Source organism: Tamandua tetradactyla, chromosome 24, assembly GCF_023851605.1.
Source record: "Tamandua tetradactyla isolate mTamTet1 chromosome 24, mTamTet1.pri, whole genome shotgun sequence".
NCBI lineage: Eukaryota > Metazoa > Chordata > Mammalia > Pilosa > Myrmecophagidae > Tamandua > Tamandua tetradactyla.
Window position 1 is genome coordinate 13,083,187 of NC_135350.1, and position 105,920 is coordinate 13,189,106.

At 37.6% G+C, this 105,920-nt stretch overlaps 3 protein-coding genes and 2 pseudogenes across 7 annotated transcripts; 1 reads left to right on the forward strand and 4 right to left on the reverse strand.

Moving 5' to 3' along the window:
• Positions 1 to 251: 251 nt before the first annotated feature.
• On the reverse strand, positions 252 to 18,632 carry RRH (retinal pigment epithelium-derived rhodopsin homolog). The gene is made up of 7 exons (XM_077143218.1): positions 18,317 to 18,632; positions 11,854 to 12,044; positions 8,837 to 8,936; positions 8,116 to 8,269; positions 6,479 to 6,647; positions 3,079 to 3,257; positions 252 to 576 (listed from the first exon to the last, which is right to left on the reverse strand). Exons 1-7 carry the CDS (start codon positions 18,411 to 18,413, stop codon positions 462 to 464), a joined length of 1,005 nt encoding a protein of 334 aa, XP_076999333.1. The 5' UTR covers positions 18,414 to 18,632; the 3' UTR covers positions 252 to 461.
• A 3,185-nt stretch (positions 18,633 to 21,817) lies between these two features.
• On the reverse strand, positions 21,818 to 30,090 carry GAR1 (GAR1 ribonucleoprotein). Of its 4 annotated transcripts, none has more exons than XM_077142556.1 (7): positions 29,888 to 30,090; positions 29,237 to 29,445; positions 27,574 to 27,728; positions 27,042 to 27,101; positions 25,017 to 25,158; positions 22,589 to 22,660; positions 21,818 to 22,131 (listed from the first exon to the last, which is right to left on the reverse strand). In XM_077142556.1, exons 2-7 carry the CDS (start codon positions 29,433 to 29,435, stop codon positions 22,118 to 22,120), a joined length of 642 nt encoding a protein of 213 aa, XP_076998671.1. In that variant the 5' UTR covers positions 29,436 to 29,445; positions 29,888 to 30,090; the 3' UTR covers positions 21,818 to 22,117. The 4 variants fall into 4 exon arrangements, with proteins under 4 accessions (XP_076998671.1, XP_076998674.1, XP_076998672.1 ...); XM_077142559.1 differs by having other exon boundaries at positions 29,843 to 30,090; XM_077142557.1 differs by having other exon boundaries at positions 29,798 to 30,090.
• Positions 30,091 to 46,148: 16,058 nt separating this feature from the next.
• CFI (complement factor I) lies at positions 46,149 to 103,567 on the forward strand. 2 transcript variants are annotated; one of them, XM_077142554.1, is made up of 15 exons: positions 46,149 to 46,372; positions 63,491 to 63,571; positions 68,430 to 68,709; positions 70,858 to 71,011; positions 76,044 to 76,225; positions 77,076 to 77,189; positions 77,330 to 77,440; positions 82,177 to 82,200; positions 82,364 to 82,384; positions 85,550 to 85,585; positions 88,225 to 88,328; positions 88,507 to 88,610; positions 97,608 to 97,885; positions 101,655 to 101,759; positions 103,130 to 103,567. In XM_077142554.1, the coding sequence occupies exons 1-15, from the start codon at positions 46,316 to 46,318 to the stop codon at positions 103,345 to 103,347; spliced, it is 1,869 nt and encodes a 622-aa protein (XP_076998669.1). In that variant the 5' UTR covers positions 46,149 to 46,315; the 3' UTR covers positions 103,348 to 103,567. The 2 variants fall into 2 exon arrangements, with proteins under 2 accessions (XP_076998669.1, XP_076998670.1); XM_077142555.1 differs by lacking the exon at positions 63,491 to 63,571.
• LOC143668498 (mitochondrial intermembrane space import and assembly protein 40 pseudogene) lies at positions 74,639 to 76,007 on the reverse strand (annotated as a pseudogene).
• On the reverse strand, positions 86,287 to 87,220 carry LOC143668441 (heterogeneous nuclear ribonucleoproteins A2/B1 pseudogene; annotated as a pseudogene).
• Positions 103,568 to 105,920: the final 2,353 nt, after the last annotated feature.

A 105,920-nucleotide genomic window follows, 5' to 3' on the forward strand; every position in this document is an offset into this window, starting at 1 on the left:
CTTAGAACTATAAACTAGCAACTTATTAAATTCCCCTTTTGAAAAGCCATTCTGTTTCTAGTATATTGCATTCCAGCAGCTAGCAAACTAGAACATATGCTATGCTTAATGGTCTTTAAAATGGCAGATGTGTGGATTCTAAAAATTCATTCAACATTCAACAATAGTAAACAAATATTTATTGAGTTTCTACAATGCACCAAGCAAAATGAGTCAGGGCCTTAATCTCATGGGCCTAGATCCATGAAAAAACATGAGCATAGATTTACATATAAGGAACTTAAAAAAAATGTGCACCACAGTGGCCACTGAAGACAGAACTGTGTGCTGTACTTAAGAAACACAATGTTTATCAGGACATTAATCTATTTCTACATTTGATCTAAATGGGCTAATATTTAAAATAAAATTAAGGTAATGCAAAAAAAAAATGTCTTGATAATATGTGCTTTTCTCTTATTTTAGATTCTTCCAGATGTCAATGGGTTATCAGATACATTCATTGGTAAAATACTCGTCACTGGCATTGCTTGGTGAGTCTGACATTTTAACATGGCAAACATTGCCCTCCGGAATCTACGATAAAGAAGAGAAATTCTGGCATTATCCTATAATGACTCGGAACTGTTAAAACACTTTCAAATATAGTTTAGGTGATGCTACTGCCAACTGCCATCTCCAAATAAATTTCTGCTTCCAATTTTAATAACTCCATTTGAGTTCACAAATTGGTGCCATTAAAGGCCAATTTCTGGACATTTCTTATAAACATGAAAGACATTTAATAATAGGCAAAAGTTAAGTGTGACACTTCTTGCATTTCCTAATTTAATTTATATGGACAGATTAATTGAACATCATAAGTACATGGAATCTTGAATAGGGCATGAGATTTTGTAGGTTTGTCCAGGTTAGTGTGATGCCCCAATAAATCTCAGAGTGATCTGAACAGTGAATAAAGGAGTATTTGCAAACTCCCCTTGGGGTAATGGGGAGAAAGGGGGAAATTCAACTTTTCCATTCAGAGAATTTTTTATATTCTCGCAAGCAGTGGGGACACCAAATGAATAGGTTGAAACATATCCCCACATAAGATAGGCTAAGCCTACTTAAAATTAAGCCAAAGAGTCACCCCTAGAGATTCTCTTTTGTTGCTCAGATGTGGTTTCTCTCCCTCAACCAACACAGCATGCAAACTCACTGCCCTTCCCTCTCCATGTAGGACATGACTCCCAGAGGTATAAACCTCCCTGGCAACATGGGACAGAAATCCTGGAATTTGGTAGGACTCAGCATCAAGGGAGGAGAAAACCTTCTCGACCAAAAGGGAGAAGAGAGAAATGAGACAAAATAAAGTGTCAGGGGTGGGCCATAGTGGCTCAGTGGCAGGGTTCTTGCCTGCCATGCCAGAAACCCAGGTTCATTTCCCAGTGCCTGCCCATGTAAAAAAATAAATAAAAAATAAAGTGTCAGTGGCTGAGAGATTTCAAACAGAGTCAAGAGGTTATCCTGGAGGTTATTCTTATGTATTATATAGATATATATAATATCTTTTTAGTTTATGGTGTATTCAAGTGGCTAGAGGGAAGTGCCTGAAACTGTAGAGCTGTGTTCCAGTAGCCATGTTTCTTGAAGATGATTGTATAATGATATAGCTTTCACAATGTGACTGTGTGATTGTGCAAACCTTGTGTCTGATGCTCCTCTTATCTACGGTATGGACAGATGAGTAAAAAATATGGAAAAAAAATAAACAAATAATAAGAGGAACAAAGGTAAAATTAATTGAGTAGATTGAAATACTAGTGATCAATGAAAGGGAATGATAAGGGGTATGGCATGTATGAGTTTTGTCATTTTTCTTTCTTTTGCTGGAGAGCTACAAATGCTCAAAACAATGATAATGGTGATGAAGACACGACTATGTGATAATATTGTGAGCCATTGATTGTAACCGTGTCAAGAATGTTCATACATCAAGAATGATTGTATGTCAAGAATGCTGGTATGTTGGTTCGTTGTTTGTAATAAGAATATTTTTAAATAAATAAAAAATTTAAAATGACACTTTTAATGTCAATTGCAATCATTTATTTATTTTAACTAAGGATGGGCATTCCATGCATCTGTTCTTCTGAACAAAGGCCAGTTGAAATTACGGTGCTTGAGAATAACTGGTCTTCTCCAAAGAACTACCAACAGCCTCCGAGTTAAAAATGTGTTCGAGTTAAAAATGTGTTCTATGTTCTTCCTGCTTGGTCTGTTTGATCTTTAAAATTGTATGTTTCTTCACATACCATAACTATAGCTACAGCGGCTCTTCAAACAGTTGAATAATACACAATAAATTAATAAAAAGTAGCATACCTTTTTCAATAAAATGACCTCTACTGAGATTTCCTGGTTAAACATTAAGCACAGTAGATTGGTTCATTTAATCTTTCCAGCAGTAACAAGAAATGAAATAATCTAAGTTTCATTGTTGAGGCAGGAAAGGAAATTCTTGCTGAGAGTCTATAAAAGTGGGGAGGGAATGGGATTCTCTGAATGACTACACACTTCTAAGAAGCCTCTTATATTAGAACTGGTTTTTCTCTTGCATTTGGTTGGCATCTCTCCTTTATTGTAAAAATAGAACTGTGCTACCTATGTAAGGAATACAACACTGCCTTGTCCATTTTCTGGTAATAAAAGAGCCTTTGGAAAAGCCATTCCATGCATTTTGATGGAACAGCCACATGAAACAAGCAGAGCTGACCAGGGACTTCCGGGGACTTTTCTGCCAGAAAGCCATCTGAGATGAGGCTCACCTTTGGGGTTTTTAGCTGGTAGAATTTGGGTGTTGGGTTTCCATGATCATCTCTGTCACCATGTGGGAAGAACCTGTCACAAAAATGGAGCTGCAGGCATTTGAGGACCTAGATATGGCTATCTTTTTCACCTGAACAGCCAAATATTTTTCTTGCTTATATTAGTTTGAAGTGACTGTCACTTCCAATGAAATTTTACTATGTTCTCTGCTGTCATTTTAATATTCTTTCTGAATCATTTTTTTCAAGCATTTTAGACATTACTTACTTTTTATTAGCAACCACATAAATACAGGGATTGTAGAATGTAGAAGATTTCGCAAACAGTGGAGCAATAATAGCCATTGAGGGTGGAATCTTCTTTGGGTTTCCAAAAGAAGCCCATAAACATACAATCGAATAAGGGGACCAAGCCACCAGAAACATTAATATCATTATCACAGACATCTGTAAAATAAATAAATAGTCACTAAACCCAAGACCTAAAATAGCATGAAAAATTATCTAGATTGGTATTTAAATTTGTTTATATTGTTAATCACAATATAGGAAACAATAAAGGAAACAGTTGAGTTTTTCCTCTCAATGTATTTTGCTTAGGTGTCTAAAGCCAACAATGATAACAAGAGCTTGGATATGGATATTCAATTAATATAGTACATTGCTTTTAAGAATGTTACACAAATGAAAAGAATGCCCTCCTTCTTTGGGTGTGTGAGGGGAGGGTACAAAAACTGGCTTTGATGGGAGGTATGAAAACCCATTCCTAGCCTATTTCTAGTAATTGCAGTGTGGACAGTTGGCATTGATATTTCTCTTTCTCACTGTCATTATCTGCTGGTATAAAAACAACTTCCAATATTCTAAACTCAGTTTAGAAAAAAAGCTCATATGTAGCTCAGTGAATCTAACACAGGCTATTTATGCTGGATATATAATATGTACAGTACTGATAATTTTGTAAAGGCGTTTCCTTGCATCTAGTTTAAATGGGAAGTTATAAATTTTACATTGTTCCCTTCTGATTGTCCACTAAGATGATGGAAAAAGATTTTAAAAGGACAAAAATTTGTAGTAAGAAAGAACTGAAGATTAGACAATAGTTTTTTTAAATGGAAACTAAGTATCAGCTGGACAAGTCGCAAATTACTTAGCAGACATAGAAATGATTTTTTAAAACAACAACAAAAAAAGAGGTAGCAGTGAGGGAAAACCAGATACAGACTAATTCTTCCAGACAACTCCAAAAAGTCTCAGAAATTGGATACCTCTGGATGTCTGGCTGTACATGGAACTGAAAACAGAAGGACCAGTTCAAAATCAGCAAAACGAAGAAGTTAGATTTCCAAATCCCCTCTTCACTCTGCCAGGCATCCGCCCCAACCTCTTCATAGACTCTCATGGACTGAACTAAAGGCTCAGTCTATGACAAGGTAAGGCAGGGAAACTCGGGACTGGGGGACACTGGGCTCAACTGAAAGATGGAAAAGAGGCATGTACTGTACAGGTATGCTGCCTGTCCCTACTTCGAGCCCTAAGAATATTGGTAGAGAGGATTGCCCCTTCCAGACAGGAACTCGAAAGGTTCTTCTCCTTGGAAACCGAAGAAAATAATCTACAGATACAGACCCCATCAGATGTCCCTCCAGAAGAAAGAGCCAAGCTGAATAACACTCTGGAGCTTACAGTCTTTAACTGCATCGCTAAATATGAGGAGACAGTACCTGACCAACAAACATGGAAGAAACACTCCTACTGAAAGGCAGAGACCAAAATGGTGCAGGAACTCGGGGAAGTAAAAAAATATATAACGAAGAGAAGGAAAATGTAAATACACACATAATATCATAAAAATAAGAAAAGATATATATATCCATAAAACCAGAAAGGGAGGCTATAGAAAGGAGAATAGAGGATAAGATAATTCTCTTATCTATAAAAAATAATTTTTATCCTAGCTATAAAAATGATACCAGAAATTTTTTAAATGCAATAGAAAGGTTGAAAGTTCAGGGCAAGGTCTAGTCTTGCAAGCACAGGGCCAGTCTCTGTCTTTATTTAATATTGTATATTTTGTTCATAATGGATTTTTTACATTTTGGTTTTTTATTTTAATATTATTTTTCTTGTTTACGGAGTGCTTTGGTGCAAGCACTCTAAAGTTCTTTTCCCAAGGCTCACTCTCCTCATTCTAATCCCAGCCCTAGAGATGGGTGAAGAAATCTCCCAGGAAGTAGAAGAAAAAAAATAGAGAGAGAGAGAGAGGAGAAGAGAGAGAGAGAGAGAGAGAGAGAGAAGAAGGAAAAGAAAAGTAACAGAGAAAACTGAGGAAAATTAGAAGGTAAATCCAAGAGAGCTAGTATCCAAATAAGAGGCATCCCAGGAAAACAGAACAGAAAAAATAGCACGGACAGAAACCCAAGAGAATAATACACAAAATTTCCCAAAAGATGGGAGTCTCTACACTGAATGCACTCATAAAGTACTCAGCACATGAAATGAATAATGACCCACACCAAGGCACATGGGTATGAAATTTTAAAAAACTAGAGCCATAGGGAAGATCCTACAAACTTTCAGAGGGAACACACAGATCACCACAAAAGATCAGTCACCTGAATGCAGTCAACCTCTGCAATAGTAAAACACTAGATACAAGGAGACTATAGAGCAGCACCTTCAAAATTCCTTGAATATCATTTTTCTTCCAGAATTCTATGCCAGACATAGATCAGTCAAATATGACAGCAGAATTAAGACATTTTCAGGCATGCAGTGTCTTAAAACATTTCTCTCCCTTGCAACCTTCTCAGGAATCTACTGGAGTATGTGCTCCACCAAATCAGAGGGAGAAAACCAAGAAAAAGGAAGACATGCAATCCAGAAAGCAGAGATCTGACCCAGGGGAGAAGCCAAAGGTATTTCCAGATGGTGATGAAAGGAGATCTGAGGATGTCAGACAATATGGGCAGTAGTCAAGGGCCCCAGTCCAGAAGACAGCAAGGGGCCTGAGGATGCCAGGAGAGAGAGATCTAAGAAAAGGATGCTATGAATCTATCTTCCGATGTATCTAAACATACCAAATGGAGATTGACAATTCTGTTAGAGTTAGAGCTGAATTAGTGACAGGTACATAGAACAGTAACAAGAACACTGGGGTGGGGGGGGGGGTGGAGAGAGCAAAAAAGAGAGAAAGGGAGGGAGAGATGGAGAGGGAAAAATTATGAATGAATTATAACTTGAAAGGAAAAAAGACACATAAAAAAGAAATGTAAATCATTGTACTCTACACAGTTTGTCAGTAAATAGAATTTAGACAGTTACAATAATGTAAATGTTGATTCTTAACCTAGCCAAATATTGTTTATCATTAGATTGACAGGATGAGGAGATAGAAAGGTGGTGGGGAGGAAAAGGAGAAAAATGGTGGTATAAGAGAAATAAATCCTCATCTTTCAGAGTAGAAAATCTAGAATTGATAGCAAACAAATCAACCCAAAAGAGCAGATAGGCATATCATTTAGAAATTTGGAGGCAAACACTAGAAGAAAGCTGGGGAATGAGAATCAGGGATGGGGGAGGTAACTGCCTAGGGGCCAAGGGACTCTGTCAATTATGTATGTGTAAAAGCTCCACTACAAACAACTGTTTTAAGAGTTGATTCTTACCTTTGTTACATCTACCTGATCTGACCAGTCTCTGTTGAAGTACTCAGAGTGGTTATGAGAAATATGACATTTAATGGATTGAGTGACGTGGTAATAGCAGTAAAACATCACTGACAAGGGCACAATGAAATTTATCGCGACAACTGTCATAGTGTAAGAAACGAAAGATCTGAAAACAAGAAAAGGCAATCAAATGGTTTGCTAAACCCCAACCAACATCACTCCTGATGACTCTTAAGAATACCTCGGGCTCAAAGTCAGACTCTATAAAGGTCTCATGCATTAGATTTGCCTTCCTGGAACCTATAATACCTAGAGGGGTCCTAGTTCTGATAAATCCTGAAACTCAAGGGACAAGACTCTCCAGGATTATCAATTAATTTCATCCCCCTATTCTTTAGTATGGACACCCCTTCTCAACATGAAAAAGTCAGAACGGGCATTGTCCAAAGATCCCTATAGATTGGGAGAAGGATTAAAGAAGGAGAAGGTATAACAGAGAAAATGGGATTTAACAAATGAGTATGGCTGTTGAATCATTATATTAATATTTCTTCTAGCCTCCAGTGTTTTGGAATAGCTAGAAGAAAAAATCTGAGGTGGTACAATGGCAGCCCATGACAAATTTAGATCTGTTCTGAAACTACTTATTGACATGTGCTTTGAAAATTATTGCTTTTTTCTTTCTTTGCTTTGTACATATGTTACATTTAACGATAAATTTTTTTTTAATTTTTACAAAAAGAAAAGGTAATCATGACTACTCATTTAATATCTTAAATGCAGAAAGGGGAAATAGGACAATAACTGGAAATAACCCTGGAATTATCCCTTGTCAGTGTATCATTATATATTTAGGAAGCATATTTGACTTATAGATCATTTAAACCAAGGGTCAGCAACTATGGCCTGTGGGCTAAAGTCTGTTTGCCGCTAGTCTTTGTAAATAAAGTTTTTTTGGAACACTGCCATGTACATGTAATGGCTGCTTTCACAGAACAATGGTAGAGTTGAGTAGTTGCAACAAAACCATCTTGCCTGTAAAACCTAAAGAAAAATGACTTTTTAATTCTTTACAGAAAAAGTTTTGGATTCAAAATTTTCCTATATGTTTTTCTGCATAATCTTTTGTCTCCTTTAATAAACTAAATTATCCTCTTTTCTCTGGAAAGTTTAGAGGCCATTCACCAAGTAGCAGGCAAATCCTTACAGGGATTAGGCTTTTGCTACATAATTCCAGAAGATGCTTTATCACCAGATTATCCTGAAAAGAAAGTAGGGAGTCAGCCTGGGGCTTTCACCAGCGCTGCATGCTATTTAATCCACAAACACTCCCTTCTCCTACTCAAGGCCCCACTTTTGAGATGTAAAAATATTGGAAGTGTGATTTGTAGTCCCCATTGCTGTTTTAGGAGAGAACAGAAGGGAGGGAGAAAGAGTAAGGGGGAGAAAAGGAGCTAGATGACCTTTATTTGCAAACAAGTATAAACCATTTTTCTCAATTTCATCTCTTGTTATAATCACTACTACCCCTTGCCACACTCTATTAGAAATATGTGATCTGAACTTCAATTTGAAATGGTGAGAAAATGTCTATTATTAGTAGCATTTGATTTTAAAATATAAATGTCTCTTACACATCATTTTTCCGCCAGTTTATGGTACAGGTGGCACCAGTGGGATCTGGAGCATAACTAGCCCACCCTGTGATAGGCAGCAAAGCCCAAAACATGCCATTGATCCAGGCCCCCAGGATCATGCTGATATAAGTATTGCTGGTCATTCTTCTTCCTAGTGATAAGCATATAAAAATTAGCATCATTTGCCAATGATGGGATTCATACCTTCACTTTGATTTAACTGATGACTCAAAGTTGTTACTACGTAAAAATTCTTTGTAGAGCACTTCAGTGCACTCAGAACCTACCAACATGAATTCTTATTCTGAAAAGAGAAAAAAAAAAAAAAAAAGACATTTAAGCTGAAACCTGTATGCTAAAAAGGATCAGCCAGAGGATTAGCAGGTAGAAAAGCCTTCCAGGCACAGGGTACAGCATGTGCGAAGGCCCTAAAGTGGGAAAAAGCTTGGCCAGTACCACAAAGTGAGAGTAGCCTCAGCTGAAGCTGTGAAGATGGGTCAGCGGCAGAATAGGCAGGGCCTTAGAGGCTATGTTATGAAATTTGGATTTTATTCTAAGTATAATAAGAAATCATTGAAACTTCTGAATAAGCATAGTTGTAGAATTAAGACTGACCATTTTTGCAAACAATCACATTTGTATTTTGAAGTGAATATGTGTTGAGTGCTACTTAGGCAAGAAATAAATTTCATGTAGAAAGCTGAGGATAGTGTTATACCAACGTCAGGACGGCAAATGCTCAGATATCGGTCCATGGCCACCACAGTGAGTAATCCGATACTTGCCATTCCAAAAAAGATATTCAATCCAGCATAAATCTGAAAAATCGAAATTGGGAAGAATCCACCATTCCAAACACCCTCCAAGAAACATTTAAATTTTTATTCCATTGGTAAAAAATATTTTAAATAGATTAAATGTTTTTTATAAATAAATCTTTTTACTAAACAGATTATTTATCTATTATTATTTATTAAATAGGTACTCCATTATCAAGTTAACTGGTTTTCAAAAACATTCATGTTGTCTGAAATTTCATTAATTAAAATAAACATTTTTTTAAATATTATAGTACTTAACATGAAACTTCTCTATAACAAGAGACATTGTAAACAGAGGACAAAAACAAAACATACATCAGGTACATTGCATATGATTAACAAAAGCCTAATGAGAAAATAGACCATCAACACGAAAATGGCAGAATCAATAGGAAAATAGGCAAAGGATGAATGGGCTATTCACACATAAGAAAAGATGCACAACAAAATTAAGTACCCAGAGAAATGCAAATTATAACTACAAGATATCATTTCACACCCATGAAGATGATTAAAAAGTTTTAAGTCTGGCAAGTTCAAGAGTTGGTGAGAATTTGAAGCAATAGAAGTTTTAACAATTGGTATAATCATTTTGGAAAGCAATTAGGCCACATTTAATAACGTTGAAGATGAACATTTTCTACAACCCAACAATCTTCCTGAGTAATGTTTCTAGAAAAGGAGACATGTAAAAGGACATTTATTGAAGTCTTGTTTGTAATGGAAAAAAATTGAAAACAAATGATTAATAACAGCAAATTAATAAATAAGTTGCAATATTTTCATAAAGTGGAATACTATCGTGCTGGTTTGAAACTGTTGTGTACACCAGAAAAGCCATATTCTTTAATCCTGATTCAGTATTGCTAGGTGGGATTGTCTGTTTAAGTTGTTTCCATGGAGATCTGACCTATCCAATAGAGGTGTGATCTTTTGGTTTCCACAGAGATGTGTCTCCACCCATTTAAGGTGAGGTTGCTTATTGGAGTCCTTTAAGAGGGAACAATTTTTGTAAATCTCCCCAGCAATGTGGGACAGAAATCTTGGGATAAGCTGGGATCCAGCATCAAGGAATTGAGAAAACTTTCTCGACCAAGAGGAGGAAGAGAGAAATGAGACAAAATAAAGTGTCAGTGGCTGAGAGATTTCAAAAGAGTCAAGAGGTTATCCTGGGGGTTATTCTTACACATTATTTAGATATCCCTTTTTCAGCTTATGGTGTATTAGAGTGGCTAGAGGGAAGTACCTGAAACTGTAGAGCTGTGTTCCAGGAGCCATGTTTCTTAAAGATGATTGTATAATGATAAAGCTTTTATAATTTGACTGTGTGATTGTGAAAACCTTGTGTCTGATACTTTTTTTATCTAGGGTCTGGACCAATGAGTAAAAAATATGGATAAAAAATAAGCAAAGAATGGGGGAACAAAGGTTAAAATAAATTGAAATACTAGTGGTCAGTGAGAGGGAGGGGTAAGGGGTATGGTATGTATGGGTTTTTCTCTTTTTTATTTCTTTTTCTGGAGTGATGCAAATGTTCAAAAAATGATCATGCTGATGAATACACAACTATGTAATGATATTGTGAGCCATTGATTGTACACCACGTATAGAATGTTTGTATGTCAAGAATGTTTGTATGTTTGTTTGTTAAGGTTTTATAATAAAAGTGTTAAAAATAAATAAATAGGAAGAAAAAAATTTTAAAAAGAGGGAACCATTTCAGAAAAAGCTTTAGAGCCTACACAGCCAGAGACCTTTGGAGACGAAGAAAGAAAACACCCCCAGCGGAGCTGTTTGAAATGAAAAGCCAAAGACCCAAGCAGATGCCAGCCACATGCCTTTCCAGCTGACAGAGATATTCCAAACCCATCAGCCTTTCTTGAATAAAGGTATATTTCTCTGGATGCCTTAGTTTGGACATTTTAATAGCCTTAGAATGGTACACTTGCAACTTGGTAAATTTCCTTTTTAAAAGCCATTGCATTTCTGGTATATTGCATTCAAGCAACTAAAACAACTATGTAATGGTTAAAATAAATGACTTACCCCTACATCCATCACATGGATAAACCTCAAAACTCAAAAACATAATATTAAACAATAACAGGAAACCACATAATATAAACAATAAATCATTTATACACATTTAAAACATTCAGATAGTTTTACTTTTGGTTTATGGACACATAAATATGTAGTGAAATAGAAAAATATGCATAGGAGGGAAGTGAGTAAGACTTGGGAGTGATATACAGTGGGCTTCAGCAGTATCTCTAAAGTTTGATGTCTTACAAAAGAAAAACAACCAAAAACACATATTTCGAAATTTTAAGATTTGACAAAAATGGTTGGTGTATACATGGCTCCTCATTATTCTCTATTGTTCTCATATTACTATATAATTTTATGGCTTAAAATAGTAAATTGTTCAATAAACTAGTCCAAGTCATATATGCCTACTATTTTAATGCAAGTTAAGATCAATTCATATCCTTGTCAGTAAAACTAACAGTAAACATAATTTATCAAAAATCCTCATGTAGGACTTGCCATAGTTTTTCCTCAGATATATCCCTCAGATATTATGATTGTCACTCAATAATTAATGTTTCAAATAAAAGCAGAATAGTTATTTGAATATCCCAAACTTCACTTTTCTTTAGTTGAATGCTGGTTGTTCTGTTACTATGCTTTCCTTTGGGTTGGAGGAATTTTGAAAATATAATGAAGTTCAGTGATATTTCTCTTATTAAAGAATATATTTTCCAGTCATTCTCAAAGCTGTTTTCAATAAATACACTATATTTCTTATCCTACAATATCTTATTTGATTAAAACATGATAACTTTTTTGACATTTAAATTGACATCTTTGGTCCACTTTATTTTGCTATCATTCCAAATATCTCCAATACCTGACATCCTGCATATCCAAATTTCCAACTTCCATGTAGATCTGATGCAGCAGACATGGGATAGCCAATGCTACTGACCCCTATATCAGTAACAGCCAGGTTTATGATGATTGTGTTTGTGGGCGTCCGAAGTTCCTTGTACTTAATGAAGATGCCCAGAACTATTATGTTGCTGAGAATACTTATTATACCTGAGAACACACACACACACACACAATGATATACTTAGTTTAATATGAATGTTGAAAATTAGGATAAAAATTAAATGTTAAGCCCTTTCAAAAATATAGAGAATCTCTTATTAGTGCATTTATTTGAAGAGCTCTAACTGCTCTTAAAACTGTAACATCTTCACGGCCCTTCTGTAAAACAGAAATTAAGAAATTAAAACTCACAGACTAGCAATTGCTAAGCCAATGCTGAGGGTTGAATTTAAGCTCATCGTTGTTGTTCACTTCGCCCTTCTTGGGGTTCCTCCCACGGCTCTCGTGACATCACCATACTGATTTTTAGGGTATGTGTTGACCACATCCTCTCAATGGGCAGTGTAACTTCCTCCTGCTTTCTGAGTCTTAGGGCTCAGGGAAAGTATAGAATTTCCTTTCTCAATCTTCATCAAGCCTCAACTACCATTCTATGCTAACGCTCTTCTGTTAATATTTCCAGCCCTGCTCCTTGCTTCAGTCCCTCATCTCTTTTCATTCAACTCCCTGAAATTGAACATTTGTTAGGCATCTACCATGTATAAGATCATACAACTGGTCAAATGTTACTTGAAGTTCAACATGTCCAAATCTTTTTTTCTTTTTATTAATTAAAAAAATTAACAAAAACATTTAGAAATCATTCCATTCTACATATATAATCAGTAATTCTTAATATCATCACTTAGTTGCATATTCATCATTTCTTAGTACATTTGCATCGATTTAGAAAAAGAAATAAAAAGACAACAGAAAAAGAAATAAAATGATAATAGAGAAAAAAAAAACTATACGTACCATACCCCTTACCCTCGCTTTCATTTACCACTATTTCAAACTGAATTTATTTTAACATCTGTTCCCCCATTATTTATTTTTATTCCATATGTTCTACTCTTCTGTTGATATAGTAGCTAAAAGGAGCATCAGACATAAGGTTTTCACATTCACAGAATCTCATTGTGAAAGCTATATCATTCTTCAATCATCATCAAGAAACATGGCTACTGGAACACAGCTCTACATTTTCAGGCAATTCCCTCCAGCCTCTCCACTACATCTTGAACAACAAGGTGATATCTACTTAATGCATAAGAATAACCTCCAGGATAACCTCTCGACTCTGTTTGGAATCTCTCAGCCATTGACACTTAGTCTCATTTTACTCTTCCCCCTTTTGGTCCAGAAGGTTCTCTCAGTCTCTTGATGTTAATTCTCAGCTCATTCTAGGGTTTTTCTCAGTCCCTTGATGCTGAGTCTCAGCTCATTCCAGGATCTTTGTCCCACGTTGCCAGGAAGGTCCACACCCCTGGGAGTCATGTCCCACGCAGAGAGGGGGAGGGTGGTGAGACAGTTCATCATATTGGCTGGAGAGAGAGGCCACATCTGAGCAACAAAAGAGGCTCTCTTGGGGGTGACTCTTTAGGCCTAAATTTTAAGTAGACTTGACCTATCATTTGTGGGGTTAAGTTTCATGTGAACAAACCCCATGAGTAGGGGCTCAGCCTATAGCTTTGGTTGTCCACACTGCTTGTGAGAATATCAAGAATTCAACTTGGGGAAGTTGAATTTCTCCCCACTCTCACCATTCCCCAAAGGGGGCTTGCAAATACTTTTCCAGTCACTGATCAAATCATTCTGAGATTCATCGGGGGATCACTCTGGACAAACCAACAAAATCTCATGTGCTACCTGAGATTCCAAGTACTTGTGACATTCAATCAAACTATCTACATGAGTTATATTAGGAAATGCTCTAGTCATAATCTAAATTTTGTAACAAATAAACATTTTTTGCTTTAGTCTCACACATAATGTAACATTTTAAAGTATTAGCTATTTTCAGCACCCTGCAATAATGACATTCCTTTGTTCTTCCTCATGCAAAAACGTTTTTAAAATTTGTACATTGTACATTTCACCATTATTATACACTCTAGGCATTCCTAGATTATACCATCTCGATCTTTAACATCTATCTTTCTTTCTGATTTTATTTATCAACATGTCCAAATCTTAATTCTTCATCCGACACATCACTCATGCGCACACACACACATACACACACATATCCTTATAGACGTATGCATACTGCAAGGTTTAGATATCCAGAGAGGAAGTTGTCAGCTTTCTCGTCTATGGAAAAGACTCTACAGGTGATATCACCTTAGGAAAGTTTCCAGGCTGGGATCTGACCCAGCCTTGGAGTCCCAGAAATTCAATGTCATCAGTGCTCCAGAGTTGACTAGACTCAGGTAGACTGATGACCACACTTATTAATTAGAATACCAATGTGTTAATTACAATAAGAAGTACTGTTGAGCATTCCAGATGTGCATGTCAGCCTAACCAATATCTTTTACATGTTGCAAAGGATACATAAGTTTCCCATAGACCAGATATAGGCCAGACTACATCTTAAGGGTGGGGATCAGGGTGACCAGATTTCTGTTGAGAGAGGCTGTAGTCAGTACCAGATTCCAAGTGGGCTAATGGAGGGATAAGCAATAAGCAGGCACAGAGTGTTCACTATCAATAGAGCTACTGGTGAGCAATCTCTAAGTATCATGGGAGAGAGAGGGAAGGTTTCTAAGCACCAACATACAAAAATAATCAGATAAATAAGAACTTCTGTTATATCTTAGTACCTCAGTCAAAATTTCTGTCTTATCCTATTCCACAAATCTTCCAGGTTCCTTTTCTATCCCCCTCCATGCTGCTGCAAGAATAAGCTTGCTACAACATAGAATTCACTATGGCTTTTCCCAAAATGTAAAATACTCCCACTGCCTATGGGAAGAAATTCTGCATGTCCAAATCTGAAATTCCAGGTTTTTGCCTCAATTTGTTTTCACTCTAAGCAAATTTCCACACTTGTTAAAACAAGCCCTCCATTCTAATTATTCACCAAATACACCTATGTCTTGTAAACTGTGACTTGTAGTTCTCTCACTTGGAACATCATACTCCTTTTCTCTTACCTATCAAAATGCTATCCATCCTTCAAAGTCCAGTTCAAGCCCAATTCTGCCCAAGGCTTCTCCTACCCTGAGTATGCCCTCTTCTCTGAATTCTTAAATTAACTGCCTCTGTTACACAAATCTTATGTGATGACATATTATCTGATTCTCACATATTCCTAGTTGTCCCACATAGATATCAGGCTCTTAATTGACTTCTATGCCTTTTGGGTATGAGATATAAAGCAGGTGTATTTAATAAATGAATCAAAACTAAAACTCATATCACTTAAATTCTAGCATTCCTTTGGGCATAATTACTGCACGATGATAGAAACTCAGATAACTCCTTCACTTTATTTTTAGCATCAAATATTGTGGTATGTGCCCAAGAAATATTCCAAAAAACTTAAAGAAAATGAAGAACCTTTCTGGGCTAACTACAAATCTGTTGATTAAAAAAAAAAATCCCGTAGAAACACAGTGTAGTAAATTAGGACTATCAAGCATGCAATCAGAGCAAAGTACTAAATTTTGGGGAGTCTTGGATTTGATGGGGGGTCCAAAGTATGAGAATAGTGTTGAACAATTTAGCTCTTTCTCTATTTTCGTGCTGTCTCAATCCCTCTGTTTTATTTCCCTAGCTGTATTTTCTGATGAATAGACAGCAGATCACTTAATAATTGGTCAGTTAAGTTCTATCTCTGGAGTCAAAACTATAATCAGCATTTGACATTGACCACTCTTGAAACACTTCTCCCCATCTTTTCAGCAGATACGTCCTTGTTTACTTCCTGGCCTTACTTTCATCTATGCCTCATTAAATATTTGAATTCTCCAAGGTTCTATGCTAGAATTCTCCTACCTCAAACTCTCTCTTCCTCAGACACATTCCTATCTTGATGAATGTCAAGACCTATCTAGTAGTCTAATAAAGGAACCCTATAATGTCCCCTCTCCGTCTCCCCCAATCCCTACATTCGATTAAGTCTACTTTCTAGCTCCTAAATGTACCTACTTCTTCATAAACCCACTGTCACTACTTCTACAGGAATGTTGCCAAAGGGTAGAGCATATTTTTAAATTCATGTAAGATCCTGGCATTCCCATTTAAAGTCCTTTGGTGAATCCCTGTTTCCTTTAGGGGCTAACACAGTTCTTCATGTTCTACAGGCATTCCCTTCAGTCTGCTATCTCTCACCTTTCATTTTACAATTTGTTCTTAACGAATTTATTCCAGATCTTTACATTCACTGTGCCCTCTTGCTTCCCAGCCTTTTCCCAGGAAAAGGCGAGTGCTCAGATATAAAAAATTTACAAATGTTTTGTTGCACTGGAAGTTGATAAAAGTTTGTAGGAACTAAATATGAAAAAATTCTAAACTGACTCTTGGTGAAAATAACAAATGGAATAAATGCTTTGACTATCCCTTTTTCTCAATTTTGGTTTTGATTTGGGAGTTTAAGTGGAATTTGTTGAAGGCGGGAAATTAGGGGACATAAAGAATAAGAACGTTTGATACAGTAGTAGAACAAGAGGTTATATATGTCTCCTTCAGTTGTCTACAGAAAAAAATCACATATTAATGATATTCATTGATAAAGCTGAACCTTGTGGTTATATGTGAAGGCTCCACAGCCAAAATACCTGAGTTCAAAACCTGACTTAGCTATTTCATAATTATATGTGTTATTTAACCTCTTTCTCTGCATAACTAGGGGAGAAAAGCAAAAAGTCACTGAATTCAGGTGAGGATAAATTGTTGTTTGCCTAAGGTTTCAGAACAATGCCTGGCAAATTATAAGCATTTAAATATTATTATTAACATCATTAAGATTACAGTTATTATTACATACAGAGATAGGTATCAGAGAGAACATTCTTTGCATATACATTTGTAATGAGATAAAAAACAGATTACTCATTTTGGTCATCTACAAAAAGCTAAATAAACCAAAAGCTGTGTATAAAGTATTCCCATGTAACTGTGATGAGATTTTTCTCTATAAATAGTATATTGTTTCTCCTATAGGGTAGTAACAAAAAACAATCAAAAAGAAAATAGAGCTTCCCAGTACCCATAATACCGAGGCACTGGAATTTTGTTTGAAGTAAATGAATTAACCTGTCACTAAAGTTTACTATAACGTGTAAACACTTAGGTACTCATAATTTCTAGTGCAAGAATTAAACACTAATCATTGATTACAGAGAAAAAATTAAGTAATTATAAAGTAACAGGCTGGGTGCATGAGGATTTATTATACCTTTCACTCAACTTTTGACATGTTTGAAACTTTTCATAAAAGTTCACCTAAAACTAATAAACCCAATGTGAAAAAAAGCTTTCTAAAATGTGTTACAGGAACATAAAGTTGGAAAGGAAGCAATTACTCAGTTCAAGTTATACCACCATTCAACCTTTACATTAAAAAAGTAATCAAAAGTAATCATTTTCTCCCAGCTCTTTTTTTTTCTGTAAAGTCTTTATGTGATTAATCCATTATTTGAATCAATGAATGTGTGTATGTGCTGGAGAACAAATATTTTTTAACATCTGCTAACCCAAGGTGCTTTATATGTCATTTCATTTTATTCCTCACAACAATCATGACAGGCAGTTTATTTTATCCCCATTTTACTAAAAGATGGAATTTAAAAGCTTAAGAGTTAACTATATTATATCACAGTACCTTAAACATTCTGGAATGAACTGAATTTTCAAGCGCTATTCTCAGTGACAATACAATCTGCTCTCTCTCTCTTTTTAAGACTTTAGTTTTCTTTCCTGAACCTTTCAATCTCAGCTAGATTCTTCCACCAAACTAAGAAACATTGGTATGAGAATAGTAAATATGATATTAAAATGCATTTTTATCATGGTGTACACTCTTCCCCAGTAAAACTTCATTTGGTAATTTAAAACCAAGTACATAGATGATTTTCACAAGAGAATTATTCATTTTATAGGAAATTTTTCTCAGCCCTACTCCACTGCTTACATTATCAAGACTCAAAATAATTTGACATTAACCATCATTAACAATGCTTCCATTTATTCTTTCATCTATATTCTTTTAGTTGATCGTCACAGCCTGCAAGTAGAATATCAAGTACTACCACCCTCATTTAACACATGAGCAAGCCACCTCAAAAAGAATGATTTGTTGAGGTTGACCAACAGTAGGGAATGTGAAACACTATGTCTAAACTCATGCTCTTTTACTTCCTTATGCTGAAAACCTTTTCCTCTCCTATTCTAAAGCAAAACAATTGTTAATAGAATAAAAACAACCATACCTGCCATAATCAAGTAAGTTGCAACGATATTGTGCTCGGTCTGCGAAAAGACTGAGCCACCTTCCTCTGAACTGTTACCCATATTATTCCTTAGCATTCTGGAGGGAAGATATTGAGATAGCCTTCATAACAAGTCTTCAGCAATTATGAAATATTTTAAGAGCCACTGAGAGAATTTTCAGGACCAATCAAATCCACTTAAGAGACCGCAAAGAAGGGGCTTTTCATAGAAGCTTCCCTTAACAGATTTAATTGTGCTAAAAAGGAAACAATTTAATTCCCAGAGCAAGGGAAAAGCTTATTAGTGAAACAAAGAGAAATACAAAGCTCCACACATTTTAACCAATTTGTGTACCAAACTGCTTTCTAAGATTATCAAGCACACATATCCATTTAAACAATTAACAAACTCAAGAAATCAGTGCAGGAGCTGACTTGACGGAGCTGAGTTTTGCTGGAAATTAATTATGAAATTAAGGTCAATCAGGCTCTGAAACGATTCAGACTAATGTGTCCGCTTTCCATTGCCCCTTTAAAATTTTTCCAGGGCAGGCCACGGTGGCTCCGCAGGCAAGAATGCTTGCCTGCCATGCCACAGGACCCCAGTTCGATTCCCGGTGCCTGCCCATGTAAAAAAAATAAAAATAAAAAAATAAAAAATAATAAAATTTTCCCAGTTCCCTTTGTTTTTTCCTTCATAATTAAATAATTAGAGGTAAATGAAGAAGTAATCTTTCCCTGTCCTTCCAAATCTCACTCCCCTCAAGCTACCGATATTGTTGGTGTATATCCTTTTTCCTGCTTTGCTTATACACATTCATACAAATGTTTGAGTCCTACGCTTCTCCTAATAAACAAAAATGGGGATATATAGATATACATAATCATTTGGCGACTTGTTTTCCCCTAAAGTCATATTGTAAATTCCAGGTCTATAAACATAGATCTAACTTATTAATAGCTATCTATTTCATAGTATGGATATACCATGATTTTTTCATCATCCATCTCATTTCACCCCACCCTTTGATATACCCATAAGTAATATTATTTGATGATAATAATCACATTACATATCAGCAGAAGTATCTGGATTCGATCATTCATCCTGTGAAGTACAGGGCAATTCCAGTATTCCAAACTACCTTGTTATAAGCCAAAAATTGTTATGTTATAATTTAACATGTACATATATGTTACTTGTTAGAATGAAGTGTTACTGGTACATTTTTCCCCAATGCTTCTTTATGCCACGCAACACTACTAAGAAAATCTGAGAAACATATTTCAAAACTCCATTAAAAACTTTAGAGAAACACTAGATGCACCAAATTATATAACATATGCAAGCACATAACAAACCACTAGAGGGCTATATTTACCTGCTTACCTCATTTCGTATAACATACAGTCAGAGTAGAAAGGAGTCTAAGATAATCCTCTTGCTCTCAGTTCTTTCACATATGAACTGAAGAGGCTGAACCAGTTTAGGTGATCTATCCCAGATCTCACAGCTACCAGTACTCACGTTTCTGTAAATGTAAAATAATATTCTGATAGAAAACTGTACTAGATAAGTGAATCCCATCAGTATCCCAGAGGAACCCTAAAGCAATAAACATCAAAGAGCAACTCTTCCTTTTAGAAATCTGGGTTAAGAGTTTTAAGCCTTTCTCTTTTTGTACTCAAAAAAAAAATTCCTTTCTTTCCTGTAATAGATTACATATCACTGTAGCATTCATGTAAAGTTGTGAGAAAAAAATAATTTCTATTTGTAAGAACTGAAGAAACTTATTCCAAAAATGAACAGGTTTCTGCTGTCACTCAAAGTTTTACAGGTGTGAGTATAATAATTGCATGAAAAGAGCTTTCTTATGCTTCCTTCACAAGCGATAAAGACTATCCTAGGATAAAGTTTAGAAATACTAAGAGTCTAAATATAAACATATTTTAATGTTCATATTGCTCATGATTCCCTAATTCTATATCCTTCCTCAATGACTTCTTTTCTGGAATTATCAGCAAATATTAATGCTTTTTATTCCCTCAAACTCTTTTTGATTGTTCTAGTAGCAAGTGCTTTATAATATGATGCAAGGAATCATGTTATTCACTTAACGAAAAAGATTTAAAAAGTGAATACTCATATCTCCTTTACAAGTTACCCTAGTACCAAATTCATTAACACTAAACACATCCCAGAAATTTCACTTAAAACTAAATGGCATGAAGGAAACACAGAAAAAGTAAGACACAGAGATAAATGCTTAAAAATGGCCAATGACCACAAGATATAGCTAAGGTAAAAGGTGAAACTCCTAGTGATCTGTCTAACCACTGATACATGAACTCCATCGTTGTTATGTTAGATATTTAGAAAATGTTTACACACAGAAAAACAGTATAGAAATATTGGATTATTATTTGTCCTTGGGACAATGCCTTGGCTCCTCTGGTGCTCACTCATGTCCTCTCCAAATCATGAGTAAAATCCTGTCCCTAACCCTCACTGAAAATCTCACCCTAAGGCCATTTTAAACAAATACTTCCTTAAACTCTGCAGAAGCACAATTTACTTCTTCCTGTGAAAGAGCAATTTTCAAAATATTTATTCATCATATATATTTATATTCTATGTATTTATTTATCTTGCTGCAATTCTATTACTCACAAAAGAAATCTTTTGTGAATCTTTCTGTTTCTTTTAAAATACTAACAGATGGGCAATACCTTATGCTACTCAAATTAGCATTCTAGAGTTAACCAAGAATGGATAGAGAATGCTAAAAAATCCAACAAAAATAGAAACACACTCTTCATGGGGGCTGACACATGGGAAGAGAAAAAAAAATTGTAATATGGTAAGAGATCCACTATCATGTTACTCTAGCCTGGTATCATGGTATTTCTTTAACCTCTGAACTACACCAGCAATGGTGGCCAAAACTAATTCCATTCGTAACATCCATGCTCAGGAATCTGAACATGTAGTAGGCAAGCAAATATTTACTAATGGCGAATTAGCATCTTAAACTTTTCAGTCACTTAAAGAGGAAAAAAAAGCATTCAGTAAAAACTTTCAAAATTCCATCTATGTTGAATGAGAAAAACTAAATTTAATATTTCTTCAAAACTTTCTTGAACTTTAATTCTCACTTAATCAGAGCTCTTCCTACTTTTAATAGTTCATAAGAAATGCTAAAACTTTCTAATCAATTATTAATAGCAATAAGAGAAAGTGCTTGTCTTAGTAGTTATATACTAACATACAAAAGGAAAACACAATATAGGATGCTGATAGCATTACACAAAAGCAAACATTCTGAAAAGGGTGTTAATTTATAAACAATGTTAATTCATAAATACTGTTGGAGCAGCCTATTTAAAAAGATCAGTAAAGGTAAACAAATCCTTTTCTCTATCTGCAATCAACCAGGTTCAAGTTTTATTTGTTCCTTTTAACTTCAAAAATAGGATAGGGTTAATAAACTCAACTCTAAATAAAAACAAAAACTTTATTTGAAAAATCCAAATACACTTCAAATGAAAAGTACTGTCCATTTATTAAGCATCCACAGAATGCCACACATTGTAGAAAACATTAAAAGACGTAGTTCATGCTCTTCCAGAGCAAACTTGGCTACTCTGCTGCACTCATGTTTGCATGATGCCGATGCTCCTGTTCCATATCATAAAATGACCAGTTCTTCAAAGCTCGCTTTAATAACCAAGTTCCTGATCCATAACAGAAGTAGATCATGCAGAAGTTAATTGCTGAAGCTTCTTTGTCAACTGCTACGCTTAATGTCCTCTCCCTGATTAAGAAAATGTTAGAGATTCAATTACAATTTATATTACCTTTTTATTTTTTAATTACTTTTAATAACATATCTCACATTATTCAAATACTCTTTCAGTGATATTTCTGAGAACGATCAGCTGGTATACAAAACGTAGTGATAAAATTAAACATAAACAGAAAGAGGGTTTATAAACTATCAATTCTATGGATAGATGTTAATATTTTATTTTTCAAAAGATTAAGGTGCTTTGAAAATATAAGATAAATACAGCAAAGTAAATTAGAAATAGATGGGAAAAAAAGAGGTCAAGCAAGGGAGAATAATATAAAATATGCCATTCATTAGGCAAAAACAAAGAACAGCAGTGTTCTATACACCTGCTGGCAGAAAGAAACAACACAAATAAAGAGAAAAAAGTAGATAATACCAGTTCTAAAAATTCAATCATTTAAGGACATTTTTCACTCACCTCTGAAACCACCACCACCTCTTCCTCCTCTGAAGCCTCCACCTCCACCTCCTCTTCCACCTCTAAAGCCACCTAAAAAGGGGAAGCATTTATTAATCAGTTGTAGCCTATCATTTTCTGATAAAGCTACAAAGATCAATATAACTCTGACAACTATAAAGAATAAGAAATACAGTTCCAAATATTTAATGCTACAGAATTTTTTTAGACAAAAATGAAGAAACTGCAGTTTTCCAATTGGTCAACAAGCTAAAAACCCAGGTTGCAACTTTGTAAACAAGTATTCTGCTTTACTTTGAAACTTAATTTAATGCTATTGCTAAGCGTATAAGTACCTTAACTTTAAAAAAAAAACATTTTTTCATTGTTAAATATAACATATATTCAAAGAAAAGAAAGAAAAAACAATGATTTTTCAAAGTACACTTAAAAGAGTATTTACAGAACAGATTTCAGAGTGCTGTGGCTACCATTCCCCTATTTCAGATTTCTCCTTCTAGCTGCTCCAAGACACTGGAGGTGAGAAGAAATTCTTTTTTCTCTTTGGTGAAAAATAACATATACAAAAAAAGCAATACATTTCAAAGCACATCACAACAATTAGTTGTAGAACAGATTTCAGAGTGTGGTGTGGGCTACAATTCCACAATTTTAGGTTCTCACTTCTAGCTGCTCTAAGAAACTGGAGACTAAAAGAAATATCAATATAATGATTTAGCAATCATACCATTTGTTAAACCCTACCTTCTCTGTATAACTCCACCAACACCTCTGATCTTTCTCCCACACTTCAGGCGTCTTTGAGCTCTGCCCATTCTAAATTCTTCTTGTTGGAAGAGATAATATGGGATAGGGGGATGGAACTATTTAATGTTCTGGAGAAGTTGGCCCCTCTGCATTTCAGGACTTATCTGGTCCAGGGACCAATCTGAAGGTTGTAGGTTTCTAAAGTTATTCTAGTGTATGGAACCTTTGTAGAATCATTTATTACACCCCAGGTGTAAACCCATACCTTCTCATGTCATGGACTGTTGCCAATAAATTCACTGCTGTGATTTTGATGCATGTATTTCCCCCAAGACATTGGCACATTCACCAGGTAGAGCAAACAGATGGTAAGCAGGATTGGGGTGAGGAGGGGCTGCAGCATTGGGTATGCAAAGATCTGTGAATGGTGTGGTGAGGGTTGAAAGGATGATGGGCAGAGCCAAAGTGGTAGGGGAGAGGACTTGAAAATTGGGCTTAGACAGCTTTTGTTACTGAATCAGAAAAAAGTAAACTCTCTTTTCACCTTTGCTTCTCTCAGTTTAATGATCATTTTACTCTCTATATAGATGTCGCTAGCTAGGAGATAATCTCTTAAATAAAAGAACTAAATATATTCCTTTCTTAATTTTTTTGGGGGCAGAGGCCTCCTTTGAGAATCTGATGAAGGGAAACCCTTTCATTTCCATTTTGCATTTAGTCTCATTTAACATTTAAAACATTCACAACAGAGTTTTATATCAGAATTTCAGAAGTATTTTACTTTTCCTCTGTTTATAATTCAGGTATTCCTTGTAAAGTCAGCTCTCAAAATAAATAAAATTGGAGACTGAGAAACAGGAAGCCAAACGTGGTAAAATAGTGAAATGCTTATGAAAAATTCAAAATTTCAAGGTCATCAACATATGAGGATCAGCTGTGATCCATATGCAATTCAAATTAATCTTAAACATGATCATAATATTTATTATCATATTCCCAGAGCAAAACCACCCATATCTGCCATCCCTTGTTCTTAGGATCAAAAACCTTACTTGAATCATGTGAGATATGTTATTAAAAGTAATTAAAAAATCAAAAGGTAGTATAAATTATAATTGAATAGTTCAAAGAAAGTATTTACTATAAATAAAAGCTAAAGTAGTTGTAGGATCAACTTGTCATCCTGACCAAAAAATAAGGTATCAGTGGCTGAGAGAGTTCAAATAGAGTCGAGAGGCTACTCTGAAGGTTACTCTTATGCAGGCTTCAGTTAGACATTGCCACTTACCAGAACTTGCCAACTCAACCTAAACCTCACAAGTTTTGCTTCATATAAAAGAATATATGTGGAAATTAAAAGAATCAACACTCAGTAACATAATTAAGAAACAGAAACTCAGTTAAGATAATCTTACATTCTATTTAAATAAGCCCAATAAAACATGGATAACACTTTTTCTTTTTAAATAAATTGATGAAACTAAGCATTATTATTATTCCTGCATTCAATCTGCCAAGATATGAACGTAGCATTACTAAAAAGAAATAAATGTAAGGAAGTTTTGCTTATGTACAAAATTAAACTGCACCCTCAAGTCTTGCTTAAATCTAAAATGTAAGAGAAATGAATTAACTATGACACTGAAATTTCATTAGAAATGTTCTTCAACAAGTAACTTACCACCTCTGCCACCACCTCTGCCACCTCCGCCTCTTCCTCCTCCACGACCTCCCCTGCCACCGCCTCTTGGAGGTCCTTTCTCACCTGGAGGTCGAGGTAAAAATCTCTGCAGTGGCAGCAGCTTAAACGGGTCTATATAAAACTGGAAGTAAACAGAAGCAGGATGACTTGGGGGACAGCACAGTGTGATCATTAGGAGCTTAGACTCTAAAGTCAAGTCAAATCCCAACTCTACCACTTGTTACTATGCAGCTGTGTACAAGGACTTCATTTCTTGCCTTAGCTTTCCTACCTGTAAAATGAAGATAATAAAACACCTACCTCACATAGTTGTTGTGAGAATCAAGAGTAACATAGATAAAACACTTAAGCTTTGACACACAATAAACATTGTATGCATACAAATAAAAGCCAAGACCAATTTAATCTCTCATTTTCTCTTTAGAACTAGGGAATGACTTCCAAAATTAACTACATTTTCACACAACAGGATTGCCACAAGAAAATCAAACAATTAAAAAGCATTAAAATTAAAAATAAAACTTTGACATACAATTCATTTCAACTTTAATAAAGGACCAAATCAATAAATATTTTCTGAACATTCAAAGTAATGGAGGACATGTGGAAACTAAACCCACCCTATACTGAAGGCAAAAAAAGACATTTCTCAAGGTAATAAAATGTAAGGAGGTAAGGAGGTATACTGCTCAGATGCTCTTTTCTTCTTGTTCTATTTTTTCCTAGACTGTCTAATCTACTGAGTGTAAACTGACAATTTCCCATCTGGATATTTCACAAGTACCTCAAACACATTATGTCCAAAACTGAACTCATTATATTCCCCCAATTCCCCTCTTCTCCACAAAGTAGCTAAAATCACAAAATGAGAATTGATGTTATTTTTTACTTCTTCAACTTCACTTAACTAGTAAATTACAAAGTCCTATCAATTCAACTTCATTTAGCACTTATAAACCATCCACTCTTCTCCTTCCACTGTTATTACCCAAATCTAAAATATCATCATCTCTTCTGGGAAGATTACTAAGCCTCCCACCTGGCCCCTTCACATACAGTGTTGGCACATGCCTGGAGTCCCCTTCCACTATCATGTTATTTTAAAGTATAAATGTAATGTATTTACACCTGTCATTCAAAAACAAAACAAAATCAAAATTATCCCATGACCTAAAGGTTTTACTTGATCTAGCCCCTACCTACCTACCCTTCCAGTCTTAATGCACAACTTTCCCTACCCCTGTTACATGTCCTATGCCCAAGCTAAACCTCTGCCTTCTTTCAGATTCATCAAGTTGCCTCCTGCCTCAGAGACTTTGCACATACTGTTTTCTTTACTTAGAATGCTCTTCCTGCTCCTCTCTGACAAGTTCAAGGGTTCCCAAATGCTTAACTAACTTTACATCAAAATCATCTAGGAGATTTCCTTTTTAAAACTGAATCCTGGACCCTACTGAAGGCCTAGTGGGTCAAATTTCTAAGGGTAAGACCTAGAAATACATATTTATAAAAGCTTCCCCAGATAATTCTGATTTGCAACCAGGTTTGGAAAGCTCTCCTTGCCAACTTTCAGGTCTCAGCTTTTAACTTGGTTTCCCAGGGAAATGCAAACATTCTCACAGTAACCTGTATTTTTTCCTTCATAGCACATATAATTTTATTGAACTACTTGTGGCATTATACAATATCTACCTTCTTTTAACATTTTACTTAGAATGATGCCTGGTCATACAAGCTTTTTAAAAAAGTTGTATATAAATTTAAAAAACATATCTAAAAGTTATAGAATTAGCTAATATGAGCAACGAATACTTTCTGGAAGGCTGTATCAAAAAAATTACTTTTAAAAATCAGTAAGTTCAATGTTTGAAGTATGGAACAGTTCAAAAGATTCACTAATGATGCATTTAAATTGGGGGAGTTTCAAATGCCCCAAGCAGGACTATCTTAAGGTTGATCATTCACTTACAAAATAAAGGACCCAGTATCATAAACTTGACTTACCTTCTGTAGTTTTTTAAAGGAAGATGCCTTCATGTTTTCTGACAATTTAACTGAAAAATACTATTAATTTTATTAAGGAAAAAGTAAGCAATTAAGAACAAAGAAAGTACTGAACATTTTGAATGCATGTGTAATTTTAATGATACGGTTACAATATATGGAACAGGTAAAAAATGCACTGCAGAACCAAGAGAAAATGAGTGCTTCAAAAATAAACTTCAATTCTACCATACTATTTCAGAGGCACCACCATACCCAAAGCAAACCCTTAATCCTATAGCACATATCCCAATGGCAATAATTTCTAGAACTTTCCCAAATTAATAAGTCAGCCCTTTCTACGGATCATCTTTTCAATATATATCAATGAATACATTCTCCCCTCTTGATTCTCCTTTATGTTCCAATCTGTAGCAACACTGTCCAATTCAATAAATCAGCAAATTTAATTTAATCAACACTTAATTACCTGAGAAAGAGCAAATAGTAACCTCTGAATGAAATTACTAGGTCTTCCAATTAAAAAGGATACAAAATCTCTAAGTTGTCCAAATATTTCATCCACTTTTCCAATTTGTTCTTTGTTTTCTAAGTATACTGGAGCATTGAAATAAGGCACCTTATTTTCATCTGTGATACATTTACAAACTATATCATCTTCACAGGGATGAAGGAACTCTCCTAATACTAATATAGGACAAGAAAATGTTAAAATACAAAACTATTTCAAACAAAACTGATCAACCTCTTCTGGATGCTTTCTTCATGGCTTCCTAAGATTTAACCATATCTGTTTTTTCCTGAGGCAGTACAGCATGGTCATTAATGTGGATTCTGGGAGCGCACTTCCTGGGCTAGTATGCCAACTCTACAACATACTAGCTTACTTAGCCTCTCTCTTCTTCAGTGTCCTCATCTTTAATATAGTACTAATAAAGATATCTACAGCTAATATTGAGACCACTCAACCCATAACAGTATTTTATTCTAACCATATATTTACCATTACCATAATTATGGATTGATTAAACATTATGCATCATTCTCCTGGGTCCTCTTCCTTTTCCCCAATCCCTAATTGTGAATCAGTCTTTCTTCTTCTTGTCTTTTTCTCCTCCTCAGAACTTAAACTATTCTCTCTTACCTATTACCTCTTCATAAATGACTTTTCAATCTTTTTTCTGGGAAGTTTGGAATCTCGAAATAATTTCGAAGTTTGGAAGTTATTTCTAACTGATTGTCAGCTTACACTGAAATATTCTGAAATACTTACACTGAAATCACATACCTGCAGAACAGCTCTCTATGCTAACCATCCAAGCTCAAAACCCAGAACCTTTTATTCCCAGTATAGCTGTATTCGCCAAGTTCTAATTTTGTTTCTTTTGAAATCTCTATGCCATCCAAGCCTTCCCACCCCCACCCTAACTTCCACCATCCTAAATCAGGCTCTCAGTGCTTCATGCATGGATTGTTTCTGGGCTAGGACCTTTGACTAGCAATTCCCCTCTTGGAGACATCCTGCATACTGATAAAACCCACATACATTTTCTGTTAAACAAACTCTATCTTCTTTGATAAGAGAAGAGAATGGTAAGTTTGTGTTATACTTCACTCAAACCTCTGATTCATCCCACCAAATTCTATGTTTTCATTTCATATCATTGATTACTCCAAAACTAATTAGGTCTTTGTTCTTAACTTCCTCTCCTGCAGTTTCCTTTCCAAGCAAACTTTTTTTCTTGTTTCTCTTACTCATGAGTAGTAATTGAAAGCAAAGTAGTAATTGCAATCAGAAAACTTGCTTTGCATCTCACATACTTCATTCACTAATTACATAACCACTAACCATATAATCCTAGCAAAGAAGCTTAGTTTTCTTAACTGTAAAACGGAGGAAACAAAGATAAGTACGCAACAGTACCAATTTATAGCTGTTAAACTCTTTCTTTGAGTCCGAGCTCAAGTTCCACCTCTTCTATAAGGCACTGCGAAATCCTTCATCCTTCTTGACCTCACCCTTAAATGCTACAGCACGACTGTAAGTCAGTTTACAACATTCTCCACTAACAGACTGCCTCCCCAATGAAGCTGTAATCTCCCTATAAGAGCTACACTTGATACGGAGTCAAACTTGTTCAATAACAACACAAACCCACAACCCCCAAGTAGGCCAAGTTTTGAAGCCGACATACAAACTACACGTTCTGGAGGTCCTTGGTCTTGGCCTCGGTTAAAGCCTCCGCGACCACCCCCTCGTCCAAATCCTCCTCTGCCGCCGCCGCCTCTGAAATTGCCGCCGCCTCCACCTCGGAAGTGATTGTTGCTGCCACCGCCACGACTGAAGCCACCACCTCGATTAAAGCCTCCGCGACCTCCTCCTCGAAAAGACATGCTCTCCCACCTGGTAAGAAACATGGTCCATGCCTTCTGGTTGCTGTGGTCTCTGAATACGCCACTAACTACCCTGGGTCAGGACATCATAAAGGAGGAGAAATCATAGTAATAATAATAGCAGTCCTGCCACCTCCTTTACAGGCCAGACCGCCTGTGAGGAAACCAAGGGCTGAAGAACAACCCCTTTCCAGGGCCCTATAAGCGCCGACAGCTTACCAGCCTCGTTGCCTGCAGGTCAGCACCTCTTCCCCCAGCAGGCAGCAAGGTCTGCAGGCCGCCTTCCCGTCCTTCCCCCTCCCTCCCGCAGGTGGGTCCCGCGTCCAGCATTCTCAGATCTTTGGCTTCTAGGGGCCACTCACCCACGCCACGTGCACCTCTGGCACCGACCGTACACACACACCCACCCGTCTGGTACTTCCGCCACCCAAGAATCTCCTCGGCCACCGTACCGGCGAAGGGTTTAGAGGGAGCGGATAAACAACCGGAAACTCGGTAACTGGTCTTCCAAAAGGAGCCAGTCGCCGGTGGGAATAGTGACGCTGTCACCGCTCCAAAACAGCCTTCATCACCAGAAAAGTAGCAATGATTTCAAACGTCCACGACTAGTTTACGACAGTGAGGTAAACTTGCCTAGCCCAGAGTAGAGGAAGTGACGTACATGGCAACGTCCTTTCCGTCTTGGCCTTACCGGAAGAACCGCTGCTTTGTTGCCCTTGGAGACGAGTGGTGTTAGGGATCTGTCTCCCGCAGCAGGTGTGTTCCTCTCTCGGGCGCAGTAGCCCGATGGTCGGTTTGGGCTGGTTGCGTGCTATCGCTTCTCAGACTGTAGACTAATCCCTAACCTTGCTTATCTCTTCTTTGCCAACTCCAGCAACTATGCCGCCACAGTTCTGGGGAAGTGTAATCCTGTTCTGTCCAGAGGTAGATCTGGCCGCGTCGGACCCAGTATAGCCAATGGACCAGCTTTTCTGCGTTCTTTCAAGTTACTTGTTTCTTCTCACGCAGGTTTGCACCATGCGTGATTGTAGGCAGAACTGTTCCTGTACTTTTGTCCTGTGGTTTCATTAATTAAATGAAAACGTGTGTGCGCGCGCGAGTATGTTTGCGTGTCATCTGATAGGCAGACTACATTTCTATATTTTGTACCAGATCGTCGAGTACGTTTTGAGAGCCTTCTAGGTGTCAGGATGTGCATCAAGCATGTACTGGCATCCCTTCTGTCCCGTCCGTCTTTAAGCCTTTAATATCTGGCTTCATCTTTTCCACCTCCACTAAAAACGTCTCTCTCAGAGAAAGTTAGTGACCTATTTTTAATTTTTTTTAATTTCTTTTTTATAGTTGTTTTTTTTTTTTGCATGGGCAGACACCAGAAATCGAACCTGGGTCTCCGGCGTGGCAGACGAGAACTGTGCCTGCTGAGCCAAGGTGGCCCGCCTGGTGAACTATTTTTAAAATTTGATTGATGCCTTCTTATATTCGAACCCTCTGAGACCTTTCTTTAAACGGGGGTGGAGATTGGTACCTCTTTCAAATGGTTATTGAAAGCTTAAATGAGATGTGAAGGAACTTTATAAATTCTGCTCAGGAGTTGTCAAGAATCAGTTATGTCTTCTGCACTAAAGCAGAGATCCTTGAGGGAGTACCTAACAATGCTAGCTTTATATTAAATGGATTTGATAAATGTAGTTTAAGTTCAAATTTTATAAGCATACTTTAAATTTTGTTTTTCTTATGGAAGTAGAATTATTCATAGCTGTCCTGCTGTTTTGCCTTGATTGTGTTATTTAATTTCAGTGTTTCTATCTCCATTTGGTGTCTCTTCTCAATACTATGAAACTATTGAACTTTTGTGAAATTTTAAGATCATCTGATGCCTAGCCCCTTACTTTACAAGAAAGGAACTGACATTCAGAAAAGTGAAGTCCTTTCCTCAGTTAATTTCTCCCCAGAGGGACAAACCAGAACCTTGGTTCCTGAGTCCTGGGGTCTTAGTGTCTCATGGTTACCAGTCCTTCTCTGGCACTTCCCCTCCCTTTCACCCCCTTTTCCTCCTTCCAGATTGTTCATCTTTTCAGTTTCCTGTTTGTCCTTATGGTTGCATGAAACTTTTCATTTCTAAATCTTTGAAATCAAACTCCTGGATGCTCTCCTTCCATCCCTGTTGTCATTATCCATTATCTCCTCCCAGTCTTAGTGGCAGTCTCTTTTATCAAAAGTCTTCTATTACTGTTAATTCCTTCTAAGGTAGCTTTGTACCAACATCAACTATTTCAGGTTTTCTGTTGTCACTGCCAAACTTCCTTCTGTTATTCCTACCTTAGATCACCCAATATAATCTACAAGAATTTAAAGTTCCAGAAATAGTAACAGTGAACCACAGTATTATCTCATATTTTGAGCATTTGTTGCCTCAAACTATTCTCCAAGCTAGAGTCCTCCTCTTCTCACTTGTACTGCATATGATTATATACTAAACCTCTTAAAACAGTTTCATCATGTAATTCCTATGTTCAGGACTCAAAATAGCTCCCCATTTCCTTTAGCAGTAAGTCTAATGTAAAATCTATTCTTCAGTCAATCCTTCTACACAATTAGTTGTATTTCCCTTCTGTTCTGTGCGCACCATCCATCTGTCCCACCAGGACAGCATCATTACCAGAGAGTGTACAAGCTTTTTTCTTTTGTTCTGCCTTTCTTAAGCACTTCTGTCTACCTGGAAAACTCCATTCCCATCCCACTAGACCAGCCTTTTCCTGTCTTTTTACCTTGGAGGAACCATAGAAATAATTTTCATGTCTCAGAATCCCTTACATAAAAATGATTATCTATATATGCAACTCACAGTATGTTCATTTAATCAGTGAGTTGTAGACACAATGACCCGAGAATAATTGTCAAGGCCTTTCTGAGTAGAAAATGATGTTTCTCAGTGAATCTGTACTTGTCCATCTAATTAGCATAATCTGTGTAGTTCCTCCACTCTACAAAGTATATCAACTTCCATGCAAATTACGTGGGAGAGGAAACGTTAGTTTCTCTTAAAAAAAAAAACCTCATAGCTTTTTGATCTTCTCCAAGCAGGCATAAATTCTTATCACAAATTTCATGAGGTACAGTACGTGGTATATGGTGTGTGCAGAGGTAGTTTATCACCCTTATCGAAACTAAAAATGACTTTTTGGCCAAACTTTCTTGAAAAATAAAATACAAGTTAAGCTTGGTGTACCTTCCTTGAAATTAATCTTTCTTTTCATAAACTATAAAATTTTATATGACAAAAATAGTAAATTTCTGTTAAATAGCTGGCTCAAGCCAAACTGGAATTTAATATTTTTAGAGGTAGGTTTAGTAGATATAAAATAAAGGTTATAAATTGATTTAAATTAATGTTGTTTACAATGTGAAAATATATGTGGAATAATAAATTACATCAAAAAACATCATACTAGGTTTCGTTTTCAACTAAAAAGAGATCATTTGTGTCTTTACTCTTAATGTTCTTTAGAAAAGAAAAAGTTTGCTCATTCGTATGAGAAGTTCAAAGTGCAGTAAAATGCTTTTCTGTGAATGTCTCAGGATGCCATTCTTTCATAAAAATCCAGAATTTTTCGAATTTCTTCTTGTGTTTACAATCAAAATACAGCTCACGAAGTTCTTCCTGTTCTCCCAAAGTCAGGTTCTCAGACTAAGAAGATTCAGGGAAAGGGAACTTCAACCAGTCATTCTCTTGTATTGAAAGGGAAAGAAAATAACTGTTCAGTTTTGTTCTACAGTTCCCCTAAGTGGTTTTCAGTAAGATTTGAGACTTGATTCACTTTCACTGTCAAGCTCAAGCAGCAGCGGAAACATTTTGATATTTTCTTTTTGCATTATGATTTTTCCAAAGATTCTATTTCCATTTAAATCCAAGAATCCTGTAACTTGGAGTCAAAACATTTTCTCCAGGACTGTAAGCCAGTTTCTGCAGTTTTTCTTCAGCATCAAAGTACTTGACAAAATCTGGCCTACTGTTTTCTTGAATGTACTCTTACAGTTTACCTTTGAGCTCAGACACCTTGCTAAGAACTAAATCTAGATCAATTTCTACCCCAAACCATATTGGGTTAAAATAATAAATATTATCTCTTACAGTTTCTGTGGATCAGAAATTTAGGAGCAGCTTAGCTGGGTCTGACTTAAGCTCTCTCAAGAGGTTGCAACATCATTGGAGAAGGATGTTAAAAAATTTTAAAATTTTTTCCAGTGTCTTTTGGAACAGTAGTAATCTTTCTCAGAATCCCTAGTGATATCTGTCACCTGAGTCTGTACTCATCTGAAGGACTAACTGGGTTTGAAGAATCTATTTCTGAGGTGGCTCACTTCGATACCTAGAAAGTTGATGCTGTCCCTTCATAGGAGACCTCAGTTCTTTGCAGCATGGACCTTTTTATAGGAGGCTTAAGTGTCCTCATATTGTGGCAGCTGATTTTTCCCAGGATGAATGATCTGCTAAACCGTAAAATTTATTAATGTAGATTTGCATGGTTTTTGTCCATATTTCATACAGCTTTATAAATATTCTTGAACCAACTGGTTTTTTATAAACTTAGCCATTTTATAACTTCACCTTGAACCTTTTTCAAGTCATTTCCAGAAGTTTCTGAAACCAACACCTCTCTGAAGAAAGCAGTGTATTGTGATTACATCAGAGTTTTCTTTTTTTTTTTTACAAGAGGTGAAACATCCAGGGGAGCCGGTCATTGATGGGGCACCATCAGTGAAGATGTCAACACATTTCCTCCAAGACAAACATTAAATATGTCTTGGCCTTTGCTTTTTGGGGGAAGCCCTTTGCAAAAATCACTTTCTGCAGTTTCACCACCCTAAGTTACAAAATTTGCAAATGCTACCACATGACATAGTTGAAATCTGTTGCTTCATCCATCTGGATAAAAAGCCTGTTGCTTTCCAGTTTATTACACAAAACCTCTTCAGCATCATCTGACATCATCAGTTTCATCAATTTATCAAACCTTGAAAGTAAAACCTTTTCAGTTTCTCATATGGCACCTTGTCCTAACATTTTGCTCTATAATATTACATGTTGGAAGTACGAGGTTTCCACCAACAGTGAGCCTTTTTCCTTTCCTGGTTACTAAGTTCTGCTACTAAATAACTTGCTTCCTGAATCTTTTTTAATGAATATGACATTTTTTAAAACCAAATTATTTATTCTACTTTGAGATTCCTGTGGTCATTTAAAATAATCTATTCCTTTACTGTGATTTTCATTTGTATCTTTTCAATTTTCCTGGAGCCATTGCTGCATTTGTAAGTTGTGATTCATCATTTTATCTTCAAAAAATCACCCTGTTAGCATTATACATGATGCCTAATGAATGCAGATGGCTGAAGGATACACTTACTAATAAGAAGTGGAGTGGTGAACGATGATGTGCACATATGATCGAATATTATGCTGCTGCAAAAAGGAACAAAGTTGTGAGGCAACATTCTGAATGAACCTGTGGGACATTGGGTGAGGCAGAATAAGCCAGAAACAAAAGATCAATTATTGTATGGTCTCTTAGAAAATGCCTATAAGAAAGCAGGGGCCTAGATTGTGAGTTCTTAGAGCAGTCACATTTAATCTGGAGTGGTGATTGTTATTTCTGGATTTTGGGAGGCTGTTTTATATATGTATAACCAGGTATTTAGAGATAAGAATGAAGCCAGTCAAGTCGGGTTTAAGGTGATTCAGAACACAGAGGTAAGGAAGACTATATTTTAGAACCTCACCTACACTTTGAGACCAAGAGAAGAAAGGTTTATTTTTTCCAGAACCTAAATTTTCTATAGCACACGATCTAACTCAACCTGTCTGGATAGCTCATTTAAACAATCGAAACACAGGGAGCCCCAATAAGAATGAGAGCCTTTACTCCTGTATAACTTAATGTAATGCCTGGATACATCCTAGAATATATTAAGCAGATAATCAAAAAGTAATGGCAAAGTCCCATGAGGACTGGGGGGAAAATATGAAACTATTAAACTTTACCACTGAGGAAACCCCTGATACTGTGTCAAACGTTAGGGACACCCAAACAATAGATCAAGCCCTTGATCTTGAGGCTTGCTCTTGTGAAACTTACATATGTAGCAGAGAAATTTAGCCTACCTATAGGTATGCCTAAGAGTTACTTCCAGAGGACCTCTTTCGTTGCTCAGATGTGGCCTCACTCCTCCAAGCCCAACTATGCAAGTGAAATCATTGCCCTCTCCCTTATATGGGACATGATATCCAGGGATGAAATTCTCCTTTGTAGCATGGGTGATGACTCCTAGGGATATGTCCGACCCTGGCACCGTGGAATCAACAATGCCATCCTGACCAAAAGGGGGAAAGGAAGTGTAACAAATAAGGTATCAGTGGCTGAGAGAGTTCAAATAAGAGTTGAGAGGCTATTCTGGAGGTCACTCTTTCGCAAGCTTCAGTTAGACATTGCTACTTATCATAACTTACCAAACCCCAACCAAAGCCATTCCTGCAAATCCTAAAGAACATCTAGGGCAATTATATAAGATTCTACAAAGGTTACATGCACTAGGGTAACTTTCTAGAAACCTACAACCTCCAAACGGGCCCTGGACCAGAGAAGTCCTGAAACCTAGAGAGACCAGCCTCTCCAGAACATCAGCTAGTTCCATCTCCCTACCCCATATTATTGACAGCCCCATCCAACATGAAAACTTTAGGATGGCTATAGCCCAAATACTCCTTGCGAGTGAGATAGAAAGATCAAAGGTGATGGTGGAGTTATACAGACAAAGTAGGGTTTAACAGATGAGTATGATTGCTGAATCATTATATTGATAATTCTTTTAGTCTCTAGTATCTTAAAGCAGCTAGAAGTAAAAACCTAAAATTGTGGAATTGTAGTCCATACCAAGCCTGAAATCTGTTACACAACTAATTGTTTCGCTGTGCTTTGAAATGTACTGCTTTTTTGTATATATGTTATTTTTTCACAAACAAAAAAGAAAAAGTTTATTGTGATGATAAAAAAGATATTTATTCCTTCTAGCCTCCAATGTTCTAGAGCAGCTAGAAGGAAAAATCTGAGATAATGGTATGGTAGTCCATGACAAACTCTGGGATCTGTCCTGTAACCACTTGTTGAAGAGTGCTTTGAAAACTATCACTTTTTTTCTTTCTTTGCTTTGCATATATGTTATGTTATACAATAAAATAGGTTTTTAAAAATCACCTTATTTGACAAAGTCATGTTTGTAAAGCATAGACGTTAATAAAGTATAAAGCAAGCAAACTAAAGAAAATGGCAAAAAAAAATTCATAAACTTCCTTTTAACCTAGAGGCTCCATGTTTACAACATCAGCAAAGCAGCAGTGAGGCACACAAGAATTTCTTCTTTAGCATTACGATTTACCTCTTGATTTCATTTACATGAAGAGAGCTTGTTTGCCCTCAGTTGGCTATAAGTTAGGGAAGGCAGAGTTGTTTATGATAGTCCACTTGGGAGGAACAAGGATTAACCTACTTCCTTCTCCTCAGTACAATTCAGCATTCACCATTTATCAACAGCCTCCCCTATCTTGCATTAGAAACTAAGATGGACTCAATCAAATGAACTTAATCCTGTCGTGGCTTGCCCTATGGGTGAAGGACCTCTAGCAGAATTGCTGATAGAACTACTTGATCACTATTTGTCCCTGCACATGCTGGCATTACATTGGAGAAGAGTGTTAAAAAAATTTAATTTTTTTCCCATTATCTTTTGGAACAATAGTAACCTTTCATAGAACCCCTAGTGATTTCTGCAGAATCCCAATTGAGAAACACTAAACTAAGATTCTGGAGAGTAAGAATTACAAATTATTTGTTTTGATATTCCAGGCGCTTAGCACAGTGTTTAGGACAAAACTGATACCCAATAAACATTTTTAAAACTGAACTGAACTCTTTTCTATAGTTTCAGTTTCTGCCCAATTATGAAGATCCTGCCTGCCAACAAATGGCTATAATATGATGACCAAATACATGAAAAGACTATAAAAAAGACAGAAGAAGAAAAGAGAAAGGATTATAAGTGCAGCCTAATCATGGGTTCTGAGATCTAAGAGGGCATAGGTCCAACTGTATCACTGAAAGGCTAGGAAATGTTATTAAAATACCTGGTGAGAGCATATTTTAAATGACAAGGAAGAGAAGCTGGTATCTCAAAAAAGGGAGGAAAAGGACTGAAATTTTTATGTTGAAAAAACTTTAACTTAGCCAAGTTGCCAGTAAATTGGAAAAGTTTTTGTGAACTCATGATGCTTCAAATTTTTCATTATGAAAAATTTCAAACATAAGCAAAACTTGAAAGAACAGTATAATGAACCTCTATGTAGCTGTCACTCAACTTCAACAATTACCAGTTTCTGTTACTTTTGTTTCATCTATCTTCTTGTAGTAGGTTAAATAATGCCCCCCAAGGATATCGAACCCTAATCCCTGGAACCTATAAATAATACAGAGTCTTTGTAGATATGACTAAAGTAATGATTTTGAGATGAGGAGATTAACATGAATTATCTGGACAGATCCTAAATGCCATCGCCAGTGTCCTTATGACAGAGAAATTCAACATACACACACAGAGGAGAAAGTGATGAGAAGACAGAAGCAGAGATTGGAGTGATATGTCCACAATCCAAGGAATGCTGGCAGCCACCAAAAGCTGGAACAGACAAGGAACTGATTCTTCTCTAGAGTCTCTGTAGGGAGTGGAGCTTGGCTGACCCTAGATTTCAGCCTGGTGATACTAATGTCAGACTTCTGGCTGCCAGAACATTGAAAGAATACATTTCTGTTGTCATCCAAATTCTCATAGTATGTTACTCCTCTCATTTTTTTTGGCTAGAGTGTTTTTAAGCTCCACATATTTTATCCATAAATCTCCCAGAGAGACTGTTTTTTTAAAACATAATATGCTTAGTCATCAGCTAATATCCAATCTATGTAGAATTTTCCCAAGTTATCTCCAAAATATCTTTTAATAGCTGAGTTATTCAAATAAAGATCCAAAAATGGCCCATGAAGTGCATTTAATTGCTATACCTCTTTTTTTAATGCAATTTTACTGGGATACTATATAATCATTCAAAGTATACAACCAATGGCTCATAGTATAATCATATAGTTGAACATTCATCATAATCAATTTTAGAACATTTTCATTACTCAAAAAAAAAAAGAATAAAATAAACACCCACAATATCCCATACCCCAAATCCACTCCCCCATTATCTATTTGTCTTTATCTTCTTACTCATCTGCCCATACACTGGGTAAAGGGAGTGTCAATCACAAGGTTTTCACAATCACATGGTCACACTGTAAAAGCAATATCAATTACTATATCTCTTAAGTCTCCCTTATTCTATATCAGTTTCCTCCTCCCTTTTTTTTCATAGTAGTTATTCCATTTCCTCATTGATTGCATTCTCTTGGTGGTATAAATCATGTTCCTGTATCCTCTATATTCCCTGTAACCTGATAATTAACTGGCAATGAACTATGGAGACTTATGTTCAGGTTTTTTTTCTTCAAGAATACTTCCTAGAGTATCATATGAGGAGACATGCATGTCTGGTTGTCTCTTTTGATGATATTAAGATTGATCAGTTAAATAAGTATTATCAGCCTGATCCATCTATCAGAAAGTTCCCCATCAGCTTTTCACCTACAGGCTTTAGCTGCTATTAGTGATCATTGCCTAGATTTATTAGTTTATAAAGGGTTGCAAAATTGTGATATGCTTACTCTGTCATTCCTTCTGTGTTAGCCAGAATAAAGAGCTTTCCTTCATCTACTATTTGGTTGCTCTTATCTAAAATTCATATAGGAAAAGTAGGTCAAATACTTGATTTTTTTCTCTTACCAATTGTCAGAATAAGGAATCCATGCCCTAGCAACCTCCAAAAGCAACCAGTGAGTGTTTTCTTAAGTAACATCTTATAACTCATAAATTTTTACATATTGATTTTAATCCTTTGTTATCATTGTTCTTTTTGATGTTTAAACTGTTCCATCTTTAGCTGGTTGGAACCCCTTCAATTTGGTCCTTATGCCTTTTAATGCCAACTCAGTAGCCTTTGCTACTTCCTATATAGTAGTTTCTATCTTGTGCATTTCCCTAGAATGAACTCAGCCATTTCTCAAAAAAGTCCTGGTATCTTTTAGTGGGAAATGATGTCTAGAGACTACAACCTGGGCACTAATGGGTGCTCATTGCCTCTAAGCTATCAAGATTTCGAGGGCTCATCATCAGACACAACTGTAAGGTATATATATTTAGGAAGAAAAAATATCATGGTGCATTCTGGTGTTTCCAATTCAAATTTAAGAGATTACAGGGTTTTTGCCTCTTTGAATTTACACTTGTTATCTCTTTCATCTTAACTTGATATTCTTATCATATTAACATAATTACTTATTTGCTTTAGCCAATATATATATATATATATATATATATATATATATATATATATATAATGCTTTCAACTTTTCAAATAACAATGTCAATGTTATTGCTAACAGTAAGACTACTGAATACTGTTTAATTTTGTTAATATTTTATTTATAATTTTTGCAACTATACACACTAGTGAGATTTGTCTTTTTCTTTTATTATCCATTCTGGTTTTAGGTTCTGATTATGCAGATCCACTTGGAATGATTGAGCAGAAGGGAGGAGGGATACGAGGCTGTGAAGGCTTAAGTTTAGTTTATCGTTTTCTTCTTTTTCTCCTTTTTTTCACAAAACTCCAGAGAATTTTATTATTGTTAATTTAATTACCTTAAAGTTTATTTATTTATTTATTATTTTTATTAGAGAAATTGTGGGTTTACTGAAAAATCATACATGAAATACAGGATTCCCATATACCGCCTGTGCTGGTTTGAAAGGATGTATGTACCCTAGAAAAGCCACATTTTAATCTTAATCCCATTTTGTAAAGAAAGCCATTTCTTCTAATCCCTATTCAGTATTGCATGTTGGAAACTTAATTAGCTTATCTCCATGGAGAAGTGATTCAATCAGTGTGAGTGTTAAACTTGATACGTCGAGACGTGTCTCCACCCATTACAGGTTGGTCTTGATTGGTTTTACTGGAGTCCTTTAAAAGAAGAAGCACTTTGGAAAAAGCTAGAGGACAAGAGAGAAAACCATGAGATTCGGAGAGATCAGAGAGGGATAACAGAATGCCGCAGAACCACGAAGCAGAGAGTCCACCAGCCAGTGACTTTTGGAGATGAAGAAGAAAAACACCTCCCCAGGAGCTTGGCCTTCTTGAATCAAGGTATCTTTCCCTGGATGCCTTAGATTGGACATTTCTATAGACTTGCTCCAAATGGGACATTTCCACAGCCTGAAAACTGTTAACTTGCAAATTATTGAATTCTCCTTTTTAAAAGCCATTTCATTTCTGGTTTATTGCATTCCAGCAGCTAGCAAATAGAACACCACCCTATTATTAATACCTTACATTGATATGTTACATTTGTTACAATTTGTGAATACGCATTTTTGTAATTGTACTATCAACTATAGTCCATGGTTTAACTTAGGAGTCACTGTTTATATAGTACAGTTTCATGCATTTTTAAGAAATGTTTTACTATTACCATACGTACAATAAAACATTTCACCTTTTAACCACATTCAGATAAATATATTTAAGTGCTGTTAGTTATGTTCACAATGTCATGCTACCATCACCACCATCTATTTTCAAAACATTTCCATCGTTCCAAATAGGGGCTTTGTACATTTTTTTTTAAAAGAAAATAAAAATAAAAATGAAAGTAAAAAGAACACCCAAAGCATCTCATCCTCCCCCCACCCACACATCCATTATTTTATTTATTCTTTGTCTTTTTCTTTCTTGCTCATCTGTCCTTATGCTGGATAAAAGGAGTTCAGTGGTGAGGTTTTCACCATCACACTGTCACACCTTAAAAGCTCTATAGTTATACAATCATCTTTAAGAATCAAGGCTATTGGATTACAGTTCAACAGTTTCAGGTATTCGCCTCTAGCTACTCCAATACACCAAAAACTGAAAAGGGATATCTATATAATGCATGAGAATAACCTCCAGAATGCCTTCTAAACTCCATTTGAGATCTTTCAGCAGCAGAAACTTTGTTTCATTTCTCTTCCCAATTTTGGTCAAAAAGGCTTTCTCACTCCCATGTTGCCAAGGAGATTTACACCCCTGGTAGTTGTATCTCATATAGAGGGGAGGGGAGGGGTTCACCTGCAGAGTTTGCTTACAGAGAGAGAGGCCACATTTGAGCAACGAAAGAGATTCTCTGGGGGTGACTCTTAAGCATAATTATAAGTAAACTTAGCTTCCCCTTTGCAGGAAAAGGGCAAGCTCCAAGATCAAAAGCCTGGCCCATTAAATTTGCAGTAGGAGTTTTCTTGTAGGAGTATCAGGTCTTCCCCTGGTGGAGAAGTTTAATATTTCCACTTTTTTCCCCAGTTCCTCAAGGTTACTTTGTAAATGCTTTTTAATCTTCTGCCCAGATTGCTCTGGGATGTATCGGGGCATCACACTAACGTGTACATACAAACCAATATGATCTCACTCCTTATTCAAGACTCCTTGTAATTATGGCTGATACCCCTTTTGTTGGTTTGTTTATGCAAGAACTAATTTATATTTCTAGTGTTAATCAGTGGGACACATAGGTCTCTACAACCCCTTCAATCATGTTCACCTTCAATATGGTAATATTACTTATAGACCCATAGTGGACTGCTTTCACTTCAATCTATTCCCTTACTTTTGAATTCAACCTCAGCTTACCGTTCACCGATTTCTAGCATCTATGTATCTCTAAGTCCCCTATAATCTATATTATAAGCCTCCAATTTTACCTTTACCATGGTCAGAAATGTGGAGTCATGCAGTATCTACCTTTTTGTATGGGGCTTATTTCACTCAACATTACGTCCTCAAGGCTTATCCATCTAGTCATGTTGTGCAGGATGTCATTTCATCTTACTGCTGCATAATATTCCATCATATATATATACCACATTTTGTTAATCCACTCATCACTCATCTGTTGATGGGCATTTGGATTGTTTCCATCTTCCGACGATTGTGAATAATGCTGCTATGAACATCGGTGTGTAAATGTCTGTTTGTGTCACTGTTTTCAGCTCTTTTGGGTATATACCAAGTACTGCTATTGCCGGGCCATAAGGCAACTCGATATTTAATTTCCTAAGGAACCGCCAAACTGTCTTCCATAGCAGCTGTCCTGTTATACATTCCCACCAGCGGTGCATATAAGTGTCCCAGTTTCTCCTCATCCTCTACAACATTTGTACTTTCCTGTTTGTTTAATAGCACCCATTCTTATAGGTGTGAGGTGGTATCTCATTGTAGTCTTGATCTGCATTTCTCTTATAGCTAATGAAAATGAGCATTTCTTCCTGTGCTTTTGGGTCATCTGTATTTGCTCTTCAGAAAAATGCCTATTCATATCTTTAGCTCATTTTATAATTGGATTGTTTGTTCTTTTGTTGTTGAGTTGTATGATTTCTTTATGTATACAGAAGATCAAATCTTTGTTTAAGGTGTGATTACCAAATATTTTCTCCCATTGGCTTGGCTGCCTTTTAACAAAGTCTTTTGAGGTATAGAAGCATTTGATTTTGAGAAGTTCCCATTTATCTATTTTTTCTTTTGTTGCTTGTGCTTTGGGTGTAAAGTTTAGGAAGCTACCTCCTAATAGTAGGTCTTGAAAATGTTGCCCTACATTTTCTTCTAGAAGCTTTATGGTACTAGTTCTTATGTTTAGGTGTTTTATCAACTTTGAGTTAATTTTTGTATAGGATATAAGATAAGGTCCTCTTTCATTCTTTTGGCTATTGATATCCAGTTCTCCCATGCCCATTTATTGAAAAAACTATTTTTTCCCAGTTCAGAGGATTGTCAAAATCAGTTGATCATAGATTTGGTGGTATATTTCTGCACTCTTGATTCGATTCTATTGGTCAATACTTCTGTCTTTGTGCCAGAACCATGTTGTTTTATCTGCTGTGGCTTTATAAGTTTTAAAATATGGAAGTAATAATCCTCCCACTTCATTCTTCTTTTTTAGGATGCTTTAGCTATTTGGGATCTCTTTCCCTTCCAGATGAATTTGGTAACTAGCTTTTCCAAGGCTTCAAAGTAGGTTGTTGGAATTTTGATTGGTACTGCTTTGAATCTGTAGATCACTCTGGGTAAAATTGACATCTTAACTATATTCAACCTTCCTATCCATGAGCAGGAAATGTCTTTCCACCTATTTAGATCTTCTCTGATTTCTTTTAGCAATGTTATGTAGTTTTCTGTGTAGAAGTCATTTACATTCCAGTTAAATTCATTCCCAGGCACTTGATTCTTTTAGTTGCTATTTTAAATGGTATTTTTTCCTTAACTTACTTCTCAGTTAGGTCATTGCTTGTGTATAGAAACGTTACTGGGGCTGGCCATGGTGGCTCAGCAGGCAAGAACGCTTGCCTGCCATGCCAGAGGACCCAGGTTCGATTCCTGGTGCCTGCCCATGTTAAAAAAAAAAAAAAAGAAAAAAGAAACGTTACTGATTTTTGCACATTGATTTTATTATTTATTTTTTTAATTATTAATTTTTATTTTTTTTAGAGAAGTTGTAGGTTTACAGAGAAGTTATGCATAAAACACAGAGTTCCTAAATATATGGATTGTAACGATTATAGCTTGCCCTTTTACGTGTAATGAAAAAGCACTAAATAATCAAGAAAACAATGCAGACAGTTGATATCAGCCAGTCTGGTTCAGTCCCTGTGCCAGGGCCGGCACAGTGGGCACAAGAATGAAGTGGTCATGGTAACAGAGATGGAGGCCACACATGAGACCTATAGCATGGACCTCCAAGCCTTATCCTGACAGATAATGCTATGCTGAGCCCCCAGCAGGGTACAGTTCATCAAGGAGGCCAACTTGGTGGCTAGTTGACTACATTTGGTCCCTTCAATCTTAGAAAGGCCAGTGGATATTCTCACAGGAATACAATATATCCAGGTATATGTGTCCTTTCCTGCCGGTGTGGCCTCAGGTGGCACCATGATCCAAATGATTACAGAGTACTTAATCCTCCAGCGGGGGATCCCACATACCATCCTGCCAGACCAGGGAACCGGCATTGCAGCTAAGGAGGATCCACTACACATTTCACATACAGCAAGCTGACAGCCTGCTAGAGCATTGGGATAGCCTGTTGGATGTAGAAGTGCTAGTTAAAGGCAATGCCTTGCAAAGATGGGGTGCTGTTGTCCAGAAAACAGTACATATATAGAAACTTCATATAGTGCTGTATTTCCAGTAGGAAAAATACGCAGACCTGGAATACACAGACCTACAGGGTCAGCCACAGCTTTCTCTAGCCTTTCTCCCTCTGCTCACTCCTGCTTCCTCCCCTTTCCTTTTGGAGGTATTGATCCCGAGGAAACATCTTTAATAAACATCTTATCCATAATAAGCACTGTCTCGTATCTCCTTCAAGAGAACCCAAACTGTGACAACATTGCTTCTGTCACAAATTTGGTAACTAGCTTTTCCAAATACATATACAAATGAGTCCTGCACTATAGTTGGTACTAGAGCAATAAAACTTATCTCAAAAGGTTTTCTGTGCTCAGAAGATATAATTTGATCACAGCATAACCAATACATGGTACAGGAGCTATTTTTTGGAGTATTTTAGTTTTTTAGTATAGCCTTCAATAATAAGATGTACTTTTTCCATCTTACCGCTTCTCTTAGTCTTCAATCTTAATTTTTTTTTTACAGATTTATTCCATTTATTCAGTTTTATACTCAAACTCTTATTTACTGTGCCTCAGGAGAAATGCTAGATGGATACTACAATACAAAGCACAATATTTTAAATGCAATTATCTCATTACTTGTTAAGAAAGACCAATGTTGGGCGGGCCGCGGTGGCTCAGCGGGCAAAGTGCTTGCCTGCTATGCCGGAGGACCTCGGTTCGATTCCCGGCCCCAGCCCATGTAACAAAAACGGAGAAACAGAATACAATAAAACAAGAAAATGTTTAAAAATGTTTCCCTTTCTTCCTTCCTTCCTTCTCTCTGTCTTTCCTTTAAAAAAAAAAAAAAAAAAAAAAAGAAAGACCAATGTTAATAGATAAGAGACTATTTGTTCATGTTCATATCTTGCCAGCACTGGGATGGTCAGTGATAGAGGCTGTCTGATGTTAATTGCTGGAGTCATTTTGCCTTTGTTGTTTAATGCTTTTTCCATGGGTATTCTCTGGTGGACACGAAGATCTTTCTATTTTGTGTTCACGTCTATATACCTACCTACTTTCATGCCTCTTCTTACACTGTGCTCACTTCCACACAGCCACTCACTCATGTGTACCTAACCCAGGCATCTTTGTCCCTGATCTTCAATCTTAATTTTAAAATATATATTTTATTTCACCAAGAAATATAACACATTCACTTCCAGTGTAATTTCTGCTTTCACTGGAACATAATTGCAGCATTGTTCGATAACAAGGTGGGGAAAATCAGGTGCCATTGGAGGAAGCACGGTCCCCATTGGTTGCTTCCCTCAGCTATTTACTGGGAAGATCATTTTTAGTTTCAGTTACGGTAAAAGGTTTTGAATTTTAGCCAAAGTCTATAAGGGTTCAAAAGTGCAAAGCTTTTTAGAGGGATACCAGCTTTTAAATATTTTTTCAGAGGTTAAAAATTAATTGTGAAAGAATATCTGAGGTGGGTCGGAGTCCCAGGCAGAGACACGAGTCCCGTCTCCAACATGAAGCTTGTTAATATTGTTCTGTTATTTTTGTGCTTCTACTCAAGTGTCTGTAAGGTAAGTGATTCAGTCTTTATGCAGACTATTGTCAGTAGATATTTAAAATGTTAGAAAATATAAAACATCGAAAAAACAAAAAAAGATACAATGATAACGTAAATACTACACGGTTCATTCGCCAACAGTGGCAACTATATAGTTGGTAACAAAGATTTTACGTTATCTCAACAAGAGTTTCAAGAAAATAGCTCCTTTGATATGCTTATATCTGTGCATTGACATTGAACCAACAAGAATTTTACTAGCACAGATCTATAATTTACAGAAATCAAATCAGTAAGGATTTATCAAGTTCCTACTATGTGCAAGGTATAGTGCTATGCAAATAGTAAGACTGATCTCTTCCTTCAGTTGCTATTTAGAATTATTGTACATAGGTGACAAAAAATATGCCAGTGACGAGATAATAAGCAAGATGTAAATAACATTTAAAAAGGGAGAATGTTGCGAGACATTACATATTTAATTGCTGAAAATATCAAGTGCCAAAGGGCTTTAAAGAGAGGACAAATCATTTCATGCTGAGAGGTCAGAAAGAGTTTGTAAATCAAGTGGGATTTGAGCTGGAACTTTAATTCTGGATTCACTGGTCGCCCTTGATCAGTGGAGAAAAAGAAAGTGCTTTCCAGCCCCTCCAGCCAGGAAGAGCAGCAAGTACAGCATAAGCAGGAAGGCAACAAAACACCAGGCTCCTTCACATCAATAAGTACATTTGATTGAAGTGGAGGTTTTGTGGGCAACAGAGACAGATAAAACAGAAATGATTCATGTTCCAGGTTAGAAGGTCATCTATTAGGATTAAAAATATCTAAGACCTTTTGGATGCTTACTGCTGATTGCCTACTTTTGTGGCCAAAGAGCTTTGAAACAGGATTCCAATAATTTCTTAAGCCTAGCTTGTAGAAGCAAATATTTAAAGAAAGCTATTTAAGAAACCAGAGTTACATATTTTAAGTTTCTAACAACTTCTAAAATACATATCATCATCAATGCTTATAATAGAAAACAAATGGAAATAAACTAAATGTTCATTGATTAGAAGCTGATTAAATTATTGTACATTCACAAATGAACTATCATGTAGCAATTGAAAATGATGTAGTTCAATATTTATTGAAATAATAATATATTATTAATACTTATTAATTATAATAATTAATTGTTATCAAAATAATTTCAATAAATTTGAATTTCAAATTCAAAAATTACTACAATATTACTTTTGCTAAAGAAAAAAATATGTGTGTATATATGTAATATATATATCAGTGTATATACCACTCAAATACATACATGCAGTTGCTTATATATGTGGCAATTTGAAAGTTCTTGGAGGGTATATATCCAATAGTTAACAGTTACTATCTCTGGATAATGGGATGTAGGCATTTTTATTTTTATTTTATTCTTTTATAAACAACCAAATAAATGTGCACTACTTTATAATTAGAAAAAAAAATTTATTGAGAAAAAATTTCAGCCTGTTTCTGATTCTTAGAACAACAACAAAAACAGTGACTTCCATTTAAAGATAGGGAAAGTCTCTTTCTTTTATTGAACAGTTTTCCAGTAATAAAATTGTCTTTATCCTTTAACAAACAGCATTTTGAGAGGGGTTAGTTTAATATTTTTGAGAGAGTCAGAACTTAAAGTTAGTTTATGAAATAGAGCGGGTATTTTCTTATCCTAGCTGCTGAGAAGAAGACGTTTTTAAGTGGAGGTTATCACAGAAACAAGTTCAAATGTGTTCAAATTAGTTTAAAAATGTCTCTAAATTTTCAGAATGAAATAAAATATGTATCGTTGGGATAAAATTTTGTTATTTTAGGGGCTGATGGTAGATTTCTTATAAGGGATAAAAAGACACACACCCCCTTTTCTAAAAATCAAAACATCTTGATAGGCTAATTTGGAAGTGGATTATGTCAACAACTGGTGTGGATGGGCAGGGAGGTAAAATTCACTTGGAATTGTGAAGAGAATTTTGGTTTTACTGAGCATGCCCAGAGAAAGAAGTAAGAGGACTCAGGAAAGAAGGGACAGGAAACCCACAGCATAGAGGGAATGGCTGCTGAGACATTCTGATGTTAGGTAATGATAACCAAAGGATGTTCATGAATAGGAAAGCTGAATGGTTCAGTTAATGCAGCTTTCTACTGTAATGTGCAATGCTGTGATGTAATCTGACACCCTCAAACTTAATTCCACCCTACAAGTTTATTACAAACTAGGCTTAAATTTATGGTATTTTAGAGAACAAAATCAGGGTGATGATCAGCAGGTGAACAGATGGTAAGGAAGCATGTGCAGATGGGGCAAGGTGCAAAGCAGAAAGAAAGGTCTTTACCCCCAGTGCTGAAAATTTCCAGAGATTTCCCGTATTCCTCATACCTTTATGTAGATCAGATTTTTGACTGGGGTAATTTTCCTTCTCTTTGACGGGGTGTTAAAAAACTTATCTTAGTATATAACGTTTACAGTGTGACTGTGTGATTGTGAAAACCTTGTATCTAATGCTCCTTATATCTAGGGTATGGACAGATGAGTAAAATATATTGATAAAAATAAATAAATAATAGGGGGTACAAGGGGCAAAATAAATTGAGTAGATGGAAGCACTAGTGGTCAACGAGAAGGGGAGTGAAGGGTATGGTATGTATGAATCTTTTTTTTTTATTTCTTTTGCTGGAGTGATGCAAATGTTCAAAAGATCATGGTGATGAATATACAATCATGTGATGATATTGTGAGCCACTGATTGTACACCACATATGGAATATTATGTCAAGGATATATGTTTGTATATTAAGTTTTTATAATAAAAATATTAAAATTTAAAAAATTCTTGGTGCGGAGCTACTTGTGATAAATTCTTTCAACTTTTGTACTTGTAAAAAAGCTAGTTTTCCCTTAATTTCTTAAAGATATTTTTATGGGATATCGGATATAGGTTGACAGTTTTTTCCTTCAGTACTTTAAGAATGTTGCTCCATTCTCTTAACACTTGCATTGCTTCTGATTAAAAATTTGCTGTCACCTTACATTTATTCTTCTGTACATAATGGGCTTTTTTTTTTTGGACTGTTTTAAAGATTCTCTATTTATCACTGGTTTCAAGCAATTTGATTATTATGTGCCTTTGTGGAGTTTTTTCATGTGTGTTGGGCATGGGGTTCATTCAGCTTTTGTATCTGTGGGTTTTTAGTTTTCATCAGATTACAAAAAAATTTTCAGGCATTATTTCTTCAAATATTTTTTTATTCTTGCCTCTCTTCTCTAATTTGGGGACCCCAATTTCCAGTTGCATATATACTAGACTACTTGAAGTTATCCTACAAATCACTGGTACAATGTTTGTTTTTTCCTCTTTCTGTTTCATTCTGGATAGTTTCTTTTGATATATCTTTAAGTTTACTAACCTTTTCTTCTGTAATGTCTGATCTTGGCATTAGTTTCTTCCAGTATATATTTTTATCTCAGACATTGTAATTTTCATCCCTAGAAATTCAGTTTGGATCCTTTTAATATCTTCCATGTCTCTGTTTAACTTTCTGAATATATGGAATATGGTTATAATGACTTATTGTCAATGATGGATAAGGAGCATGGGATGTTTCATTTTGTTTTGTTTTGAGTAATGAAAATGTTCTAAAATTGATTGTGGTGATGAATGTTCAACAATTTGATGATACTGTGAGCCATTGATTATATACTTTGTATGGATTGTAAAGTGTGTGACTATATGTCAATAAAATCACATTTAAAAAGAAAAGAAGAGAATGAGATAGTTTATAGGAACTGATAGAACAGAAGCTCTGGGAATAAGGAGGTGAACAACCAGAAAATCTGTTATATTCAGCCATAAAAAGGAATAAAGTACTGATACATGCTACAACATGGATGAACCTTGAAAACATTATGCTAAGCTAAAGGATAAAAGATTTTTTCTTGAGGTGTTTAAAATGTTCTAATATTGACTGCAGTGATGGTTGTTCATATCCATGAATATACTACTTTAAGTAACTGAATTCTATAGTATGTGATTTATATCATAATAGAACATTTTTTTAAAAAGGGCAATGACAGGAATATCTATGCATTCCTGTTGGGGGGTAGGGTTGTTTTGGTTTGCTAGGGCTGATGAAATGCAATATTCACCAAAAATAGACCGGCTTTTAACAATGGGGATTTATTAGCTTACAAGTTTACAGTTCTAAGGCCATGAAAATGTCCAAATTAAAGCATCAGCAGGATGGCTTCTCTGAAGACAGGTTACCAGTGAGCATGGGCCCTTCTGTTAGATAGCAAGGCACATGGCACTGTCTACTGGTTCTTTTCTCTCAGGTTTCATTCCTTCATCTTCTGGCTTCAGTAGCTTCCTCTCAACTTCACTGTGTCCTCTCTCAGCTTCTCAGAAGGCTTTTTCTTTGAGCTTCTCTTAATTTTATCTCTTAGCTTCTGTACGCTAATCCTCTTATAAAGTATGTCATCCTCTCATAAAGGCCTCCAGTAAGAGGATTAAGACCCCCTTAAATGAGGTGGGTCACATCCCAAGTGAAACAACCTAATCAAAAGGTTCCACCTACAACATTTCTGCACCCACAAGAATGGATTAAAAGAACATGGCTTTCCTGGGATATGTAACAGATTCCAACTACCACATTGCACCCCTGGACCCCCAAACTACATGTTATTTCCACATACAGAATGCATTCATTCCATCACAATATCACAAAAGCCTTAAATCACTCCAGTAACAATATTAAATACAAAGTCTTATCAAAATCTGTTACAGGCATGGTCTTTTCTGGGGCAAAATTCCCCTCTGTCTTTGGACCTATGAAACTTAGAACAAGTTATCTGCTTCTAATATACAATGGTGGGACAGTCATAGTATAAATGTTAAACCAGACAGGGGTCACCAGTCCAAAACAGTTCTGAAAATCCGCAGGGCTTACTTCATTAGATTTTAAAATCTGAGAGTCTTGAATGACTTTTGTTCACAGGGTTTGATAGAGCAGTAGCACCACCCTTTCCAAGGGCTTGCACAGTGGCCCTGCTCTCCAGGGCCCTCTCCAAACACTAGGGTGAAGACACCAACATCTCCAGGCATTGGGTGGCAGCCAAACTCTAGGCCCCACCCTCTCAAGCATCAGGGTGGCAGCCAGACTCTCCCCAGTCTCTGGGGTACAGGCACACACTTTCAGAGCAGTGGGTGTAGCCAGATTGTCTCCAATCTCCAGAGCACAGGCTTAACTCCCTCAGAACAGGGAGGTGGTGACCAGATTTTCCCCAATCCCTGGGGAATGTGTTTTCATCCCCTCTGAAGTCTAGGACAGCAGCACTCTTCCTGAGGTGGTAGGTGGAAGGCCTACCTTCTACAGGGCAAACTCATCCTTCCCACATACATGGGGTAGGTCCACTCTCCTGGCCTGAAGTGTCTTTGCTCCAGAACTCAGCTTCCATGATTCTGCCTTTAAAGTTGGTTTTCCTTTAATCTCTTCCTTTTAGTCCAGACTGGTAGTGCTTCCATTTATATAGATCTTGCAAAAAGAATTGCTGGTTTCATGTGCAGTACCCAAGGGTCCCCACCATCAAACAATAGGACTTTCCACAAATACTTTCTGGATAACTGCATTTCCAATCCTGACTCACTCTGAAATGGCTGACTGATTCCATGTTTAGTTACATCCTCACATGGGGTACTATTCTCTTGTGATTCATTCTCTGAAAGTTCAGAATTTTCAAAACCATCAATTTCTGGTTTCTTCATACTGAAAGTTTAGTTCTCAACTTATCCCTTTCCTCTAGCATTTTATTGTAAGCTGCAAAGAGAAGCCAGGCTACGTTTTTCCACAATTACTTTGGAAATCTCTTCAACTAAATATCCAAGCTCATCACTTTCAAATTCTGCCTTCCACCTAACCAGGACTCAACTTTGCCAAATTCTCTGTCACTTTAAAATAAGGATTGCCTTTCCTTCAGTCTGCAATGACACATTCATCATTTCTGTATCAGTTCTCACTGGAATACCTTTAGCATCCATATTTCTACTAATAATCTCTTCAAGGCAATCTAGGCCTTTTCTATCAAGCTTCTCCCAATAATTCCAGAATTTTCCCCTTACTGATTTATAAAGCCAACATTTTTGGTATTGACAAATCACAGCATCCCACTTTCCTGACAACTCTACACAAAATAGCAATTATCTCCCCCATTCCCCATATTCTCTATCCCTCTTACCTTGCATAGCGTTTAACACCTTATGGCATACTATATTTTTCTTATTTATTTGTTTTTGTCTGTCTCCCTCTACTAGAAATGTAAGCTCAATGGCTGTACTGTTCATTGTCTTATCCCCAGGACCTAGATAAGTGCCTGGCTCATTGTAGGCTCTCAATATTGAAAGAATATGCTGTGAGCACAAGCACAAGTGCCAATTTATATTCAAAGATTAATTTCTTTTCTTCCTACTTTTTTCAATAAAAAAAGTAATAGAATATTTTCCCCACACTCTACTGAATTATTCTTAAACTTTCCAGAATGTATATAACTTACTTCAAAAATTACTGGTCAGCAGAGTGGCTCTCGGTCTTTGGGGAGCATAAGATTCCTAACAGAGCTTGTTTAAAGTGCAGATTCCCAGTTCTCCCCTCAGACACTCTGATTCAGAAGGCCTATGTTGAATCCAAGGGTCTGAATTTGTAAGATATGTCCCTGATAGTTTTGATGCTGACAATCTAGGGGCACCATTGGGGTACTTGGTTCATGTGTTTGTTTTCTACTTCAGCTCATATCTCCAGGCTCAATGAGAATGGAAGAAACTACTTCTTTATCACACCTTAATCACACACATAGCTTACAAGCATGACTTAATCACACACTTAGCTTACACAAAATAATTCAGGTGACATACTCCCTAGTATGTAGTTCTTAAGGTTTTGGATAATGAAGACTGTTTTAGTAAGTATAGTCTAGGTTATGCAGCAGTAAAAACCAATCCTAAAATCTTAAGGACTTAACAAAAGTTTACTTTTTGCCTCCACTGTGAGTCTGGGTGACTCTCCAGGAGCCTATACTTCATGCTTTGGCCCAGCATTCTAGGCTACTTTGTTTCTATGGTCACTCCATTTTCTGTGTCCCCATATAATCACCGTGCAGGAAAAGAGAAGGATGGGTTGTTGAGCACTTGCCACCAAATGCTTCTACCTAAAATCAGCAGATGTTACTTCATTCATCTGGCATTTCATTGACCAAAGGGACAGTGAAATGCAATCTTTCCATTTGCCTGAAAGTAGATGAAAATTGGATATCAATGTCTATCACAAAGATAAAAATTAAAAAATTCTCAGAGCTACCACCCCACCCTACTAACAAGCATACACATAATAGTTGTTGTTCTTTTATCTGCTATTGTGGTGGGGGGAAATGACAAAGTCACTAAGTTTCCAATGATGATTTAAATAATTTTGTTTCTTATTACTCATAAAAGCATCTACATAAATTTGAAAGATAGGTATACATAAATATATAGGCATAGTTTTTATCTGTCTTTGAGCAAAACCTGTGTGTACAAATGGATTCACAAACCCCTTTAATAAAGTCCTCAAAATCTCTAGCACATAATTTAGCAACCACCATTTTAGACATTGAGAACTGATAGACACATTTAAGTTACCTAACTCCTTTGAGTCAGAGCCTAATGCTTTCATGTTTTATGTAGTGTATGAACAAACCTCACTCCAAACTGTCCCCAGCTACCACCCCAAAATGGTTTTCTATCTCTCCTTTGTTAAGTGTTGCCATTGCTAACAGTACCTGTGTTGGTTTTATCAGTTGCCATCATTCTGAAATTTAAAATGGTAACATTACTGTGCTGGTTTGAAAGGAAGCATGCCCCCTAAGAAAAGCCATGTTTCAATATAAATCCCATTTCATAAAGGTAGAATAATCTCTATTCAATACTGTATGTTTGAAACTGTGATTGGATCATCTCCCTGGTTGATGTGATTTAGTCAAGAGTGGTTGTTAAACTGGATTAGGTGACGACATGTCTCCACCCATTTGAGTGGGTCTTGATTAGTTTCTGAAGTCCTATAAAAGCGGAAACATTTTGGAGAATGAGAGACTCAGAGAGAGCAGAGAATGCTGCAGCACCACGAAGCAAAGAGTCCACCAGCCAGTGACCTTTGGAGATGAAGAAGGAAAACGCCTCCTGGGGAGCTTCATGAAATAGGAAGCCAGGAGAGAAAGCTAATAGATAACACCGTATTCACCATGTGCCCTTCCAGCCGAGAGAGAAGCCCTGACTGTGTTCACCATGTGCCTTCTCACTTGAGAGAGAAACCCTGAACTTCATCGGCCTTCTTGAACCAAAGTATCTTTCCCTGGATGCCTTTGATTGGAGATTTCCATAGACTTGTTTTAATTGGGACATTTTCTCGGCCTTAGAACTGTAAACTAGCAACTCATTAAATTCCCCCTTTTAAAAGCCATTCCGTTTCTGGTATATTGCATTCCTAGCAGCTAGCAAAACTAGAACAATTATCATCTGATAGATTCCAATTTACAAGAGGAAATTTACTGAGACAACTGAGTCTATCTGACATAATTTTTCTCATAGCTCTGTCACCCTACATCAAAGGTTCTCTGATTCTCGACCCCATCCTGATCCCTTCTTATCTAAAGGAAGATTTAGACTGCTTAATTTCTGAGGAAAACTTCTCCACCATGCTCTGATAACTCCTCCTGTCCGCTCCTCAAACTGGTTTTGACAATTTCCCTCCTCTCTTAAATCCTCAATCTTTCCCATTCTATTGGATTCATGTCCTTAACCTATAATCATGGTAAATTCTCCTCTATCTTAACAACAATAAATCTCCTCTTTTTATTCTGTGTCCCTTTATGCTACTTTTTCCCACTGAAAGTATACGGACCATCCTTTTCTTATTTTCTTACTTTTTATCAAATTAATTCATGCACATAGCTTATAAAGGCAGATAATACTGTATGTTTAAAACAATGGATGATATTCAAGATATTTAACTCTTACTGGTCATAGATATCACCACTAACCAATTCCACCTTGCTGACCACAGAAGTACCCATCACCCTCCTCCTCACTCTTGATTCTCTCTGCCCAGGGAAAACCACTCTCAAATCTTTGCAGTATCTTCAGCTATTTACCTGAGATTTCTAAGTAGTGTGTTCATGAAATCATTTCTTTCAATGAACCAGGTTTTAGCCATTCCATCTTCTTCAGAGGACCAAAAGCATCAATTCCTAAACCGTGCTGGGGCTCTGCAGGGTGAATCCACTTTACGCTTATGGTCTTCCCTCATGTAGACTTGGGTTTCATTTCTCTGTGGTCTATTAGCCCATCTGTTGTCCACAGCCAACATTTTTATAACGTTTCTAGCCTTTGGTACTCTTCTCTCCCATTCTCTTGGCCTTGTTGTTAATATATTTTAATTTTTTTTCCTTTACTCTCATTTTAATGGACTTGAGGAGGAAGCAGAGATAAAAGTCTGTGTTCAGCCCCCCCATTATCTAACTAACAGAAAGATTAGTCTGTACTTCTATTTCCATTTCTTCACCACTCTTTCAAACTATAACTCACCAAGGTCCATTTTCTGCCTCTAACACTTAGCTGAAACTACTTTCTCAATGGACCCCAATTTGTTCATCAAATCCAGAGGCCTTTGTTCAGCCCTCATCCTCTAAAGCTCTCTGCAGCAGCAGACACCCTACAAACACCCCTCTTGCTGAGGAACTATGTCTCTTTCACTTGTTCTTCTTCTGTCCCTGAAGTGTCTATCTTTATTGTTCTTTTTCAGCACTCATTCAATAAATGTACGCACTGTGCCAGGCGCTGGGGACACAAAGGTAAAGACAATGTATGTAAAAAGGACATAAAAATGATACTCTTTGTGTCTCAGCTTTGACTAAGAACAAAATAATTGGTGGCAAGTATTTCCGCATTAAAAACTAAAATACTTGGAATATGAAACTTGCCAGGGAAGTGGTCCAGGTTGGTTTTTCAACTCTTAGCTTGAAGAGATTAAAAAGGTTGAAAGTGACTGGTAATTTCTTTTGAGAAAGTTGTTGAAATGAGATGGCCTTTCCCTTCCACCCTGGCCCCTACCCCAGCAATGAGGAAGAAGTGGATGCGCTGCTACCTCTCTTCAAACATTGTGAAGGGGCCTTGCTTAATCCACCTTGAAACACAGGACATTTGTTTTCTGGAGTCTTTGGGTGCAAAGAAACGGATATTTGATTCACATTTGCAAAGAATAAAGACTAAAGATCATGGCTGGAGGAGCCTAGTGGCAGAGCAAAGAAAGGGTCTGTGTTGGAACAAGCTGCGTGTCCAGAAGGAGTGGATGTGGCTCCTCCAGCAAGAAAGGGCCTGAGGGTCACCTGAAATAAAACCCCCACCCAATAGGCTCCCTGGCAAGAATGAGCAACCTCAGCAAAAAGAGGTTGGAGATGCACTGTTAGAGGCAGAGGTAGAGAGTGCAGCCACCATCTGCTGCCAGGTGGGGGAGAGGCATTAGGGCATTAGGTGAGTTGACATCAGGTGTCCCAGTAATGTCATTTCTGGAGCACTTGCAAAGTACCCAACAAAAGAGAGTCAGATCTAACTCCCCTCCCTCTACACAGCACACCAAACTCGGAGCACCAAAGCCAGATCTTCAGAAACAGTCCGGTGAGAACTTGCTGCCTGTCCCTCTTTCCTTCTTCCCCATTCTGATGCTGCCGAGGTTGGAAACCATGGAGAGCTCAATGAGTAGAACTTTAAAAGAGCCCACCAAACCCTTGAAGGCAAATCTGAGCTAGGAAAGAGGAGAAGTTTTCAATTGAAATGAAAGTCAGAGTTTCAACTCTTACATGGAACAGAATATTGCTGTTTAAGGACTGTTCCCAGAATGAAAAACTTTTACTTTCGATTTTCATTTCAATCTGATAGTGACTGAAAATGTTATCCCACTAACCCAAGTTTTATCTAAAGATCAAGGAAGAGGGGGTGCAAGGGTAGTTCAGTGGTAGAATTCTCGCCTGCCATGTGGGTGACCCGGGTTTCGTTCCCAGATCAAGCACTTCCCAAACAAACAAATGAAAAACCAAATAAATGAAAATTCAGCAAATGGTGCTGCAATAAGGGGATACTCACATGGAAAAAGAATGAAATGTGACCCCTGCCGTACAGCATACAAAAAAATAAAAAATAAAAAAATCAAGGCATAAAGATCAAGGAAGCATGCATCCTTAGAAAGCTTTAAAGGGATAAAGGTGGGAAAGAATCAAGCTGCTTTCTACTTGCATCTGATTGGAGTATGGCTCTTTCAAATCTATTAAAAGCTTTTGCTGCCCAGACACTGCCCAGTCAGATCAGTGGAAAATACAGGGGTTAAATATTTACAAAAATTCAACTCTGACAAGTGCTACAAAAGCGGTAGTGGAATCATGAAAAGTGATACATTTCATTCCAGATCAACTTGTCAGAAGCCAGTTTATGGAATCACAAATTTATCGAATTTCCTTTTTTTCCCCTCTCTCTATAGTTTACTAAAAGGCATACTGGATAGAAGGACTTTCACAGATTTTGCAAATTTTTTATCGGTTTTGGTTGGCTGGTTTTGTTTTGTGTTATTTAAAAAATTGTTTGAATGTCTCTGCCCCAGCATGCTACTGCTGCAGCTGGAGGGTGCTGAGAAAGAGAGGGGGCCCTGGGTTCTGCTGGAGATGAGGAGAGAAGGAGAGTCAGCCTTCAGCACTGCCTAGGACTGCCCGCTCCAGGAGGGGTGACTGGAGATGGAGAAAGAGCATTGGCTTTCCACAGACCGACTTTTAGCCCATTTGGCCTGCTCCCAGCCTTTATCATATTCCCTCTGGATTCTTGCAGGTCAAATTGGCCTTCAGCCTGTCGCATCCGGCCTCCAGAAGGATCTTACAACGCAAATCTGTTTCCTTCCTTAAAGTCCTTCAGTGGCTTCCTCGTGATGTTCCCTCATTGCTTCTCCACCTTCTCTCCCACCACCTCCTCACTTCTCCTCTCCAGCCTCCAATATGCTTTCTCACACTGTGCCTAGTGTGCCTGTCCCACCCCCACACCCCACTCGTCACCTTCATCCCCCTCCGACCCGCCTCACCTCTTGGCCAGCTGACTCCTCAGCACCTTCAGGGATCAGCCCAGACATCAGCTCTTCCTGGAAATGTTCCCCAGCCTTTTTTTTTTTTTTCTCTCCAGCACTTGTATCATTCCGTTTATTTTATAAACAGTTTTTTTTTCACACACCATACAATCCATCCTAACTGTATAATCAATGGCTCCTGGTAAAATCACATAGTTCTGCACTCACCATCACCATATCAGCTCCTCCTGGAAATGTCCTCCAGCCTCTTCATCGGGTTAGGAGCCCGTGTTCTAGTGGCTCATCTCTATTAAGGACCTTAGCAGTCATGTTTGCCTGTAGATTTCATTTTCTCCTCCAGATAGTGGGCTCCTTAGGGCAGGGATTTGGATCGCACTAGACCTACCCTTAAGCCATTCCCTGACAGTACTGCTTACTAACTTGTTTACTGAATTAAATGATAAGTAAGCTAATGATCAATCTTGTGAGCTTCAGGCACACATTTTCCCCTTGCTACAAAATATCTCCAGATTATCTCCAGATGCATATCCTTCAGGGACCTCATTCAATCCCCAATCCATAATACCCTGCCTTCACTTTGTATCTATTTTGATGAAGGGCGTTATACCTTATGTTGCTCAATTGCAACACTTAGGAATAACACATTCTTCCCCCACCCCCAGCCCTACACAGGTTAAGTTGTCAAATCCTATTGCTATTGCTAGCTCAGGTGTCTTTCCAAACCATTCTCACTTTCTACCCCTGCCAGCTCTTGTTCTAGTTTCCTAACACTGACCACCCATTTGAAGCACGCATAATTCCTGTGCATTCATCAGATGGAACTGCCCATGATTCCCTAAACAAGTTCTGCACCTTCCTTCCACTGTGTTTCTGCTAGCGCTACCCCTTTGGCAGGTATACCTGTCTTTTAAGGTCTTGCTCAAATGTTGTCACCTCCATGAGGTCCTTTAATATCCTTCTTGAAAAACTAAATCTTTCCACCCTAGTTCTCCAAGAGTACTGTGTTGTATCTGTTACTACTATATCACTAACTACAGTCTGCCTTGTATCCCAGATTTGATGTGTTTTTATATTATGACATAGCTATCAAGTTCTTACAAGATAGAGAACATGTCACATACATCTTAGCAGGATCTTGCACACAGTAGAAGTTTAATAAATGGTTTTGCATTTAATAATAGAATTAATAAATTTCATTCAACAATTTATCCCATGAGACTATATTCAGCACCAAGTTTGTTACTCCTTAAAATATATGACTGCAGAGATCCATTGATTTATTCAAACAGAATTTATTTTTTAATTGCAGAAGTGGGATGTTTAATGGATAATCATGTAGAAAAACATAGTGTTCCCACTTAACCCCTCTCAATTGGTACCTTTGCTAAAATCGATGAAAGAATGTTATCATTGTACTATTAACTATAGTCCATAGTTACCTTAGTAACTATGTATTTTTTCTACATACCACCCTATTATTAACAACTTTCACTACTGTAGTACATTACTTATAATTCACAAAAGAGCATCTTTATAATTGTGCTTCATTTATAATGGGGCTCACTGTGTTGTCCAGGCCTATGTTTTTTCTTTTAATTTTTATTCTGGTTACATATATACAACCTAAAATTTCCCATATTCACATATATAAGTGCTGTTAATTATACTCACAATATTGTGCTATCACTACTATCCATTTCTGAAAACTTATAATCAACCCAAATGGAAATTCTGTACAATTTAAGAATTAACTCCCCACTCCATATCCCCACCCCAGCCACAGGTAACCTATGTTCTATAGTCTAACTCTGAATTTGCTTCTATTTAATTTATTCAGTGAGCTTATGCAATATTTGTCCTTTTGTATCTGGCTTATTTTACACGATTTAATGTCAAGTTACATCCATGTTGTGGCATGAATCAGGACTTCATTCCTTTTTAATGTTGAATAATACACCATTGTGTATATATATCGCATTTGTTTACTCAATCACTTGTTAATGGACACTTGGGTTGCTTCCATCTTTTGCAATTGTGAATAATGCCATTATGAACATCAGTGCACAAATATCTGTTTGAGTCCTTCTTTCCATCCTTTTGGGTTTATTACTAGTAGAGAGATTTCTGAGTCATATGGTGTTTTAATTTGTAAAGCTGCCAGAATGCAACATACCAGAATGGCTTTTAAAAAGAGGAATTTAATAAGTTACAATTTTACAGCTCTAAAACAGTGAAAATGCCCAACTAAGGCATCCAGGAAAAGATAACCTTGATTCAATAAAGGCTGATGGGGCCAGAACACCTCTGTCATCTGGAAAGGCACGTGGTGAGGCCTGCTAACTTTCACTTCTCATTTCATAAGGCTTCCCTGGGGGCATTTTCCTCCTGCTTCTCCAAAGGTCTCTGGCTGTGTGGGTACTGTCAGCACTGTGTGCTCTTTCCAAAATGGTTCCCTCTTAAAGGTAAGCAAGCCCACCTTGAATGGGAACCACCTATTATTCAAAAGGTACCACCCACAACTGGATGGGCCATATCTCCATGGAAACCATCAAAAAGATCCCACCCAGCACTATTGAATGAGGATTTTCTGGGTCCATGGCAATTTCAAACCAGTACATATAGTGATTCTGTATTTCACTTGCAAAGGAACCTCCACACTGTCTTCCACAGTAGCTGCACCATTTTACATTCCCACCAGCAGTGAATGAGTCTTCTGCTTCTCCACAACCTCTTCAATATTTGTAATTTTCTTTTTTTTATAGTAGCCATTTTAGTGGGTATGAAATGGTATCTCATTGTGGTTTTAATGTGCATTTCCATAATAGCTAATGATATTGAGCATCTTTTCATGTGCTTTTTAGCCATTTGTGTATCATCTTTGGAGAAATGTCTCTTCAACTCTTTTGCCTATATTTAATTGGGTTGTTTGTCTTTTTGTTGTTGAGTCATATGATTTCTTTATATATTCTGGATAGTAAGCCCTTACCTGATATGAGGTTTCGTAATATTTTCTTCCATTGAGTCAGTTGTCTTTTCACTTTCGTGATTAAGTCCTTTGCACAAAAATTTTAGAGTTTGAGGCAGTCCTGTTTATCTACCTTTTCTTTTGTTGTTGTGTTTTGGATGTAATGTCTAAGAAACTTCATTTTTAGGAGAAGATATTTAATGACCGATTCAATCTCTTTATTTGTGATTGGTTTGTACAGATCTATTTCTTCTAGAGTCAGTGTAGGTTGTTCATGCTTCTAGGAAGTTGTCCAGTTTGTTGGTATAGTATTATTTCTTTTATTTCTGTGGAGTCAACAGCAATATCCCCCCTCCCATTTCTGATTTTATTTATTTGCATTCTTTACCTTTTTTTCTTTGTCAGTCTTGCTAAGTGTCCATCGATTTTATTGATTTTCTCAAAGAGCCTAACTTCTAATTTGTTGATTCTTTCTGTTGTTTTTAATCTCAATTTCATTTATTTCTGTCCTAATCTTTGTTATTTCTTTCCTTCTGGTTCTTTGGGATTAGTTTGCTTTTTTTTAATAGTTCCTCCAGGTATGCAGGTAAGTCTTTGATTTTAGCTTTTCTTCTTTTTAAATACAGGCATTTAGGGCAATACATTTCCCTCTCAGCTCTATCTTCACTGCCATCCCAAAAGTTTTGATATGTCATGTTCTCATTTTTATTTGTTTTGACATAGTTACTGATTTCTCTTGTAATTTCTTCTTTGACCCACTGATTGTTTAAGAGTGTATTGTTTAGCCTCCATAAATTTGTGGGTTTTCCAGTCCTTTGCCTGTTACTGATTTCCAGCTTCATTCCATTATGATCAGATAAAGTGCTTTGAACAATTTCAACGTTTTAAAATTTGAGACCTGATTTGTGACCCAATACGTGGTCTATCCTGGAGAATGATCCATGAGCACTTGAGAAGAATGTGTATCCTGCTGTTGTTGGGTGCAATGTCTAAATTTTTAAATTTAGTTCACTTATATTACTCAAGATCTCTGTTTCCTTATTGATGCTCTGTCTAGATGTTCTATCCATCAATGAGAGTGGTGTTTTGAAGTCTCCAACTATTATTGTCAAGGTATCTACTTCTCCCTTCAGTGTTGCTAGTGTTTGCCTAATATATTTTGGGGCACCCTGGTTAGGTGCATAAATATTTATAATTGTTATTTCTTCTCAGTGGATTCCCCCTTCTTTTAATATAAAGTATCCTTCTTTGTCTCTTTTAACAGTTTTACTTTTAAAGTCTATTTTATCCGATATTAGTATAGCTATCCCCACTCTTTTCTGTTTGCTGTTTATGTGGTATATCTTTTCCAACCTTTCACTTTCAACTATTTTTGTCCTTGGGTCTAAGGTGAGTCTCTTTTAGATAGCATATAGATGGCTCATGTTTTTATTTTTTTTCCATTTTGCAATTCTGTGTCTTTTGATTGAGTAATTTAATCCATTAACATTCAACATTATTACTGTAAAGACAGTACTTTCTTCAACCATTTTATCCTTTAGCTTTTATATGTCATGTGTTATTTTTTTCTCCTTTTTTACCCTTACTGATATTTTTTGGTTCATTTCTATACTCTCTCCCAAACCCCCCTTTCTTGTCTTTTCCTCTCAGTCTGCAAAACTCCCTTTAATATTTCTTGTAGAGCAGGTCTTTCGTTAATGAACTCTCTCAGATTCTGTTTACTTGTAAATATTTTAAACTCTCCCTCATTTTTGAAGGGTGATTTTGCTGGATAAAGAATTCTTGGTTGGCAGTTTTTCTCTTCCAATACCTTAAATATATCATACCTTTACCTTCTCACTTCCAGGGTTTTGTTTTGTTTTTTGTACGGGAAGGCACCGGGAATCAAACCCAGGTCTCTGGCATGGTAGGCAAGAACTCTGCCACTGAACCACCATGGCCCACCCTATACATTCAATTATGTAACCTTTTTTTTTTTTTTTTTTGCATGGGCAGGCACCAGGAATCGAACCCAGGTCTCCAGTATGGCAAGTGAAAACTCTGCCACCGAGCCACCGTCACACCACCCGCTTCCAGGTTTTTATTAATGAGAAATTTGCACTTAGTCTTATCAAACTTTCCTTGTATGTGATGAATCACTTTTCTGTTGCTGCATTTGACAGTCTGATTAGTCAATGTCTTAGAGTGGGTTATTCGGATTTATTCTGTTTAGGATACATTGAATTTCTTGGACTTGTATATTGATGTCTTTCAGAAGATTTGGGAAATTTTTTTACCATTATTTCCTCAAATGTTCTTTCTGCTTCCTTTCCCTTCTCTCCTCCCTCTGGGGTATTCATGGCATGTATATTCACGTGCATTGTGCTGTCATTCCGTTCCCTGAGATTCTGCTCAAATTTTTCCATTGCTTTCCCTATTTGGTTTCTTGTGTGTAAGATTCCAGATGTCTCACCCCCTAGTTTGCTAATCCCTTGTTCTGTCTGTTCAAATCTGCTGTTGTATGTATCCATTGCATTTTTTATCTCTTCTATTGTCCCTTTCATTCTTGTTACGTTCTGTTATTTTTTCATGCTTCTGAGTTCTTCTTTATGCTCATCCAATGTCTTCTTTATATCCTTTACCTCTTTTGCCACATTTTTCTTCATCTTATTGAATTGATTTATGAGATTCAATGGAACATCCTTATTGGTTGTTTCAACTCCTGTATCTTGTCTGAAGTTTTAGTTTGTTCCTTTGACTAGTCCATATCTTCATGTTTCTTAGTGTGGTATGGTTTTTGGCTGGTCTCTAGGCATCTGATTTTCTCAATTAGTTTATTCTGGAAGTCATTTTCTGTCTTTTGCCTAGGGTTTTCTTGTTGATTGGCTTTGTGCTATGACTTTTCTTTGACACTTGGTTGGACTTATTCCAGACCTCTAGATTAGCTTGTGTTCAACTGATTAGAATTTTTTTCAGCTCTTATTTATCTAATTATTTCCCTGTGTATATGGTATGATTTTTTAGATTTCCCTGATTGTGCAACTGTTTCAGCCCTAGGAAAAATCTTTCTCCTCCCCCCCTTCCTCCTATAGGAACATTGATCTGTTCAGTTTTTTTTTTAATTTGCATCTATAAGATTTTAACGCTCTCTATTATCTCTGGCTACTTTTACCTGGGGGACTGAGTCTGGGAGGAGGAATCCCGAGAGAAGACCTACCTCAGTTAATTTTTCCCAGACAAGGCAGATCCAGAACTCAGGAAGGAGGTCTAGATTAGTTACAAGATTCCTTGGGAGGAGATTCAACAGGACACTAGTCTTTTCCATGTAGTTTCCTGATTCTGTACTTTTCCTATCCTGCCCAGCAGATGATGCTCTTCAACCCGCTGCTCCCCTAAGTCCTAAGGTGGGCCTGTGCTTCTAATTCTCAGCCAACTCTGCCACTGCAAGGGCTTGGCTGAGACAGAGGCTGCCCACCTCTTTTTGTGGACTGAAACTTTTCCTGGTACCCCCAGCCCTGGGATCTGAATTCTCTAAATAACATCCACCACCTGTGTTTGGCCTTGCCTGCACACAACCCTCCCCCCAGTGCTTTTTGGGGAGAACTCTTCTTCAGCACCCTGTCCCCCTTTGGCAGAAAAAGTTAGTATCTCTTAAGCAGCCTCTCTTCTGTCCCTGCCATTCTTTGCACGGTTGAGACAAAGGCAGCAGCTGCTTTTTACAGGTTGAAACTGTTGCTGGTATCCCAACCTCTGGAATCTAAATTCTCTAAATAACAGCCACCACCTACACTGGACCCTGTACCTCCCTTTTATTGTGGAAATGCTGCCCTTAGATGACCTGACTCCACTGCCTGAGACTGGGCCTCTCAGTCAACCCTACTTCTTCCCCTGCCTGGGGCAGGAGTGATATGGTGGCTGCCAGCTGCTTAAAAAATGTAGCTTTTCTCAGAGTTGGAGCCCAGCCCTCCAAGTTCACCAGTATAGAGCCAGAGTCAGTGTCTGGCCCTGTCTCCCCCTTTTCTTGGGGGCAGAGCCATCCCTCGGCAAACTGAGCTCCACCACCAAGAAGCCTCTTTGTCTGTCTGCCCTGATTCCTCCCCTGCTGTGACCAGGGTTGAAACAGAACCTTCTAAGCTCTTTCTTTCTTGGGTGAGTTGCAGCTTTTTCTGTGCTCAGAGATGGTATCCAGCAGTCTGAGTTCACTAATGAAAAGATACAATTGGTGCCTGGCTAAATCCCCTTCCCCCTGATCCTAGGATAGGAGGCTTCTCTTTCCAGCCAGGGAGGGTCTCCCAAGTCTGCCTGCAGTGCCAGTGGGGGATGGGCATCAGCCTCCACAGCGTGGAAAGCTCTTCCCACAGAAATTTATCAGTCTCTTTCTTCCACTCATTCCTGGCTGGTGTATGATGTGTTTCTGGCTTCTGGAGTCCCCCAAATAGTTGTTTCAGAGAGTTCCTGGCTATTTACTAGCTTCCCTCAAGGACAGACTCAATCCTAAGTGCCCTATCCTGCCATCTTGTTTCTCTCTGTTATGTTCCTTTTTAAACTTTCAAATTCTTCTTTATGCTCACACACTGTCTTCTTAGTATCCTTTATCTCTGTATCCATATTTTATTTCATCTCCTTGAGTTGGTTTAGGAGATTTGTTTGAATTTCTTTGATTAATTCTTCCAAATTCATTGTCTCCTCTAGAATGTTCATTTGTTGATACAGCGTTTGAGCTGTATCCTCCTGTTTCTTAGTGTGCTGGTTTGGAACTGTAATGTGCCCCTGAGGAGCCATGTCCTTTCATCCTAATCCAATCCATGGGGGCAGATCTACCATAGGGTGGGATGTTTTGATTAGGTTGTTTCCATGGAGATGTCACCCACCCAGTTGTGGGTGAGATCATTTGATTAGAGTATTTCCATGGAGTTGTGATCCCCGCCCGTTCAACGTGGGTCTTGATTAATTTACTGGAGTTCTTAAAAGAGCTCACAGAGACAGAGAGACTTCAGAGTGAACTCAGAGGGCAGAGAGATTAAACTAAGTGACAGACATTTGGAGATGCTTGGAGACAGACAGAGGCTCAGAGAAGAGAAGACTGGAACCAGAAGCTGAAGGCAACAAAACCCAGGAGGAAAAGGCCAGCAGACATCACCATATGTAACTTGTACTTTAATAAATCTTCTTTATAAAAACCAAATCCATTTCTGGTATACTGCATTCCAGCAGCTTCAGCATGCCAAAACGCTTAGTATGGCTTGTAATTTTTTGCTGATGTCTGGGCATGTGGTCATTTTGATGTATTAACCCTGAAGGTTAGTTTCTCCATCCTGCCTGGGGTTTACTGTTGATTGGCTCTGTATTAAGGCTGTTCTATATGTGGCCCAACTTATTATGGACCTTTAGAGTAGCCTGTGTTTAACTGTCCAGATTATCTCAGCTCTTCTTCATCTTATGCTTGCCCTTAATATACAGTAAAATTTTTAAGGTTGTATTTTTTGTGCAATTGTTTCACCCCCAGGAGAAAGTTTCCTTTCCTCTGTTCCTTCTCTGGGAATATTGATCTGTTCTGTTTGTTTTTTGTGTAGAATTTTCTCCTGAGATCCTGTGATTTGTTTAAATTCTCTCCCTCTTTTCCTTACATTTTTAAGTTCTGGGACCCATCCTGTCTTACAGCAGTTCAGTCCACCATCACCCTTTTTTTTTCTGTAATGCTTTTCTGCTTCTGGCTTCTTCCCTGGAAGGCTACCTCACCCTGGGGTCAATTCAGAAAGGTAGGTCAACCCAGAAAGGTCTGTTTTGCATTTTGGTGGTGCAGCGAACAGAGACTGGATGGAGTGTGCTCACTTCTTGCCAATTGTTCTGCTGCAGCATCTCTTTTTGAGCCCTAGGGTCGCTTTTTTATGTAGCACTCCTTAGCCACCTGTGTTCTGCCCCGGGTCTCTCAAAGGCAGAATTTTATGTTAGCTTTAGCATAATAATTGGACCCATTGGCTTCAATGCCTAGTACTTACCAACAAAAGTGCATTCCTAATCCTTACAATAACCAAGTGTTCTAGTTTGCTAGCTGCCAGAATGCAACACACCAGAGACGGATTGGCTTTTAATAAAAGGGGATTTATTTTGTTGGTTCTTCAGAGGAAAGGCAGCTAACTTTCCACTGAGGTTCTTTCTTACATGGAAGGCACAAGATGGTCTCTGCTGGTCTTCTCTCCAGGCCCCTGGGTTCCAACAACTTTCCCCGGGGTGACTTCTTTCTGCATCTCCAAAGGCCTGGGCTGAGCTGCTAGTGCTGAGATGAGGAATGCCAAGCTGCTTAGCTGTGCTACATTGCGTTCTCTCATTTAAGCACCAGCCAATTAAGTCAAACGTCACTCATTGCAGCAGACACGCCTCCTAGCCCACTGCAGATGTAATTAGCAACAGATGAGGTTCACGTACCATTGGCTTGTGTCCGCAGCAACAGAACTAGGTATGCTCACCTGGCCAAGTTGACAACTGAATCTAACTAACACGTGTCCACCCCTTGTCAACTTGGCAACTTCACGCATCACCTTAAACAGGTGCAAAAAAATTCTGTTCTTGCTGTGGACCTGTGAATCTCAAAACAAGTTATCTGATGCCAATATGCAAAGGAGGATAGACACAGGATCCATAGGGAGAAACTGGAAGGAAAACCTGCAGGCAAACACCATTGGACCAAGCAAAAGAGTTGATGTTATCATCATTTTGCAGATGAGGAAACTAGTATTTCATGAGAATAAATTGCTTGTCCAAGGCCTTACTGTTGCTTAGGTGCCTACACTGGGACTAGAAGCAAGGTTTGTCTAATTCTACGAACTACCATACTGTGCCATGCCACCCCTCATCTGTACTGTGTTGTGCTACAGTTTTGTTCTTTCCACTCACTTATCTTCAAAGAGAAGACTTTAGTTTGTTACAAAGTTAATGTTTATTTTGTGTCTTACAGCTCACTTCAACATCAGGCAAATCTCAAGAGGATCTGTTGGATAGAAATTGCCTAACAAAAAAATACACACATCTCTCCTGTAATAAAGTCTTCTGCCAACCATGGCAGAAATGCATTGATGGGACCTGTGTCTGTAAGCTTCCTTATCAGTGCCCAAAGAATGGTACCACAGTGTGTTCAACTAATGGAAGAACTTACCAAACTTACTGTCAGCAAAAGAGTTTTGAATGTCTTCGTCCACAGGCAAAGTTTTTAAATAATGGAACATGCACAGCTGAAGGTAGGAAAAGCCAAGTTTTCAAAACCAAGCTATTCTGAGGTATAAAAGGGCAACCAACTGCCATACTTTCCATCAGAAAATACTGTTCCTCTGAAATGTAATGAGGACAATTCAAAGTTCTCTACACCCTGCACAGTTATTTGTGGGATAATTAAAGAAATCAGGGGTCACGAGGCCTCCCCTTAGCATCCGTTCCACACTCTGCTGTCCAGTCCTATAGAATTGCCTCCATCCTACTTGCTTAAAGGGATTATCCCCAGGGTCACTGAGAGTCAGTTCAGAACCCAGTGAAAAAGTTTTTACATGAAATTGGTATTGATATGCAGCATAGTTCAGCCTCAGACCTCCTTCTGGGCCTCTGGCCCCAGTAATTTCTTCCAGCATCCAATCCCCCAATTCCATCACACTTCCTCACCCTCTACCCCATTATCCGTGGTCCTGATTATCCAAGTGGAATTCAGGCCACTGCTGACCCAGGATATACTCCAACCTAACAAACCTGGCACAACAGTTGAGAAAGCTGCCCTACACTCCATCCTGGTGTCTCAGGTAGTACAGGGCCTGGAACCCTAATATGCATATTAGGGGAGTGGTTCAGATAAGAGATCTCACTGTCAGCCAAATTTAGTTTCCAGCCCCTGCAAGCCTACTACAGTCACTGACAAGCTGTGTGGCCTCTCAACCGCTTTCTTCATCTATAAAATGTGAATAATAGCAATACCTAACTCAAGACACACTAGTAAGATGAAATAAAATGGTGTAGGTAAAGCACTTACACAGTTGCTTGGGATGCAGAAAGGCTCATTAAGTTTTAGCTGTAGCAGCAAAAATCATCCTTCTCAGTATCAAGTTATCACAGACACAGTGAATTTACAGGTTAATGCTGAAAATATTACTTTTAAAGGCGCTGTGATATACACCAGCTTTCAGTAAGATATATTTGGGAGGATGCTAAGCTAAGATGTTGAGGTACAGTGGAAAAAGAAGAAGAAAGCTCCCTGTTTGAGCACATCTCTATTATCTGTTGGAGACCAGGAAGGCAGCAGTGGAGCCTATACTGTCAGTATCAGATTTTTCTTCTCAAGAAAATATGTGAGCATCCATAAATCCCCTCTTACATCTTCATTATTTGTTTAACTTACAAACATAGACTTTGGAGTAAGATCAATATAGCAGGTTCAAATTCTTGGTTTCGCCACCTGAGCCAGTAACTTAACCTCTCCTAATCCTAATGTCCTCGTGTGTAAAAATGGGAATACACATACTGTTCTAGTTTGCTAGCTGCTGGAATACAATATACCAGAAATGGAATGACTTTTAAAAAAGGGAAATTTAATAAGTTGCTAGTTCACAGTTCTAAGGCTGAGAAAATGTCCCCATTAAAGCAAGTCTGCAGAAATGTCCAATCTAAGGGATCCAGAGAAAGATACTTTGGTTCAAGAAGGCCGATAAAGTTCAGGGTTTCTTTCTCAAGTGAGAAGACACATGGAGAACACAGTCAGAGTTTCTCTCTCATCTGGAAGGGCATGTGGCGAACATGGTGTCATCTGCTAGCTTTTTCTCCTGGTTTCCTGTTTCATGAAGCTCCCTGGGAGGCATTTTCCTTCTTCATCTCCAAAGATCTCTGGCTGGTGAACTCTGCTTCTCATGGCTGTGTTGTTTTGCTCTCTCAGAATTTCTCATTCTCCAAAATGTTTCCTCTTTTATAGGACTTCAGAAACTAATCAAGCCCACCCAAATGGGTGGAGACACGCCTCCAGCTAATCCAGTTTAACAACCACTCTTGATTAAACCACATCTCCAGAGAGATGATCTGATTAGTTTCAAACATACAGTATTGAATAGGGATTATTCTGCCTTTATGAAATGGGATTTTGATTAAAACATGGCTTTTCTGGGGGACATACATCCTTTCAAACAGTACACATAGATTTAAATTTCATAGGATTTTATGGTATTCTGTATAACTGGTGACACAGTCATTAACACATAGTAAGCACTTCATACAGTAGTACTTGTTATGATTCATTAAAATAATCAGGGATTCAAATTTAATTTGAAGTGATATATTTTATTAAGGGCTTTAATCAAGAGGGGGAAAAGAACTGAATGCCTCAATGTTGCTCATTCTTTTGGATTCTATTTTAGGACAATTTAGTGTTTCCTTGAAGTATGGAAAAACAGATTCAGAGGGAATTCTTGAAGTCAAACTTATGGGCCAAAATGAGACAGCATTCATATGTAAAAAAAGCTGGAGCATGACTCAGGCCAATGTGGCCTGCCTGGACCTTGGGTTTCCACAGTGAGTGTCTGTATCAATGGTTATTTGGTTTTTTTCCCTGTGAAATATAACATATATACAAAAAAGCAGTAAATCTCCAAGTACATTTTAACAAGTCGTTATGGAACAGATTTTAAAGTTTGGTATGGGTTACACTTCCACAATTTTTTGTTTTTTCTTCTACCTGCTCCAAGACCCTGGAGATCAACAGAAATATCAATATAATGATTCAGCAGTCATACTCATTTGTTAAATCCCTTCTTCTCTGTTATATTCTTCCTTCTCTCTAAATAACATATATATCTAAAAGCAATAAATTTCAAAGTACATCTCAACAATCAGTTGTAGCACAGATATCAGAGTTTGGTATGAGTTACAATTCCACAATTTTAGTTTTTTATTTCTAGTGGCTCTAAGGTCCTGGAGGCTAAAAGAAATACCAGTATTCATCAATCATACTCATTTGTTAAACCTGATCTTCTCTGTATAACTCCACCATCACCTTTGATCTTTCTCCCTCTCTTTAGGGGTATTTGGGCTATGCCCATTCTAACTTTTTCATGTTGGAGGGGACTATTGATCATATAGGGTAAGGAGATGGAACTAGTTGATGTTCTGGAGAGGGTGGCTCCTCTGCATTTCAGGACTTCTTTGGACCAGGAACCCATCTGGAGGTTGTAGGTTTCTGGAAAGTTACCCTGGTGCATGGAATCTTTATAGAATCTTATATAATGCCCTATGTGTTCTTTAAGATTGGCAGGAATGGTTTTGGTTTCAATGGGTTTTTACTCAGGGTTGATTTTATTGTTCCCACTATTTTCTCAGTTATCTAATCTTTCTGAGCTTAATTTCCTCGTATGTAAACTGCTAATATTAATTACCCAGCTCATAGTATTATTATGGGGATTAAATGTGTTCATGTTTGCCGAACACTTAGAGCATCACTGAGCACAGAGTACCTGTAAGTTTGTTTTAAAGAATTATGCGTGACACAAATTTGCTGATTCAGAGAGTTGTAAATAACATACTTTACTGTCTCTACTTATCTATGATTGAGACTATCATGTGTTTTTCCCCCTTCATTCTATTAATGTGGTGTATCATATTAATTGGTTTTCTTTCTTTGACTCACCCTTGCATACTTCGGATAAATCCCACTTAATCACGTGCATAATTCTTTTAACATGCTGTTGGAGTGGGTTCGCTAGTATTTTTTTTTAGCAGATTTGCATCTATATTCATAAGGTGGTGATCTTTTCATTACACATTTTCTAATTAATTACCTTGTGATCAGAGAATGTGTCTCTAGGATGGGAAGTTTTAAAATATTTGTTGAGATTACTTTGTGGCTGAGTATGTTTTAAATGCTTCAGATGTGCCTGACATGATATATATACTCAATTATGTAATACAGGGTTCTATATAATATATATGATATCAGTTAGAATAAGCAAACTTATTAACTGCTTTATTAAAATCTATTTACATTTCTTTACTTTCAATATTAATATGTCTTTGTATTTTAGGAGCATCTCTTATAAGTGGCATGCATCTTGACTTTGAAAAAATAATACAGTATGGCAATCATTGTTAATGGAAGAGTTAAGCCCCTTTACAGTGGCTTACTTACACTGTTGAACTGATTTTTCCTATCTTATTTTAGGCTTATTATTTACCTTGATTTTTCTAATTTTATTAGTTCAAATTTTTGTTTTTTTTAAATCCTCCCCCTTTTCCTCTTCAACTTGGTTTGGAAATTATTTATTTTAGTTCTATTCCATAGTAATTATCCTTACTTTAATGCCATGACTGCCTGACTTAGGAGGTCCTCACCCTTCTCAGGAATAATGCAAAGAATGTCATTACCCCATTTCATCTTTTCATGTTTCCAGTATTCATTTTCACCTTGCTTTTATATACTCCCAAAGTTAATCACTTGATTATTATTACTGTTATTCAGATTTACCTCATGCTTACCAACTTCTTGGGCTTCCCTTCTTTCTTGCATCGTACTCCTTCATTCTGAATTCAGTTTTTTTCTTTCTAAACTACCTTTTCTTAAAAGCAGTCTTATTGAGATTTATCACATATCATACAATCCCATCTAAAGGGTACAATCAGTAGTTCACAGTATCATCACAAAGTTGTGCATTCATCACTACAATCAATATTAGAACATTTTCATTACTCCGAAAAAACAAAAAACAAACATTCCATACTCCCCTCCCCACTAGTATTGACCCTTAGTATTGGTTTGGTACATTTGTTGCTGTTGATGAAAGAATATTAAAATATTACTGTTACCTATAGTCATAGTTTGCGATAGGTGCATTTTTCCCCATCTACCCCCGTACAAATAACTCCTTGTAGTAGTGAAGTAGATTTGTTCATTAGTTCAGGAAAGATAATTTTTTGGTACTATTAATCACCATCATAGTCAACAGAGTTCACTGCATTATACAGCCCCATGTTTCATCTTCTGGCTTTCCTTCTAGTGACATACTCGACTCTAAACCTCCCCCTTTCAGCACAATCACACACATAATTCAGTGCTGTCAATTACACTCGCCATATTGTGCTGCCATCACCTCTATCCATTTCCAAACATTTGAATTCAACCTGGTTAAATATTCTGCACATGTTAAGCATCTGCTCCCCATTCTCTACCCTCATTCTCATTCCCGATAACCTATATTCTAAATTTTGACACTATTAGTTTACTTATTACAATCAGCTCATGTTATGACCTCATACAATATTTGTCCTTTTGCTCCTGACTTATTTCACTCAACATAATGTCCTTGAGGTTTATCCATGTTGTCACATGCTTCAGGACTTCATTCCTTCTTCTTTATTATTTTGCTTTTTGTTTGTTTGTTTTAACAATTTTAGTCACACACCACGCAATCCATCCTAAGTGTACAATCAGTGGCTCCTGGTATAATCACAAAGTTATGCATTCAGCACCATAATCAATATGAACACATCCTCATTTCTTCTGAAAAAGAATCTCATACCCATTATACCCTATTATCGACATTTAGCTTTGGTATAGTGTCTTTGTTAAAATTAATGAAAGAATATTACAATGTTATTATTAACTATACACCTTAGTTTGCATTAACTGTATTTTCCCCATAGACCACCCTATTATTACTACCTTGTAATAGTGACATATGCTTGTTCCAGTTCATGTAAGAGCTTTTTTATATTTGTACAATTAACCACCATCATCGTTTACTCTGGTTGTGTTAAGTTATGCAGACTCAGTTTCCTTTTTGTGACATACACGACCTTAGCCTTCCTCTTTCAATAATACTGACACTCAGCTTTGTTAATTACACTTACAGTACTTTGCTAACATCACACAGTATTGCGCTATCCATTTCTGAACATTTACAGTCAACCTTATTAAATATTCTCTTCTCCTTAAGCATCATTTGCCCAATTTCTACCCTCTTTCTATCTGCTGATAATCTATGCACTCAAATTTAACTCCCAACAGTTTACTCATTATAGTTAGTTCATATTAATGAGAACTGAACTAGTAGGTTATTAGTGCAAGTCTCTTAAAGTAGTAGCTACATTTGCTGATAGGTTTACATGGGACACACATGCATAAAACCTCCAAGAGTTCAATCATCAAAATCAGTTATTTTGTATGCTGTGGTGCATGAACAACAGAAGGAAAGACACTTTTTTGGTGAGCAAGAAAAAGGCATTTTGCAAAAGATCCATCTCAATTTGAAATGGAAGGCCCAGAGCCCAGGGCCTCACAGCCTTCATTGGCTTGACCCCCTCATCTTCGTTGGTTGGGGTGGCTCCAGTGAGAGCCGTTTCCTCTAAACCTGCTGGCTTCTTCTTTTGCTCTTCCTCTTCATCCTCCTGGGAATAGAGATCCTGGTACTTTTGCGTGCATTCCTGCATGGCCCTTAACTACATAGCCTGACCTCTTGACATCCTCCATGCTCTAGCGGAATAAGTAAAAGGCCGACCTGAACTTTCCCCGCAGGGGCCACTAGCCAGTCCCCCAAGGCATAGGCAGCTCTAGTGAATGTCTCCATTTGGAGTATCAATCTGCGCTCCTCCTATGGATCATTGGGGTCATCGACTGCCAGCTCTGCATTGCTTGGAGTTCCATGGTCTTCTCTGATCACAAATATGATTTGATCCTTCCCTTCCTGCCAGCAGTAGGCATGGCTGCAGCCCAGCGCTCAGACCTCACAGCAGCAACCATGACCTTTCCTCAAGCTGAGTATGTGGATCCGCTCATTTATTTTTAAAGAGAAACAACAGGCAATTGAATGTCCTGGAAGAACTGTAATTTATCTTCTTGTGACATTAGGTCATTGAGGGGGGTTCAATAACTAGCACTCCTTTTCCCACCCAAATTTTGAACAAATTGAGAAGACCACGATGACATATAGATGCCAAAATATATGCCAAGGCAGAATTAGAGGATGTCACTTCCTGTGAAAACAAAAAGGCCTGTTAGAATTAAACCAACTTAACTTCCCAGCTCCTAGGACTATGGCCAGTCAGGTAAGTCTTACACATGGGAGGAGCAATTTTTCTCCTTTTTCCAAAAAGAAAAAGTAGAAGAGCTGAACTGACCATACTTGATTTATAATTCCAAAATCCCCTAATCAAATGAATCCACTCCTTTTCTCAGAAAAAGGAACAGTTGAAGGAGGTCAGGAATTACACAACTCAGGTTGGAAGGAAACATGAGGATTGAGAAGAAGAATTCCTCCTTAATAAAAGACAGAGGAAAGAAAACCAATATTTGCTGAGCGCTTGCCATGTTTTGAACTTGGGCTAGTCAGTTTAAATCAATAGTTTTAGTTAATCTTCTCAAAACCCAGGTAGGTGGTTATATTCTCTTTGATGAGGGGAAGATATTGAAGTTCAGAGAATTTAAGTATCTTGTCTAATCTGAAATTCATATATAGAAATTGGAAGAAAATAACCCTATTCTTCTACCTTCTGCAGTGAAGTTATAATGCCAAGTACTCATTATTCTACCCTAACATTTCATTTATTCCATTTGCAGAGGTGCTCTTGATACTCAAGGAAGCTTTCCTATGCCTGAAAACATCTCTGTAAACGGCCATGAATGTGTGCATGTGCACTGTCGAGGATTAGAGACCAGCTTGACTGAATGTACTTTCACTAAAACAAAAATTAAGAAATACCAGGAATTAGCTAGTGTGGTGTGTTACACACAGAATGCAGGTGGGTGGAGTATTTGCCTGATATTTTCCCTTCATTCAAGGTTGTGTATTTCACACTCAGTTTATAGTTAACAAAAAAACTAGTGATACCCATTTGCCATTCAGAGAGGCAATGACATGGACTCTATCATGTTTTTTTTCTTTTAGATGCCAAACTGGTACTTTACCCTTATTGTACTTTTTGTCATTGAAATATTCCTCCTATCCAGATCTCTGCGTGGGAAGCGAAGTTGCCTGACTCCCCTTTACTTCCTTAAACATCTGGATTAAAGTTAAGATAGTGAACACAAGTCAGTTAAGTGTCAACACACATCAATTAAGTGTCAACATCTCTTTTGAGAGGCTCAGCCTATAAACATTCCTTTAAAATGTTTTAGTGACCATAGCTGTATTTAAGTTTCTAGGAGGTCATTGCCACTTCGCTCCTCCATTCTGGCATTGGAGTATTTTATTCTTATAGATGCTAAAGGCCAAAGCCATACCCTCCCCTTTTTGATGCTCAAATAAAGTACCATCAAAATATAAATGGCAGGTGGGCCACAGTGGCTTAGCAGGTAGAGGTCTCTCGCCTGCCATGCCGGAGACCTGGGTTAGTTTCCCGGTGTCCGCCCATGCAAAAAAAAAAAAAAAGATATATATATATATATGTATATATGTAGCACTACCCAAGCAAGTCTTGGGAGTGGGGGGTGGGAATTAATGTAGTGGCATGAAAACAATGGGTGAGAACCAGTGTTTCCAATGTGTAGCAAGAGATCCTGATTCCTGACCCCATTATTCCAAAAATGTGATAAGGATATCATGTCACAACTCTGTAAATGAATTTCACAAACAAAGTCCTTGCTTTACAGATTATCCAACAGGCAACTTGTTTCAGTGTGTGAATGGAAAATACATTCCTCAGAAGAGAGCCTGTAATGGTATCAATGATTGTGGAGACCAAAGTGATGAGCTGTGTTGTAAAGGTAGAGATAAATCTAGGTTAATCCCCCAAGTGCATTCTCAAGACTAAAAAATACAAAAACAACACTACCATTGCATTTTAAGATTTCATCTCATTCAATTTTAAGAAATGAAGAAATCTCTTCTATTTATGTTTTCACAGCATGCCGAGGTGAAAGTTTCTTTTGTAAATCAGGTGTTTGTATTCCAAAACAGTATAAATGCAATGGGGAGGTCGACTGCATCACAGGAGATGATGAAGCTGGTTGTAAAGGTAAGTTAAATTTTGCAGTTGCTTTTCTTCCTTATATGATCCAGGAATTCTGAAACTCTTCTGTAGGTGAAATGTAATCATAAGTGACCATAGGAGTATAGCAGTTAAGAGTCCTTTGAATGGACATTTGAAGAACTGTGGAATGATCACCTCCTCATATTTTTCATTCGGTAAATATTTATTTGCTATTTTAGAAGTTTTTATTAAAAAAATGTTCCCACATATACAAAAATAGACAGAGTATTAGAGTGAACCAATATGTACCTATCTCCTAGCTTCAACAATTTTCAATATTTTGCCAAACTTGCTTACCTCTCCTCCACTTTGTTTGTTGGAGTATTTTGTCACTTCACCTCTTTTCATTTCTAACGGCAAAAACATTATATATATATATAACCATCCCACCATTAACATAACTAAAAACAATAATTCCTTAGTGTCATTTAATAATAGCCCATGTTCAAATTTTCCCGACTCTCTCAAAAGTGTCTTTTTAATGTACTTGAATCAGGATAAAAAAAAACAAACTACACATTGTATTTGGGTGTTAAGTTTTTTAAGTCTCTTTTATTCTGTATGTGCTACCCACCCATGCATCCACCCCTAATTTTTTTCATGCCATTGAATTTTGAGGGAACCAGAATCATTTGCCGATAGGGCACCCCTCATCCTGGATATGGCTAATTTTTTCCTTGAGCTGTGGATGTGTTCCTTGATCTCGTGAATTTCCCATAAATTCTGAACAGGTCTCTAGATTCTAGAGGATTGGTTAGATGCAAAGTTAAGTATTTTAGGCAAGAATTCTCAGGTGTTGCCATGTACTTCCATATATATATTATATATATATATATGATAGGATGCTATATTGTCCTGTTCTCTGGATGCCCCACTTAGTAATGCCAAGATTGATCACTGGATCAGCTTCATCTTGTGATTAAAAAGCTCCCCTACAATCTTTTATGAAATGGTTTTAGCAGACTTTGAGGATTGTTTCCTAGATCTATTTTGTCAATAGGGGTTATCAATAGATTTCTAATTCTGTTATGCCTTCTGCATTTATTAATTGGAATTATATAAAGAAGAATGTTCCATCATCACTATTTGGTTGCTATGAAATTCAGTTCGTAGTAGAAAGGCAGAATAATGCTTAATTCTTCCCCTTTACTTACTGAGTTTCAAAGCAATGAGTTGGTGCCCTGTGGGCAAACTCCAAGTTAAAAATATTTACTGGATATATACCCTGTGCTACACTGACTGATTTTTTTTTCTCCCATTGATGCTTTCCAGAGGAAAAATATCTCTGAATTATTTATTCATTCTACAAATACTATCGAATGCCTACTATGTATACTGGGCCCTTGTTTTAGACGTTAGGGTTACAATGAAGAATAGCATTTTCAAAGATCCTTGTCCCTTCAAGTATTTTACATTGAAGTGGGGGAAGAGAGGCAATAAACAAGAGAAATCAGTAACATATCTGGTAAAAGAATAAGTGCTAAGGAGAAAAACTAAAGCAGCAAAGAAGGATATAAAATGTCAAGGGGTAAGTTTTGAAGTTTTAGATAAGGTGGCCAGGGAAGGCCTCAGTGAAGTAACTTTTAGGTAAAGATCTGAAGGAAACGATGGAGCTAGTCATGCAGATGTCTGGGGAAGAGCGTTCCAGGCAGAGGCACCAGCCAGTGTGGTGTTCCTAAGAGAGGAACATTCCTGGTATGTGTGAGGAACAAGTAACCAGGTGGCGACTGTGGCAGGTGGCACAGATGGTGGTAGTGAGTGTGGGTCATACTGTAGAGGTGGCCCAGGCAGACAGATGGGTCAGGGTGGGTTAAATAAAGTTTGTTAGTGAGTGAAAGAGGGGCCACTACATGACCTGATTTAAAATGAGTTTCATTTCAAATCAAGATCATTCTGGGTGAAGAATAGGCTTTATGAGGAGCAAGGAGAAAAACAGGAGCAGTTAGGAAACTACTGCAGTAATTCAAGGAAGAAATAATGGTGAGCAGGACAAGTTGGTAGGAGTAGAAGGGGTGAGAGATGGGCAGATTCTGAATCTATTTTGAAGGAAGAGCCAAGAAGATTTGCTGATAGATTGTAATGGGGGCAGGGGTGTGAGCAAATGAGCAGTCATGGATGAGTCCAAGGCTTTGGGCCTAAGGATCAAAAGGATGGAGATGCTTTCAAAAATGGGGAAGGCTGTGGGAAGAGTAGGTCTGTTTACATTTACCTCTTTTATGGAACCTCCTTGGCGATGTCGCTGGTAAATGTTTAACAGTTGGTTTCCTGGGTTGGGTAGGGCAAACTGTGATTTGTAGCTTTTGCCAATTTCGGTGGTGTAACACTCCACCGTGGGTGATTTCGAGCTACTAACATGACATCCCAGAGCATGTGTAATGGATGCAGCAGGCTTTTGCAAGCTACGGTCAGCACCAGCACGCCACTTACTTTTAATTGTTTATTATAGTTTTTTGTCTTTGTCTAACCTCCCCTTCTCAAGAGTAAACTGCTTTAAAGTTTGTAGTAAATAATCCATCTAATTGTTTTTAGTTTCTGAAAGATGTGTGTACACTTTAGTCCTAGAAGTGTACACACATCTTCACATAAAAAGCTGAAGATATAAAGGGATAGAAGAATTCATATTTATTATAATTTTACATTCTTGGGAGACCAAGTATTTGACTTTACTGAAATTTTGTTGTATTTTTCCATTGATATCAGGTCTTAAATTAGAGAGTGTGCTTTTTAGGATATCAAACCATTAGTTTCTTTTGAAGGGTGTATAAGCGGTTGAGCGAAAGACTTTCATGTTCATTAAATTTAATTCAATCCTTTGTAAAGAGTGGAAAGGAAGAAGGAAACATTTTTGGGGGAGGAGGGCAGCAAACTTGACTTTTGCCAGTGAAGTCTGACAGTTTGATCCCATTTCTTTAGTATATTTTGGTCTTCTTTTCCTCCTTCTCTTCCTCATCTTTCCTCTCCCTTTCCTCCTCCTCTTTATTCAAAACTTAAAGTTTAAGATAAAAAACAAACAAGCATGGTTTCTTAGTTTATGAGAAAAAATATAGGACTGGAAGGGATAACTATAAGAAAAGTTTTCTTATTTTCATCTATTTCTTGAATCCATAAGAAAATACCATTTAGTCACCTGTCACTCTTACCTCAGTTTACCCTTCTTTAGATGAGCTCTGCCTTTGGTGTTTAGCCATTATTTTTATTGCTCCCCAGCATCACCTCAGCAGAGGGCAAGTGAAGGTAGAGGTATGAAATAAATATATTAATGTGTTCATTGGCCTCTCCTTTAAGTGGCCAGGTCAGAATCACTAAATCAAAGGAAGGTTTGGATTAGATCCTGACTTCAAGATCATTTATTTTTTAAAAAAAAAAAAAACAACTTTTTTTTTATTGTATAGCATAACATATACACAAAGCAAAGAAATAGAAAAAGCAGTAGTTTTCAAAGCACTCTTCAAAAAGTAGTTACAGGACAGATCACAGAGTTTGTCATGGGCTACCATACGATCCTCTCATATTTTTCCTTCTAGCTGCTCCAGAATACAGAAGGCTAGAGGGCTTAAATACTTTTTTATCATCACAGTCGACTTTTTTTTTTTGTGAACAATAACATATGTACAAAAAAGCTATAAATTTCCAAGCACAGCACCACAATTAGTTGTAGAACATATTTCAGACTTTGACATGGGTTACAATTCCACAATTTTAGGTTTTTACTTCTAGCTGCTCTAAAATGCTGGAGACTAAAAGAGATATCGATTTAATGATTGAGCATTCATATTCATTTAAGTCCTATCTTCTATGTATAATTCCACTATCACCTTTGATCTTTCCGTACCTCTCACTGGGGTTGTTTGGGCTGTGGCCATTCTAAATTTTTTATATTGGAAGGGTCTGTCACTAATATAGGGTAGGGAGATGGAACTATCGAATGTTCTGGAGAGGCTACACTAAATTTCAGGACTTATCTGGACCAGGGATTCATCTGGAAGTTGTAGGTTTCTGGCAAGTTACTCTAGTGCCTGGAACCCTTGTGGAATCTTATAAATTGCCCTAAAGGTTCTTTAGGCTTGGCTGGAATGGTCCTGGTTGGGGGTTGGCAGGTTATGATAGGTAGCAAGGTCTACCTGAAGCTTGCTTAAGAGCAGCCTCCAGAGTAGCCTCTCAACTCTATTTGAACACTCTCTGCCACTGATATTTTATTAATTACACTTCTTTTCCCCCATTTGGTCAAGATGTAATTGTTCACTCCATGGTGCCAGGTCTGGATTCATCCCTGGGAGTCCTCTCCCATGTCACTAGGGAGACTTTCACCCCTGAATGTCATGTCCCACATGATTTCACTTGCTGAGTTGGGCTTAGAGAGACTGAGGTATAAGGCCTTCTTTTATACACATTTAAAATGGTTATAAATTTTGCATCACAGTATGGTAGGTTTGTCATCAAATGGGTGTTCAAATGTATCTAAACTACTAACCTCTTTTTAAAATTCAAGTTGAAATGATTTCCTTGCTGTGGTTAAATCAAGTTGTTTAGTTGTGAGATTAAAAAAAAAATGTTTTGCTGTATTAAAAACCAAAGTAAGATGGCACCCTGTGGTTTATTTTATCATTTTGTAAATATTAATTTAAGTTGTTCATGTTTTTGGAATAGTAATGATTTGTGTCTATTTTATTCAAGTGAATATGATCTCTTTGGTATAGTGAGTTTTTGTCTTTTGTTTTTAGAAACTGGACATCCTGAAATTCGAGGTAAATCTATTTTTATAATAGAATATTTATATTATTTGATAGCAAGAATAAGTTGCTATAGCTTATATTTTACATATACAACATTGATATAGTGTACTTTTTTTTTTTTGCTCAAATAAAATTTATCCTATGCCATGGTAAATTTTTTTGTTTTTGTTTTCAGTTTTTGCAGCAGAGGTTCAAGGTAAAACTTTTGATAAATTCTTGGGATATTGCAGACTTGAAACAAAATTAAGGTACTGTTTTCTTCTCATATTTTAATGTCAATATTCACTTAGGATGATAAGACTGTGTGTTACCAACACCTACTTTTAGCATGACTGTAGTCACAGTGATAAACCCAATTCTCACAGTCCCATCCACAGCCTGCTGACCAAATCACCGCCAAAAGTGGACCCTTCCCTTCACATTTGGCATTTGCCAAATAACGCTTATCCTCTTTGTCTTTTTCCTCAAAACTGAGGCAGCTCCTGAAGAAATTGCCACCAGAGGAAAGATGAGATCTTTTCGTGGTAGATATTTTCTTCTTTACTTACACAAGCCGGTTGTTCCTAAGTCCTCTGGCTCTTTGGAGTCACCCTTTTCTTTAATATTCATATAAAATGACTCAAGTCCTGAACCCATATAATGTCAGAAGTTCATAGTGCTCCTTGGTATATCTTAACTTTCCTGGGGACTTCGATGCTCAAGATCACCCCTTATTCCAAATGCCTCTTCTCAGTGACTTCTTAGTCCACCCTCTATCTTATCACTTTGACCTCCGAAGTTGCTGTTCTTTTTCCTCACCTCTGCTTTATTCCTTTTCCCCCCTCTCTCCTTTCCTCCCTCCCTCCCTCCCTCCTTCCTTTCTTCCTTCCTGCTTTTTGACCTCAGGTGCAGAGGAACGAGTTATTCAGACTCTTCATGTCATTGCACATAATCGCCACTGATCCAAGCAAAGCCATTTTTTTCTGAGCGTATATTTTTAGTCCACTTGATAATGTGTTGTAGATCTTGTTTTCTTTTTTCTTTTCTTTTCAAAAAACATTTTTGAATCTGTCCATGCTGCTGTGTGTTCATCTAATCTGTTGCTTCTAACTGTTGCATAAAATACTCTGTGGGGTTCATCTTGCACAATTTACCCTCCGCTTTCCCAGCAGCCACACAGTCACATTGTGGTGAATATCTTCTCCTGGAGGGTATGTGGGAGAATTTGGGGAGATCGTATACCTAGGTAAGGAATTGTTGGGTCTCGAGATATACATGTACTTCATTTGACTAAGCAGTGCCTAGATGTTTGGGGGCATAGCAGCACTAGTCCGCACTCCCACCAACAATACCTGAGGGTTCTCCTCAACCCCACCAACATTTGGCATTATCCAGCTTTCCAGTTTTGCTCGTCTCATGGGATAAAGTGATAGTCATGATTTATCAATTAGTATTTCTCTAATAAATGATGATTTTGAGTTTCTCTTCATGTGCATGCTAGCTAGCTTTTTGAGTTTCCTCTTCCTTTTTTCTCTTCTATCCTTTTCCTGGTTAACTTTCTTTGCCCAATTTCATGTTGGGGTCGCTGTCATTTTTCTTGTTTATTTTCAAGGGTTCCTTGTACATTATAGATATTAATCCATTGTCATTTTTAAACATTGCAAATTCTTTCTTCCATTCTGTCACGTCTGTTGGCTTTATACAGGGTGGGTTTTGTTGAGTAGAAATCCTTTATTTTTATATAATCAAAGTCCATTGTTTTTCTTATGGTTTGAACTTTTGAATCTCTGTTTTGTTCTTCTAATATCCAGTGTCCCCCAACTACACTGGATCCTTCTCATTTTCCTTTGTTGAGGATTTAATATGAATGTTGAATCTTCTCTGATTTGTGAAGGTGCATTTATGAATGCTCCTGGGCACAGTCTCTCTCTGCCTCAGAAAACAACCTCATTGTGTAGCATAGCAGATAGATGTATGCCTGTCCCAAACAGAACTTGGGAAATCCAGGGAAAATACACAGAACACCTGCAGCATGGTAGCCTTGCCCTCCCAGCTGGCCATGACATCGCATCTACACCCTTGTCTAATGTACAGCAGCAAAAGCATGGGAATTTTCCTTCAGATTCCCCAGGAGAACCATCATGATTCCATCTCCTGAAATGTTCTAGGGTGGCAGACTGAAGATAGGCGCATACCATACAGCTTCAAACAAGCATTCAAAGAAGAAAAGAGAATTTTTTTTTTCCCTTTTGACTCCTACATCTCAGATGCCTAACATTGACCCTGCCTAATATTCAAGCAAATAAAACATCCTTGTTTGCATGGCCCCTTTATGAGGTGCTTTATTATGGATAAATGAGCAGAGACTTTTGAACATCAACTGAGGACTGATTTGGTCAGTATTGGTGACTGCTCCCTATCTATTTTGGTTTGCTAGACCTGCCGGAATGCAGTATACCAGAAATGGATTGGGTTTTACAGAGGGGATTTATTAAGCTACAAATTTACAGTTCTAAGACCATGAAAATGTTTGCATTAAGGCATCAACAAGATGATCCCTGGACTCTGAAGAAAGACTGTCTGCATCTGGAATATCTCTGTCAGCTGGGAAGGCACATGGCTGGCATCCACTGGACCTTGTTTTCAGCTTCTCATTCTAGTGGCTTTCTCTCTGTATCCTGTGGGTCATCTGTTAGTGTCTCTAGGCATTTCTCTCTCTAAGCATCTATGAATCCTCTCTTAGCTTCTCTGTGGCAAATTCTGGATTTTATCTCTTCGCTTAGCATTTCCCAGGGCATTTTCTGCCTACATCTCCAAACGTCTGTGTTTGTATGAGCACTCCAAAATGTTTCCCTCTTAAAGGACCCCAGTAAGTGGATTAAGACCCACCTTGAATGGGCAGGGTTACATCTCTATGCAAGCAACCTAATCAAAAGGTCCCGCCCTATAATAGGTCTGCCCCTGCAAGATTGGATTAAAATAGCATAGACTTTTCTGGGACATAACAGTCTCAAACCAGCACAATACCTTATGTAAAGACCTCATGTATCCATAGAGTCGAAAGAAAAGCTTTCCTTCTCTCAGCTCTTGCACTTTACCCATTCTAACTCAGAAAACTGCAGCACGGCAAGTCTGGCCACTCACTTGTACCAACAGACACTTCTAGTTTGTGCCCTGCAAGAATTTCTAGGTGGTTCATCTCCCACCTTCACAATAACCTGACCATAGAAAGGAAACAAGATGATATGCTTTAGGGATTTTGTGTAGCTTTTTTAAAAGGGAGGACAAGTTTAAGAAAAAAGTTATTATCAAAGTTTAAGTTTTTAAAGTGATTTATTTTTTACTATAAACACAACTCTAACATTGGAACTTTTTTTTATAGAGGAAACGGAAATCTTGACTGCTGATATGGATGCAGGTAAATAAATACTATACTCTTTTTACTAGTGTTTTATTGGTTTAAGTTTGCAGTTAATGTCATATATGAATATGTGAGTGTGAATGATTGATTCAAGCACAATTAATCTTGATCTCAACTTAAATTAAATAAATTATTCTCTTATCCCTATCATTTTTTATGTAAACAAGCATAAATGCTTCTTGAGAACTGTTTTTAAAAATGCATTATTTCATATGGCTAGTTTTGAAATGAAAACAATGCACCTGCATAAAGTTTTTGTTATGAACGTTGTCACATCAGTCTTGTCAAAAACAACCAAATTTCAAACATGACCCTTAGCATAAATTTTTTTTTAATTCCTTAATTTTTTTATTCCTGGTAACTACCACTACCACAGTTTACAGGGCAATATACCTGATGTAATAAAAAGAAAAAGAAAAAATTACAACAGATGAAAGACCTCAGGAGTGTACGTCTAATTGACACTATGCTGTAGTAGTCAAAAGAGGCACTTTTTGCAAACTGTGGCTATGACAGTCCTGAACAAGAGATCTCCTTTTTAAACTGCAGTAACTTTTCTGATTATGGGTCATTGTTCCTTCTATGGCAAATTTTTATCGTTCCTTTAATGCATTAGGGATGACTGTCTCAAAGTAACCAGAAGATTTCCTCTTCACTCTCTCTCCCGCTATGAACTGTAGCCATTTTCTGTTGAGTTTTTAGAACCTTCTGCTACCAGTTCCACCTCTTCCACCATCAGATGCATGACCACCACCATAAGGTACTGCCTGAGCTTCTTCCACCAAAACTGATCCATTTTTTGGGTCCGTAATTTGGCTGCTGTCATCCACTATAATTTCCAAAATCATTATAGGTGCCACCACCACCGTAATTACCTCCACCAAAATATCCTCCTTCATCGTAACCATCACATCCTCCACCAACAACAACATGTTCACCACCTCGGTTTCCATATCCTGGTCCACCATCACCATAAACCACCTCTACTGCTATAACCAGGTGGCTATAGTTGCCACCATCCCCTCCAAACCCATTATGTCCACACCATCACCTCCTCCATAACTACCTCTGCTGCCAGCACCTCCACCACCACAGCCTCCTCTTCCGCCAAAGTTTCTACCACAGTCAAAGTTCCCTCCACCACCTCCAAAGTTCCCTCCTAAGCCCAAAAAGTTGCCAGATCCACCTCCACGACCTCTTTGTGATCCAGCAGACTGCATCTCTTGTTTAGAAAGGGCCTTTTTCACTTCACAATTATGTCCATTAACAGTGTGGCATTTCTGAACAATGATTTTATCAGCTGTATCATGATCGTTAAAAGTTACAAAAGCAAATCCTCTCTTTTTTCCACTCTGCCTGTCTTCCATAACTTCTATGGTTTCAATCTTGTCATACTTTTCAAAGTATTCTCTCAAATGATATTCTTCTGTATCTTCTTTAATACCATGAACAAAAATTTTCTTCACTGTTAGATGGGCACCAGGCTTTACAGAATCCTCTCTAGAAACAGCTGTCTTGGGGTCTGCTGCATGCCCATCAACCTTGTGTGGTTGAGCACACATTGCTGCACCCAACACGAGAGTAAGTCACAGAATCAAAGCCTCTGGAATGCTTTGTTTGGGGGTCTCTCATGACCACACCTACCTCCTTCTTGTATGGACTAAAAGATTGACAGTGTTACTTGATTTTCTTTCTTATTTGGGGCTCTATAAGCATTACTAAAAAAGCAAGCTTGCAAAAATTTTCATGAATGGTGACATATATAAAGAAAGTAGAGAGAGCATATACTTTAACTTTCTTCCTTTGTGGTGTATTCTTTTGCAAATTCATGTCAGAAACCTCATCCCACCACATTTTCTTAGTGACCAATGCACCGCATGTGGGTGCCCACAGAGGAAGAAAACGTCATCACATGTCAAATGGCTAAAAAAAAACTCTCCCTGGCCCATTGATGCTGGATTTTCCAGGGGTCCTTGGCCCATTACCTCTAAAGAGTTGTTATGATGATTAAATGAGATAAAGCAAATGCAAGGCGCTTAGCACACTTTGTATTGGTCACTTAGAAAGTGCTCAATATTAACATCATTAATATTAATATTAATATTATTGAAAAGAGATCCATATGAACAGCCTCTAGAAAATACAAAGCTGTAAAGGTGAGAAGATGCAGTTCCTTGTGTCACCTTATTCTGATGATTTGGGCTGTGGTCCCCTCCTGAGCTGTCCCTGCAGTAATGTCTGGGCACATGCCATCCCTCATCTATTAGTGGCTGATAAACTCTTTCTTCCAACAGTCTACCTTTTGACAGAGCATCAGAAAATCAAGCCAATTTTAATATTAGGCCAGAATAAAAATTTTTTTTAAAAAGTGCATCCAGGGCGGACCACAGTGGCTCAGCAGGCAAGAACGCTTGCCTGCCATGCCAGAGGACCCAGGTTCGATTCCTGGTGCCTGCCCATGTAAATAAAAAAAAAAAAAAAAAAAGTGCATCCACATTTTAGCATCCACTGAAATAGGTCTGTTTTGAATTAGTTGTGACTCTGCTCTTTTTTTGTGGCATACATAATCAGGAAGTATCTGTTCACTAGGTAATGGGTTTAAAATAATAATGATGCACTCTCTTCCTTTCTTGAAGAAAGAAAATGGATAAAGTCACTTTTACCTAAACTATCCTGCGGAGTTAAAGAGAACATACCCACCCGAAGGAAACGAGTGGTGGGGGGAAAGCCTGCGCACATGGTAAACCTGCACGAAAAGCCATACCGTTAACTTCCCAGGAACGGCCCAAGTGGAAAAGATAATTTGGGGGATGATGTAATGATAAGAGATTGGGAGTCTTATAATGGACATAGTTAGGGATACCCCTTTGTAACACTGTCTGGTAAAATGGCAGTGACCACACAAATGTCTTTTGTAGAAAGATTTCCCATGGCAGATGGCAATTAAGGATGGTGAAAAACTGATCTGTGGAGGAATTTATATTGGTGGCTGTTGGATTCTGACTGCTGCACATTGCGTCAGGTAAAAGATGTCTTCAGTTGATTGTGGATTTCCTGAAACAATGAAAATGGGTAATAGAAATAGTGACAGAAGGTGAATAAAGTATTATCCAGGGAAAGTCTTTGAAAAGTTCTACTTTGTAAACTGCTAAATAGCTTCTGGTATTCATGACATGGACCCCAGATGCTCACCCCCAGACTTTACCGTGGGCCCCACAGCCCAAGTCACTTGATCCCAGCTGGCCAGCTCAGATCAAACCTGTAGGTACCAAGTTCTTCCCTGGGCTCATTTACATGGTGGAAAGGTGAGCAGGTACTACCCAGCATTGTAAAGCTCTTTATAAAGATAGTCATGTGCAGTGAGGATGAATGACACCAGAGATGTATGAAACAGAAGTTTATCAGTACTCACAGGTCTTAAAACAGAGAGGAGCACCACACTTCGCAGGCTCACAGGGGGAAACATCTCGTAGGGTCCCAAAGGGAAAAACCTCAGGAGCATAAGCTCAACCAAGCAGGCAGGGAGCAAAGGTCACAGTGGACCTGGAGACTAGGCCTTTATAGTGTTAGCTGGGTGGTGCTGTAGCAGTTGGTCAAGCAACAGTGGGAATTGGAGAGTTTGTTTTAGACTTTCTTGGGATTACCAACCCAGGTAGGATGTGGGGAGGAAGGGAGAAGCTGTTTATCATGTATAACTATGTGCCAGGGTGGTCAGTGAGGGCCTTCATGGTAGGCTGTAAGATGCTGAGGCATGATGACAATGTAGAAGTCCCTTATGTTACTGCCCACCTGAGATGCTGAGACAGCATGAAAGTATATAAAGTCCCTGTTCTGTTTTAATTTACTATATTTGGTAGAACCAAACTATTTGGAAGAGGTTATGAATGAAAAGTTTATAAAGATATAATACCAACCCAGCATGTCTCGTCTCATCTCAATAAGCATGTTGCTTAAAGAGTTGCATGCATTTAAAGCCTCCAAACATATATTTTCTCCCACTCATATACCTTAAATATATTTGATATGAATTCCAGGCACTAAAGGAACTGCTCAAAACTCTGTGCTAATTAACCCACGTACTAGTTCAGCACTGATTGGCTTGCTCAATGATTTTGGATAAATTGTATATATGCGTGACCTAGGCATAGCAGCATGGGGGCAGGGCCATCAAGCTGCACCACTTCAGGGGTATCCAGTAAAGTTTACTGTTTCTAAGTTCTCTGGGCTCCAGCAGGTCTTGGCTGAAGGGCCATCAGTCATTGTGGAATTAGCCTGCTGAGGAGTTGAAGATGTGTCTGTTGAAGAGCAAGTTGTGTTCTTTACTCCTTTGACAGGGTTTTGAGATTCTCTGGTCATAGAAGTTGGGTGGGTATATGTCTGGATTAAGCATTGACATATGACAAGAAATCTCAGACTTACCTAGACATGGGAAATACAGGTTTGATGCAGGACCAATAAGGCAAGTTCTAAGTGGCCAAATGGCAGTACCCAAAGAGTGTTGATAAATGAAACAAAGTAAGCTTGGAGGGAGGCTTGGCTTAGGACTCTGGCTTTGGTTCTGATCTTTAGCATGAATGAAACATTGTTTATTGAGCACCTCTTGCAGACCAGGTACTGTGCCAGGCACTTTCACATACTATTTTGTTTAATATTCTTAAAACATCCTAAAAGGTAAATATTATTCTCCCCATTTTGTGGATAAGCAGACTGAGGCTGGGAAGTGACATAACTTAGCTAAAGGCATACTACTAGTCAGTAGCAGAGCCACAAAAAAGTCAATTCAGCATATTTGACAGTAATTTAGATAAAGGCCTATTTAGCACATCTGCAGGCAACCCAAAGCTGGGAGGGATAGACAAGATGATGAATGATGCCCCTAAAGATCTTCAGGGATTGGAGTAATGAGCCAAATCTAGGTTCTTCCTTAAGAAAAATCCTTTCTTCTTGGTTTCTGTGAACTACATGTTCCTAGGTTTCTACCTACCTTTCTGGCCATACCTTCTCTGACTTTTTTTTTTTATAACTTTTTTTATTAATTAAAAAAAATTAACAAACAAGACATTAAGATATCATTCCATTCTACATATAAAATCAGTAGTTCTTAATATCATCACATAGTTGCATATTCATCATTTCTTAGTACATTTGCATCGATTTAGAAAAAGAAATAAAACGATAACAGAGAAAAAAAAAAAGATTATACATACCATACCCCTTACCCCTCGCTTTCATTTACCACTAGCATTTCAAACTTAATTTATTTTAACATTTGTTCCCACTATTATTTATTTTTATTCCATATGTTCTACTCTTCTGTTGATATAGTAGCTAAAAGGAGCATCAGACACAAGGTTTTCACATTCACAGAGTCTCATTGTGAAAGCTATATCATTGTTCAATCATCATCAAGAAACATGGCTACTGGAACACAGCTCTACATTTTCAAGCAGTTCCCTCCAGCCTCTCTGCTACATCTTGAACAACAAGGTGATATCTACTTAATGCATAAGAATAACCTCCAGGCTAACCTCTCGACTCTGTTTGGAATCTCTCAGCCATTGACACTTAGTCTCATTTCACTCTTCCCCCTTTTGGTCGGGAAGGTTCTCTCAATCCCTTGCTGTTAATTCTCAGCTCATTCTAGGGTTTTTCTCAGTCCTTTGATGCTGAGTCTCAGCTCATTCCAGGATCTTTGTCCCACGTTGCCAGGAAGGTCCACACCCCTGGGAGTCATGTCCCACGCAGAGAGGGGGAGGGTGGTGAGACTGCTCATCATGTTGGCTGGAGAGAGAGGCCATATCTGAGCAACAAAAGAGGCTCTCTGGGGGTGACTCTTAGGCCTAAATTTTAAGTAGACTTGACCTATCCTTTGTGGAGTTAAGTTTCATATGAACAAACCCCAAGACTGGGGGCTCAGCCTATAGCTTTGGTTGTCCACACTGCTTGTGAGAATATCAAGAATTCAACTTGGGGAAGTTGAATTTCTCCCCGCTCTCACCATTCCCCGAAGGGGGCTTGCAAATACTTTTCCAGTCACTGATCAAATCACTCTGGGATTCATCGGGGCATCACTCTGGACAAACCAACAAAATCTCATGTCCTACCTGAGATTCCAAGTACTTATGACATTCAATCAAACTATCTACATGAGTTATATTAGGAAATGCTCTAGTCAAAATATAAATTTTGTAACAAACATTTTTTGCTTTAGTCTCACACATAAGGTGACATTTAAAAATATTAATTACCATCTATTTTCAGCACCCTGCAATAATGACATTCCTTTGTTCTTCCTCATGCAAAAACATTTTTAAAATTTGTACATTGTACATTTCACAATTATTATACGCTCTAGGCATTCCTAGATTATACCATCTCGATCTTTAACATCTATCTTTCTTTCTGATTTCATTTATGTCCCCAGCCCTCCTCCCTCTATCATTCTCACATGCAGCTTCATTCAGTGTTTTAACATAATTACATTACACTTAGGTAGTATTGTGCTGTCCATTTCTGAGTTTTTATATTCAGTCCTGTTGCACAATCTGTATCCCTTCAGCTCCAATTACCCAATATCTCACCCTATTTCTATCTCCTGATGGTCTCTGTTACCAAGGAAATATTCCAAGTGTATTCACTAATATCAGTTCATATCAGTGAGACCATACAGTATTTGTCCTTTTGTTTCTGGCTAATCACATTCAGCATAATGTCCTTAAGGTCCATTCATGTTGTTACATATTTCATAACTTTATTCTGTCTTACCGCTGCATAATATTCCATCTTATGTAGATGTCACTTCTCTGACTTTTTTCTTTGATATCAAAGCACATCAAATTCAAAATATCTAAGACTGAACACATGATAATCCCCTTTCCCCCAAACCCAATTCTGTTCCCGTGTTTCCAAATTCAGCAAATGATACCAGCCATTCATCTAGTTACACAAGTCAGAAATCTAACATCAACCCTGACCCGTTTTCTCTCTTCTACAGCAACCCAGTCCAGTTGATGTATAGCCAACTATAGATGGTATTATTAATTTCTAAGTATTTAATTCTCAAAACTTCTTTCCATGTCCACAATTATTGTTCCATTCCCCCCACCCTCAGATTTTACCTCTTAGCTGAATTATAAGAATTGCCTCCTAATTAGTATACCTACATCCACTCTTCCCTACCTCCTGCTTCTAACTATCCAGCAAGAGTAATGTTTCCATGCATGGTTTTGATCACTTATCATTTAAAATCTAATGCCTTATCCATGCGGGAGACCTGGGTTCAATTCCCAGACCATGCACCTCCCCCCACCCACCCCCCCAAAAATATAATGGCTTTGCATACCTTAGGATAAAAATCTAAACAAAGTTTTTGTGATCTATTAGGCCCTGGTCTGACCCTCTACTTAATCTTGCCAATCTCCTCTTGCCGCACAGCTCCATCTCCTGCTCTCTGTTCCATTCACTCTGGACTTCTTTGGGCTATTCAAATGCACCTTGCTGCTCCCTGCAAATAGACCTTCATTTATTGTTTCCCCTGCCTGAAGTGACCTGCCCTGCCCTCTTTCCCTAGATATGCTATTTTTAATTCAGTTTTGAGCTCAATCTTTACTTCCTCAGAGAACCTTCTTACTCCTTTAAGCCCAAGCCCTCTCTATATGTTCTTAGAACTCCAAATACTATTGATTCTTCTCTTTTAACAGGTGAATATCTTCATCAGTATGATTTATCTATTTAATGCTGCCTCTTCCCCTAGACTCTGAAGCTCCATGAAGGCAGGAACCATTTTGAATTTTGTTCATTGTTGCATCTCCAGTGCCTAACATAGTACCTGGTATTTAGTAGGTGCACAATAAACATTTGTTAAGTGAACTGAATAAATGGGGTTAACACAAATTCTCTTTGATCCTGAAAAACAACCCAAATTAATATACAGTATAGAATTCTTGGGACACTAAGTATAAATGAAAGCATACTGAACACCTCAGTAGTTCTTAGGACATCACTGTTTAACTTAAGGTATAGCACCAATGATTATGATTACAGGCACACCTTTTCTCAGAGATACTGCAGGTTTGATACTGCAAATCAAGCAAATATTGCAATCAAACAAGTCATACTAATTTTTGGTTCCCAGAGCAATAAAAGTTATGTTTACACTATACTGTAGTCTATTAAGTGTGCAATGGCATTATATCTAAAAAATGTAAATACCTTAATTTAAAAATACTATATTGCTAAAAACGCTAACCATCATCTGAGCCTTTAGCAAGTTGTAGTCTTTCTGCTGGAGGATTTTGCCTTGGTGCTGATGACTGCTGACTGACCAGGAGTGATGGTGGCTGAAGGTTGGGGTGGCTGTGGCAATGTCTTAAAATAAGACAACAGCAGAGTTTGCTGCAGTGATTGACTCTTTCTTTCAGAGAGATTTTTTTATAGTATGTGATGCTGTTTGATAGCGTTTTATCTGTGGGAGAACTGATTGGAGTCAGTCCTCTCAAATTCTGCTGCTGCATGAACTAAGTTGATGTAATAGTCTAAGTCCTTTGTAGTCATGTCGACAATGCTCACAGCATCTTTACCAGGAGTCATTTCCATTGCAAGAAACCACCTGTTTTGCTCCTCCATAAGAAACAACTCCTCATCCATTAAAGTTTTATTATGAGATTACAGCAATTAAGTCACATCTTCAGGCTCCACTTCTCATTCTAATTCTCTTGCTATTGCTGTTTCCACCACATCTGCAGTGATTTCCTCCACTGAAGACTTGAACCCCTCAAAGTCATCCATGAGGGTTGAAATCAACGTCTTCCAAATTTCTGTTAATGTTGATTTTCTTACCTCCTTCCATGAATGACAAATGTTCTTAATGGCATCTAGAATGGTGACTCCTTTCCAGAAAGTTTTCAATTGGGTTTGTCCAGATCCATCAGAGGGATCTAAAAAACCCATGGCAGTTACAGCCTTATGGAATGTATTTCTTAAATAATGTGATTTGAAAGTTGAAATGACTCTGGTCCATGGGATGCATAATGGATGTTGTGTTAGCAGGCATGGAAGCATTAATCTCATTGTATATTTCCATCAGGGTTCTTAGGTGACCAGGTTCATTGTCAACAAGCAGTAATATTTTTTTAAAAATATTTTTAAACAATGAGCAGACATACAAACATTCTTGACATGGTTACTATCAATGGCGCACAATATCGTCACATACTCATGTATTCATCACCATTAACATTTTTTTGAACATTTGCACGTCTCCAGCAAAAAGAGAAAACTCATACATTCCCTACCCCTTATACCATGGTCTCCCTTTCAATGACCACTAGCATTTTAACCTACTCAATTAATTTTAACCTTTGTTCCCCCTATTGTTTGTTTATTTTTTTACCCTTATTTTTTACTCATCCATCCATACCTTAGTTAAAGGGAGCATCAGACACAAGGTTTTCACAATCACACAGTCACATTGCGAAAGCTATATCATTATACAATTATCTTCAAGAAACATGGCTACTGGAATGCAGCTCTACAGTTTCAGGTACTTCCCTCTAGCCTCTCTAATACACCATAAACTAAAAAGGGGATATCTATATAATGCATAAGAATAACCTCCAGGATAAATTCTTGACTCTGTTTGACATCCCTCAGCCACTGACACTTTATTTTGTCTCATTTCTCTCTTCCCCCTTTCGGTCAAGAAGGTTTTCTCAATCCCTTGATGCTGAGTCCCATCTCATTCTAGGATTTCTGTCCCACATTGCCAGGGAGGTTGACCCCCTGGGAGTCATGTCCTACATAGAGGGGGGAGGGCAGGAGCAGTTATATTTTGAAAGGAATCTTTTTTTCTGAGTAGTAACTCTCAACATTAGGTTTACAATAATGAGTAAGCCATGCTGTAAACAGATTTTGTCATCCAGGCTTTGTTGTTCCACTTATACAGACAGAGAAAATTTAAGGTCCCTAGAAGTTTTGGCATGTAAGTGAACAGTGGCTTCAACTTAAAGCCGCCATCCCTAAGAAGAGTCAGCCTGTCCTTTGAAGCTTTAAAGCCAGACACTGATTTGTCCTCTCTAGGTAGGAAGGCCCTAGATGGTATCTTCTTCCAACAGAAAGCTGTTTTGTCTACATTGAAAATCTGTTTAATGTAGCCACCTTCATCAAGTAACTTAGCTAGATCTTCTCTATAACTTGCTGTAGGTTCTACATCGCATCTGCTGCTTCACCGTGCACCTTTATGTTATGGAGATGTCTTCTTTCCTTAAACCTTATGAACAAACCTCTGCTGGTTCCATACTTTTCTTCTGCACCTCCTCACCTCTCTCAGCCTTGAACTGAAGAGATTGAGGACCTTGCTCTGGATTAGGCTTTGATTGAAGGGAATGTTGGGTCGATTTGGTATCCTATCCAGACCACTAACACTTTCTCCATATCAGCAATAAAGCTATTTTGCTTTCTTATCCTTTGTGTTTTCATTGGAGTAACACTTTTAATTTCCTTCAAAAACTTTTCCTTTGCATTTACAACTTGGCTAACTGTTTAGCACAAGAGGCCTAACTTTTGGCGTCTCTCAGCTTTCAGCACACCTTCTTCACCAAGCTAAATCATTTCTAGCAGTTGATTTAACATAAGAGATGTATGACTCTTCCTTCCATTTGAACACTTAGAGGCCGTTGTTGGGTTATTGATTGGCTTAATTTCAATTTTGTCGCATCTTGGGGAAGTAGAAGGCCAAAGGAGAATGAGGGAGATGGGTCACAGTTCGGGGAGAAGTCAGAGCACACATAATATCTATCAATTAAGTTAGCCATCTTCTATGGACACTGTCCGTGGCACTCCAAATCAATTACAATAGTCACATCAAAGATCCCAGATCAGCAGAGCAGATACAATAGTAATGAAAAAGCTTGAAATGTTGTGAAAATTCTCAAAAAGTGGCACAAAGACACAAAGCGAGCACATGCTGATGGACTAGCTCAGTGAAGGGTTGTCACAAATCTTAAGTGTGTAAAAAAAAGGCAACACTGAGAAGTGCAATAGAGTTGAAGCACAGTAAAACAAGGTATGCCTGTACTTGAATCATTATCCAGTAAGGATAAATTATGTTCAGTTTATCCTGTTTGAGATAGAAAAAGAGATAGAAATACTATATTTCAAAAATTTCCATTTAAGTGTTTAAAATAAGTTTTGTGCTTAAGGAAAATCTACTTTATGAAAAACTTAATTTTTTGGAAATGCTAGATCATGAGGTCATTTATTTAGCACCTTATTTTTGAAAGGAAAAAAAACCAAAATTTTAATACTGCACTGAAGCAACTCTACACATTCCTTGAGAAAAATGATGGTAAATGCACAGTTGGCTTGAAGCCATGAGATATAAATTGGCATAAAAATGTCGTGAGGCAGAAGAGCAAGTAATAGTTCATTAACCATTTCAACAGGATTTTCAAGCTGCTAGTATTATGTTCCAGGTGCAGTGCTTAGCTTAGTTTCTTACTGGAAGTAAGAAAAATGCGTGTGAATAAATAAATGCAATGCAGTGTTAGGATGAAGTCAGGTTTTAAGGGTTGGGATGCTGACTGCTGTTGTCTTCCCTATGAGAACCTCTGGGTTTCAAGTAATGAAAGTAGTATGGTCTAACTCCCTACTTTTCTACCACATTTCTGGCAAGACATGTCTGGCCTCTGTTTAAACACCTTCAGTGATGGGACACTCACTCCACAGGCAGCAAACTCATTCCACTTCTGGATATCTTGAATTGTTAGCAAGTTCTCCATGCTCTTGGTATTGAGCCATTAGATGGATTATTCCCCTCCTCATTTGCCCATTGGCCTTAATTCTGTCCTAAGTAAGGTTACGCGCTCTGTCTCATGACCGCCAGGATAGAAGAGTCTGGGAAATTTTTAAAGATCTTTTAAAAGGAAGAATATAAAAATGAAACTTGTGAATTCCATGTTTATATTTGTGGTGTTCTTTTTTCCCTCTATATAATCTATTTCCCTTTTTCTTTCTGTTACAGAGTCAGTAAAATTCACCGTTACCAAATATGGGTAGGATTACTAAACTGGTTTAGGCCTAATTCTGAGCTAAAAATTCAGCTTGTGAATAGAATTATTATCCATGAAAACTACAACGGATCCACCTACCAAAATGACATAGCTTTGATTGAAGTGAAAAAACACCCAAGCAAAAAAGAATGTGTGCTGCCTTACTCCGTCCCTGCCTGTGTGCCTTGGTCTCCGTATCTATTCCAACCCAATGATAGGTGCATTGTTTCTGGATGGGGTCGAGAAAAAGGTAAACGTTTTAATATTTTTTAGACAGAATTCAGGGGACAAAAATGAATGGTAATAGAAATGCATTGAATCAAATCTCCTTGTATTCAGAAAGCTGGGCAGCTAGCCAGGGCCAGCTTCAGGGGCTTATGAGGACCCGCGCCTCGGAAGGGCCCCGGGCTCGGTTATTGTGTTTCTATCACTGCCACGGAATTCTTCTCAATTTTTGAGCAAGGGATGTTTCACTTTCATTTTGCACTGGGCCCTGTATATTATGTAGCTGGTCCTGATCCAGAGCTCAAAGTACACACTCTCTGTGATCCTGAAGCATACATCAAGGGATAACCATTCAGCAAGGAAAAAGAGAGAGAGAGACAGAGAGACATAGAGCATGGACACGTTTCGATTTGTTGGAAAGCTATAGGTGAAAATGAAAAGGTTTTCAGAGGAACAGCGTAGTAAGTGCTGAGGCGGTGATCCTCATCTGCCTTCCCCTTCCCCACTGCCCGTATTCCACCCCCCCACACCCCCACTGAGAGAAAGAGAACATAAAGAACTCATTCCCTGAGTTGTTAAGAAGACTTGAGGTGAGCATTTCATATGAATCAGAGATGTGGACACTTAGAGATACTTAATTAATTAGAAACACCTGCTAAACTAGAGATTAGATTTGAATTAAACTAGCATACTCTTTTCCCATCATCTTAAGACTTAATCTTGAAATTTAGCTTCCTTTTGTTCTCTTAAACTCCATTTGTTCGTAGAAACCCTAAATCCATTACATTGATCTTATGGATTCATATTGCAGCACATCCTTAATAATTGCCACACTGAGAAGTATTAAATGTGTAAATTAACCTGAATGTATGGTATGTTAGAATACCCAAGACTTAGAATATACTAGGCTTTGTTAGGAACTAACTTATCCAGAGCATTGTGTCCTTATGTTTGCTCTATTTTTTTTAAATCCTCTTATATGTACATTTGCAAATATATACCAAAGTAGTGATGAGTATATGATAACCCACAACTTATTCATACCCAGTTTCCTCAGTTACCGGCATTGTACCATTCTGTTCTCTCCCCGTGTCAGAGTCCCAATAGGCTAATTAGGAGGGTTTATTTACGAGGGGCTTAATTACAAAGATGGGGGTAGGAGACTGGTGCTAGTTCCCAGGACTAGCACTCTCGGAGCTGTCACCCACCCTAGGTCAGAAGGAGTGAGGGAGGAAGAGGTTACCAGAAGGACAGAGTTTCCGGTGGAACAGGGTGCCAAGACAGAAGCAGTGACCTTGGGGTGAAGGTTACAGCCAACCCCGATCTCATTTTTCTCAGCTCCCCTCCTTGTCGGAAACCAGCCAGAAAACAGATGTCAAGGGATCCCTGTGGAGGGGGTGCCTACACGTCCACCTCTGAGGACAGCAGGGCACTGAAGGGTGGGAGATGGAGCTGAGGGACAATTAGGAGCTGCTCAGCACTTCCCCACTTTCTTTTTTTCCTGAAGTATGTTAAACCAAACGCCAGATACCATGAAATTTCACCCATGAATACTCTGTATATATCTTTATCAGATAAGGGCTTAAAAAAAAAGCCCCCCCGATACCATTATCACACTCAACAACATAAAGTGATTCCTTAATATTTTCATATAACCAGGCTGTGTTTAATAATTCCCTGATTATTAAAAAAAATCTTTACAATTGGTTATTTGAATCAGAATACAACATCCACCCAATGCGCTTGGTAACAATTTTTCTTAAATCGGTTTTAATCTTGACGGTTCCCGTTCCTTTTATTTAAAAATATATTTATTAAAGATAAATTTATTCTAGGATTTCTACAACTTGAATTCAGCTGATTGTTTCCTAAATGTGGCACTTAAAATGTTCCTCTCTTCCATGTATTTCTTATAAGCTGAAAGTTAGATATGCAGCTATTAATCAAATAGAGGTTGTCACATTTATTGAACACTTACTATGTAGCAAAGTAGTATAGAGTGTTAGATATTTACTGATGAGAACGATGGACCCAGTCAAGGAAGAAGGGGATGCAGAGGTTACAAAGTTGAAAGACAAGGGTCTACCTCTCGGCGTGGTTGCAGCATGAAGGAGCCAGCAGAACCGAATTCAACCATCAGATAGCTTGATGTGACAAGTGCCTTAAGAAGTGTACAAAGCAAGAGTTCAGAGAAAAGAGCAAGCTCCTGAGTCATTAAAACTTGCTCACAGCTATAGTTTTTTTTTGTTTTTTGTTTTTTAATATATTTTTTGTATTTTTTATTTTTATTTTTTTCTCTATATTATCATTTTATTTCTTTTTCTGTTGTCTTGCTATTTCTTTTTCTAAATCGATGCAAATGTACTAAGAAATGATGATCATACATCTATGTGATGATATTAAGAATACTGATTGTATATGTAGAATGGAATGATTTCTAAATGTTGTGTTAGTTAATTTTTTTTTTAATTAATAAAAAAAAAAAAACTTGCTCACCGGGGCAAACAGATACTTGTATGCCAAAAACAGCATTTAGTCATGATAGCCAAAAGGTGGAAACAGCTCGAGTGAATGGATGAACACATAAACAAAATGTAGTATATCCATACAATCAAATATTAGTTGGCCAGAAAAAGAAATGAAGTTCTGGTACATGCTACATCATGGATAAGTTCCTGAAAACATTATACTGAATGAAATAAACCAGACCCAGAAGGACAAATATTACATGATTCTACTTACATGAAGCATGTAGAAGAAGTGAATTTATAGAGACAGAAAGTAGATTAGAGGTTACCAGGAGCCGGGGAGGGGGGAGGGGAAGAAATAGGGAGTTATTGCTTAATGGATATAGAGTTTTTGTTTGGAATGATGGAAATATTTTGGAAATAGATAGTGGTGATTGGGACACAACATTGTGACTAGAATTAATGCCATTAAATTGTAAATTTAAAAAGTTAAAAGTGGTAAATTCTTCATGATACATCTTTTGCCACAATAAAATTACTTTAAGAATTTCTCACACAATACGGGAGCCCACAGTTTTTAAAGGGTTCCCAGGCGTTAGGGGAAATAATAAATTAATACTTTTTTGAAAAGCTCTAATCCTGTAGAGCAAAAGTTGTCAAGTTTCAAATCTGTAACTTAATTGAAAAAGAAATCCTAAAGTACCTTTCAATCACTTTCAGATAACTTAGGAGATAGATTTCCTCAGAAACACAAAAACACGTACACACTAATGATTTCATATTATATATTCCTTTTCTAATTTCTTATATTAAAAAGCAATTTTCCCTCGAACAAGCAGTTTCAAGGAAACAAGGGACTGTCAGAAGACTGGAGATATTTATGTAAGAAGTCCCAGATCACTGATTCCCAATCCGAGTCCCGTACAGACCTCAACAATTTGGGGTGATGGGTATGGGGGGGTGGGGTTTAATCTCATTCATCTCAAAGTACCCAGCTCTTTATTAAAGGGGGGTTAATATTGTCAAGTATAGCTTCAGGTCATGTGTGCAAATAAGTCTCCTTGTCTACTCATCCAATTTAAAAAGACAGTTGTAGGAGAAAAAATTTAAAGCGCCAGTTATATAAATTGAGCATAAGCAGAGCATATGACTAAAAATGCTAATGAATTGTCCTCAAAAGTTTATATATATTTATATATATTCTTATGTATTCTTAGTGTTTGCTAGCTGTAAGAGTAAGGGGAAGTAATAAATTCACATTTTTTTTTTTAGATTTTATTTAGATTTCGTATTGATGACTTCTATTTGTTTCCTCACTTTATTTAGATAACGAAAAAGTGTATTCACTTAGGTGGGGTGAAGTTAACTTAATAGGCAACTGCTCTAAGTTTTACGCAGATCGCTACTATGAAAAAGAAATGCAATGTGCAGGTAAGTACCAAGTGGTTTATCTGAGAGGTATGTTTTTATACCCCCTACCAAACTGGGCTGGGGTCCCTTCCATTCGGCTTTCTGCTATTGCATCGTCAAACTCTTCCAGTCTCTTCCCTGAGATCATGTCCCCTCCTTCTGATACTGATAGGAAAGACCTTTCTTAAGCTACTATATAGCAATACAACAAGATGATTAAGAGCACAGACCTTGGAACCACACTGCATGTATCCCAGTTTTCATCAATTGCTAGTCCCATGACCTTAAGCAAACCTCCTCATCTGCAAAATTGGAAATCTTAATAGATGAGGGAACTGAGGTGCAGAGCAGTTATGTGATTTGCCCACAGTGTTACAGGCAAGAAGCAGTGTATCCAGGATCAAAACTGAACTACTCATAAATACAAATTCAAGTTATCTCATCTCAAATGCCACTATTTAGAAATAAATTCTCCCTCCTCAGGAATCACATTGCATCTCTTATATCTTCTGTCTCCTTTTACATCACAGTGATACTAATGGCCCTATCTGATGTAACTATAGCAGTTCCTACTTTTGGTGGTGGCCCAAAGACAGGGTACCAGTCAACCAGGGTACGTTTAGGATGCTTTACTGAAACCATTTATAAATAGTGTATTGCTGAAGATGGCAGAATTATTGGCATCCTATAACTTCTTGGATCCAGTGAAGCAAAAATCTTGGAAAGTCACAGGAGTGAGAAGAAAGTAAACAGACCACTCCATGGCCCCTCCCTATCTTGAAATGGAGTTCAGGATTACAGTGGGCAAAAGAAGAAAATGGCACAAAATCTACTAGAAAGCAATATCCCGGTAAAAAAGACGAAATCTAAGGTTCCCTGTCTGGGTTCAAGTCCAGGCTCTGCCATTTATTAGCTCTGTGACCTTGGACAAATTAATTAACCTCTTAACCTCTCTGTGTCTTCTTTGCCCCATGGGATAATAATGATACCTAACTCATAGGATTGCAGAGATGATTAAAAGCATGAATGCCTAATACATATTAAGGATTCATTAAGCATTAGGTATCACTATTATTTTTCCACCCAAAAATGAATACTACTTTGCCATCTCCCCCCAATCTAGAATTGCATAAAGTAGATGGAGCAGAAAGAAAACTTGTTAAACTTGAGGAATGAGTAGAAGACATCAAGTAGTCCCAACTTGTCTCTCTCCAATTTCATGGCCCCAAGAGGGGCCGATAACAAGGCAGAAGATACTCTATTTCCTGTTAGGAAAGTGTTAGGAAAGCATAAGTGGTTCGATGCTTCAGTGGGGGAGGTAGGACAAGGGCATGGTGGCTTTGACAAGTGGAAGTAACTGTGTGCTTTTCTTTTTCCCTTTTCTTTCTCAGGTACAAGCGATGGTTCCATTGATGCCTGTAAAGGGGACTCTGGAGGTCCTTTAGTCTGTACAGATGCTAACAATGTGACTTATGTCTGGGGTATCGTGAGCTGGGGAGAAAACTGTGGAAAACCAGAGTTCCCAGGTGTTTACACCAAAGTGGCCAATTATTTTGACTGGATTAGCAATCATGTGGGAAGATCTCTAATTTCTCAGCACAATGTTTAAAACTGCACTCTCCCTCTTCTTTCTACCATTTTCTACTATTAGATCCATTTTAATTGAAATGAAAAAGCATATAAGTAATACTTCTCCAGGTAAAATCAAGCAGATTTTATTGGATATTTTTAAAGGTCCCTACAATTGCTATTTTGGAATCTTGCTGTATAATCTGCAAATAAAAGCTTTAGGTACACATAAAATTTCATTTATCAGAAACTTAATTAAATTATTTCTTCATTCAGAAGTGGTGTATTGACTATACTAAAGATTTAGCAAGGGTGTGAATCTAGAGTCAGATTAGCTTGGGTTCAAACCCCAGCTCTTTCACCTACTAACTGCTTGACCTGGGCAATTTGTTATCCTCTTTGTGCCTCATTTTTCAAATGTAAAATTGACACTGGAATTTTGTGAAAATGAAACTATATGCTTAAGTGAAATGTTAGGCATGGTACTTGTCATGGGGTAACGACACCTCACCACTCTCGTGGCATTTCTCTACCTCAAGTACTAAACTTCTTGAAAAATTTGTCTTCACTTCCTCTTTTCTCAAGTTCTCCTTGACATTCCTTCTAAACCACTCCGTGGATATTTCAGCATGACCAGTGACCTCCAGGATGTCATAGCCACAGTCACTTAACTGTTCTCACCATCTCTTTCCCCCAGCAGCATCAGACACAACTGAGCACTCTTGGTCATGCTCCTTCCATCACCTCCACCGATATCTTGTCTGCTCAACCTCCTTCTCAGCCTTTTCCTCCTAGCCACTTCTCTCACTTTGCGCTTTCCTGATGCTCTCACAGAGTCTCACTAATGTGATGCCAATAACTCACAAATCCCTACCTCCAACCCTGACCTTTCCTTGAACTCCAGACCAGTATATTCCACTTAGCTTTTGACATCTCCATCTGCAATATCTAATAGCATTTCAGAAGAAACGTTGCCAACCCACACTCTTGATTGCCCCTCCCTAAACCTGCCTGGTAAATGACACTGCCTCTGTAGACGTACAATGTCTCTCTATCACTACACCCTGCTTTAAGCATAGTACTTGTCATATCAACCAACATATTCTCTTTTTTTGGTTGTTTATTGTCTATTTGTAACTCAAAAGGCTGTGGATTTTTTTGCCTGATGTGCTCAATAACCAATTCCTGAGACACTGGGGTTTCAAAGAGAGAAAGAGTTTATTACTAAGCATGTAGTAGGAGAGCTGGTGGCCTATTGACCCCAAATCTGTCTCTCCAAAACTGCAGTAATTCTGTTAGATTTATTAGAGAAAAAGATGGGCAGGGTTTAGGATAATCTAATTACTGAGCATATGCAGATTGATTACATGCTTAGTCACAGAACCTATGTAATAAAATAGTGGCCTTAAGATTATGATGGGCATGATTTTTAGTATTATAATGTTGTATAGGTGACTTGTTGGTTAAAGTCTAAGCTACTGTGCATATCAGGCAGGCCCAGTTTAGTTACAGCCAGTCTTGGTTATCAAAATAACTTTGGACTTAGGGGTTTAGTTCTGGGTTGACCCAAGACCCTTCACTGATAAACCTTAGGGGCTGTCTTTAGTGATGACAAGACTCTAAAGTTGAAAAAGTGGATACCTGGGTAAAAATGAACATTAGTCACAAGGTTTTTATAATCACAGGGACAGAAGATAAGGGCTATACGATCGTTATCAGAGATCAAGGTAACTGGATTACAATTGAGAGATTTCAGGAATTTCCCTCTATCTCCTCCAATATACCAGAAAGCAAAAAAGGAATATCTATATAATGATTCAGCAATCACAAGCATCCTTTAAATCCTGACTTCTTGGTTATATACCTCTTCTTCATACTGCCCCTCCATCCCCCACTATAATGTAAGATACATGAAAGAGAGACCTTGTCTGCCTTCCTTTTGACTGCAGTCCTAGTACTTGGTTCATAGAAGATCTCAGTGAATTAAAATTATGTTTTTAAAAGCAGAGCTTTCATCATCCTGCTGACAGAGGTCTGTTTTTCTCATAAATATTAACTTCAATGTGGTTTCTGAATCCAGTCTTGAATAAAGTCCAGTTGTTTTACTAATGGAAATACCCATTACTACATATATTCCAAAATCAGCTGCTGCCCAGATTTTTTTATTTCCTTTGCCATCAAATACAGGTCAGTATTAGGATATTGTATTGCTGGGTAAGAATGAACCCCCAATGGCAGCTTAAATGACAGTTATTTATTATTTTGCTGATGAATCTGTCGGTTGATTGGGCTCAGCCGGGCAGTTCTCATTCTGGTCTCTCAGGCAGGTGCAGCCAGACAAGACTGGGGCAGTGGTCATCTCAAAGGCTTCTTCATTCACATGGGCCGGGAAAACCATAACAGCCAGAGCTCCTCAGACATCCCTCTGTGTGGTCTCTCCACACAGATCTCAACATGCTGGACTCAGAGTTGCCGGAATTCTTTCATAGCAGCTAATGAGACAGTCCCAAGAGAACTGGCAGAAACTTCACAGCATTTTCTAACCTAGCCTTGGACGTGACACAGTATCAATTCTGATGCTAAAACTAGCCCAGGTTCAAAGAAAGAAGGCAT

What these genes read in the sequence shown, in the direction of transcription:
- RRH (XM_077143218.1), bottom strand. Translation starts at nt 18,413, where the DNA reads ATGCTAAGGAATAATATGGGTAACAGTTCAGAGGAAGGTGGCTCAGTC. An exon ending in AACTTACTTGATTATGGCAG is followed by an intron (nt 12,045 to 18,316) that starts GTATGGTTGTTT and finishes GTGTGTTCTCAG; the next exon opens with GTATAATAAGTATTCTCAGC. An exon ending in TATGTGGTTGCTAATAAAAA is followed by an intron (nt 577 to 3,078) that starts GTAAGTAATGTC and finishes TCTTTATCGTAG; the next exon opens with ATTCCGGAGGGCAATGTTTG.
- GAR1 (XM_077142556.1), bottom strand. Translation starts at nt 29,435, where the DNA reads ATGTCTTTTCGAGGAGGAGGTCGCGGAGGCTTTAATCGAGGTGGTGGC. An exon ending in ACCTCCAGAACGTGTAGTTT is followed by an intron (nt 27,729 to 29,236) that starts GTATGTCGGCTT and finishes GTCCTATATTAG; the next exon opens with TATTAGGAGAGTTCCTTCAT. An exon ending in CAGAGGTGGTGGCAGAGGTG is followed by an intron (nt 22,661 to 25,016) that starts GTAAGTTACTTG and finishes TCCCCTTTTTAG; the next exon opens with GTGGCTTTAGAGGTGGAAGA.
- CFI (XM_077142554.1), top strand. Translation starts at nt 46,316, where the DNA reads ATGAAGCTTGTTAATATTGTTCTGTTATTTTTGTGCTTCTACTCAAGT. An exon ending in CTGGACCTTGGGTTTCCACA is followed by an intron (nt 71,012 to 76,043) that starts GTGAGTGTCTGT and finishes TTCCATTTGCAG; the next exon opens with AGGTGCTCTTGATACTCAAG. An exon ending in AAAAGAAATGCAATGTGCAG is followed by an intron (nt 101,760 to 103,129) that starts GTAAGTACCAAG and finishes TTTCTTTCTCAG; the next exon opens with GTACAAGCGATGGTTCCATT.